The sequence below is a fragment of the Eubalaena glacialis genome, chromosome 13, assembly GCF_028564815.1.
Source record: "Eubalaena glacialis isolate mEubGla1 chromosome 13, mEubGla1.1.hap2.+ XY, whole genome shotgun sequence".
NCBI classification, from domain to species: Eukaryota; Metazoa; Chordata; class Mammalia; order Artiodactyla; family Balaenidae; genus Eubalaena; species Eubalaena glacialis.
In genome coordinates this window covers 21,311,155-21,451,273 of record NC_083728.1, presented here as the reverse complement: position 1 = coordinate 21,451,273, position 140,119 = coordinate 21,311,155, and the positions used below count along the sequence as shown (strand labels likewise).

At 45.2% G+C, this 140,119-nt stretch overlaps 2 protein-coding genes and 1 non-coding gene across 6 annotated transcripts in view; all 3 read left to right on the top strand.

Moving 5' to 3' along the window:
* FAM83D (family with sequence similarity 83 member D) overlaps positions 1-10,411 on the top strand; it is a 19,027-nt gene extending 8,616 nt beyond the window's left edge. The window contains exons 2-4 of the mRNA XM_061209456.1: positions 2,881-3,048; positions 6,913-7,037; positions 9,433-10,411. Of these exons, the coding sequence (XP_061065439.1) occupies positions 2,881-3,048; positions 6,913-7,037; positions 9,433-10,411 (1,272 nt within the window). The remainder of the gene's footprint in view (positions 1-2,880; positions 3,049-6,912; positions 7,038-9,432) is intronic.
* A 2,744-nt stretch (positions 10,412-13,155) lies between these two features.
* Positions 13,156-13,290, top strand: LOC133104573 (small nucleolar RNA U109). Its single transcript, XR_009703635.1, has one exon. It is a non-coding gene; the product is annotated as a small nucleolar RNA U109 (small nucleolar RNA).
* A 5,991-nt stretch (positions 13,291-19,281) lies between these two features.
* Positions 19,282-90,851, top strand: DHX35 (DEAH-box helicase 35). Of its 4 annotated transcripts, none has more exons than XM_061208081.1 (22): positions 19,282-19,374; positions 26,151-26,284; positions 31,359-31,451; positions 36,079-36,156; positions 41,882-41,986; positions 45,489-45,550; positions 46,378-46,447; positions 48,375-48,434; positions 55,850-55,962; positions 56,917-57,013; positions 57,932-58,051; positions 60,580-60,790; positions 65,466-65,590; positions 69,415-69,469; positions 72,505-72,600; positions 74,655-74,749; positions 76,394-76,471; positions 77,998-78,127; positions 82,361-82,442; positions 84,454-84,525; positions 85,715-85,826; positions 89,784-90,851. In XM_061208081.1, the coding sequence occupies exons 1-22, from the start codon at positions 19,335-19,337 to the stop codon at positions 89,826-89,828; spliced, it is 2,073 nt and encodes a 690-aa protein (XP_061064064.1). In that variant the 5' UTR covers positions 19,282-19,334; the 3' UTR covers positions 89,829-90,851. The 4 variants fall into 4 exon arrangements, with proteins under 4 accessions (XP_061064064.1, XP_061064063.1, XP_061064065.1 ...); XM_061208080.1 differs by having other exon boundaries at positions 57,893-58,051; XM_061208082.1 differs by lacking the exon at positions 72,505-72,600 and having other exon boundaries at positions 57,893-58,051.
* The last annotated feature ends 49,268 nt before the right edge of the window (positions 90,852-140,119 follow it).

Below are 140,119 nucleotides of genomic sequence, written 5' to 3'. Positions count from 1 at the left end.
TCAGTCACGTCCTGTCGCTCCCTTTCATGCATACTCTGCGTTCCAGCCAGACTGGGACATACCCCATCATTTCCTACATCTTCCTCTGTCATCATGTGGCTTCCTGCCGGGTGCCCTCCCCTTTGCTTCTCCCCTGTCCAAATCGTCCTGATTTGTGATTCAACTCAAAGGCCGTCTCCTCCAGGAATCCTCCTTTGCTCTCCTTTGGTAAACATTTGAGGGCCTGTGTTGTGTCTGCGCCTGCAAGGGAGATGCTTTACTGTCTCCCCCTCCCCCAAAGTGTTCCCCTGATTTCCTTGCCTGTTACAGTACGTATCATTTTCCTTCCCTGCAGCCCATGTCCTCTCTTTGTGGGTAAGTCAGGTGCATGTCGAATCCTTTATAGCCATCTTTCTACCTAGCACAGGGTTCAGCCCACAGTAGACTCTGAGGTGCTGGCTGCATTTGAACACCTATTTCATGCCTGAGTCAAGCCCTTTCCATGCTTTGTCTCATTTAATCCTCACAACAGCCCTCTGATGTAGATGCTAGATGATATGAGCCGTATCTTCCAGAGGAGGAAACTGAGACTCAGAGAGATTAAGCAACTTGCCCAGAGTCACACAGCAGTAAGCCACAGAGCTGGGATCTGTGCCCACGCCTTTCTGCCTTTTAACCAGTAAGTTGTTTGGCCTGAATTAGTGGGATAGATACATCTCCAAATAGGATGTATAAAAATGCATTGGAGGATATAAACTTCTGAAGATGCCACCAATTTAGAAGAAACACTTTTTATTTTCTAAATCACTGTCTCCAGTGGGGTTTAGCTGTACCCTTTGCCAAGAATAGCTCACAGCTGGGGCTTTGGCAACATTGGAGAAAGAGAACCAGAGAGATAAATTGTCTTTCCCAGACTCCCTCACAGCAATGACTTCCTGGGAGCTGGCATTTCTGGGTCCCTCCTCCTGGTGGACAAGACTCTGAGGTGTTAGAGATGGACAGTAAAATCGTCTCTTTGTCTCTGCACTTCTTTTTTAAAAATCTATTTATTTATTTATTTATTTTTGGGGGCTGCGTTGGGTCTTCATTGCTGCACGCGGGCTTTCTCTAGTTGCGACAAGCAGGGGCTACTCTTCGTTGCAGTGCGCGGCCTTCTCATTGCAGTGGCTTCTCTTGTGGAGCACGGGCTCTAGGTGCGCGGACCTCAGTAGTTGTGGCATGCGGGCTCCGTAGTTGTGGCGCACGGGCCCAGGTGCTCCGCGGCATGTGGGATCTTCCTGGACCAGGGCTCGAACCCGTGTTCCCTGCACTGGCAGGCGGATTCTTAACCACTGCGCCACCAGGGAAGCCCCTCTGCACTTCTTTGATACCCAAATACTTAAGGGGTAATGACTCTCGGGTACTGGCCTGAGTCCTCTGGGCCCACAGAGATGAATCAGTCCCGTTGAGGGGCCTCTGCTCTCACAGACCTGTAAGTCAGTCACCTTAACGTTCAGGAAAGGAGTTAATGTGATTGGAAGAGACTCTTGTTTTTACTGGTGAGGTTACGAGGAGGGCGGTACATTGCAGCTCCAGCCTGCAGCAGAGCTCCAAACCTTGGCTTCGGGGAGCGGTTTCCTAAGGTGACAGTTCTGGCTCTGACCCGATGCAGGGGCTTGTACGAGACCTGCATGTTTTGGTTCCCCCGCAGGCCTGCCAGGAATTAGCTGACGGCCATGCTTTCAAACCTGCAGAGGGTGTGATTAGAGGCTTTGCTGCTGGAGCGGCCTCTCTTTAAGCAGGAAAGCCAGGAGCTGGGAGATGTTTCCCTGCGCTGAACTGTCTGGACAGCTTAAGCTCTGGACTGGTCAAGCGAATCAATGAACAGATACCAGAGGGATCTCTTGTACTGGGCACTTGATGTAGCATAGTCATTTAATGCTCACGACAAATCTGTTTTGCAGCGAAGGAAACAGACTTTCGAAGCAGCTGTAATCTGCCCAAGCCCACGTGGCTGAGGTGGCCATTAACTGTAGTCTGTGCTGAGTGGGGAAAATTGATTAGGAGGCACAAATGGAGCCGGGTCGTTGGGGAGCAGAAAGGACTGGTCCAAGCTGCAGGGCAGCATCCTTAGGACATATTTCTGTGCTCTTGTTGCGGGTTTGCACTATGGACAGACACCAGAGAACTTCAGAGACCACCTTTTACAGAGGAGGGGCTGGCGCTCTGGAAGCCATTTGGTTAGATCCTGACAGGTGAAGGGAGCAGACGTCATGAAGAGGTGATGTGCAGCGACAGAGGCAGGAGGTGGGAGAATCGACTTGCCTGGTTCAATCAGTTTCAAGCCATGAGTTGGTGGTGGATGAGGTGGCCCTTTCTAGATTATAATAGAAAATCATATTACGATCCAAAATCAGACAATAAAATCAGACTTGGAGACTGGTCTACCCAGAAGGGGGGCCTCAGAGAGACTCTAAGTTTTTACATACCTGTTTTACAGACATAGACAACAAGTCACGTGTCTAAAATGATCGTGGGTTAGCCGCAGAACCTAGATATCTTGCTGGTCTGAGCTGAGCTTGTGAGACAGGGGTTTTAGTAAAGGAAGAGAGTTGAATGGAACAAGTTCATAGGAGGTCAAAGTAGTGGATAAATCTATAGTTTTGAGAAATTTGCAGTGTGGAGGCGAGTGGCTGGGTCAAGTCCAGATTTGTAGCATACAGTGGCCTGAGCGTCTTTGGAGACAGACAAGAGTCCACGGTGAGAGGAAAACTGATACCGCAGAAGGAGAAGGAAGGAAGGGTATTATAGGACAGGGATCCTTTCCCAGCTCTGAGACGGGGTCCAGAGTCCGGACAACGAGCTGTAAGGTGGTGTCCTTGTGGGTTGACCGCTGGCTCTTCTCTCTGCCCCGCGCCCTAGGTGATTGCAGTGGTTATGGATGTTTTCACGGACATCGACATCTTCCGAGACCTGCAGGAAATCTGTCGGAAACAGGGAGTTGCTGTCTACATCCTTCTGGACCAGGCTCTGCTCTCTCAGTTTTTGGATATGTGCATGGATATGAAAGTTCATCCTGAAGAGGAAAAGGTTTGTGTTACACTGTTTCTAGTTTCACCACAATCAGCAAATAATGACTGAGCATCCGTGATCTCCCCGTTGGCGGTGGTCTCCCCGTTGTAAGGGAGGGACCTGAGGCCGTGAGAAAAGTCGTTCGCCTGAAGCCTCACAGGAAAGAAAGACAGAGTCAGGTTCAGACCTTGGCCTCTCCCTCACGTCACGATGCCTTTTAATGGGGAGCTTGTCTGTTGATGGGAAGAGGCTGCCTTGGAAGCTGCTGCTTTTGACTGCAGCACTGGTAGGCTCCAATTTTAACCATAAGGACCACCGTTTACGGAGTCCTGCTGGGTCCTTGGCACTGTCCTAGGCTCTTGACAGTGTTACGCAACTTAAATCCTCACAGCAGCCCCATCAGGTGAGTGCCGTTATGCCTGTGTTTCATATTGGGAAGTGGTGACACCAAGAGCCCAGTGTCTACACCTAGAAAGTAGTGGGATGGAGTTTCCCCATCTGTCGGCCTGCCTGCAGCCCCAGTGTTCTTAAATCACTGTCACATGGTGCCTCTCGTTTCTCATTATTATAAAATTAGACTTCTTATGTCCTTTGCTCTGAGCATGAAAGTAATTTGAGCTTAAGTATTTAAATGTTAGGTTATGTAACTTAGCAAGCTTGTTCTCTTCAGTAGAAAGAGGCAAGAAAAATAGTCATTTATTACCGCATTCACTTTTTCAAAATTAAGCAACTTAAGAGCTTCGGAACTTAATTCATCAACTTGGTTCATCACCTATGTGAGTACCTACTCTGAGCTACTCATTGTTCCAGGTACTGGAAACAAAGCAGTGAGCAAAGTGAATGAAGAGGTTGGACTTTGGTTCTATAGGCTACCGCGTAGGGGACATGAACTTTTACCGCCTTGTTATTGTCAAGCCATTTGGTTTACACAATTCTGACTGTTTAACTTCTCTTGAGAGCTCTTGTTGGTTGTTCTCCCTCAAGAGGAAACAGGTTTGGGTTTAATTAGGTAGCTACTAACTTGTCACTAGTGCTTCAAAGCAAATCCATGATGGAGGTAAGGCTTGGAGCTTGGAGACGGAATGAAACAGTCAGCCCTGTGACCTGACAGTCAATTTAAAAATGTGTCAGGTGGACCCAAGGGAAATGCAAGTCAGGCCTGGAAAGCGCACGGTCATCTAACCAGATGTTCAGTCCATGCCTGCTCTGCCGCAGGGCCTGGTGAAGAAATTGAAGGTGTTGATGTTTAATTTCAAGGTGCTCTTGCTGTAATTGAGGCTGTGTGTGAGCAGCAGGGACATCACGGAATAGCCCGGCCACGGCTTTGATCGAGTGACTGGCTCTGATTCATCCACTCAGCAGAAATCTAGGAGTATTTGCTGACTCAGTTGCCTGCTGACTTGGTTGCTGCCTTCGTGGGTGTCTGGATCCTCTAGGAAGGGTCAAAAGGAGATCTGTCTTTTTGGCCTCACCCATGTTCATCACGTCTTAACTTCTTCCTCGGGAAGCACCACTTTGCCATGGTGGCTTCTCTCACCAGGGCCTGTGTGTGCTGGTGAACCTGCCCCTCACCAGAAGAAGTAGGGGTGACTTCTTCTGCCCTGGTGCTGCGGCTGGTCCAGAATGTTGGGTGTCCTGCCTGCAGGAGCTTGGTCACACGTTTGTGTGCAGGCACTCAAAAGCGCTTTGATTGTAAATCAACTATACTCCACTGTAAAATAAAAATTTTTTAAAATTAAAAAAAAAAAATCGCTTTGACCACAATCACAGAGGCCTACATAGCATTCAGATAAGTTCCAAAGGGAAAGATGCACAAAACCACACTGAAATCTGCCCACAGTGATATTCTTTATGCTTGTTATTATATGTTGACCCTTTGAAGCTCTGCTCAGGGATCGTCCGGGAAGCCCTCCCCTGCCAGCTCCATGTGCACCTCTATGGAAGTTTCTAGATTTTTTTGTCTGTTTTAATTTTCATTTGAAATAATTTGATTTACAAAGGAGTTAGAAAAATAATATAAGGCATCCCTGAATACTCTTTGCCCAAATTTTCTAAATGTTTACATCTTACAAACCTCAGTACAAATTTCAAAATCAGGAAATAAACTTGATATAGTACTATCATCTACTCTGTAGACATGATAAGTTTCACTCATCATTCCATGAATGCTGGTTTTCTTATCTAGGATCCAATCTGGGACCATATCTTGCATTTAGCTGTCATTTCTCCTTAGCTTCCTCTCATCTGGAGCTGTTCCTCTCTTTCTTTGTCTTTTAGAGTCTTGATGCTTTTGAAGAATACTAGCCAGTTTTCTGTAGAATTTGGGTTTATCTGATGTTTCCCCATGGTTAAATTCATATTACGCATTTTGGTAAGAATATCGCAGAAACGATGTTATGCTGTGCCCTAATTTTTTTGTTTTGTCTTTTGTTTTTATTTTGAAGTAATGATAGATTCACAGAAGTTGCCAAGATAGTACATAGAGGTTTCCATGTATCCTTCACCCAATTTCCCCCAATAGTTATACCTTATGTAACTTACAGCATAACATCAGAACCTAGAAGTTGACATGGCTACCATGTGTGTCTATTGTTTTGTGCCATTTTATCACATGTATACATATGTGTACCCACCACTGCCAGCAGAATACAGAGCTATTCCATCTCCACAAAGATCTCCCTCATGCTGCATCTTTATAGGCACATTCACTCCCCTCTCCGTGCCCTCCCCTGCATCTTTCACCCCTGGCAACCACTAATTTGTTCCCCATCTCTGTAATTTTGTCGTTTAGAGAATGTTATGTAAATGGAATTATACAGTGTGTGAACTTTTGAGGCTGGCTTTTTTTCATGCCCTTGAGATCTGTCCAAATTGTTGTGTGTATCAATAGATTGTTCCTTTTTATTGCTGAACTGTATCATATGGTATGGTTGAACCATAGTTTGTTTAACCATTCACCCATTGAAGGACACTAGGGTAGTTTCCAGTTTTTTACTGTTATGAATAAAGTTGCTATGAATATTTGTGTACAGGTTTTTGTGTAGACGTAGGTTTTTACTTCTTTGGATGTTGTTATGTCTTGCTATAGTGTTTAATCATTACTTTTTTAAAAAATAAATTTATTTATTTATTTATTTATGGCTGTGTTGGGTCTTCGTTGCTGCACGCGGGCTTCCTCTAGTTGTGTTGAGCAGGGGCTACTCTTCATTGTGGTGCACGGGCTTCTCACCGCGGTGGCTTCTCTTGTTGCAGAGCTCTGGCTCTAGGTGTGCGGGCTTCAGTAGTTGTGGCACGGGGGCTCAGTAGTTGTGGTGCATGGGCTTAGTTGCTCCGCAGCATGTGGGATCTTCCCGGACCAGGGCTCGAACCCGTGTCCCCTGCATTGACAGGCGGATTCTTAACCACTGCGCCACAGGGGAGTCCTGGGCTATTATTTATTAGCAATGCTACTAAACTAAAGAGGAGGAGAAACATCAGCTTAGCTTCTTTAAACCCTTGTTAAAATGTTATCTATCACTGGCATGTTTTCTTTGATGATTTTATCCCCCCACATTTTGTTTCAAAGTCATTTCTTGGATTCTATTGTTTAGTGTCTCCAAAAAGTGAATCTTCTAGAGCACGTGTCCACATGAACCGAAGGTCTCAAAAATAAGTATGCATGTATAAAAAAGCATGCAAGAAGATGAACTGAATGTGAAGTAGCATTACTTGAGTCCTGAGAATCATCTGGCTTGTGTGCTGTGGGTGTTGTTACCGAATGGTGACCGTGAACCACTGATCTGCTAGTAAGCTTGTCTGTTTGGAAATTGTAAACTAAGGCTTCTTTTATCATGTGCTCACTGGATCATTCATTTCTTCTTCTCCCACTTCCCCCACCAACAGCTGATGACAGTTCGGACGATTACAGGAAATATTTACTATGCGAGGTCAGGAACTAAAATTGTTGGGAAGGTTCATGAAAAGTTCACACTGATTGATGGCATTCGTGTGGCTACAGGCTCCTACAGGTGAGTTTCTGACTCGTCCATGCTTATTAATCTGAACTTTTTAGAGGAAGTGTGCTATATAAAGGTAAAAGCTGCTTTTTCCTCTCAGTGTGAGCCTCTATGGGCAAGCCTTCTGCTATGTGTGCATCTGTGTGTGTGAGCCTATTAATCAAAGCCTCCTCCTCTGGAAGGTGGTCGGGCTAGGATCCCCTCCCCTGCCTCGTGGTCCACAAACCTAAAGTACAGAGGTTGAAACTTGCCTGGAGACCCAACAGTGAGGGAGTCCTAGATTCAAGGCTCAGCCAGGACTGCAGTGGATGAATTGAGGCTTAACAGACAGGAACAGTCTCAACTCCTGTTCCTTGGGGCCTTTGACCCTCCTCGTCCCTGCCCACTTGAAGGGAAGGGCAGTTGCAGGCATCAGCCTCAGTGCGGAGGGCACAGCTGAAGCTGCCCCCTTACTTTAATCCTTCACCTTGCTTCAAGCCTTGTGATTTGGTGCTTTAGTCTAGAAAGTACTGATCCATGCTTCTGGCTCCACCTTTGAAGTCTCACGTTGGCACGGCATCTGAGGGTAGAGAGCAGGGAAGTTGAATGGAGGGTGGAGATAAAGAGTGGTAAACACCGATCTCCACAGGTTAAGATACACCATTTTTACTTAGGTCTCTCTGATGGTGGTGTGTTTTGCCACCTCTGTGTTAGACTTTGATGTTATACATGAAGTGTGTCTCTACAGTTTAAAAAAGAAAAACGGGGACTTCCCTGGTGGTCCAGTGGTTAAGACTCCGCACTTCCCCTGCAGGGATCATGGGTTTGATCCCTGGTTGGGGAGCTAAGATCCTGCATGCTGCACGGCCCCCCCGCCCTCCCCCCCCAAAAAAGGATAGAAAAACGTATTTTTGAAGAAGCATGCATCCCTGAGTGATAACTATGTGTCAGCCCTGGGTAAAGGTGGGTGTGCAAAGGCTTGTGCAAGATGAGGCCAGCAGATCAAGGAACTCTTGGTGTCTTTCTTTTCAAACAGTACTGTCATTGCTTGGAACAAAATTTGAACTCTTCGTGGAGACTTTCTTTCATAAGATGTTTGGAAACAACAGGAGGAAACTAGATTTTCACCCAAAGTAGGATTTATCTGTATTACCCAAACTTAGCTCCAAATGGTTTTTTGGCTGTTCTAAAATATAAAAATTACCCCCTACAAATGAAATATGCTACCATTGAGGATGAGGATGAGGATGGCTTCTATTTGTTGAGGACATTTTAAAATCCTGGTGTTAGGTGTCCTGTTTACATGATTTCACTGAGGGTTTCTTTCTTCTCAGGCTCTGAAGGCAGCTGTCAAGGTGAATTTGCATTAGCCTAGGTTCTTGGTTGCAAGAGACAGAGTTGCTACTATGTTTTATGATTTCTTGCGTAAAACACCCTACTCCTGATACGAATTTCTGTATCAGTGCGGTGACTTCAAGTGCAGAAAGCTAACTCAAACTACTGTATGCAAAACGGAATTTACTGGCTCACATAACTTGAAAGTGTAGAAAGGTACCGTTTGTTTTCAGCTCACCTTGACGTAGGGGCCATGCATTCATCAGAACACTGTCTCCTGGTTCTGCTTTTCTCTAGTTGATCTTTTTGCTCTGTCAGGCTCTCCATTTGCAGGCAAAGATCCAGGCTTCCTCACGTGGCCTTTTAGTAGCTGTTTCTCAAAGAGGGAGACTTTTTCTCTCTGCACTGGTATCAGTCCTGGCAAAATTCCCTGGCTCTCGCTAGCTCACATGCCCACCCTGCATAGGTCCCCGCATCCCAGGGGATAGGATACTCCAGCCGGCCTGGCTCACCTGCCCACCCCTGTTGTGACTGGAGAGGGTGCATACATGAAGCTGTCTGAGTTGGGAGGGGGCAGGGCTCTGTTACCATGGGAAGGAGGAGGTACGCTGGACAGGCAGGGGCGCACGGCCACTTGTCAGCTCTAAACGTGCACTGAGCAACAGTGTCGTTAGAATGACAGTCCTGTCTCCCTTTGTGAAAATGGCAGCATGGAGGAGGGACCGGGGCCCAGTCTAGGCTCTGCCACCAGCTTCCCCCTGTGACGTCGCTAGGCACCTTCCTCGCTTCTCATAGTAAGGGCGCTGGCCTAAGTGCTTTAGGAGCCCTTTCTAGCTTTTAGCAACTTTGAGGCTGAGGAGTGTAAATTTTAGCCTGTTGGTTGAACAGTGGCCTTTTTACTCTTGTGTTAACGCATTCCTAGGTTATGTACTGTGTTAAGGCAACTTGCAGTCACACTACATGGCAGGTGTGCTGTCACCAGAGTTGTGACTTATGTCTCAGGATATCTGGGCTTTATATTCAGGTTGACAATAAGTAAATGAAGATCGCTCATCCTTAACCAGCTTCTGTTTGTTTGTTTTTAATCCTCAAGTTTTACATGGACGGACGGCAAATTAAACAGCAGCAACCTGGTCATTCTGTCCGGCCAAGTGGTTGAACATTTTGACCTGGAGTTCCGAATCCTGTACGCACAGTCAAAGCCCATCAGCTCCAAACTCCTGTCCAGCTTCCGGATCAGCGGTAGGTTTGACCATCTCGTCGACCAGAAACCACCGTGCAAGGAGCTCACGTTGGGCAACCTGCTGCGGCTACGGCTGGCCAGGCTCTCGAGCACCCCCAGGAAGGCCGAGCCGGGCTGTGAGGAGGGCCAGGCAGAGGCCGGGCGCGAGGACTCCGAGGCCTCCACCATCAGTGAGGAGGACGGCCTCAGCAGCCGCAGAGACAGGCCGGAGGGCGGGAGGGCGACCGATGCCACCACTCAGACGGAGGCAGGAGAGGAGACGCCCGCCGTGAGCATGAGTGACGTGGGGACACAGGCCAGCATGGCCACGGCGTGCACTGGCACCCAGACTGCAGTTGCTACCAGGGTGGTGAGCTCCCAAACCGCGGTCCAGACCACGTCAGCCACCACCCAGACTGACATGGATGAGAATGTTCTCTCCTTTCTGGAAACCCAGGCTAAAGAGGGGTCAGCAGTATCAAAGATGTCTGTGTCGCGATCCTCCAGTTTGAGGTCTTCCGCCTCTCTGTCCTCCCAAGGCTCTGTGGCCAGCTCCATTGGCTCCCAGACTTCCCTCAGAGCCAATGACGTCGTCACACCTGGACACCCCAAGTACTGGAGCACCCCCCACTTGGATCTGTGCTCTAGGGACTCATTCAGAAAGTTGAATAAAGAGCGGCAGTTTCACTTTGCCGGAATCAGGTCCCGGCTTAACCACGTGCTGGCCATGCTTTCCAGGAGAACGTTCCTTACTGAAAACTACCTCAGTTTTAATTCTGGAAGTTTTGCCAGATCATCAGCTAATTTGCTGGCTGTTAGAGAAATCACGCTTTATCCCTCCTATCAGTGACTGCTCCACACGTTCAGAGCGCCTGGCTTCACCCAGGCTTGCAGTAGACATCGTCGGAGCATCCCGCTTTATAGAATGTCTCCTGTCCTAATTGCCTTTCTTTCACCCTGATTTGCTTTGAATTCTGTAAACCGCACATTATTTTACATGCTTTATTTTTATTTTGTTCTTATCATGTATAAGCCAGGTCTTGGTTTTATGGTTTCAACACTATCGGTACAGTTTCTTTGCACGATTTTAATACTGATCTCTCTTCAAGAGAATGTTTCAGGGTTCTCAGGTAATTCATATAAGAGATAAAATATGTGTTGCATTTTTCTAGGTTTGTATGCCCTATTGTTTTCGAGGTTTGGAACGCTAGTTTTCATGATCAAAATCCTGTTTAGGAAAACACTCAAAACTCTGTTTCTTAAGTGTTTATCTCTTCTTTAGGATATCTGTGTTCTTAGCATTAAACAGATGTAAACTCTTGTTTGGTGGTTGCTCATGTCCGTTTTTTTGGTTTTTTCTTCTCTCTGGCACTTTTCTGTTTAACTGTAGGAGTGTGTTACAAGTAAATGCACCTAATATCTATTTGTGCAGTTTTTGTTTGTTTTTTTAAAAATAGTCTTGGGGTGGAGGAGTAGATGATCCAAATTATAAAAGAGAAAATATCCATTTAAAAGTTAGATGGGGGCTTCCCTGGCGGCGCAGTGGTTAGGAATCTGCCTGCCAATGCAGGGGACGTGGGTTCGAGCCCTGGTCCAGGAAGATCCCACATGCCGCGGAGCAACTAAGTCCGTGTGCCACAACTACTTAGCCTGTGCTCTAGAGCCCGCAAGCCGCAGCTACTGAAGCCTGTGCACCTAGAGCCCGTGCTCCGCAACAAGAGAAACCACGACAATGAAAAGCCCGCGCACCGCGATGAAGAGTAGCCCCCTCTCACCGCAACTAGAGAAAGCCCGCGCACAGCAAAGAAGACCCAACACAGTCATAAATTTAAAAAATAAATAAATAAATAAATAAATAAATAAATAAAAGATGACAGAAAACAAGCGTCAGGGTCATACCTTCCTTAGCGATATGAATATTGATGTCACTAGCTCTATAGTTTGAATGAGGAAACTTGCCAGAAATCACAGGTTTCTTCATGTGCTCTAGCTTGTCTTTTTCAAAGAAAAAGCTTGAGCTATTTAGACAAGGACCTTAGTTCTGTTCTTCTCTGCCAGAGAAGGAGGCCTCAGTGTTCATTCCTGGATTCACCCTGATATTAACTGTAGTGGCCCCATGAGCCTAATTTCATCAGATGGGTGTATTGACAATGATTTAGCAATCTAATATCCTGGAGTAGGGGCGAAAGAGGGCACTGACGATTATCCCAGATTCCTAGTTCAGTGGCAGGCAATGCGACTGGTTTCTACACCCTGCTAATCAGGATTGGTATGCCTATGGAATCCTGTTTTTGTTTAGTCTCCTTTGTGTGTGCAGATGAAATGAAGAGAGTTAGGTGATGGCTTCCTCCTCCTTCTGATTTGACTGGAGCAGAAGAGATCTGTAATAGGGGAGGGTGTTGTCTGCCACATAGACACGTGCTAATGCATCCAGATCCTGAGCACGCCTGCGGGTTTCCATGTGTGCACCAGGATTCCCTTTCAGTCACCAGGTTATTTGCTGGGTTAGTGCCATAATTTGGACTGGGAAGCAGGCAGGACAACTGGTTCCTGTCTGGTTGTAAACAATTCTGGCCCAAGCCTCAAATAAACATACTGTTATTTGAAACCATTTACAGATTTAGATAATTTCCTATGTGCTATCTGTGACCCTCTCATCAATGCAGTGATTGGACAGCTGTTATTCTCAGTTTTCAGGTGAAGGAACTGAAGCTCAGATTAAGTAGCATATTCAAGGTCACATGATTGGTAAATGGTGACACAAGCATTTATCCACAGGTTTTCAGATTCTGAGTTCAGTGCTCTGTGATGTGACTATTTCTCTACAGGAAGTATGGAGGCATTAGAGGGCGTACCTTTTTTTTAATTAAAAAACTTTTTTTGGCCATGCCACGTGGCTTGCAGGATCTTAGTTCCCCGACTAGGGATTGAACCTGCACCCTCGACAGTGAAAGCGTGGAGTTGTAACCACTGGACCGCCAGGAGATTCCTGGGTGTACCTTGAGAGACGGCAGTTAATGCAACGGTGAATTGAAAACATTAAAACTTAAGCTCATTAACAAATATAGGTACGTTTGAAATTTCAACTCAGTGTGTTCTGTGGAGCTTTTAATAGGCATTCATAAAAGAGTCTCTGCGTTCAGTTTGGGAAATGGATCAAATAAATTTAAACAGGATTTTTTGTTGCAGGACTACTCAGACTTTGGAATGAGGTAATTATCACTGTGGCTTTCTCAAGAGGAGGGCAGGTATATGGTCTATTACAAACTGACTTGACTACAGAGCCCTCTTTTTGTGGAATAGGATGCAAAGCCATTATTTTCTGAAAGTGTTGCCAGCGATTAGAAATAAGAAAAAGAGGTATATGGAATCCTAAGAAAATGGCCTGGTCTCTCAGAGTCAGCAAAGCTTTTCTGGCTCTTGAGTGTGGAAAGAATATCATTATAGGGTGGAATTTCTCAAGGTGAGATCTGAGGACCACCTACATCAGAGTCAGCTGGGGTCCTTGTTTAAAATGTTGATTTATTGGCCCTACTTCCAGGGGAGGGGAGGGTGAGTATGGCAGACTGTTTGGTTCAAAAATGTGTTATTGTCTTGCATGTGGAAATGTCTGCTCCTCATTCCTTTGGAAGCAGGAATACATCCATAACGTGCTACATTAAAAAAGGAGTTCTCAGGGCTGCCAGCCTTACACTAGAGGTTGAATAGTAGTATATTTCTCCTACATTTAAAAAAAAAATGTGTTGCCCCTCCCTGGGAGAGAATTATATGTCCATATCTGTTTAATGTCAGACTTGGCTGTAAAGATTTCAGTATATATGTCTGAAAGATAAAAAAACATAATAACCACAATACCTCCATCACACCTAAACAACTTTGATAAAAATTTCTCGATATCATCAAATAGTGTTCAGACTCTGCTGTCTCATGATTTCTCCCTGATGAGTTTGAATTAGAGAGCCATACAGTTTGAAGTTCAACCCAATCAGATGGCAGGGTCGACATGCTTGAAAAACTGAAGGAGTCAGCTGAAGAGATGGCCACCCCACCTCTGTGGGCCGTTGGGTTGGGGAGTATCTGTTTTCTACTTAACGGGACTTCAAGCAACTAACAAGAAAACCTAAGGTACAAGATCACATAAGTGAAAAGTTACGTGAAAGAAACCAGAGGGCGGGGATGAAAAAAAGAATCAGGAAGGAGGCTATCAGTGCGTGCCACCATGACCGACACACTCACTTTGGGCAGGCCACACACTTTAAGCTTCTCAGTAGCCAAGGCAGAAAGAGAAAACTGGTCAGATCCACCATCCACAGTGTCCATAAGATTAAAGTAACTCCAGGTACAGGAAGAACAATTCTAAGATCAGGTAAGAATTTCTCACAAGGATTCTCATAAAATTGATACTGTGAAGTGTTCAGATAATAAACACAATGACAGATGTTCTGGGGTGTGCCCAAACACCAGACCCCACAAGGGCAGTTGTCTAAAGCTATAAAGGAGTTGAATGTATTCAGATGTGTTCCGTGAGCATGGAATATGTACCTTATGTTGAGTATGTTCACAGAGGCATTGTTATTCTAGGTTCCCTGGTGCCACACGACCTGGAAATATACCCCAGTTTGCCTGGCAGAGTTCCAGTTTATGCCCGTGAACTCCCTGCTTTCACTCTCCGAAGCATCCCAATTTGAACAATAAAGCAAGCATACAGTCATCCTATCTAGAAAGCACCTGGCAGACCTTGCCCTCCCCAACTTGTCCAGTTCCATAGATGCGCAAAATTCCTCAAGCCAACATCATAGAGACTCCCCTAGTATTTAGCTGAGTCTCTTCTAGTGGATTCTCCACACCTCTGTACCCAAATCCTTGGAGCTGAGTAAACACTTTTGCTTATGCTAATACTTGTGTGAACCCGATCATTTGTATGCAAGTGAACAAACCAGACAGGTTTACATATGGTACAACTTGCCGAGGGCTACACCTTAGATGCAGTGGAAAATCCCCGTGTAGTACAATTCAGGAAAGGCAATTCTGCAAAGAACTACCTCTTTTCAGGCTGGGGGATAGCTAGCTCTCTCTGATCTGGCTTCATGGAGGAGACCCAAGGGCAGTTAGGATTTTTCTTAGGAAGCCAAGAGTTCTAGAGTTAAGAGTAAGTCCCCTACATACGAACGAGTTCCATTCCTAGAGCGCGTTCATAAGTCCAATTTGTAAGTCCAACAGAGTTAGCCTAGGTACCCAACTAACACAATCGGCTATATAGTACAGTACTGTAATAGGTTTATAATATTTTTCACAGAAATAATACATAAAAACAAAAAACAAAACAAAAACAAAACAAAAAATAAAACCATTTTTAATCTTACAGTACAGTACCTTGAAATGTACAGTAGTACAGTACAACAGCTGGCATACAGGGCTTGGCTGGAATTGAGTGAACAGGCAAGAAGAGTTACTGACTGGAGGGAGAGGAGGTGGGAGATGGTAGAGCTGAAGGATCGTCAGCAATAGGAGACGGAGGGCAAGCTGCAATTTCACTCACGCCTGACGTTGATGGCTCAGGTCTAGTCCTTGCTGGATTCAATTCTATCTACCCTCTTGAAAAAATGATCCAGTGATGTCTGGGTAGTAGCTCTTTTTTTTTTTGTCATTGATGACACGGTAGCACTGTATTGCATTCTGAACGGCTGCTGCAACCTTTGTGTACTGTTCTATGTTCAGGTCCTGTGCCTCAAAAACTAACAGTGCCTCCTAAAACAAAGAAAATCCCCTTGCCATTTCCTGCGTCGTGAATCTCTTCGGTTCTTCAGTTACTTCTTCTTCCTCTTGTCTCTCTTCGTCCTTTTCTCTGGGCTTCCAATTCCATCAGGTCTTCATTAGTAAGCTCCTCGTGTTGCACAGCAACAGTACTGTAAAGTACACAAAAGCACAACCACTTGTAGAGGATGCATGCACTTGACAATGTATGCCAGACACATGAACTAACTTAAGATTGGATATGTGAACACATGTTCGCATCTTTGAAAGTTTGCAACTTGAAGGTTCGTATGTAGGGGATTTACTGTACGTGAGTACATGGATGGCTACCTATTATTTTTGCTTCATTCATTCGACCTCTGATAATCTCACTCTCAGAAATCCCTCTGAGGAACCATTCTGTTTCCAGCTCTCAGTCCATGTGGTTCTGGTGAAGCTGAGCACACCTGATTTGGGGAGGAGTGTATGACCCAGGTTTAAGCTAGTCAGTACGCCATATTCCCTGGCCCTAGTGATTGATTCAGGGATGGATATGTGGCCAGCCAGATACTTTTGCCGGGAATTTTTGGAAAGAGTCTAGATGCTGAGAGGATGTGACATGAGTTGACATGGCCATCTAGTTACTATGTGACACCTGGGTCAGCAGAAGGCAGAATGTGATGATCAGAAGCAAGCCCTGATTATGTCCTATGTGTCCCAATGCAGCTGTGTCTCAAATCAGAACTACTTGGACTTTTTAGATTACAAGAGCCATTTTTGCCTATGAGAGAATGGATTGGGTTTTTTACTACTTGTTACATAAAAGCCTTAACTGGTATAAAGATGAAAACTCCTAAATCCTATGCCTCCTAAACATGGCCAAGACAGTTGGGTGGGAAATACTTCAAAGCAGAAAGTACCAGTTAACCACCATAGGCAGAGATAAACTTCTAAAATGTACCTATGGAACATTTTGAGGAGTATCTTTGTGGAAAATCTATCATTTAGAAGTTGCAAAATGTAACACAATGATCAAACTTTCATGTAATTGTTGGCAATGAGCTAAATAAATTCTGGATGCCATCTCAAGAAATAATGGTTTTAATTTTTAGAGTAGTTATTTTAGGCCATTCTTTCTGAAAATAGTTAATTAGGAAAGGTAAGATAGTCCATTGAGACCATTCCTAGTTTGTGGCAATAAAACCACATCGTTAACATCTAGGTTATTACTTAGGTGTTTTCCCTAGTAGAAGTCTTTGAAAGCAAAACAATCCATTCGAGACCGCTGGGCTCAGAACTTTCTGAGGGAGGTGAACTAATTCTCATTGAGGAGAGCTAAGCTCTAATGGTTTTAAATGGTCCATGTGGTTGAAAACCACTGGCCTGGGAATTAGAAAGCCTGAATTCTAGTTTCAGTTCTGATACTAAATTAGCTCATTGATTCTGATGAAGTCCTTTTAACCTCCATGGGCCTCAGTTTTTTCTTCTATAAAACAGAGAATTTAGACTAGACAATTAAAGTCTCCTCCAGCTTTAAGATTATGATCCAGTAATTTGGGCATGTCTTACTATACTATCTCTTTGTAAATAGGAAGTCTTCATATAAGTCATAGAGTAATTTATAAAATACAGGAATCGTAAAAAGTGGCATTTATTTCATTTTCCCTTGTATTTATGTATAAACCCTGTTTTGTATACTTGGGCCCTTAGTGAAAATCAGACAAAAATAAAACAAGGAAGAATCAATGTCATTAAGAATTAAAGTTAAGTATAAAGCATGGTGTTCATGTATACATTACTCAATAGTCACTTTATTATTGGGCTATAATAAGAATATGACATGATGCTTGTTCTCAAGAAGCTCCCAGTGTAATAGTGCAGGCAGATTAAGTATAGTTCAGCTAAATAAGTGTTAAATCACAAAAGTGAGCACACAGGTCTGCAGAGGGAGAATACTTAAGTTGGATCATGAATTTAGAGAAGTCTTTTTAGAGCTGACTCTTAGAAGGATATTAAAGGACTGATGGAGAATTCTAGGCACAGTGATTATCACTGAAAATAGTGAACCCTATTTTCATTATTATGGAACTAAATCAAAAGGGATATTTGGAAATGGGTGTATGTATGTAAAGTCTGATTTTTCCCCTGGTGGATTTGCTCTATTTGAATTATCAGGAGCTAACATTGAATGCCTGCTGTGTCTTACACAGTAAGGCTTTACGTGTTCTCTCATTTAATACAATCTTTTTAAACCTCATTTTACAACTTAGATTGGATGACAGCCAGGAGCTAGGAAATGGCAAAGTTAGGATTCCAAATCATGTCTACTTGTCTCCAAAGCCTTTGATCTTTCCACGACTATGCCATTTCTCTCAAAAGAATGCAGAATTTTCTTCACAGCTCTAAAGCGCATAGATTCTGAAGCCTCTCACTTCCTTCCAATTAGTTGCCTATCCATTAAACATTTCCTATTACTCGAGCTTATTAGCTCTCATTTGGATTAGTAGGTCTTTCTCAAACTGGTTGCTGGAAAGAATCATCTGTGGAGTGGCTTGAAATGCAGGTTCCCAGGCCATGCCCCTGGAAATTCTGATTCGGGATTTATTGGGGTCTAGAATCTGTATTTTTCACAAGCATTTGCATCATGAGTAGTCAAACTAGAGGAAACATTGGGCTAGTGTCCTAGCCTAACAAATCTACCCATTTCTAAGTTTCTTATTTCAATCCATTCCCCCTTCCCCTTTTCAGCATTACTCTCAAGGTCCCTAAAGACTTGCATACTGTTTCCACTGTTTTATTTACTGATAATAATAAACACTACTGTTTATCGAGCATTTACACATTTACTCCCACGACATCCTCCCCCCACACCCCGCCGCCTTGGACAGAAGCTCCATGAAAGAAGAGACTGAAACTGCAGTACCTGGGCGCACAGTAGGCGCCCAATATCTACTGAACCAGAAAACCCTCAGGGTAGTTACTATTATTATCCTCCAATCTGAAAATCTGGACACTAAAAGAAATAGTACAGGGCTTCGCTGGTGGCGCAGTGGTTAAGGATCCGCCTTCCAATGCAGGGGACACGGGTACAATCCCTGGTCCAGGAAGATCCCATACGCCGCGGAGCAACTAAGCCCGTGCGCCACAACTACTGAGCCTGTGCGCCACAACTACTGAAGTCTGCGCACCTAGAGCCCGTGCTCCGCAACGAGAAGCCACCACAATGAGAAGCCCGCGTACCTCAACGAAGAGTAGCCCCCGCTCGCCACAACTAAAGAAAGCCCGCGCACAGCAAAGACCCAAAGCAGCCAAAAATAAATAAATAAATAAAATAAATTTAGTAAGTATATAAGTGTCTCAAATTTGAAAATGACAACATTTATTCTAACTCTGCAAACATAGCTTGAATCCTGCCTCCAGTGCCCTGAGAGGTAGTCTGCAGCCTATGCTCATGCACCTGCAGAGCCAGAAAACTCACTGCTGGAGGCAGCTCCAAAATATGTTGCCACCCTCTGGTTCTAATTCTGCCCCTTAAGGCTGTGCTGAACTCCCTTAGTTACTCTTGCATATGACAACTCTTCAAAAAAAAAAAAAAAAAAGAAATAAATAGTACAGCTGTGATAGCTTGTAACGTAACATTAATTTGGGATACACTGCCTCCTTGCCCACCGAGTGACGCAGGCTGCGACAAACTCTCGTGCCAGCGGTCCCTTCCCAAAGCTCGCCCTTTCCGAGATGGGCGGCCGCCACCCAAGGAACGCCATGCTCCTAGGGAGGCCACTGAAAACCCAGCTCCCTCACGCTAAAGAGGCGGAGAAGCACGCCCTTTTCTCCAATATGGCGGGGCGGGTCACGTGGGCCCCGCGGCGGGGCTGAAACTCACGTCACGTGGCTCGGAGGGGGCGGTGGTCACGGGGGCGTGGCCGTAACACCACGGAACCTCCAGGGCTCGGGCTCCTCGCGGGCCACGCCCCGCGGCCCCTTCGGGGCCTCGTGCGCAAAGGAGGGGTGGAGCCTTCCTCGGGACCTTTCACCTCAGCATGGCTGCGCCCGTGGGACCGGTGAAGTTCTGGAGACCCGGTAAGGCCCTTGGCGGAACGCTGGGCAGATGCGGCAGCTTGACTTCGGTCTTGGCCCCGCGGCCGGCGTCCTGGCGCCTGCGGCCCTGCTCGCAGGCCTGACCTTAGCGAGCTGGCCACCGCTGCCTCCAAGCTGGTGGGCTCCGCGGCTTAGGCGCCCACAGTGGTCCCGAGGGATTCAGGGATCCGCCCCCCAGCCGGTGCAGAAGTTTACCGTGTGACCTCGTTCCAGTCTCTCAGCCTCCCCAGGCCTCGTTTTCCTCTCTCCTGATACCTGTCTTGCCCAACCCGTGCGATGGGGAAACGCTAAAGCGCCCACGCGTGTCCTGTTACCGCCCTGGGGCTACTCTGGGGCCGGGCAGGGGGTGCTGCTGGGGGTTTAGGAGTTCATGTTAGGAAATCAGACTGCCTGGGTTCGATTTCTCGGCTCTGCTGTAGAGTAGCAGAGTTCCTTTGGGCAAGTCATTTAACCCTTATTAGCCTTAGTCTTCTTATCTGTGAGATGGGCAGAATAGTAACATCTATCCTGTGGGCTGGAATAACGAGCACGACGCATTGTTTGATGTAGAGGAAGTGATCATTAAAAGGGAAAGTATCTTAGTCTGTTTTTGGGTTTCTGTCCGCCCCACGTGTCTGCCAGAAAGTGAACACTCCCCTTCGTATTGGCTGTCACCCACTCCCCCTCTTGCAGGCTAACACCATTGTCAGCCGCAAATTGATTTGCTTGTTTTGTTTGAATTTACTCATTAGTCAGGATTTTATTGAATGTTTACGTGCCAGACCCTTCCTCCTCTTCCGTCAGTTTCCTGTGAAAAACAAAAGTTTCTTAAAGGGTTACCAGCTTGTTTTTTTCCCACCACTTGCACCTCCGCAGGTCTGGATGTGCACAGTATTGTATATTGCAGCAAAAATGAAATAAGACAGAGAAGGTAATATAAGGGAAGCTTTTAAAGGGTATTTTAGAGTGGTTCCCAGAAATTCTGAACGTGCCTATCAGTGATGATGAACATAAACCTAAGCAAGGGTTGTGTTAATTCTTTTTTTAAATCTGTAGCTTGTCCCCTAACGATAATTTTATGATTCAGCATTTAAGTCATCAGCCAATTATCCATCCTGAGTTTTATTTGCAGCCAAAGCTAAGATCCCATCAGGTAATGAGATATCCTCTATTTTATTTATTCAAGCCTTTAATAACAGGTCAAAGTGTTAAGTACAATAAAGGCCTAAAGAATCGTTGAAAATCAGACCAGCTACTCTTTTGGTTAAAGAACATGGGATTATTCTAAGAGTTCTATTCCATTATTTAGTTCATTTGCTGAAGTTATACTTACTGAACACCTCGCCTTGTGGTTAGGAGACAAATACGGATGACTAGGGCTCTGCTCTGCTCTCAAGATTTATACTCTCTCTCTCGCAATTATAATATGAAGTCAGATATCCTCTTTAAGAGATTTTAAAGTGAGGTAGAAAAAGGCGGTGGTAAGGAAGATGAGCTCTACTAGGGTCAGACTGTAGAGACCATCCTGACTACCATTTACTAACTTGGTGATTTGGGAAAATCACGGTTACCCCATCTGTAAATTGGGAATGAAACCTACCCAAAGGATTGTTTTGAGGATTAAATGAGAATACACATCAAGCTCTTAGCACTAGGTACATATTAACTATTATAATTACTTGGAAGTATAGAAGAGGGGGAAAGTTTGAATGTGTGGATAAGAAATACTTCATCAAGACAGTGATATTTTTGAGGTGAACGTTGAAGCACAAATGAGGCTTTGTTCTTCAGAGAGGTAGGAGAATGGAGCTCTAAAGGGTGTAGCATGAACAGAGGCAAAGTGGGATGGTACCTCAGCAGTGTCCAAAACACCAGAATAATTGAGTAGCGTGGTGTTTAGTGGCAGGGTATATTTTGGGGTGTAGTAGGAGATGAAGCCAGAAAGGTAAGTAGGGGCCTCATCGTGAGAAGTCTCCATGCAAGTTAAAGAATTTGGGTTTCACTGTTTTTAAACAGGAGGTAACACAATGAGGTTTATTTTTGGAAGATAACTCTGACCTTGGTGAGCAGAATGCTTGGGGGAGGAAATTAGAGTCAGGGACACCCTTAAGAGAAGGTGCTACTAAAATCGAGAAGGGATATTGAAAACCTCAATTCTGGCATTGTGAGCAGTAGGGAGGGACCTTATGGGAGAGATTTTAGAGGCAGATGTAGGGGAAGGTAAAGCCGGTAATGACTCAGATTTCTGAGTTCGGTGACTATCTTGGTAAGTGGTTCTCAAATTTTGCTGTATAGTTGAATCAGTTGGGAAGCTTTTAAAACTCCTGCTGTTCAGGCATACCCCATGGTAATAAATCAGAAGTCCGGAGGGGCTAGGAACCAGGCGTCAGTATTTTTTAAAGATCCCCAGGTAATTCACGTGTGCATCAAAGTTTGGGAACCACTGTTCTAGGTAAACTGTTGTCATTCACTGAGATGGGAATGGATTTAGTGCACACTTACTGGGCCCTTTTTGCTAGTCACTTTTACTTACATCATCTTATTAAGCAGTAACAATATCTTTAAAAAAAATTTTTTTTTTATTATTTATTTTTGGCTGCATTGGGTCTTCGTTGCTGTGTGTGGGCTTTCTTTAGTTGCGGTGAGCGGGGGCTACTTTTCGTTGCGGTGCATGGGTTCTCATTGTGGTGGCTTCTCTTGTTGTGGAGCACGGGCTCTAGGTGTGTGGCTTCAGTAGTTGTGTCTCGTGGGCCCTAGAGCGCATGCTCAGTAGTAGTGGCACATGGGCTTAGTTGCTCCGCGGCATGTGGGATCTTCCCGGACCAGGGATCGAACCCGTGTCCCCTGCATTGGCAGGCAGATTCTTAACCACTGCGCCGCCAGGGAAGTCCCGGTAACAATATCTTGTGACTGACAGAGGTATTACTCTCATTTTACAGATGAGGAAACTGAAGTTGAAGATATGAAGATAGGATGTGGGAAATAACACGGTGAAGGTCAGGGAAGTGAGTGAGACTGGGTATAAGGCTAGATGAATATGTCATATAGGCTGGGAGTCATAAGCTCAGGTAGCTACAGGGGGCCTCTGGGACAATCTAAATAAGTGAAGGTGCTGGGTGGAAATAATAGGGAGTGGTGGGAACTGTGGCAAACTAGAGCGTGTGTACACTGATACGTGTACAGTATTGATTACACTGAAGCGTACACATGCTATCTAAAGCAGGAAGCTGTACATCGTTCCACCCAGTTGGTGTCATATGGGCTCAGTATCCAGATTAGAATGGGAAATTTTTCCATGTTTTAAATGAATGATTTCAAACATTTTAACAGTGGCATATTTGGGGTCCTTGAGTTACTAGTTTGTGATCTCTACCAGTTTGTGATCTCTGCCTTAAGATCTTTGTATGAGCTGCCTGAGGTTTTTTGTTTTTAATTTTTATTTATTTATTTATTTATTTATTTATGGCTGTGTTGGGTCTTCGTTTCTGTGTGAGGGCTTTCTCTAGTTGCGGCAAGCGGGGGCCACTCTTCATCGTGGTGCGCGGGCCTCTCACTATCGTGGCCTCCCTTGTTGCAGAGCACAGGCTCCAGACGCGCAGGCTCAGTAATTGTGGCTCACGGGCCTAGTTCTCCGCGGCATGTGGGATCTTCCCAGACCAGGGCATGAACCCGTGTTCCCTGCATTGGCAGGTAGATTCTCAACCACTGCGCCACCAGGGAAGCCCTGCCTGAGGTTTTTGTAGAAAAAAATTTGACTTGATTTGCTAGTACAAGTGGATCAGAAGGGCCTGGCCATTTTCCTTCCTTCATTCAACAGATATTTAATGATAAAATCAGTGTTTGACAACGTGCCTGGCAAACACTTTATAGCAACAGCTTTGAAGATTTTTGACCTGATATACAGTAAGAAATGTGTTGTGACCCAGCATGGGTACACCTAATGTCTTGTGTTGTGATTCAGCATGCATGCACATGTATGTGCATGCACACACACACACACACACACACACAACTAAAAAGAGTTGTACAAAAACAATATTGCTTCTTGGGGTGCACTCTGGTACTTTCTATTCTATTTCTAGTTCATCTTTAAAAAGTGCTAGCCATGACCTACTACATGAGTTCCTAACCCATTAATGGGTCACCACTCAAACTGAAAAATTGGGTTAGAGGGACTGCTGGATTGGTGGGGGGCAGTGCTGTTATCAGCCTTGTTTGATAGATGGGGAAATGGTTTACAAGAATTACGAACTTGTTACTTGCTTAAGCACTGAGAATGCTCCCAAGGGAAAAAACAAACCATAGGCAGCCAGCACGGGCCATGGGATGTATATATAGCGGGAAGCAGGCCTGGTTTGGTTGAATGAAGTCTTTTGTATGGAGGAGACATGCTCCTCACTGACTGACAGTAGCTGTTCTCTTAAAAGACCTACTGAATGTACTGAGGTGAACTTGGCTGTAGGTTAGAGACAGGAGGGATGGGGTAGTCAGGAAGACACCTGGGTGGATTAAACCTTGGTGTGGGAGGAAGTAAGAGACGTTGCGGGAGCAATGTTAAAAGATTCTAGACATGCTGTAGGGGCTTCCCTGGTGGCGCAGTGGTTAAGAATCCATCTGCCAATGCAGGGGACACGGGTTCGAGCCCTGGTCTGGGAAGATCCCACATGCCGCGGAGCCACTAAGCCCGTGCGCCACAACTACTGAGCCTGCACTCTAGAGCCTGTGAGCCACAACTACTGAAGCCCGCGCACCGCAATGAAGAGTAGCCCCCGCTCGCCGCAACTAGAGAAAGCCCGCGCGCAGCAACGAAGACCCAACGCAGCCAAAAATAAATATAAATTTTAAAAAAATTAGAAAAAAATAAAAGATTCTAGACATGCTGTAAAGGTTTAAAATGTTTGGAAAAGGAGGGAATTCAGGACGAAAGCAGAGCTGATGAGGATAAGCTATTTCTTTGCTCTAGTTTTCTTGGGTGAAGATTACAAGGAGTTAATCAGAGGTAGGGATAATAAGGGTAGAAAGGAAAGGAAACTCACCTCTTTGAGCACAGGCTTTATTCCAAGTCCTGTTCTTTTATCTTGTTGAAAGGAAGGTCAACATTTTGGCAAAACAATACAGCAGTGCCCCACTTACCTGATTTTTGGCAACCTTGGACCTCCGGAACACAACTATGTTCCTAGAAACGAAAGGAAAAGGGATCAGAGATCTACAGCAGTGATTCTAAATTTAGCTCTAGGGGGTTTCTGGACCTCCAGCATTTTGTGTTCTGATAAATTACATTCTGGTGTGTTTTTCAGGAGATGGAGTTCATAGCCTTTATTAGATTGTCGAAGGGATCTGGGACCCCTCAAAAATGTAAAAATAAATCACTGGGCTAAATATTCTTATCACAAAGCCTCTGTACTTTCACATAGCATCACAGATTCGGAGTTCAGAAAACCCGGGAGGTGATAGTATTGGGTAATTATCCCTGTGGCACCCCTAACAGAGGGCTGTGAACTTCTGGCGGGGGTGGTTATTGATTCACAAAGGTGGCATACCCCTGTACTGAACAAGTCTAACTTTTAGAGATAACTTCCTTATGTTGAGTTGAATTCTGAACCCTGTATCATTTACTTATTACTCTGAGTTCTGTCTTGGGCTGCACGAACAATTTGGTGTGAAAAGTTACAGAGGCTGATGATAAAAATTGAACCCATGTTCCACCTAAGGCATTTTCCTTTTCACGCTAAAAGTAGTATGTTGAACAAGTTTTCATGGGGGATATGGCTTCCCTATTCTTCACCACCCTGAGGCCCAGTTTTTCGTTGTTTTTACCAAGAAGCCACTGTTGGTATCTGGTGTTTAATCTGCTCAGCACAGTGGCCTCTTGGCCCAGCACTTCCCAACCGACCAACCACTGCAATTCTGTGATTCAGATAGGCGCTGCCACTTATTGTACCCCAGTCCAGGGCCATGGTTGATTGGATCAGGCTGGGCAGCGGCCCTAAGCTGGGAGAAGAAGAGCCTTCCTCATCTCCCAAACAGACAACACACACCTGGGACTCCCGGTTCCCCTCACCGGGTCTTTCTCCATTACCACTTTATGCACTAAGTTATGTTCCTTTGGGAGGAAGAATAAGAGAAGCAAGTAGCTGCACCAGGGTAAGGCCAGCATCTGTAGTGTTCACTGCTGTATCTCTGGCACGTCCATCCTTGCTGGGTGAGTGAGTGAGTGATTGGTGAAGGAACTGTGAGCCTGAGCTCTGGCCCTGGAAGCAGCCTTAATTCCAGCTCCTGTAGAGAAGCCAGCCCCAGGGACCGAAAGGAGCTTGTCGAGAGGGACAGAGAGAGAAGGAAAAAGGCCAGGCAGCATGTGAGTCCCCGGTCGGTGCCTGTTGACCCTGAACCTTGCTGCCATCCTACGGTGATAGGATTCATCGTTTGCCTCAGCTAATTCCCACTAAGTTTCTGCCACTTTTATTAAGAGTTTGGTAATAATAGCAGCATGGTGGCCAGAACTCAATACATTGTCCTCTGTAATGTACAGTTGCGTGTGGCCAGTTTGGAGCCCAATAGGTCTGCCATCTCCTTTGTTCTTGACATCGCAGTGAGGCTCTTCTGTAGTCTCGTAGGCGCCTTTCTAGATGCTTTCCTGAAATGACAGTTTAATACCTTTTGGTAGTTTGAGATTAAAATGCAGTGCTTCTGTTGTATATCTTCATCTTTGAATTTGTAACTTTCACACAATTGTTCTGTTCCTTATATCAGAGAATCTGAAAAAAACATTTCTGTTGCAGGTACAGAGGGACCGGGTGTCAGCATCTCTGAAGAGAGACAAAGTCTAGCTGAAAACTCTGCAACGACTGTTGTTTACAATCCTTATGCCGCCCTTTCTATAGAGCAGCAGAGGCAGAAGCTGCCGGTGTTCAAGGTACATTAAATAAGTATGTTCAGTCGTCGGCCTGAAGCAGCCTGCAGTAGCTTTTTTTTTTTTTTTTTTAATTAATTATTTTTTTGGCTGGATTGGGTCTTCGTTGCTGTGCTCTGGCTTTCTCTAGTTGTGGCGAGCGGGGGCTACTCTTCATTGCGACACGCGGGCTTCTCATTGTGGTGGCTTCTCTTGTTGTGGAGCATGGGCTCTAGGCACACAGGTTTCAGTAGTTGTGGCGCATGGGCTTAGTTGCCCCATGGCATGTGGGATCTTCCCAGACCAGGGATCGAACCCGTGTCCCCTGCATTGGCAGGCAGATTCTCAACCACTGTACCAGCAGGGAAGTCCCCTGCAGTAGCTTTATACTTGCCACTGAAGTGAATAATCTCCTCTTCCTCTTAATGATCCTTTAGAATGCAGCGAGCTCAGAGATACCCTTATTTGAAGGGATCGTCTGTTCAGAATATGTGTGTGTTAGTTAACTTTATAAGTCTGGAAAGTCCTTACAGTTTTTTATGGTTAGATCTTACATATTGGAAAAACTGGAAGAAATGAAATGGCATTCTTTTTTCCCCTCTTTGCTTTCAGTTATGGACAAGTTCAAACATACAGAAAAGTAGAGAAAACAGCACAGCGAACTCTTATGCATCCATCTTCAACAAATTACCAACATGTGGCCAATTTTAGCTTTCTTTTTAAAGGCATATTTCTTTACCCAAGATTAATTAGAAATACGAGGTTGTTTCTGTTGAAGAGATTAACTCCCACTGAGATAGTGATGGGATTTTGGTATGGTTATTACATACCATGTGCACATCCAGACACGTGATTTTATTAATCTCATGAAATGGACATATACTCATAAGAGACCAAAGTGTAAACTAGAATTAAGAGTATATTCATTTACAGTGAGCCGTGGTTCTCCAGTACAGATAATACAGTCCATGGACACACTTTTCTCCCCGTTGCCAAGTCCACATGGGAAGCCAAATTGTAATCAGGAAGTGGGCTCAGAGCCAAAGACGGTTTAGATATAGTTGAAGGATATTTATTTCCTGTAGCCTCTGATGAAGGGTGATGAACTGTCCCTGCCTTGTATGATGTCTCTGGAATGACCCGAGTAAGTGGAGCCACCAGCACCTGTGTCTCTCTTTCTTCCGGACAGTGTTGGGTGAAAGCTGCCCAAGTCCTTGCACTTAGGGAGTTTTTTTGTCCAGACTGTGCTGATAATGCCTCTTCTATTAATACGTTCTTTCTCCAAATGGATATGAAACAGCCGCCTTTTGAATTTCGCCAAGTCACCTCGATCAGACTTTTCTGTGGCCCCAAACGTTTTAGTTACTCCTGTACTGATAGTTGCTGGGTTTCTTCTGCAGGTGATTAACCTCATCCATTATGTGTGAATGTAAACCAGTTTGACCCTCAGGAGATAAGATTATAGGTTCACCATTGAGGGACACAGTTTGAGCTGTGATGAAGTGTCTGGACTCGAGCTAGACTTCAGAGTTCAAACCCAGGCTTCATCATTTGTGTGCTGTGGCCTTGCTTCACTGCCTGAGCTTCTGTTTACTTATCTGTCATATGGGACTAATGGTACCTTCCTCATAGGATTGTTATGAGGACCAGATGAGATAATCCACGTAGAGCATTTAGTAAGATACCTGACATATAGTAAACGTTGAAGTACAAGGATAATTATTGTTTACTGAGTATTTAATTTTCTTGACTCTTCTTCATCCTCCAGCTGTACTTATAATAAATGAAATAACATTAAAAAAAAGAAAGCAAGAAGGTATTAATAACATATTGAAATTAAAATGGTAAGAAAAGGGGTATAAGTTACTGATAAAAATCAAAGCAGAGCTTAAGCATAGTTACAATCTCATAAAATGTTAAAGATAGAGCTAGGAGACCAAAAGGATAAAAAGTTACCCATTCACCACCGCTGCCCCCATTAAAACTAAAAGTGAAAATTCCTTTTTAAAATTTTTTTTAAGATTTTATTTGATGTGGACCATTCTTAAACTCTTTATTGAATTTGTTACAATATTGCTTCTGTTTTATGTTTTGAGGCATGTGGGATCTTAGCTCCCCGACCAGGGATCGAACCTGCACCCCCTGCATCGGAAGGCGAAGTCTTAACCACTGGACTGCCACGGAAGTCCCAGTGAAAACAGCTTTAAAAATAGAAGTTGAAACTAAAGCAGCAGTAACTCGAAGGCTCACCCCCCTTTACCCCAATGCCATTTCAAGGCAGCCTTCCCCTTGGCTACCTCCTGTAGGCTGGCGTTCTCTTTGGGCCCTGAACAGTGCTGTGCAAGGTTGTCCTCTTACTTCCTTAAACTCAACCTCGCTGAAGCTCAGTCTCGTCCTCTGCACCAGCTCTCCTTGATTTCCCTGCCTGTGCCTGTCGCTGGTACCGTCATTCTCCCAGTCTCCAAACTGGAGATAGTTTTGTCATCTCTCTCTTGAATGTCACACGTCGGACTCCATTCGCAATGCTTTGTATTTAGCACATGAAGTATGAGTTAATGCCTTCAGTTTCTTCATGCTTAAATCAATCTTGTATATTGCTGCCCAATTTTCTCGGAACACTTATAGCATGTACTGCCTCCTGGCTAAAGTCCAGGTGCTAGCTCTACGTTCAAGGCTTTCACAGTGCGGCCCTAACTACACCTATTGTAATTCATTTCCAAGTCAAACCTGGAGCCTTTCGTGGGCTTTTTCTAGCACACCTCGAATAGAGTTCATATAGTTTGCCTATTTCCATCTTCTTTCCTTTACTTATGTCATTTCCCTTTCCTGGAATACCATGTGTGTCTCTCTCTGTATTCAAATTTTCTTTCAAGTTTTCCCTGAACACCCACCCATCCATCCATCCATTCAACCATCCATCCAGCAGATGGATTTACAAAATATCATTTACAAAATACCTGTGAAGAACCCAAACCTTTCCCCTTTCCCTGCCCAAAACAAGAGAAAGCACGGAGTCCAAGCAATCGGCAGGAAAGCATCTAGACGAGTCCCAGAGTACCTGCAGCAGAATCTCCTTTGGGTGTTTGTAGAAATGCAATTCCTGGGCTTCACCCTAGCCCTACTGAATCAGAAACCCTGAGGGTAGGGCTAGGAATCTTCATTTTTAGCAAATATCCTAAAAGATTTTTACACTAAGATTTGAGAACTACATATTTAGACCCTAAATAATGCTAAATTCAAAACCCCAAACAGTCAATACCTTATTTAGCCAGGAAGGCAGCATCCTGTCTCTCCCAGTCTTCACCAAACACATTGTTGGTGTGGAGTCAGATGAGCTGAGCAGTGATCGGAGTGGGAGAATTTGGCAGGTTTTTACTTCATTCCAAACCAGGAGTTTATGGAATACCTTTATGACTTTCCAGATCGTTGGGTGTGTCTGTAATCAAATGTGGGTACAGAAATACATTCTGAAGCTAAGTACATGGGATCTTGGAATTATCTGTGACTTTTCAGTGGCCAAATCAGTGTTTCTGCTCCTACTGAATGGGTTAAGGAAGGCCCAGTTGAAATATAGATGTAACCTATGGTTGCTTTATTGTGAACTTGGCCATAGAGGTAGAGATGAAAGCATATTCTTTTTGTTTGTTTGTTTTCACAAGTTAATAAAGGAAAAAAAATTAAATTAGGTAATACATGCATGTTGAACAAAATTCAGAGGTCTCCTTCACACCCCTGCTCCCCGGCCACTTTCTTCTGCTCACTGGAGACAGTATAGTTACCAGTTTCTTGTTTTGTTTTTCCTCAAAGTAGCTTATACATAAAGAAGCATATATGTATTTACCCTTTCTTTTTTTTTTTTTTTAATTTATTTATTTTTGGCTGCGTTGGGTCTTCGTTGCTGCGCATGGGCTTTTTCTAGTTGCGGCAAGCAGAGGCTGCTCTTCATTGCGGTGCGCGGGCTTCTCATTGTGGTGGCTTCTCGTTGCAGAGCACGGGCTCCAGGCAGGCAGGCTTCAGTAGTTGTGGCATGTGGGCTTCAGTAGTTGTGGCTTGCAGGCTCTAGAGCGCAGGCTCAGTAGTTTTGGCACACGGGCCCAGTTGCCCCGCGGCATGTGGGATCTTCCCGGACCAGGGCTTGAACCCGCGTCCCCTGAACGAGCAGGCGGATTCTTAACCACTGCACCACGAGGCAAGTCCCTACCCTTCCTTTAAAAACACAAATAGTAGTGTATCATTCACACTCTCCTGCACTTTGCTTTCTTACCATAGCAGACCTCATTGACCATTCCACATCAGTACAAATAGACATTTGTTCTTTTTAACAACTGTGTATTATTCCATTATTGAAGTGTTTCACAGCTGTGTAACCACTCCCCTGTTGATGAACATTTAGGCTGTTTGAATTTTTGGCTCTTATAAACAATACTGCAGTGAGTATGCTTGTACGTACATCTTTGTTCACATGTATTAGGATGTCTGTAGTATAACTTCTTATAAGGAAATCTTGAATCAAAGGGTATGTGCATTATATATATATATATTTTTTTTTAAATAATTTTAGACAAAGTATTTTTTTTTAAATTAATTAATTAATTTATTTATTTTTGGCTGTGTTGGGTCTTCATCTCTGTGCGAGGGCTTTCTCCAGTTGCGGCGAGCAGGGGCCACTCTTCATCGCGGTGCGCGGGCCTTTCACTGTCGCGGCCTCTCCTGTTGCAGGGCACAGGCTCCAGAAGCGCAGGCTCAGTAGTTGTGGCTCACGGGCCTAGTTGCTCCGCGGCATGTGGGATCTTCCCAGACCAGGGCTTGAACCCGTGTCCCCTGCATTGGCAGGCAGATTCTCAACCACTGCGCCACCAGGGAAGCCCCGCGTTATATATTTTGATGTTATTACACTCAGTTGCAGTTGTATCACCTTGTACTGACACCAACAGTACCTGCAATATATTTTGATGTATATTAGAAATATATTTTGATAGTTCTTTTTAAAATTTCCTTCCCTTTGGCAAACAGCTCATTTCATAATGTTTAAATATCTTTGTTTAGGTCTTTTGAGAAAATGTATGTCTATTTACAATGTTTGGTTATATTTTTTCAGCTTAGGAATCATATATTGTACTTGATAGAAAACTATCAAACAGTGGTGATTGTTGGAGAAACAGGATGTGGGAAAAGCACGCAGATTCCACAGGTGAGTACCTTTAAATGTGTCTTTGTACTTAGATTTGATTGGAAGGATTTTGTAACTTGAGAACTCTCTTTACCATTTTTTTTGCATTTTTAAGATCTCCTCTCAGAGAGGAAATAGTCAACCCAACTAGATGTTTTTTATTAAACTTTTGAACTTTTATTAAACTTTTAATTTCTTTGATTAGAAGAAGTAACGGTCATCTTCAATTTATTATAATTCTAAAATAATAATAGAATAGCCATACTCTGAAAGGAACAATGGGAACTCATTTGAAGAGGTGTAATGCATAGTTTTTGTCCTCCAATAATTGCAGTTGAAGAGGTGGTGTAAGATGGATGCCGCTATAGTTGTGAATAAAGATGGACTGTTATAGAATTATGCAGTGCTATGGAAGAAACCTCTCTTACAGGACAAAATTTTATCTGGTGTGGATAGAAGTGGAAAGAAGGATCAGGAAAGGCCTCATAAAAGAAATGACATTTGAAATTGGGGAAAAAATATTTAAAAAAGGAAAAAAAAGACAAAGAAATAGACCTTGAATGATCAGTGGGAGTTGGCTGGGAAGATGTCCTCATCCAGTGAATATTGTGGTTAGAGATACTTGTGGAGATACTTGTGGAGAAGTGCTTGGGGCTCAACAGAGTGGACAGGTAAGATCAAGAGTGGAAAGATAGGGTGAAGTCAAAGTGTGTCTTAAGAGCTTCGACTTGGAGGGTGAAGAATGGTATTTAAGTGGTCAGGGATAAGAGTCCTTGCAGGTTTTTCTTTCCTTTTTTAATGTAGATTTTTTATTTTTAATTAATTAATTTTATTTATTTATTTTTGGCTGTGTTGGTCACTGCTGCACGTGGGCTTTCTCTAGTCGCGGCGAGCGGGGGCTAGTCTTCGTTGTGGCGCGCGGGCTTCTCACTGCGGTGGCTTCTCTTGTTGCGGAGCACAGGCTCCAGGCGTGCGGGCTTCAGTAGTTGTGGTGCGCAGGCTCAGTAGTTGTGGCTCGTGGGCTCTAGAGCACAGGCTCGGTAGTTGTGGCGCATGGGCTTAGTGGCTCCGCGGCATGTGGGATCTTCCCGGACCAGGGCTCGAACCCGTGTCCCCTGTATTGGCAGGTGGATTCTTAACCACTGCGCCACCAGGGAAGTCCCTGAATTTAATTATTTTATTTTATTATTTTAAAAATTTTTATTTATTTATTTATTTATTTATGGCTGTGTTGGGTCTTCGTTTCTGTGCGAGGGCTTTCTCTAGTTGTGGCGAGCGGGGGCCACTCTTCATCGCGGTGCACGGGCCTCTCATTATCGCGGCCTCTCTTGTTGCGGAGCACAGGCTCCAGTCGCGCAGGCTCAGTAGTTGTGGCTCACGGGCTCTAGAGCACAGGCTCAGTAGTTGTGGTGCACGGGCTTAATTGCTCCGTGGCATGTGGGATCTTCCCGGACCAGGGATCGAACCCTTGTCCCCTGTATTGGCAGGCAGATTCTTAACCACTGTGCCACCAGGGAAGCCACATCCACTGACTCTTGATGTCAACACTATACCTGCTTTTGCAGCATCTTTAAATTTCCACCTGTAAGCAACCATAAGCAGGCAGAAGTCTAAATCCCAGGTGTATTGAGAGACTGGCTTCATGGACAGATTTATTATTATGCAAATTGTTTTTCTTTCCCCTAACACTAGTACTAAGAGATTGACTACAAGAGTGTGTGTGTTTTATTTTGGATGGTAGAACTGTGTCCTGGTTATATGGCTTTGGTTTGCTGAGCTTGAATCCTAGCTCTTAGATTTTTACCTATGTCCTCGGACAAAGCATATGACCTCTTTGTTTCCTTATCTCTAAATTGCTGCTGATGCTATTACCTTCTGCATTGGATTTGTTGTGAGAATTAAATGGGGTTATGCATACCAGACAGTTCCTGGCACTTAGTGATGTACTCGGTGAATCTTCGCCATTATTCTTGTAGTTCTGTTTCTGCATTTGTGTTGATTGGGGTGGTTGGTAGTATTTTGTGTATGTATTCAGTGCAAGAGAGAAATTTCACAGTTTTGATAGCAAAAAACCTACATTATCTAAAACACTCTGTTCCTTACAGGCATTTTTAAAATTATTATTTTTAGCTAATTTTAGACTAACAGGAAAGTTGCAAAAATAATACAGAATTCCCTTAGACCCCTTACCCCGCTTCCCCTACTACAATAATCAAAAGCAGGACAGTAACAATACCAGTAATCAGACTACAGATCTTATTTAAAGCTCATCAGTTTCCCCACCAAAGTTCCTTCTCAGAAGATCCAGGATCCTTCTCCCTGGTCTCCTCCAGTCTATGAAAGTTCCCCATTCTTTCTTCATCTTTTATGACCTTGACATTTTTGAAGAGTACCAGGCATTTATTTTATAGAATGTCCCTCAGTTTGGGTTCGTGTGACGTTTTCTCATGACTAGAATGAGCTCATGCATTTTTGGCAAGAATCCCATAGAAATGATGTGTCCTTCTTAGTGCATCGTATCAAGAGGGTTGACATGGTGGTCTTACCACTGGTGAGGATAATTTGATCACTTTGTTAAGGTGCCAGGTTTCATCTGTAAAGTTACTGTCTTTCCCATTGTAGTTGATAAATATCTTGGAGGAGATATATTTAGACTGCAAATAATCTGCTTTTCAAACTATCACCTACTAATTTTAGCATCCCTCAGTAGATCTTGTCTGCAGCAGTTACTCAGGTGTTTACCTAATGAATGATTTTCTCTATTCCTATTTCCTTTTACATTTATTAAATGGAATCTTCTGTAAGGAGGAACTGTCCTTTCTCCCTCATTTATTTATTTATTCAATTATTTATGTGTATCGGTATGGATTCATGGATATTTATTTTGTTCTATGGGTTAAAATCCAATATTACCATTATTTATTTTGTTGGTCAGAATGGTCCACCTTTGGTCATTAGGAGCTCTTTCAGTTGGCTCCTGTGTTCTTTCTAAAAGCCTCCATTCATTTTTTTGAACACTTCCTTACTTTCTAGTAACACAAACTGTTTCAGGCTTGTCTTATGTTTTTCCTGCACTAGCCTTGGGATCAACTACTTCTCCAAGGAGCCCTGGTTCCTTTTATTGGAGAATGGTGTTTAAAAATCAAGATTTGGGTGCTAGGGTGCTCATTGTTACTGAGGTGTCATTGCTATAAGTCTCAGTGGGCAGATTTAGGAAATATATATGAATACTAAATCCCTACAGAATCCCACTTATATATCTGTATCAACCTGTATATATATTAAAAATCATGAATTTATTCTGATACTTCGTTGATTCCAATCCCACATCATAGGGCTCATTCTAGCCTTTCCTTATTTGTAACTCTTCTTCAACAGTGAGAAACTCCATTGTCTACAATGTATTTATTTATTTGTTAAATTCTAAGGGATATGTAAGATAGCTTCAGAATTGCTAACCCATACCCCTAACATTTACTAAGTAGATTACAGCATTTAGGTACAGTTCTTTCCATCTCTGGCCTTCAGTCAAGATAATACTGTTTTCAGTTACTTAGGTTGGTTCTTCTCCACCCCCTTCAGTGTGATCAGTTATTCGTTTGTAATACAGAAAGCGTCATTTGATAGTGTTTGCATTTCTTTTGGTTTCCCTCCACATCCTGGTTGTTTTTGTGTATTCATTTGGGTACTTGAAGAGTACGTGCAACATGACTGTGGTTCTGAGAGTCAGAGCTACACAAAAAGCTCTACTTAAAGCATTGCCCCTCCCTCTTCGTCCCTGCTGCCATGTTTTCATTCCTCCCTTTTTCCACCCCTTTCCTACCAAGCCTCCGTAGTCAACCATTCTCTTCTCTTTAGTTTCTAGTTTGTCCTTCCTTTATTTCTTTTGAACAAATGAGCAGATACATGTATGTAACAGCATTTTAAATCTTTTTTCTGTTATAGAAGTAATATATATTGATTGTAAAACAATTTAGACATTATGAAAACAGGTAACTCTGATAACCCCTGTTATCCATTTTGGATTTTAAAAAGCATATAATCAAATAAATACGTAAGAAAAAGTATATGTGGCAAATAAATACAGAAATAAATCAGATAATACATATAATCAAATTTAATGTATACTAATAAAATCTAATGGGATATATACATGTATATAAAGTCTGATTTTTTTTTGCAATAACAAATATTGTTTTATTGGTCTTTTTAAAAGAATCTAATTATTTTTATTTACTCTGACTAAAATATTCTGTATGGTTGATATTTATTGAGTTGTCTCTGTGTGTACTTTAAAATTCTTTGTTCTACAGATTTAGCACTGTTCTGAGTGACCCATGGATAGTTTTTTTATTCCTTGAGACAGCTGTAGTACGGGGAAATTTTGTAAGACTGGGGAGTCAGAATGTTGAATTTATGCCTTAGTTCTTCTGATTATCGCCTCTGTTGTGAACTTAAGCACATGACCTAACATTTCAAAACCTCAGATGCCTCATTTGCAAAATAGTGTTTTAAATCTCTGCTGGGAGAAGAACCATCTGTTAATTCTTTTCTCAGTGATTTTAACACAATCCAGGGTCATCTTGGGGGAGATTGTTTCTGGAGAAGTGGTGTCAAGGTGTATACTGAAACGTGATTTTATTTGTAGTACCTTGCAGAAGCTGGCTGGACAGCCGAAGGAAGAGTGGTGGGAGTGACCCAGCCCCGAAGAGTGGCTGCTGTTACAGTGAGTTTCTCTTGTTGTAAAGACTCTGTTTGTGTCTTCTATTTCAGTGACTTTTTCCTTGTTTCCTAAAAGCTGCAAATGAATATGATTTGCAGCTCCTCAAGAATTTAATTCTTCACTTGAAAAAGAACTATGATTATTTTTGTAAAATTGATACCTGTACATTATGAATTTTTATGTAGTAATAAAGTACAGAAGTCAAAACGAAAAAAGTAATTAAAAACAAAACAAAACAAAACCCAAATCTCACCACCCAGCAAAAACAGTGTGAACATTTGTGAACATCATTTCAAGTTTCTCTTTTATGTTCACATAAAAATGAATGGTTGGCTGGATGGATAGAAATGATTTTATAAAAATGGGTTCATAGACATATATTTGCTTTTGTTGAATTTAACAAAAGAGGAAACTTCAGTGAAATAGGAGTAATTACTGAACTTTGGATAAATAATTTTTCACTACAAGAGAATTTATTAAAGCTTGAAAACTAAGAAAAAGGATTACAAAAAGCTTTAGGGTGTTACTTATTTTTGGAACTACGTTATAGGTAGTTGCCTATCACAAGAGTAAATTAGCGCACTGATTCTTTCTACCGTTCCTCCCTCCATTTGTGATAAATGCAGTGCTATAATTTTTATTTCAAGATTTATAAATATATATTTTTTTCTGTAATCATAACTCCCACAGGTATTTAACTTTAATTCTAGTTTAATAATCACTAATAATTTTCCAAGATTTTGCCAACTTTGAATTGCTCATTTCACTTTATTTCTTGATTGGCTGAATTTTTTTTTCTTTTTTTTTTTTTAAATACTTCCTTTCTAAATCTAATTCTTTTTTTTTTTTATTTATTTTTTATTTTTTTATTTTTGGCTGTGTTGGGTCTTAGTTTCTATGCGAGGGCTTTCTCTAGTTGCGGCAAGTGGGGGCCACTCTTCATCGCGGTGCGCGGGCCTCTCACTAATGTGGCCTCTCTTGTTGCGGAGCACAGGCTCCAGACATGCAGGCTCAGCAGCTGTGGCTCACGGGCCTAGTTGCTCCACGGCATGTGGGATCCTCCCAGACCAGGGCTCGAACCCGTGTCCCCTGCATCGGCAGGCAGATTCTCAACCACTGCGCCACCAGGGAAGCCCTTGGCTGAATTTTATATGCCTGAGAATGTTTGACTGTGGTCTTTGTTGATATACAATTCTTGATTCATTCTGTCTAGGAGCTGTGCAGACACTGCTCCACTGTCTTTTGGCCTGGAGGATCACTGTATAGAAATAGTCTGAGGTCCAGTGGAGTTTTTCCACTCCCTACCTTCCTGGCCTACTTTTTCTGCTTGAATGCTTGTAACATGCTTGTTTTTGTACCAGGATATGTCTTGATGCTGATCGTTCTGTCTCATTTTTTCTTAAATGTGGAAGAACTTTTAATCTTCAGGCTCAATCTCATTATATCAGGCAGGTTTTCATCCATTATTTCTTGGCACACTTTTCTGTTCCATTTATTTTTTTCTCTTTTCTAAGAGCACCAATTAAGTGTATATTAGATCCCCTTTGTCTCTTTTTAGTATTTATCACCCTCTCTGGAATCATCTGTTTTCCAGTTTGTTTTGTGATATTTCTTCAAGCCTGTTCACAATGTTCATGATTGTTTATTTAACAATAAACAAATTTATTCTATTTTGATTCCTTTGTATCTTTATCAGGGTCTCATAATCACTTCTGTGAATGCTTTTTTGTTTCTTTACTAGCTAGAGAAGTGAATATTTAGAATGGGCGGAGATATTACAATACATTACAAATTTTAAAAGCTGATAATACCACAAATATTTTTTAAAAATCCAGAAAATAACATAGTATTTTTATTAACTGACACATTTCTCTAAATCTTTTTTCCTGCAATTTTTGGCTCTGTCCCCACTGACCACCTCTTCACTTGACAACGATTTCCCATTATTTTCCTTCAGAGAGAGTAGAGCAGTATTTTAATGTTTCTCTAGCATGGGTGATTTAGATTTGCTTTTTATTATTGATACTGTGGAGAAGCTCCTTTGGCTTTGTAGCATTTGTAGCATTGTGTAAATTTGGGGGATTATTCTCACATTTGGGAAAAGCCTCTCTGTAACTTCTTTCATGTTCAGGCTGTGAGATTTGGAGGATGTCCACAGATTGGTTTCTGACCTGTACATTTGAGACCTTGTTTCTCCTCAACTGTGCTTTGACTTTGTCTCTTCTTTAAGTTGTTTTAGCTTAAGCTTGTGATTTCTTTGAAACTCGATTTCTTTGGCTGAATTCTACTTCTGTTTCTTTGGGTAATACTTTTGCAATTTCTTTTTTAAACTGCTTTTTTGCTCATGTTCCTTTCTTCTTTCTTAGTTGGCTTTAATGCAGTGGGCTGTGTTGGTATTTTTATGATAACTACTTATCTTTGAGTGGGCTCATTTGCTAGCTGCAGAATTGTGAGGTTGTTCTGGTCTGGCCTGTCACCAAATCTCTTATTGTCCTTTGCTGGTGGGGGATGAGGATGAGGATCTGGTCCAGCACGCCTTAGTGATTTGAGAGGTCTGTTGCAGCTCATGATAAGATTCTTTGGGCTCTCTGATTTGGGATTGATACTTGCTATTGGATTGCCTACCTTCTCCTTCAACTCCCCCTCCTTTGTGATTCTTTGCTGTCAAAGTGGGTCTCCACTGAGACATTTCCTGTGTCTCCTGGGTCTGAACACACTACTGCTTCTTGTCTTCCTAATACAAGGCTTGTCAGCCCTGCCTTTTAAGGAGGTGACACTTACATTAAGGAAGCCAGCAGCCTGCTCTGGTTGTGAGGAGGCCTGGGCCTCTCTTCTAGATTCAGACCTCACAGTATTTGGCAGCTGTGTTTCCTAGTTTATTGTTTGGGCTTGTGCCAGTTTCCTTCTTTCATTGGAGATGCAGGTTTTGGTTGATAATATGTTTTATTTATTCATTTTTTTGTTTTAAATTAGCTCTGAGAGAGGGAAATGGGGGCAAAGATGCCTTTATTTTGCCATCTCTACCTGGACAAGAAATTAATTCTATTTCCTTGAGTTATTTTTACTCCTTATTGAGTTTTAATTATTGTGTAATTCTTTTTCCCCAAAGTTCATTTTAATTGTCTTCAAAGTTAGACATTATTGGTAAACATTTCCCAAGTCTTCTGTGTGTGTGTAAAAATGGAGATAACGGTTCGGCAACTAGGTTGCGATGTTAGACGTAACCTTTTATGTCATGAAAGGTGATTCACTTACTTAAAACATTTGAACAATTTTTTCTGTTTGTGGTTTGGAATCCCAGCTCTTAATCAATTTGCATTTTTCCTCCAAATTTGTAGCCATGGATAATTTCCAAGAAACCACATGCTTTCTCTTAAAGAGCAAAGAGTATATAAATTAGCTGTGTAGTATTAATAGAGCTGTCCAGTTTGAAATGCTACATCTCAGAAAGTACTTTGTGTGCAGACTAAAATCTGGAAACAGTCTCAGAGCCTAAGAACAGATTACACAAGCCATTGCCGGATCTCTGCGAGAGGCAGTTCCTTAATGAGTATGTTCATTGGACTCATATAGTCTGGGTTTGACTTCAAGACCAGGCCCTGCCTTGACCTATGATTCAGGACAAGCTCTAAGCCTCTCTTATTTCAGTTTCTTTCTTTGTAAAAAAGAGGGTCTCTTGCCCACCTCATGGACTGTGTACATGTTTAATGAGATAAAATTTGTGAAAGCTTGGAGCACAGCACCTGCACATAGGAGGTGCTCAGTGATTGGTGACTCGTTTTTCTTTTGACCTCCTTTTCCTATATCTGTTTGTTTCTGTTAAAAAGATATGTTTATCCAGTCTAATTGATGAGGTTATTGGGACTAGAACTTAAACAGTAGAGGTAAAAATCTATTAAAGAGCCAACAGAATATGGCCTTTCAAATGTCCAGTGGTGTGATCATACTTGATAAAATTTCTAAAAAGGAATTTGAAATTAAAATCCATTTTGTAGCAAATGTATACAAATAGTGAAGTAATAAGAATAAATATGTTTGGCTTCATAAAATGATTACATTTTTATGGAGAGGTTGGTTCATTTATGCTCATTCTTACGAGCCAGTTTTCCCCATAAGCTCCAGTATCTCTATGCACACATTCGCTGTTTGTACCATTTTTCAAGATTGATAGTTTAATGTTCTGTAGGGTTGAAATTGAAACAATAGCAATAACAAAACTGTCCCTGTGAAACACTGGTTTTTGGGAGCTATAACCTCCAGAGGGAGAGCAGTGTAGGATGAATTTCTGTTTTCATAAGATGTTTTGAAAGATTGCATGGTGTTCACCAGCTGTTCGATGACGGATTCTGTCTTGGCCTCTTAGATCTGTAATTTCAAGTCATCCGGCAGAACCACTTCCGATCTTCATCTCCTCTTCAGTTTCGTAAACACCAATGGTCAGAAAACGCCCAGTGTGCGAGGCTCGCAGAGCTGCATGCAGGGAGCCTCTGGGCTCCTGAGCCTGGGGCTGCTGTGGCCTGGTGGCTGTAGCTGGAAGCTCTGCCTCAGGACACCTCCTGTGTCAGCTCATGTTCCAAACTCAGGATGCAGGGACTCCATGGGGAGGTTGCCTCATCTGTGAAAGGAGGAGATGAGATGCATGGGGGTTGGTTGGTGGGCCGGGTCCCCAGGAAACTTCTATAATTTTGTTTCCCTTTGGTTCTTTATTAATTAGATAGTTTACATAATGAGCATTAAACTTTCTTTTCTTTCAAGGTAAACTAAGTTATAAGCATTATTGTTCTTCCACTTTTATGTTTGTTTAGTATTTTGGATATTTTCTATGAATAAGTTAATAGCCTTTGAATGGCCTTCTGGAGTAGTAGGAGATCTTGCAGTTGGATTCTTTTTTCTCTTTCCTACCCTCACCTTTTGTTTGTCATCTATTGGTAAGTGAAAAATATATCTGTAGTTTATGGTCTTCATAATACATTATGTATTTTGTTTTCTACTTTTACTTTATTACGTTAACTTGGATCCTTTGCTAATCTTCTCATCTGCCTTTTGAAAAGTTTTCAACCTGCATTCTTGTCTCTATTTCCCCTTTTAATAGTTTCGGTAGCTGGGACACTGTTGCAAATTGTTTTAGATTATCTTGCTCTGGAAACGTTATTCTTTTGCTTCCAAAGAGAAATGAACATGGCCAAGTATTGAATTTGATCGTTCTTGTTCCCTTGCCTTCATGGTCCAGTGGAAGTTGTTTTATTTCAAGGCATGAAGACATGGAAATTTGTCCCTAGTTGGTGTGCTAAAGAAAGCTTTAGGAATAGGGTGAATCTTGAAATTTCTTTTTCCCTTTTTGCTTCACCCACCAGGAAATCTAGAGCAGAATTTGTGGCTCAACTTAAATAACTTAGGCAAATCTGTGTTTTAAAAATTTTCTCATTGACTTTGATCTTTTGAATTTTGTCTGTAATTTCTTTGATCCTGATCTGTAACATATTTACATGATTCCATTTTTATTCTTATAAGTTGCCTCAAGTCAATTATAGAATGAGGTGAGATACATAAAGTTGATAGCTGCAAAGTTTATCACACTAGTTTTCTAATAACCTGCCCCTTCTCTTCTCATTTCCCACTGTGTTCAACATACTATTTAAAAAATAAGTGACCTTTAGATTTTCCATAGTATGTGCTCTGGGCAGTAATTTCTGTGTCTCTATTTTCAGCATGATCTTTCTTCCCAAAGGTTGCAGGGAGAGTGGCTGAGGAAAGGGGTGCGGTGCTGGGCCACGAGGTGGGCTACTGCATCCGCTTTGATGACTGCACCAACCCACTGACTACGAGAATTAAGGTGAGGTGCAGAGCTGCTTTTCCTATTGTGAATAAGGAAGATTCTTTGGGGGGAGATAAAAACATGCAGCCATTGCTGCTGACTGAGGCACTGATACTGTGGCAGAAAGTGTATGAGAGCATCCTGGCCCTCAGGGAAGTTAGTCTGCTGGGAGGTGCAGAGCTCTTTCCGAGTCCTCGCATCTTAGCCCAGAAAGGACCTTGGAAGTAGAGTTAAGCCCTTGGTTCTTCAGATGAAGAGGTTGAGGACCTGGGAGGCTGAATGACCTACCTGACATTACGTGCGCATTGGTGATGGAACCAGAACTCAAAACTGACCTTTCTCACGTTTGTTTTATTGTTTTCCCACCAATCCACATAGCTCACTAAATATAGAAACTTACCCGTAAAAGACTTAAAAACAGGAACAAATTTTGGGTGGACCGAAAGGTTTGTTCGTATTTTCCGCAAGATGGCTCTAGTAGCACTTAGTTGTCTTTAACTTCATTCGAGACAATTTTGATAAATTGTATGTGACAGCTATCATAATCAGCGTGCGTTAAAAAGACATCAAAATTGGTGAATTTTTGTATAGCCATTTTAATATTGAAGATGGAAGAAAAAAAGCAGCACTTTCGGCATATTATGCTTTATTATTTCAAGAAAGGTAAAAACGTAAAAAAAAGATTTGTGCAGTGTATGGAGGAGGTGCTGTGACTGATCGAACGTGTCAAAAGTGGTTTGCGAAGTTTCGTGCTGGAGATTTCTTGCTGGACGATGCTCCACGGTCGGGTAGATGGTTGAAGTTGATAGCCATTAAATTGAAACAATAATTGAGAACAATCAACGTTATACCATGCGGGAGATAGCCGACATACCCAAAATATCCAAATCAAGCGTTGAAAATCATTTGCACCAGCTTGGTTATGTGACTAGCTTTGATGTTTGGGTTCCACATAAGTTAAGCGAAAAAAACCTTCTTGACCATATTTCTGCATGTGATTCTCTACCTAAATGTAATGAAAATGTTGCGGTTTTAGAACAAATTGTGACAGACAATGAAAAGTGGATATTGTACAACAGTGTGGAACGGAAGACATCGTGGGGCAAGCGAAATGAACCACCACCAACCACACCAAAGGCCGGTCTTCATCCAAAGAAGGTGATGTTGTGTATATGGTGGGACTGGAAGGGAGTCCTCTATTATGAGCTCCTTCCGGAAAACCAAACGATTAATTCCAACAAGTACTGCTCCCAATTAGACCAACTGAAAGCGGCACTCGATGAAAAGCATCTGGAATTAATCAACAGAAAATGCATAATCTTCCATCAGGATACTGCAAGACTGTGTGTTTCTTTGATGACCAGGCAAAAACTTACAGCTTGGCTGGGAAGTTCTGATTCATCTGCCATATTCACCAGACATTGCACCTTTGGATTTCCATTTATTTCGGTCTTTACAAAATTCTTTCTTTTTTAATACATTTATTTATTTATTTATTTTATTTTTGGCTGCGTTGGGTCTTGGTTACTAGGCGCGGGCTTTCTCTAGTTGTGGTGAGCGGGGGCTACTCTGTTGCGGCATGCGGGCTTCTCATTGCGGAGCACAGGCTCTAGGTGTGCAGGCTTCAGTAGTTGTGGCTTGTAGGCTTAGTTGCTCTGCGGCATGTGGGATCTCCCCTGACCAGGGCTAGAACCCGTGTCCCCTGCATTGGCAGGTGGACTCTTAACCACTGCGCCACCAGGGAAGTCCCTACAAAATTCTCTTAATGGAAAACATTTCAGTTCCCTGAAAGACTGTAAAAGGCACCTGGAATAGTTCTTTGCTCAAAAAGATAAAAAGTTTTGGGAAGATGGAATTATGAAGTTGCCTGAAAAATGGAATTATGAAGTTGCCTGAAAAATGGCAGAAGGTAGTGGAACAAAACGGTGAATACATTGTTCAATAAAGTTCTTGGTGAAAATGAAAAATATGTCTTTTATTTTTACTAAAAAACCGAAGGCACTTTTTGGCCCACCCAATAGTATAAATTGATAAAGTGTAGAATTCACAAATGTTATTTGCACTAATTAGAACTTTCCCATTTTAACATGATAATGGATTTTATATGTGTGTTCTTTGACCTCGTTGCTACTAGTAAAATAATTAGCACCAATAGTAATCAGTGTAAATCAACTCAGCAGTGTCCACTGTGTATACCACTGTGCAAATCAGTCTCCCCAGTACTGTAAACAATGAATGAAAATGCTCTGATGAAATGAATATTGGTTGTTAGAAACTCAGTTACCTCAGCTTGCAACAGAGGAAAGCTGAAAATAGATGATCTAAATGTAGTGATTTGTAAAAATGTGGGCCTTGTTTTCTAAGTTTCTGTGTTTTGTTACCTTTGACATTCATTTTGCTAGGTAAAGGGGTTATTCTTCTATACCATCAAATATATTTACACGAGCTGATTTTTAGATAAGTTTCAGTGGACTGCATAACCAAATGATTCTTTCTAGAGGGTCTTTCATGAAAAGTTTTGTATTCCATTGGGTAGTAATTTCAGGGCACCCAGTTCTTGACTGGTGGTCTGTCATTGGTGGCAAGTTCTCATTTTCACTCCTATGTGTGTATGTGGCAGCTCGTATCAGGTCCAAGAAAAATATGATGGAAATGCACCCTGCTTTGAAAAACAAAACGAAAAGTAAAAATACTAAGATACAGTGTGTGAGGGAAATGTTTAACTGTGTTAAAGTACTGAACTGTTTTTGGGTGAGAATAACAGCATCTAGTTGTTACTGCATTTTTCTGAAGCATTTTATAAACATTCATTAAGCTTAAATGATAATAGCTGCCATTCTTGAGCTCTCTCTGTGTGCTAGGGCCTGTGCTAAGCGCTGTACATGTACTGTCTCACTCAATTCTCACAATAACCCTGTGAGGTGGATTCTTTTATTCTCTCCATTTTACAAATGAGGAATCAGGCTCAGAGAGGATAAGTAATATGCCCAAGGTTCACACAGCTAATAAGATGTAGAGCCGAGATTGGAACTCCCAGCAGCCTGACACGATAGCTTGTGTTCCTAACCACAACCCCATCCAGCCTCCCTAAAATAATATCAAATGAAGTTGAGGTTAATAACCTCAAGAGCTGCAAGTCTGCGGTCTTTGGGGATGTTGTAGGAACGGTGATCTCAGACTCACAGCATCCCCCTGGGCAGACACAGGTTTGTCTTCACTGCCTGTTCATCAGCAGCAGTACCAGTGGTACAGGGTCAGAGGAAGTGGGGCTTAGCCAGTGCTCACAGAGCGAATGCCTGTGAAATTTTGCTAAAAGATTTGCAAGCCCCAGCTGAGGATCCCATCTTCGAAATCTTGTTTGTGAACCATTCCTTTGCTTGATAACCAAAATGTTGGGGCATTTTCTCACAGTCCTTGGTGGGAATTGTCTTGTACACACACTGGTGATGAGGTTGTGTGTGTTTTGGTTGTACTTGAACTTCTTGAATTATTTCTAAACCTTTGTGTTTCTGTGTTTTAGTTTTTGACCGATGGAATGCTGGTCAGGGAAATGATGGTTGATCCATTGTTAACAAAATACAGGTAAATGTGTTTTTCCCGTGATAAGTTTCCTAAAGTTTCAAAAGTACACAAGTAGATTGAGAAGCAGTTGTGTTAATAGATGGAATTCGCGACCATGCTCAGCTTTCCCAAAGCTTTTCTCCTTACTTTGGCTGTTACCACCCTTGATGTTCTTTTCAGAATTTACAGAGAGTCAAAACTGGGCTCGTTAAAATCCCTGTCGTTATTTGAACAGTCTGTTGACTTGTTTTTATCTTGCTGGAGGGTGACTGCAGAGGCACAGCACAGAACCTGGCAGCATTTTGTTGAATGTAATATGCAGAGTCCAAATAATTATTTATACTTTCCCTTTCCTTGTGTGTCTCTGTCCATTGCTCATGGCGTTAAAGTGGTCCCACTCAGGCTCTGTGGTATTCTGGGAAAGGAGATCACATTTGACTCACTGGTACACACGTGGCACGGCTGAGACCATGTGCCTCTTCATGCTGTTTTCTGCAGTTTAACAGCCTTTGGGTGGGTGGGCTGTGTCCCGATTTTTATGTGCTCTGTGGGGTTACATGTTATATTGGAATTTAAAATCATGTATTAGATCCTGTTGGAATCCAGCATGGGTGGTAAAACTCTTTAGAAGTAACAATAAATACACCATTTGCTTCACCAAGATATGTTGATGTCACCATTTTTATTAGCTTAAGAGTTACCTCCTTGTCAAAGAGGAGTTACTTAGCATTACTTTTGCTACAAGGTGATCGCATGGGGGCTAAATACCCAGCAGTCCCTTTGATGGTCTGGATGGGCTTGTGCAGTGGTTGGTTTGATGCTTACTGAGATTGTCCCTCTGATTCTAGTGCCATCATGCTGGATGAAGCCCACGAGAGGACCTTGTACACCGACATTGCCATTGGCCTGCTGAAAAAGGTATAGCTTTGCTTTTGTTTTTGTTTTGTTTGTTGTTTGATTAGGAAAGTTATTGTAGCAATTTAGAAAATCCAACAAAATATGGAGGAAAAAAATGAAAATCACCTATCATCCTGTTCATTCAGAGACAGTCACCAGTACAATGTTGGTATGTTTCCTTCTCTTCTTTTTAATTTGTGCATCTTTTTGTGTGTGTACATGCATCTGTTTTGGCAAAGTGGGGATTGGATTGTATGTTCTAAGTTGTCTCTTGCATATTTTTCTTAACGTTACATCAAGATCATTTTCCTGTGTGATTAAATATTCTTTGAAGACATTATTTTTAGTGGCTATATAATCACGTCTCTACCATAAAGTATTTGACTCATCCGTTACTGTTAGGCATTTATATGGCTCCCAGGTTTGAAGTTATTTTAAATAATGTTGCAAGGAGCACCCTTGTAGTTAAATATGTTGCATTTCTGTTTCTTTTCATTCTTTCACTATTTATTATAAAAGATTTCAAGCATACCCCAGGGTAGAGAGAAGGATTTAATGACCCCCATGTGCCCATCATCTGGCTTCAACAGTTATAGCCCACAGCCAATTTTGTTTCAACCTTACCTGCATCCTCTCCTCCCTTCCTGTATTTTCTGGTTGTTTTCTTTGGACAAATTCCCAATCACAGGAGTCTAGAAAGAGGTGATAGAGCATGGACTCTGGGTCAGACTGCCTGGCTTCAAATCTGACTCTGCTGAGTTTATTCATCTCTAAAATGAGACAGATGCAAGCTTCTCTCTGTGCTGGTTTACTTTCCTATCTGATAGCCACTAGCCACCTTAGATTTTAATTAGTTGAAATAGAATAAGATAAAAAATTCAATTCTTTAGTCACACTGGCTATATTCCAAGGGCTCTATGGCCACATGTAGCTAGTGGCTACTGCATTGGGCAGAACCTCTTTGTCTTTGAAGAGTGTTCTCTTAGAGCTGCCCTATGACATAATCTGTTGTGAGGCTAAACTCAGAAAATGTAAAATTATTAGGATGGCGCCTGACACAGGGCCACAAATAGACTATGAGGTAACTTTCCCATTGGGAGGATGTCCACAGCTGGGTGAGGGGAAGGTGGGCTGGATTTCAGAGGCCCCTAGCCTCTTTGTGCAGTGCGTATACTATACAACTGTACTCCGAGACCCTGGAATAGCACATAATTTAGTATATGCTAGCTGCTGTTGTTATTTTTATTTTCATTATTAATTTGTTCCTTGGCCAAAGATTTAGACTTTTTGATACTTATGAGGAATTATCCCACCAGGTTATTGCCTTCTGAGGAATGGTATAACAAGGGGGCCTATTTCACTGAATCTTTGCTAACACTGAAAATAAATCTTTGCCAATGTGATGGATGAAAAAATAATCTCGTTGTTACACATTTTTGCTATAATTTATTTGATCATTTCTCCTATGCCTGTTGATCATCTATTTCTTTGAATAACTGTTAGTATCTTTTGTCCATATTTCTGTCTTGGTGTTATCACTTATTGTTTGTTTGCTTTTGATGTATTTTTTCATACTTTAACTGTATATACATAGATTCTGACTATCCGGAGACCTAGGTGTCAGGAAAAAATGGTTTTACTTCTGGTAAATTCAGATTCAGGTTTTAAAGCTCCTTTATACTCTCTATCCAATTTTTTTTTTTAGCTTTTTATCTTGGAAAATTTTGTCACTTACACAGTTAGAAAGAATAGTCTAATGAGCCACCTTTTCACCTATGACTTAACAGTTATCAATTTGTGGTTGGTCTTGTTTCATCTTTAAGCTCCCCCTCCCCCCGCAAAAAAGTACACACACTGGATTATTTTGTAATAAATTTCAGATATCGGATTATCTCATCTGTAAGTATCGCACTATTATCATTGTCTTTTTTTATGTCTTCTTATTTAGATTCAGAAAAAGCGAGGGGATCTTCGATTGATTGTGGCTTCAGCCACCTTGGATGCAGAGGTATGAGCATTTCCCCCTCTCGCCCTCTGTCCCCGGTTAGCACTGGGATTGTTGGACATGTCCTTGGGAAGCGACCTGCAGCAAGAGCTTATCTTTGGCAGGATGGCCTACCTTCTTTATGGGACCATCCGATGTCCTAGATTCCATGTGATCAGAGGAAACTCCTTTTCAGCTTGTGGGTGGACACTAGCCTGTAATTAATTGAGTTCATAATTATACCTATTTGTCTTGTTTCTCTACATACTATGTTTTCCCCTACACAGGCAATTTCTTTTTATTACTCTAGTAGGAGGCTATATTTCTTGAATTTATGACTTGAGCATTTATATTGGGGGTACAGTTGAAGTTTTCCCTGTACATATAATAATTTCCATGCTACAATTTTTTATGGCTAAGTTTACATTATTTTTCTCTTCTTTTAAAAAAAAATTTTAATTGAAGTATAATTGATTTACAATGTTGTGTTAATTTCTTTTTTTAAAGATTTTTTAAAAATAAATTATTTATGTATTTGTTTTTGGCTGCATTGGGTCCTCGCCGCTGCACGTGGGCTCCCTCTAGCCACGGTGAGCAGGGGCCACTCCTCGCTGCGGCGCGTGGGCCCCTCACCGCGGTGGCCTCCCCCGTTGCAGAGCACGGGCTCCAGGCGCACAGGTTTCAGTAGTTGTGGCACGCGGGCTCGGTAGTTGTGGCTCATGGGCTTCAGAGCGCAGGCTCAGCAATTGTGGCGCACGGGCCTAGTTGCCCCACGGCACGTGGGATCCTCCCGGACCAGGGCTCGAAACTGTGTCCCCAGCATTTGCAGGCAGATTCCCAACCACTGCACCACCAGGGAAGCCCCTGTTGTGTTAATTTCTGCTGTACAGCAAAGTGATTCAGTTATACATAAAAATATATATATATTCTTCTTTTTAATATTCTTTCCTATTATGGTTTATCATGGGATATTGTATATAGTTCTCTGTGCTATGCAGTAGGTCCTTGTTGTTTATCCATTCTTTTTTTTTTAATAAATTTATTTATTTACTTATTTTTGGCTGCATTGCATCTTCGTTGCTGCGCGCAGGCTTTCTCTAGTTGCGGCGAGCAGGGGCTCCTCTTTGTTGTGGTGCGCGGGCTTCTCATTGTGGTGGCTTCTCTTGTTGCTGAGCACGGGCTCTAGGCACGTGGGCTTCAGTAGTTGTGGCACGTGGGCTCAGTAGTTGTGGCTTGCAGGCTCTGGAGCGCAGGCTCAGTAGTTGTGGTGCACGGGCTTAGTTGCTCTGCAGCATGTGGGATCTTCCCGGACAAGGGCTCGAACCCGTGTCCCCTGCATTGGCAGGCGGTGTTTATCCATTCTATATATAAAAATTTATATCTGCTAACCCCAACCTCCCACTCCATCCCTCCTCAAACCGCCCCCCCCTTATTTTTCTCTTAATGACTAATATTTTAGTTCAGATAGCAGTTCAACTCAACACATAATTTTGACCATTTGCTACACACACACACACACACACACACACACACACAGCACAGAAGCACAGTTCTGGCTACAGGTGATTCATACACTCCCTGACTTCTCCGGGAAGCAGACACATAAATAGATATTTGCGGTTCACTTTGTTCAAGGTGCTGAGACAGCCAAGGAGGGGGTGCTCACTCTCTAGTCATCTGGAGGATGTCCAGAAGCTTTCACAGAGGACAGACATCCCACCTGGGTTGGAAAGATGCACAGAAGTTCGCCAGAAGGGCAGGGGTGGGGAAGTGCATCCTAAACATGCACAGAACCACAGGGGCATGAAACCATGTGTTCAAGGGGCCCCGTGGTCCCCTACGGGGGCTGATTTGCCCCCAGTCACCTCTCTGTCTCCTTCCAGCTTCTTCAGTGCTCCTTACACTCCTGCCTCACCTTGCTGTTCCTCAGAAAAACCTAAGCATGCTTCTGCTCTTGGTGGGAGGGAACCCTCTTTCTAGACCACTCTTACCCCAGACGTTCTCATGGCTTTGCACTCATTTCATTCCAGTCTTGATCAGATATTAGCTCCCAGAGAGCCTTTCCTGACCACCGTCTAAAACAGTGTCCCTGTCGCTCTCCATTCTCTTACTCTCCTCGTTTTTTCTGTTTAGCACTTCTCACTAGCTAACTTATGCATATCCGGGTGTTTGTTTATTGTATGTCTCCTGTCACTAAAATGTAAGCACCATGAAGACTGGGACTCTGACTTACTCTATGTTATCCCTTTCATCTAAAACAGTGTCTGGCACAACAGAGCAGGGACTTTGGGTTGAATGAATCTTAGTTGAATGGAAAGTGATGGGAGATTCAAATGGAGAGGCTGATAGGGGTCAGATGATGGGAGGCCTTACAGGCCACGTGAAGGAGGAAGGACTCGCCCTGCTGGTCAGGAGCCCCAGCAGAGTGTGAGGCATAGCAGTGGCTTGATCGTATTTGGGTTCTAGAAAGATCTCTTTGGGTGCTGTGTAGAAGACATAAGAACAGATGTGGAGATCCCAGTCGGGAGGGCAGTTCTGTAATGCAGCTGAGATGAAAAGGACCTGGCTCTTGGTATCCCTGTGGCTTCCGGGATGCAGAACAACTTGGAGGGAGAAAAAACTCAGCATGGCTGAGAGAGATGCCTGCACGTGCCCTGGCTGGTTTCTCGGACCTTCTCACGGGCTGTAGGAGTCTGTTGTCTTAGGTCTGCCCACCATAACTCTTGGGTTAAAGCTCTCTGTTGCCGTCTTTAATGAATTCTTATGCCCTTCACCCATGATACTGGCTGGAATGCTATTTTGAGGGCTGCACCTGACCTCATCTCCTGTTATCTCCTCCATGACTAAGTTGCCCAGAACATCTTCTCTATTTTACCCCTTAGGTTCGTTACCACCCCCCTTTTAAAAATTATTCCCAATAGTTTTTATTGTGCTTGAAATCTGTAACATCCAAGTCTTTTCTTAGAATCATTGTTAATACTTATTTCTTGCTTACTTTTTTTTCGCCTTTGGTGTGGCATGGAGATTTAAAAACATGGCTTCTTTCTTTTCTGCCTACCGTCGTTGATAGAGACGGACTTCCTGGAAGTGATTTTTTTAGGTGGGAAAGTGGAATGTAGGAGTTGTGTCACACCTTGAGTGCGCTAGGACGCAGGGGTTGCCGGGATGTCAGCAGCATTCACGGGGTCCTTGGGTGCGCTCGGGCCGTCCTTTTCTTCATCCCTTCCTGGCTCGGCCAGTGAGGGGGAGTGAGGTCTGTGTGTGAGTGAGGGGGGACCCAGGTGGGTGTGGGTACACGTGGGGCGTGGAATGTGTTCCCAGGTGAGAGAGAGCGAGGAAGAGGAAGGAATGGGCTGAAGCGGATGAGAGAGGAGGGGTGTGTGGGCGTGGGAGTGGGCGTGGCTCAGGTAACATTTTGCCCTGGAGGCCCGGGGGGGGCCGAGCTCATCCCTGGTCCCCCCGGCCGCTGGATCTGTGGGCAACAGACTCATTCCAAGCTCCACTGCCTGGAGGGATAGATACCACCCGCTCTGGTTTCGCTCAGGGTCTGGGGTGGCCCAGCCTGCAGGTGAGGACACCAGTGAGGGCGGCTGGGAGGCAGAGGCAAGCGGAGTTTGACGGGAGCTGATCTGATAGTCGCCTTGATTGGTTTAGCTGTTTGTAAGCCTAATTAAGTCAGCAATTACAGGATATGACCGGGTATAATTATGAAGTATTTATTGACCATTGTATCACATGGTATTGTTTTTCTTTTATTGGCTTCCATTCATATGGCAGAAAATAGGATCACTGACAACTCTCACAGTTTTTTGTCACAGGTCCAGCTTGAAGAGAGAATAATTTCTCTTTCCAGATTCCTTGAGAAGGAATTTGGGGTCTGCTGGGGTCAGGAATCCACTTGGGACCATTCTGCATGGGCCAGGGGTGGGCAGGTCATGTCGGCATGGCTGTTGGGGTCCAGTCCTGTGGGTCAGATCAGAGCCGCTGCCGGGAGGAAGCTGGTGAGCTGGGAAGGCAGTGCACCAGACATCCACGTCGTTTACGTTCCATTTCATAGACAAGTCTCTTCCTCTATGTCATTTTATGTTTCTCACCGTGTGTCTGTGTCAGTGTGATCCATGTCTTTCAAACTTGACTTAAACTCTTATTTTCTAGGTGGGTTGAACCCATTTCACTCCTCCTGGTCCTTCATTCTGCCTCAAGATGCATACACTGTTGATACTATATTTATTTGCTTTCTAATCCATATTTTATATTTCCAAATAAAGATAAAAGATAAAGATCTTAAGGATGAAAATCTCATGCCTTCTCACTTAATGCTGAGTTTGATTTCTTGAAAGAGTAACTCCCTGTCTTTACCCCTCAGCACCACAGATTCCTTAACAGAGAAGGTGTAGCCGTCTCCTCTCACAACAGTGTTAAGCCTTCATCCTCCTCCCTGTTCTGCTTGCCTTTTTGGTCCAAAAAGCCTGTCTGCCAAGCCTTTTTTAAAATCTTCCTCTTCCGCCTGCAGCTTCTGGAGCTCCGCCTTCTCCCCTCTCTCCGCCTCCTTGATGGCTTCCCCAGGCTCCTTTGCTGGCTACTCTTCCTTCTCCAGGCTGTCCGTCTTCATAGCCCCTGGTTCAGCGGATGCTTCCACTTTTGGCCTCTTAACTGAGCTCCTTCGCTCCAGCCTGGGCTGCCGGCAGCGGGTTAGTCACAGACCATGAAACTCATAGACCCGCGACTCCTACAAACTCGTGGCTCTCAGCGGCTCTATGGTGGTCCCTTTCTCATTGTCATAGTCATTTGGGCTCAGGACATTCATTGCTTTAGGAAGTTGCTTCTTCTGTGTTTTTGTGTGTGTGTGTGTGTGTGTGTTTTTTTTTTTTTTTAGCTTTAGGAAGTTTTTACCCCTGATGGAGTAAGAAGTAATTCCATCGTCCCCAGCATGCACGTGTGCCCTCACACTCACAATGGCCAGGTCCCATCTGTCACACTTCTGGAATGCATTGCTTTCACACTGCCCCCGTTCATGCTTTCATTCTTTGTCCTCTGAGCTGTTGTAATAGCTTCCTTAACTAGTCGGCTGGGCTCCAACCTCTGATCGCCCCTGCCCTTCTCCAGAATGGCCTCCAGAGTCAGGGATGCAGAACAGGTCTGATCACCTCACACCCATCTTCGCTGCCCTTGTCTTGCCCATCTAATAAAGTGCCTGTGCAGTATGACATTTGGGTCACTTCAGAATGATCACTACGATCACTTACTGAGCACTGTTCGAGGCCAGACCTGTGCCAAGTGCAGTCAGACACACTTTATAGGAGCAACAGCCTTGCAGGGTGTAGAGAGCAGTTCATCCATTTTGTCAATGAGACAACCAACTCAGAGATGAGACGGGCCTGCCCTAGACCTTGAGCTGTCTCCTCCATCAGGGGCCCCTTTACATCTTAGTCTACACTCTGCTGTCATCCTAGGAAGGGGGTACCTCTTCTCCTTGCTAGCTGGTAATAATCGTCCTCATCCTTTCAGGCTTAGCCAGGGGATACTGCTGCCTCCAGGAAGCCCTCCCTACAGCCAGTCATTATTTGTCTGTCTTCCTCCCCGAATTGTAACTCGCAGCTCTTTTCTGGTCATCCAGTCATTGGGCCTCGGTTTATGTTATGATTGGTCCTTTGCACGCCTTCCTCCCTGGCTTATTCACTCTTTGGGGGAGTGGGGTGGAGTCTCTTCTCCCTTGTTTGTGCATCACTTGTAGCGTGCCCATGCTGTGCACACCACAGGACACAGGAAGGCTGAAGTCACTTGCAGAGAATTTACCCGAAAGAAGCGTGGAGAGTGGTGCCGTGTGGTTCTTCATAGCACAGCGCAGTTCTTTTGTTGGCCTGAGACTTGTTTTTTTATGCCTGTGCTTACTCTTTTCAAACACAACTTTGAGGTTAACATGTAGCATCCAGCTATTTTGTAGTTCAATCCAGTGGACTCTTTTAGAAGTGCTCCTCCAAGCCCTTTCACACTGTGCTCGATGCAGGTCCTCAGGGCACCCCTGGGCTCCCAGTTCCCAGGAGCAGGCGTGGGTGTGTTTAGGGAAGATACCTGGGAACTAAAGAAGACAGGCCTTGGGATCACATGGCCAGGCCTCCTAGGAGAAGAGAAAGTGACGCCGGGCCAGGCCTCAGGGGAACGGGAAGGTCACTGAGAGTCAGATAATGGCGTGCTCCACCTTGCAGGATGCCTGTGCCCCTGCAGCTAGACAGCAGCCCCCCTCCAGCACTCCGTGTCCCGCCGGCTTGGTCACTCGGTTCTTCTCGGTCTCAACTTCTCTGTGTGTCTTGGGTCACATGCCCCAAGAGGGCATCTTCGGTGGAGTCTCCCTCCCCCATCGTTGGCCAGCGCTCTCACGTCAGGCCTCCCTATAGACTGCAGGTCTGGTGGTCAAGTACCACTGAAGAGAATGTGGCCACCTATTCGGGAGGAATTGCCAAGAGCCACTCTTCTCAACAGGGTCCTGTGGGAGCATCAGAGAAGTGAATGCTTGCCGACCTGCCCCATACAAAGTGTTGTGCTACTTCCTGTGGGGCATGTAAAGATGGAGAGGACTCTGTCCCCGTGCATATAGAGTACATGCAGATCTGTAACTGTGCTACCAGGGACACATCTGCTGTTCATAGACGTACACGCTTCCTCTATACACTGATAACTTGTGTGATCAGAGCTGTGCTTTCCAGATCAGAGCTACACATCAACCTGATTTAATCCATATTTAACTTGAATTACACCTTCTGACCTAATTTTCTGTTAAACAAAATATAGGGGTTGGGAGGGGCGGGTGTGGGTGGGTTAAGATCAATAGCACAGCTGCATGTTGACTCAGATGCACTGCTGAATGCAGTTTGGAAATCTAACCTTTTTTTTTTTTTTAATTAATTAATTTATTTATTTATGGCTGTGTTGGGTCTTCGTTTCTGTGCGAGGGCTTTCTCTGGTTGTGGCAAGCGGGGGCCACTCTTCATCGCGGTGTGCGGGCCTCTCACTATCGCGGCCTCTCTTGTTGCGGAGCACAGGCTCCAGACGCGCAGGCTCTGTAATTGTGGCTCATGGGCCCAGTTGCTCCGCGGCATGTGGGATCTTCCCAGACCAGGGCTTGAACCCGTGTCCCCTGCATTGGCAGGCAGACTCTCAACTACTGCGCCACCAGGGAAGCCCTGGAAATCTAACTTTTATCATTTCTATCAAGTCTTCAATAAAGAGTCTGTCATTGACATGTGATTCTCCAAAATTGCAATAATAAAAATATGATTTTAATAATTATTTTGTAACCCCTAGTCTGTATTATATATATCCAATCCCTACTCCCCACCCCGTGCTCTGCCAGTTTTATATTGCTTTCTTACTTTCCATGAGTTACTATGAACCTTTTGTTTTTTTGAGAGGAATGAAGAATTGTTTTTTTTTTCTTTTAGAAATTTTGGGATTTCTTTAATCAGAATGACACCAGTGACCCAGCCAGGGATACGTGCGTGATCCTTACAGTAGAAGGGCGAACATTTCCAGTGGATATCTTTTATCTACAAAGGTTTGATGATCCTTGCATTTTTAATGAGGGCGATTAGAAAACTAGGCCTGTTCTGTGGGATGAGAAGCAATTGCATCTGCTTGCGGCTCTGAGGGCGATGTGCCAGACTGCTGAGGAGGGGCGGGTGTGTTTTGCACCTCCCATCATTGATAGGGTGTTCTGGAACCCTGCTCAGTATCACTGCTGGATTTAGTTTAAACTCTCCGTACTGATGTGCAGGTTTCTATGACCCTGTGGTCCGTGGGCTCAGCTGGAAAGAGCAAAATGGTAACAGTGTCACAGGGGGGAGGGTTCTATAGTTGTCAGAACTGGGCTTTACAAGACTGTCTGTCAGCTTGGGCAGTATTAGTGATTTGAATCATTTGGTTCTCAGCTCTTTACATCTTAGCAAGAAGGCCTGGTTGACATTTTCAGGAGGAGCCTCCTTGGACAGGAAGGAGTCATCCTAATTCCTACCCCTAGTCACTGGACAGACAAAGACCGGGAGCCTGGGCCAGTGGCAGATGAATCCAGAGAGTTGTGGGCTTGACTTCGGAGTGATTCTAGTGGGACAGGACACCCATTAACTCCTGTCAGACATGCTGCCAGTGGTCAGGAGGGGAAATAGAGTGTGGAATTCAGCACTGGGACCATAGATCCAGTTTCCCTGGCCAGGCATCCTTGCATGCTAAAGATAGGACATCTATTTGCATGGGTTTATTGCTTTTATGTCTCTGCAAATAAAGCCAAAAATCATAGTTTACATGTAACTACGGATTGTTTTTGAATGCCGCATTTAAAAAAAGAAAAAAAAAGAATGAATGTTTATTTTATCAGTAATTATTCATATATTGATTACCTGCTGGGCAGGCCCAAACTAACTTTCACGAGGCTTCGCTGCCAGATTACTAGGGTAATTGATCTATAATTAATGAGCCTATTCTAGTGATGAATTTATCTCACACATCTTTTCAGTCCTGTTCCAGATTATATCAAATCAACTGTAGAAACTGTGATGAAAATTCACCAGACAGAGGGAGATGGAGACATATTAGCATTTCTCACTGGCCAGGTAATTCCATCGGACTTTTTCTCTGTGGTGAACAGACACGTTAAGGCAGCACCAAAATTTATACAGAGGCCTGTTACTTTACTTAGCCGCTGATTTCATGTTTTATTGTATTTTGGTGGTTACTTGATTGCATAAAAAATTGTTTGATGTCATTCATCTATTAACTCAATTGCCAGAGAGTCATTAGTTCCTGCCTGTTCTGTCTGCAGAGGGTTAAATGTATTTTAAATTTATTAGCTAATTCCAGAGTAAATTAGAGAGTTCAGTGGGCCGTTGTGATACCAGAATTGAATACTGCATGAGGTACATTTCGTGCATCCTTGTTGCTGCAGCCCCTTTCCCCAGTGATACCTTTGCAGCTCATCCTGGAAGGGAAAAGTAGGCACATCACTGGAAAAACAACTGAACAAGCCCAAATGCTCACTCAGGGTTGTAGCTCTGTTCAGAACTACCTTCTAGTTGTAATCATTTCCACTGTCAAACATTTTCCATGGTTCAGTAATCTTTTCTAGGGAAAGCTTATAGTGATTTTGTATGCCACAACTTGTCCATATGTATGCCACGCTGTTTGCCACAGAGCATAAAAAAAAAAGCTCAGTGAAAGTCATAGTTTTGGTGTATCAGGAATTCTTCTATTGACCGCAGATAGTGTAGAATTCAGTGATTAACCTGACAGTTGCAAATTTTCACCCCTGTCGGCACCATTGTTCGGTAGCATTTGATTAAATACCACCCCAGCGTGGAACGTGATGGCTCCGACAGTCATGAATCTGACCACATTTAAAATCCTCATCCCAACTTTCATTTTCTTGCAGTATGATAAAATGACATGCTTCAAATTGATCTCATTTTCTTTGGTTCCTGGTTCGATGATTTTAGGAAGAGGTAGAAACTGTTGTGTCTATGCTGATTGAGCAGGCTCGAGCACTGGGTCGGACCGGGATGAAGAGGCACCTCCGGGTTCTCCCCATGTATGCGGGACTGCCTTCCTTTGAGCAAATGAAAGTGTTTGAAAGGGTGTCACGCACTGTCAGAAAGGTGAGTCTAACCCGAGGACCAGGGACTATAATCACGTTGGTGCTCCTTAGCTATCCACTAGAAAGATTTATTTTATTTTATTAAAAAAATTGTTTTTTATTGAAGTAGAGTTGATTTACAATGTTGTGCCGGTCTCTGCTGTACAGCACAGTGACTCAGCCACACACATACATACATTCTTTTCCATTATGGTTTATCCCAGGAGACTGGATATAGTTCCCTGTGCTATGCATTTAGGACCTTGTTTTTTATCCCTTCTAAATGTAATAGTTTATATCTACCAACCCCAAACTCCCAGTCCGTCCCTCTCCCTCCCCCCACCCCCTTGGCAACCACAAGTCTGATCTCTATGTCTATGAGTCTGTTTCTGTTTCCTAGATAAGTTCATTTGTGCCATATTTTAGATTCCACATATAAGTGATATCATACGGTATTTGTCTTTCTCTTTCTGACTGACTTCACTTAGTATGATAATCTCTAGTTGCATCCATGTTGCTGCAGATGGCATTGTTTCACTCTTTTTTATGGCCGAGTAGTATTCCATTGTATATATGTACCACATCTTCTTTATCCATTCATCTGTCGATGGACATTTAGGTTGTTTCCATGTTTTGGCTGTTGTGAACAGTGCTGCTGTGAACATAGGGGTGCGTGTATCTTTTTGAATTACAGTTTTGTCCGGGTATATGGGAAGATTTATTTTAAATTGAAGTAAAACTTGCTAAATAGGAAGGTCTCTTTAAGAACTTAAAATCCATGTTTCTGTGCAGCAGATCTAAAAGCGCACAATAAATAATGTGTTGCAAAGATTTCTAAACCTGCGCCACGGAAGGTTTAGTAATTACCAGAGTAGGTGACTTCTCTTTGCTTCTTTTCTTCCTGCCTAATCTTTCCCCGTCATGCGATACCGCCTTGGTTTAAAGGACTGTCTTGGTGGATCGTGCTCAGTCAAGAACACTAGATTAGTTCCTACAAAATGGTTTCTAAACCATTTGTTTGAAGCATCAGTTTGCCTATAGAGTCAAGTTTGAGTCGGTTAATTCAAGGTGTGGCTTAAACATCCTTGGCCTTGAAATTGGGGTGGGGAAGGGCGTGGTGAGAAGCATCGGTTTAAAGGAGCCAGCAGGCAGCCAGTCTGCTTCCTGTTCATCGCCTCCCTGGGCCTTGCTCTGTTTTCCCTTCCGTCAGATGAGGAAGGTACAGAACGGGCCGGAAGTCAGCTTAGAGTAGCTGTTTATCAGCAGGTGGCAGAGAACACAGTAGGTGAGGGATGACAGGTCTGAGGATCCCCTCCCAACTTCAGGCCACTTGCAAGAGGGCGCCCTGCCTCCTGGCCACTGGGATGGAGCAGCTCAAGTCTGTCCAGTCAAACGTGACCTGCAGCCAACTAGTCAGGAGGCCTGGGTTACCGTGCGCCCTGGGATGAGTTACTCAACCCTGAGGCCCAGTTTTCTCAGCTGTAAAGCATGAATAACAGTAACTTTTAGACAGATGGTTTTATAGCATAAAATCCTGACTCTAGTACGTAAAAATGGTAGGAAGATTTTTTATAAAATGATTGATGTAAAAGTGCCCGAAAAAAGTTCTAAGTGCTATCTGTACATGTCTCCTGCTGCTTCACACCTTCCAGGGGCAGTGCCCAGTGCCCTTAGAATAAAATGCAAACCCCTCACGTGGCCCAGAGCCTGTGCATGATCTGGTCCCCACCTCCCTCCTAAGCTTGTCTTGTATTTATTTACTCTGGTCTCTGGCTGCATTGGCTGTTTCTGCTTCCTCTGCCTGGATCCCTGTAGGGCTGGCTGCTGCTTATTACTCGGGTCTCAGCCCCAAATCATCCTTTAGAGAGGCTTTCCCTGGCCATCTAACCTGAAGTAGCACACTCCATTATTATAATATTATAATATGTGATATATACATTGAATGCTACATAATATTAGAGTATTACCCTGTTGCATTTTCTTCCCAGTCACTCTCTTGTTTATGTTCATTATTTCTCTGCCCAAACACTCATACTGGAATGTAGACTCTTGTCCATCATACATTCCTGGCACCTTGAAGAGTGCCTGGCAACGTGCAGACCCTCAGAAAGCAGTTAGAATGTGAGTGAGCAAATGACTAGACATGTACAAGGTGGTGATTTACTTAAGTTGTACAAAAGGTGAAAACTAACATTTGTTGAATGTTACTCTGGGCCAAGTACTCCAGGTACCAGGCTGTAATCACTTCATGTATATTTCACATTTAATCTCCTTAAGAACCCCGGGAGAGGGTAAATATTATTATGGAGACAAGGAAACATGCTCAGGAGGTTAAGTAATTTGTTCAAGGTCCCACACTTAGGGAGAATTCAAACCCAGGGCACCCTGACCCTAAAACTCATCATGCTCTATCCAGGATACCAAACTGCCTCTCACAGGTTCTGCACTGTCAGAAATATCTTAAAATCTTTTAGGATTTTGATTAGTTTATTCAGAGTGAAAAGAACCAAATAACTTTTATCCTTACTCTCCTTCCTGTTGGGAGCCTAGGTGATAGTGGCCACCAATGTAGCAGAAACCTCCATCACAATCAGCGGGATTGTGTATGTGATTGACTGTGGCTTTGTGAAACTCCGAGCCTACAACCCCAGGACAGCTATTGAGTGCTTGGTGGTGGTCCCAGTGTCCCAGGCATCAGCCAGCCAGCGAGCAGGACGTGGTGGCCGCAGCCGCTCAGGAAAATGTTACCGCCTTTATACAGGTAAGTTTGGCTTTTTTTTTTAAAAAGGGTTTTGACTTTCTGATACTCAGCCTGGGCATCAGAGAATATTACAGATATCTACCGTAATAGGCAGAACTTAACATAAGATCCAGACTTCCCTCACAAGGCCTTCGGTAATCTGGCTTCCACCGCCTTCCTCACTCCAGATGTGGCACTTCTTTGCTACTGCACCCTGCTGGCCAAAGCTGGACCACGAATCACCGGTTATTTGACATCTCCTTTCTAACCTAATGTCTGTGCCTCAGCCTCTCTGTAGCCATGTGACATGTAGCTTGGGCCCTACGGCTCAGGTCCTGTCTTTCTTACCTTTCCCTTAGCTTCGTGTGCCATTTTCTGGTTCTGGGATCCTTGAATCCTGTGGGTCCTCGCATTGGGTTCCATCTTTTTTTTTTAATGTTTATTTATTTATTTTCTTATTAGTCATCCATTTTATACACATTAGTGTATACATGTCAATTCATCGCCCCCCGCCGCTGGGTTCCATCTTTACCTCTGGTTCAGAGCATCTTTGCAGAGCTAAACTGACAGGATCTCTCCTGAGACTCATTGATAGAAAGCAATTAGTTGGTCAACTCCTGCTCTGTGCCATGCACCATGCTAGGCTCTGAGGGAGCAAAATGAAATGACAATAAAGACTGTCCCAGCTCTTAAGGAGCTTTCTCTCCAGCTAGATGACAGCCTTACCTATAGAAAATGATGTCCCCAGAGCTGCTCTTTCCTTCTTTGTACTTCTCTTTTGTGGGCGATGGTATCAAGGTTTCTCTCAATTCTCCAGACTTAATTTTCAAATCATTTTTCATTCCCTCCTCTGTCCAATATCCATCTGCCATCATGTACCAGATCTGGGGGGGTTTACCACTTATCTCTTCTTTGCTTTCCGGTTACCGTCTTCCTTGTTCAGTCCTTGACATCATTTATTCTTTTAGCAAATGTTTACAGAGCACCTGTTCTGTGCCATGCATGGAGACAAGGCTTGGAAATCTAGGGCCAGGTGAGACATGGTCTGTGACCACGTGGCTGACAGCTTGGTGGTGGAGACAGGCTTATGAACAGATCAGCATATTATGGTGTGATAGGGTCACCTTAATGGAGTGAGCCTTGGAAGCAGAGAGCAGGGAGTTATCCTGTTGGAGAGGGCTCCACAGTCGGTAATTGAGCCCAATCTTATGGGCAGCCCATTAGTAAATCCAGGTGAAGGGGTAGCAGTGGAGATTAGATTCCAGCACACCAGGCAGAGGGAGTGGAACGTACCAGTACTTGGAGGGGAGGAAGGGGGTAAGGAGGAGTCATGGGAGGGAGGGGGAGGGCAGAGCCTGAAACCAGAGAGGTGAGGGTCTTCTACTGAAGGTGCTAAGAAGGAATGACGAAGTGCAAAGAGGAGAACCAGGGCTAAAAGATGAACTGAAATACGGGGAGGACGAAGTTTTAAGAAAACAAACAAACAAACAAAAAATTTATTAAGGTGAAGTTTACATAACACGAAATTAACCATTTTAACTTGAACAGTTCAGTGGCATTTATTATGGTTCACAGTGTGCAACCACCACCTTTATCTAGTTTCAAAACATTTTCATCACTCCAAAGTAAAACTCCTAACCCATTAAGCAGTTTTTCCTCCATTTCTCCCTGCTCCCAGCCGCTGACAACCACCAACCAACAGTCTTTGTTCTGTCTTTCTGGATTGACAGTCGGCCCTCCGTATCTGCAGATTCAACCAACTACAGATTGAAAATATTTGGGAAGAAAATCCCAGAAAGTTCCAGAAAGCAAAACTTGAATTTGCCCGCACACCAGCAACTGTTTACATAGCATTTACATTGTATTAGGTACTACAAGTAATCTAGAGATGATTTAAAGTGTTCAGGAGGATGTGTGTAGGTTATATGCAAATAGCACGCCATTTTATATAAGGGACTTGAGCATCCTTAGATTTTGGTATCTGCAGTGGGGGAGAGGGGTGTCCTGGAACCAATCTCCTGTGGACACCAAGGGAAGACTGTATCTGTTCTGGATATTTCATATAAATTAAATCATATAATATGTTGTTTTGCGTCTGGTTTCTTTCATTCAGCGTAATGTTTTCCAGGTTCATTTACATTGTATTAGTACTTCATTCCTTTTTGTGGCTGAATAATATTCTATTGTATGGATGTACCACAATTTGTTTATTCATTAGTTGATGGTTGTTTCCACCTTCTGGCTATTGTGGATAGTGCTGCTATGAACAAGCATGTATGTGTACTTGTTTGAGTACCTGTTTTTAATTCTTTTGGGTATACACCTAGGAGTGGAATTGCAGGGTCATATGGTAATTCTTTGTTTAATTTAAGGAACTCAAGTTACTTTTAAAGAGGAAATGGCCACCATCATCTCATGCTCCAAAGAAATCAAACAGTAGACTGTGGACTAAAGATTGGCAAGTGGATTTGGTTAAAAGGTCACTGGAGTCCTTAGCATGAGCAGTTTTAGTGGAGGTGAGGTTGAGGAGAGACCACGTAATGGGCTACATTAGATCCAGCCTCTAGGCTTTCTCCGCTAGCCTGCGTCCAGAAAACGCAGCTCTGAGCAGGGTGCTACCTGCTCAGACCCTTAACAGTTTCCCAGGGCCTTACGGGACTATTTCTAGCTTGTCTTCTCCTGTTGTCCACCAGCACCCACCGTACACTGCATCCCTGCTGAGCTGCGCTCTTCTTGGACATACCTTCTGTTTTCCCACATCCACCTCTCAAACCTTTGATACCTTTCCATGGGCTGTTTCCTCTGCCCAACAGATCCTCCTTATCCTTGAAATCCTCTCTCACATGTCAGTGCCCTCAAATGCCTTCTCCCACCAGCTGTCCTTCCTTCTTCCCTCTGCCTCCATTTCTCTTTGGGAGGACCCCTCACTGGGACCTAGCCTGTTCCTCATCTTGGTCCCAGGCCCCTTTGAATCACTGAAACTTCTCAAGAGCCATTGGCCTACAGCTCCTGCAGCTCTTGGCCCAATGCCTTGTGTACTTGAGTTCTCAGTAGAGTTTAATTGAGCGTCATTGAACTCTTAGGGAGCACCTACTTCCTGTGAGCGTCTTCTCAGCAGGATCGTCCTCTTATCTGATGACTTGGTTTCTGCCTTGGTCAGCAGTGTGCTTGGCAAATGTGGTTATCCTACCAAAAGGCTATCCCCCAAACACTCTTGAAACCTGAAGGGAATATCCCATTTGGAACTTCCTGCTGTCGCCTGTTACCCAGAACCTTCCAAGTAGACCCAAGCATTTGGCAATTTGTATCAGTCAGTTCACAGAGTATTTATTGTCTGTTTTCTCAAGTTAAAGCTTTCTGAAGTCCTTCAGTGGTAGTGCTATTTCTTCATGACACCTTTTGTTTTGTTCTGATTTTTCTCTAGTTAACTGAAGATTTATGATCTGAATGGAAGTTGAGCCGCCTTTGTGTGAAAGAGGGTGTGCACAGTTAAAGTGCTGACTGATGTGGGAGGATTTTGTATATAATCTTCCTCTATATGATCCTTAAGCTTTCTGAATATACACAAAAAGGATTTAATCTCTTCCTACCTGTTTTTTCCCCACCCTTTTTATCTAGCTTTTATAAAAAGGCTTCCCAGAGTCTCTTTCCTCCCTCTCCCCTCTCCTGCCCCTCCCATCTTGGCACCTCTGAACCTGGTGGTGCTTTTTCCTGTTTGAGGACACCTTTTGTTCCTGATGGTGCATGTAAGCATTCATTCATCTGTTTGGGGCAGCATCAGATTCTGGGAGTGACGTGTGTGCCTGGCTCAATTTAGAAAGTTAGATTTGGACAAATTTTGCTCTTTATAAGGTTTGGTCATTTTTTTTATATTTTGGAGATACTTTGGTTGTGTTCTGGTTATATTTGGTGATTTATCTTGAAATTGTTCTTTGCTTTTATGTGTAGTTCTGGCCTGCTTGACTTACTCCATCCCAAGCAGAGGGAATGGGAATTGGCCACCCATAGTGATTCAGCAAATACTTGTTGCTTTGATTTAATGTTTTGCTAACAAGAAGCACATTTGATTTTATTTTATTTTTATTAATTAATTTATTTATTTATTTTTGGCTGCATTGGGTCTTCGTTGCTGCGTGCGGGCCTTCTCTAGTTGTGGCGAGCGGGGGCTACTCTTCGTTGCGGTGCGCGGGCTTCTCATTGCGGTGGCTTATCTTGTTGCAGAGCACGGGCTCTAGGCACGCCAGCTTCCGTAGTTGTGGCATGCGGGCTCAGTAGTTGTGGCTCGTGGGCTCTAGAGCACAGGCTCGGTAGTTGTGGTGCATGGGCTTAGTTGCTCCGCGGCATGTGGGATCTTCCCGGACCAGGGCTTGAACCCGTGTCCCCTGCATAGGCAGGCGGATTCTTAACCACTGCGCCACCAGGGAAGTCCAAGAAGCACATTTTAAAAAGCATTCTAAAGTAAAAGGAGAAACTTTTATAAAGATATATTGTTCAAATGTATTTATCTAAGGTATTTAAAAAATAGAAGGATCTTTCCTAAATAGGAAACAACTTTATGTCACAATATCATATGCATCTGAGCCTAGACTCCTAGAGCCTCTCATTAAAGTTAGAGAAGGAGAACTGTTCCTTTGGCATAATGATTGCATTTGATTGTGACATTTGATCCCAAACAGTTCTTATTTCTTATCCTCAGAGGAAGCCTTTGACCAGCTGCCTCAATCCACCGTTCCTGAGATGCAGCGGAGCAATCTGGCCCCTGTCATCCTGCAGCTGAAAGCGCTGGGGATCGACAACGTCCTCAGGTTCCACTTCATGTCGGTAAGTCCTGCCTTCTGTCTGTCTGGGAGGCCAGAGTGCTCCCAGGGGAGTGTCAGGACACTGATACAGAGCATGCTGCCTTTCTGGGTTTTTTCACTTAGCTCGTGTGTTGTGTGCAGGGTTCAGGGGAATACAGCCAGACAAGGCTGACACAATTCTGTTCTTGTCTGTTGGGGGAGAGAGACAAGTAAGTGGGTAATGACAGTGCCTGTGCCCGGTGCTCTGAGAGACAAAGGAAAGGCCCGCAGCCCAGTTAGTCATGTCTGAGGCGAGACCTGAAACCCAAGTGGGATCTCAGCAGGTCGGGAGAGGTGGAGTTATCCAGGGCAGGAGTGTGTGTGTAGGCCTAGGTGCCCAAGTGTCATGACTGGGGGAGCCAAGAGGGCTCTGGTAGAGCTGCAGGAAAAGTCCTTATGGCTGATTGCATTTCTGATTATTTCCCAAGGTCAGTTTCCAGGAGTGGGATTATTGGGTCAAAGGGCCACGGTCATTTCATAGATCCTTGATACAAGGCCGAATTCCTTTACAGGTATAAACTCCAGCAGTGCATGAATGCCTGACTCACTATACCCCTATCATGCCATGTTATTTTCTTTTAGAGTTTTGCTAATTTTTTTTTTTTTTTTTTTTTTTTTTAAGTATTTGTTTATTTATTTATGGCTGTGTTGGGTCTTCGTTTCTGTGCGAGGGCTTTCTCTAGTTGTGGCAAGCGGGGGCCACTCTTCATCGCGGTGCGCGGGCCTCTCACTATCGCGGCCTCTCTTGTTGCGGAGCACAGGCTCCAGACGCGCAGGCTCAGTAATTGTGGCTCACGGGCCCAGCTGCTCCGCGGCACGTGGGATCTTCCCAGACCAGGGCTCGAACCCGTGTCCCCTGCATTGGCAGGCAGATTCTCAACCACTGCGCCACCAGGGAAGCCCAGAGTTTTGCTAATTTGATTTGGTGGGGGGGAAGGAGGAAAAATATTATCTGTATCTATCTTTTTCGATTTCTCATAAGATTAAAAAAAAATTATTGGCCACTTTATATTTCTTCTGAAATATAAGAAGAAATCTACATAATCTTATCTAACAGATAAGCCATTTATCTGTTAGAATTAGTGTTTATTAGTGATTAAGAGTCCGTTAACTATTGAACACATTAAACTTTGTCTATAGTATTTCTTGCAAACAGTTCTTCTGATTGTATTGTATTTTATTGTTTGTTTGTTTATGTGCAGCCATTCTAAGCAAAGATAGTAATATCTTTCTATCTTTACCTCTGTGATTTCTTCTGTTATTCTTGTGCTTATGAAGCATTTCCCCATATCTAGGTCAGTTAATAAATATTCACTCATGTTTTCTTCTTGAATTTTTATGATTTGAAAGCTTGCATTTTTAACTCCTTATTATATCCCAACTCTGTTGGTATATGATGTGTAACAAGGCTAGATTCCTGGATGCTAAAGTCCCTAATGTAGCATGTCATGATAAACTAGGCAAATGAAAGAAGAGAATGTAACAATATCATCTGCTCTCCCAAAGAAAACATACTTATTTCTCATAAGTATGGAGAAAATATACGCTTTGAATGTTGGTATATAGTACAAGAAATTATACAGAAAAGTGAACAGTATATGCAAATCAAAAGCTTATGAAAAGCTCCACATCTCAGATTAAAGGAAAACATAAGGGCAAAAAAGACAGATCAGTGTCTCAAAAACTATAGAGTTTTCAAACATCCTTGTGAATACATCGAATACCCACTAAAGAAAAAGCTAAAGGAAAGGGAACAGCACAAATAGTAACTAACGTTAGAACATGTTTGGCTTCTCTAGGAGAGATAAATGCAAATTGAAATAGCTGTACCACTGTACATTAATTGAATGATCAAACATAAAGAAAAATGATAAAATCCAAAGCTGACACAGTTTGGGGAAAGTGGTTTTATATTCTGTTTCAGTCCTCATGGAGGACTTTCTGACATTATTTTATGAGCTGTAGAAATGCCTGGTATTTTTTCTCAGGGAATTTTCTCCGGAAAAAAATAATTCAAAAGAAACAACTTACATGTAGGATAATGTTTATAGTATCATTTTATATTAAATTAAAAATATAATAACGAAAATCATAAACTTTCAGACAACTGAAAAATGAGGAAAATACATATAAATGCATCTTCATATATTCCCTTCTGGTTATTTCCTCCTGAAATTATGTTTTTTCACAGTTGAAATCACAGGGTACATAATTTTGTATATTTAGCAGTGATGATTACAGTAGCAAAGAACTAAAAGAACTCAATTGCCCAGTAGTAAGAAAGTTGCTTATTTCACAGTGTATGACCTTGTCAGAATAGTATGCTGTTGTCCCAGGGTATTCGCTGTGAAGTGTCCATGGGTACAAGGAACAGAGGGAACAGAAAAGCAGGCAGTGAGAAAAACAAGCTAAAATTATACACACACAGTCCTTCCAACTACATTAAAACAGCGTTTGCATATGATCCCGAATCAGATGAGGCCATAGAGAAATACTAGTAAATGTGTGTTGAAGTGAAAATACTCTGGATGTGATTGGAGAAGGGGGCGGGTAAAGGTGTGGGTTTTTTTGATTGATGATGAATTCTAAGAGCAGAATTCATCGGGCTTGGTGATTGACTGGAAACAGGGCCAAAGATTGAAAGGAGTCGAAGAGAACCTGTCCGTTTTGTTCTGTAGTTATTCAGAACCACATTCAGTGCTTGAGCTATCCATTATTCATGTAATCTCAGTGTAATAAAAGATCCCAGAGGGGTTAAGCTCCTCCATTTAGGTGCTCTGTGTACGTTGCCTCTTTGTAAAGTAGGATGTCGTGGGCACTGAGGAAAGGCTAGTGAATCAGTTACATGATTTAGTCAACAGTGATTTGTTGAATCCCCAGTGTATAGTGAATCAGGTCTAGTTCCTACCCTCATCTGTGTGTGCGTGCAGTCAGCGCAACTTTGAGAAGTACAGCTTTGTTCCTTGGCAGTCAGTGGGTGGGGTAGAGTGGAAAGAATGAGACCTGAATTCAGTCTCTGGCTTTGCCACCAACTGCCTCTAGGATCTTGTTCAAATGTCTTTTACTTTTTGTTATTCACTTTCCTCATCTGTAAAATTGAACTACAACAGCGTGATACTTAAAATACATTTGTTGTGAATGCATTTAAGAAAAAAAACTGCGCAGTTTGCAAAAGGACTATAATTTTATTATGTGGCTGATAGATGAAATAATTTAGAAGATGATAGTAATGATGCTTGGTACTTAGTAGATGCTCAGTAAAGGCGCGTGGAAGGAAAGAACATAGTAAGGATCCAGAGACTCAGACTGAAGGTCACAATATCAGCTTTGCTTAGCTTCAAATTGTCTAGCATTCTCTTTTATTTTCAGGAATTCAAATTTAACCTATGTCAGTTACCCCTGTAGGCAGGGTCTGGGGCAGGGCTGTGGGTGATGCAAAGATGAATCATCCACCAATACTGCAGTATCACGGGGCTTCTTAGAAGGCTGAGACACGAAGTAAAAATTAGAAATGTTTGATGAGAGTTTAGGGAAAGCAAAGAGGTAGTTCAAGGTAAGAACCCATCGCTTCTGATGGAGGGGAGCATGAGGGAAAGCTTCAAAGGAAATGTTTAGTCAAGCTGAGATAAAAGACCAAATAGTACTAAGGGTGCTGAGAGGGAGAGGAAGGACATTTCAAGAGTAGAAGCGTGGAGGCTGGGAAGTCTGGGGCATGTTAGAGAGAAGAGTGGATTGAGCAGGAAAGTCACATTATTATGGCTGTTACCTGATGAAGTTAACTTAGGAGGGTTTTTATGTTTTTTACAGCCCCCTCCAGCACAGTCGATGGTTCAGGCGTTGGAGTTACTCTATGCTCTGGGAGGTATGCCTGTCTCTTATTCTGTGTTTTCTTATCTGTTTATTAATATGTGATATTAGTTAGGTTGTATTCACTCTAGGGCTCTTAGTATCTTCAAGGCTGGGATTGATTCTCCCCATATGTATGATCCTCTTAGTGACACATAAGCTCATCCAAATAAGAAGGTGGGACCGTGATTAATGAGGTCTAGTCGTGACAATGAATTTATAAAGCCTGTCAGTACATCAGAAGCTATTAATAACCATCGCCACAGCTACACTTCCAAGAGACATCTGGAAGATTCTCTACCAGTATTTCACATGTTACCTCTCTGGGCCTTTTTCTCTGTCCCTCGACCCCATTCTGAAATCTGGCTCTGTGTTCTCTCCCTAACTCCCCTTCCTTCCACTACTGGAGTTCCCTGTGGAGAATTGGGTAGACTACCAGGCTGTGGTATTGTTTGGGCAAGGAAACACCATGTTATGGAGGAACTTCTATTCTCTTGTTTGAAAATGTGGTATTTACCTTAAGATAGAGAAAACTGTGGCCTGAATTTACCTCTTCAGGAAGTTTGTGTCTTTTCTGTGAATGTTGCCTCAGGTGAATATAATATCCAGTTCAGTATTAAATTTCAGTGGAGGTTTTGTTCTTTGAGATTCTTTCTCTTTTTTTTTTTTTTGGTTCTCAACGTCTTTATTGAGGTATAATTCATATACTGTATAATTTACCCATTTAAAATGTACAGTTCAGTGCTTTTTAGTATATTTACAGGGTTGTGCAACCATCACTACAAGTTTAGAACATTTAGAACATTTTCATCACCCAAAAAAGAAACACTGAACCCAATAGCCCTCCCTCCCCATTCCCTCTCCCCCATCCCAACCTAGGCAACTGCTAATATACTTCCTATCTCTATAGATTTGCCTATTCTGGACATTTCATATAAATGGAAGCACATAGTATGTGGTCTTTTGTGATTGGCTTTTTTCATTCAGCATGATGTTTTCAAGATTTATCTATGTTGTAGCAATATTGATACTTCATTTCTTTTTATTGCTGAATAATATTCCATTGTATCGATGTACCACTTATTATTCTTATCGATTTATCAGTTGATGAACATTTGGATTGTTTCCCCTTTTTGACTAATATAAATAATGCTGCTGTAAGTGTCCACGTACAAGTTTTTGGTGGACCTTCTACCAGCAGTGTGTGAGGGTTCCAGTTTCTCCACGTAGTGACGGGTTGCCAATGCTTGTTATTTATCTGTCTTATGTACTGTAGCCATCCTGGTGGGTATGAAGTGGTGTCTCGCCATTTTGGTTTGTATTTCCCTAATGACTGATGATGCTGAGCACTTTTTCGTATGCTTATTGGCTATTTGTATATCTTTTTTGGAGAAATGTCTATTCAAATCCTTTGTTCATTTTTACTTGGGGTGTTGTCTTTTTATTATCGAGTTGGAGGAGTTCTTTATATATACCGGATACACGTTTCTTATCAGATCTGTGATTGTAAGTATTCCTCACATTCTGTGGGTTGGCTTTTCACTTTCTTTTTTTTTTTTTCTTTTCTTTTTCTTCTTTTTTTTTTCTTCTTCTTCTTTTTTTTTTCCTTTTCACTTTCTTGATGGTATTGTTGGTAATACAAAAGTTTTAAGTTTTTATGTGGTTCAGTTTATGTATTTTTTCTTTCATTGCTTATGCTTTTGGTGTCTTACCTAAGAAATCATTTCCTAATCCTTGGGCATGAAGATCTCTCCTAGGTTTTCTTTGAAGAGTTTTTATAGTTTTAGTTCTTACATTTAGTAGGTGTGTGATCCATTTTGAGTTAATTTTTTTGTATAGGGTGAGGTAGGGGTCCATCTTCATTACATTTATGATACCTTCCTGTGAAAGAATAGCCAATTATTGATTTAAAAAATCTTCAATGATTTAAAAGGCCTTTAGGGTCTATATCACATCAGCCCTGAGTGAGCATATGCCAGAAAAGGTTTCCATCCTCTGTTCTCAAGCATGTGATAGGAACTTGAAAGCAAAGTCTCCTAGGATCATCTGAAATGTGTATGAGAGAATATCCACTATTTAGAAGTTTTTCATTTGGACTGATTTTCCTCCAAACAGAATGAAATTTAAAATATTTTGAATTCTTCACTGCTCTAACTAAGCTGGGAAAGGTAGAGGGAAACACCCAACTTAAATTTATTTATAACCTGAATGATCACCTTCAAAGAGATGATTGTAGGGGAACAGAAGAGAAATGACCTTTTCTGTCTTGCCCTGAGGTCTGCGGCAGGTGTTTCAATGCTCCATCTTGGGAACAGTCTAAACCATAGTAAAACGAGAGTCTCTCTCTTGGGAATCCACTACCTGAAAATTGGCTATTGGTGAAGAGGCAAGGAGGGATGTGAGGAATTGAAGGAGGCAGCCCAGTTCAGCAAACAGCCCAGGAGGCAACTGGATAAACAGCTCTGGTGTTGGCGCCAAAGAGAGAGCCGGGCGTGTGTTTAGACTCATAGTCATCAGCTTTGTAATTGCTCACAAATTTCTGAGAGGCCTGGGACATCTGTGGCCTCTCAGAAATTGACCATGGAAAAAGGTCCAGAGGTGATGCAGAGAGAAGAGCAGGAGAGGTGGCAGAGAAGCAGGGGAGTGGGGGATCATGGAAGCTGGTGAAGAGTGTTTCCAAGGAGCTGTGGTCAGCAGAGTCAAAGGCTGCTGGGGACCCTACGGAAAGTGCCCTTTGTGTTTGGCACTGTCTGGTTGTCGGTCCCTTGGAAAGAGCAGTCTCTGGGGAGGGTGGGAGCAGGAGGAGGCTGTGAGGCCATCTCCTTATAATTAAGTCCTTGCATGGAGGCCATCAGAAGTATCAGTTTTTCAGAATTGAGCATTCAAGAGCACTGAGGAAATCTTTTCTTCTTTTATTGTAACAGCATTCTGGGTCAGGTTGAGGTTGGATACCTTTGTTTAGCATACATCATCTTTTATTCTCCCAACGACTGTACATCTTCCAGCACCATGGTACATGCCTTCTGCTTTTTGTTGCTGTTCTTACGGCAGGGCTGGACAAAGACTGTCGCCTAACTGAGCCGCTTGGCATGAGAATAGCAGAGTTTCCTTTGAATCCCATGTTTGCAAAAATGCTGCTTGAATCAGGTAGGTGGAGACCAACAGTCCTCATTGATTTTATTTTGTCTGGGAGTTGTTTCCCAAATTCTGTGCACCCTGGGGAAGAGGGCACCATACATTTTGAGCAGTGAAGGAGCTTTCATCTAAGGTTTGGGGCATGGGGCTAACTCGTGATTCAAAGTCAGTCGTCATTAATTCAGTAAACACTTTTGTTTGTTTCCTGTGGGTCTAGTACTGACACCTGATTTTTTTTTTTAACAGGGATTTTAAAAAATTTGTGGTATAACATACAGAACATAAAATTTACCATGTTAATCATTTTTGAGTGTACAGTTCTGTAGCATTAAGTACATTCACGTTGTTGTTCAACCACCACCGCCATCTGTCTCTGGAACTTCTGCATTTTTTTTCAAACTGGAGCTCTGTACCCATTGAGCACTAACTCCCCATTCTGTCCTCCCCCAGCTCCTGCAGCCACCATTCTGCCTTCTGTCTCTATGAAATTTGACTGTTCTAGGAACCTCATAGAAGGAGAATCATACAATATTTGTCTTTTTGTGACTGACTTTTTCACTTGGTATAATAATGTCTTCAAGGTTCATTTATGCTGTAGCATGTGTCAAAATTTCTTTTGAAAGACTGAATAATATTCCATTGTATGGATAGACCATTCCTCTGTTGGTGGACACCGAGGGAGCCGCCACCTTTTGACTATTGTGAATAATGCTGCTATGAACATGGGTGTGCAAGTATGTGTTTGAGTCCCTGCTTTCACTTCTTTGAGGTGTACACTTAGAGTGGAATTGCTGGATCATCTGATAATTCTATGTTTAATTTTTTGAGGAATCACCACACCGTCTTCCACAGTGGCTGCACCATGTTGTATTCCCACCACCAAGGCACAAGGGTCCCAGCTTCTCTGACACCTTCAGATTTTTGTGAGAATATGAGTTAAGGGATAAAAGCGTATAACCTGGAGATCTTCTAATACTTAGAAGTCAAAATCATCTAGAGCAGGGGTCCCCAACCCCCGGGCCGCGGACTGGTACCCGTCGGAGGCCAGTTAGGAACCGGGCCGCACAGCAGGAGGTGAGCGGCGGGCGAGCGAGCGAGCGAAGCTTCGTCTGCCGCTGCCCATCGCTCGTGTTCCCGCCTGAGCCATCCCATCCCCCTCCCCGGTCCGTGGAAAATTGTCTTCCATGAAACTTGTCCCTGGTGCCAAAAAGGTTGGGGACCGCTGCTCTAGAGACTGTGGCTTGTCACACACTTCCCTGTGCTCCCCACCCCCCAGTAGCCTAGAGAAGGGAAATACTCATTGTTTCTTGCTTTTGTCTAACTTTATATTCACTGGCAATAGACGAAGCTGTATGTCAGACTAAGCGTGGTGAAAGTTAGCTGTAATTGTGTTTTGGAGTAACCAGGCTTACACTGAGAAACAGGATTCTAAGCTTGGGGCTGGGGAAGTAGGTCACTCACGAGGCCAGAAGCTGTCGGGGAGCATGCGGTGCCGTTCGCGCTCTCTGTCTGATGCCCCGGGGGACTGATTGCCGCAGGCTCCGTGTCCAGGTGGCAGCAGCTGCAGCCCACAGCGTGCTTCCCTGGTCTAGTGATGCCTCGCGCTTGCCGGGTGAAATGAGCCCTGCCGAGAGGGAGGCCGCCTCGTGGAAGGGTCCAGGAGCCGAGGGACAGCACGAGGGACACAGCCCCCATATGCCCTGCCCCCTCTCCCTCTCAGGCTTTCTGCCAGGATTCTAGGTGTCCACACAGAGTAGGGAGCAGGTGTGGAGCTGACCTGCCCTAGTGATGGGGCCAAGCTGGCCCCCACTGAGCCTCACGGCAGAGTCCCTCGGTGTGGCCACCGCGGAGTGGGGTCCCTCCAGGCCTCCTTCCATCTGGACCATGTATAGCACATCCCATTTGGCAGGGTGAAGTGTTTATGTGTTACAAGCTTTAAAAATCAACCTACGTGTAAATAGATGATCTTAGTTTACAATGTGCTGTAAGGAAAATGTCAGAAAACATCTTTTACTTCTCACTGACACATCGTATGTTTGAAATCAAACATGCTTTTTGGTTTATAGGAAATTTCGGCTGTTCTCAGGAAACTCTAAGCATTGCCGCCATGATGCAGATCCAGAATGTCTTTGTGGTCCCCTCAAACCAGAAGTCTCAGGCTGTAAGTCCAACTGTTCATACGAGTCTCGCTCACTTTGGGCTTTCTTCTGTTAAAACTGCCCAGGAACTGCTGGTGACAGAGCAGCTTACGTTTTGAGGGTTAACTGTGTGCCTGACATTGTGCCAAACATTTTATATGCGTCATGTCATTTTATCTTCACCGTGGACCTGGGAGGGAGGTACTACTATCATCAGTTTTAGAGACGGAGGCACAGAAAAGTTAGGTAACTTATGCATGGTTGCACAGCCAGAATTGATGGAGTTGCCTTTCACGGTCCAAAGCCCCAATCTTAACCATTGTCCTACTGACTTCCTAAGGGAAGTTTTTTTTTTTTTAAAGGCTGCTCTGAGAGCAACCTTGGTGGGCACGTTAGTGATATAAGGAGTCAGTGCCGGGGCACAGCAGGCTGGGCAAGTCAAGCTGCTGACAGGGCCCTCCCAAAGCCCCAGACATCTGTGACAACTAGAAGGGTGAACGCTGGAAAGACTGTGAAGGAGAAATTACACTACTGAAGAGCACTGGGGAAGTGAGGTGTCCTGATGGAGGGAGGCCCAGGATGAGCTCAGAGCCGGTTCCTGCTGGAAGAGTCAAGACGCAGAAGCAGAGGGCTGAATGCAGCAGGGAGGAGGGAAGCTTCCTTATGCACCGTTACCATCTTCCCGGACAGTTGCATAGCTGCAGGTTATGAAGTTTTTGTGCCTGGATGGTTCTGTTGTTTGTTTGCTTTTCTATTAGCCTTTTAAACAATCCTACCTCAGGACAGGCAAATTCATTTTCAAGACAAGGACAGTGAAGTTCTAAGCACTGTGTCTAAAACTGCAACATATACCCCTCCCGTCTCCATCCCCTGCCCCTGCTTCATTTCTCTCCTCTAGCTGTTCTTACCACCTACCATACTATATATTTTGCTTATTTATCCTGTTTGTTGTCTTTCTCCCACCACTGTCGTATTCACTGTTATATCCCAAATGCATAGAACACTGCCTGGCCTATAGTAGGTGCTCAGGAAATATCTGTTACTGAATGAATGGAAGGAAGGTGAATTATGTGGTATTTGATACAAGGAGCAAATTCTGAAGTCAATAAGTGTATCTGTGTACTTGTATATATATTGGATACGCCGTTCCTTGAACCCATGGGAGCAGGTGGCATTGCCCAGGATCTCACAGGAAGAAAAACTTAGGGACTGGGTCTGAAAGGATTGCGCAGCTAGTGGTGGCTTAGGAATATAGAGTGTCTCCCATGCTCCAGACAGCTGGCCCCTTGCCCTTCTGGAGCTTACCTTCTATCAGGGGCTGGGAGGAGTTCTTCTGAAAGAGAAGATATTGACTGGATAGAGGAGGAGAGGGACAAGAGCACTAATATTTATCTGACACCTGTGCCAGGTACTTTATGGTGGATTATCTTAATCCTATAGCAGTCTTGATACACAAGTTTAATATTCCAATTTTCTAGATAAGGAAATTCAGGCTGAGAAAGGTTAAGTGACCAATCTGAGGTCTTTCAGGAAACGGCAGAGTCAGGATGGGTGCAAACCAGGTCTTTCTGACTCTACAGGCCATGAGCTATTCATCGTGTAATGTTGCCTCCAGGACAAGAGGCTCAGAAGAGTCAGCTTCTAAACATTGCGTTTATTCTCTCCAGATTCGAGTGCACCGAAAATTTGCTGTGGAGGAGGGTGATCATCTTACCATGCTCAATGTGTATGAAGCATTCATCAAGGTAAGCACAGCTGCCGCTCAGAAGGCCCCCTCCATGCACCCGTCCACTGGAAGTGATCTAGGGGCGAGGATTCCGGAAGTGTAGTTTATAAAAGAATGGCCAACAGGCCTCTATTTTCCTATTAGATTATTGCCAGAACTTCTAATCCATGGTGGTTTCTTGCTTCCCCTGCATAGCGATGTGGCCCCCAGCAGTGGGTCAGAGGCTCGGCCTTCCTTGGCTCACGCTTTCCTCACTCCGTTTCATACCCACCCCATGTTCCTGGACAACACTGTCTGACATTTGAATAGGAAGTTCTGATATATTTTCTGCAAATAAATGAGGCTGAGAGTAACTTGTGGTCTTGAATCTTCAAAGCTGTTTATGTGAGTTTGAGATTTCACACAACCACCACTCCTCCAGCTGCCAGACAAGCTGTGAGAAGACATTTAGTCGGGGATCCACATATACTTACATACCCTACCCAGATTTAGCCATGGTGATGGTAATTTTTGTTGTTCTTAATAGTCTGTAAAACTAGGAGCAAATAATACAGTTTAAAGTCCTCACTAAAAATCGCTAAAAAGAGAGATCTAATGATGATGAAAACAATGAGAAAAGAAAACAATATATAAACTTCTTATATAAAGGAAAGGATGTTAAGGGGGAAATGAGACATTTCAGATATTCAGTATCTTGTCTTTACTTCTTAAATAATTTCTTTTAGAAGGGGAGAAATAGTAAGTTTTTGTTTTCCCAGAGATTTGAAGCGAGATTATTGGTGAACATTAATGAACAGCTTTCAGAAAACCGAATCTCTTATTGAGATTCTTATTAATTGTGGATTAAGTCGCTTAAAATTCGCTTGTGTGAAAACAGTGCACCATTTCCAGCGTCCTCTACAAGTAGAGAGCGGGGCCAGGGCTACAGTGCATTACTCTGTAGTTGCCTTCTGGGAAAGTGCTCTTTGAATTATATTTTCTTACGAAAATACACCTTCCTCCCTGGCGTATAATTTCAGAGCTACATTCCCACAGCAGTAATTTAGGATATAATGATCATACTTCAGAATATAGAACAAAACTAAGTACTGTTGATAGAAAAATCATACTTTGGGTATTAAATAATAGTAATTTGCAAATTATTTCTAAATTGGCAAGTGTCGTATTACTTGCCTGTTGTCAAAGTGATAAATTCAAGCCTGCCAGAGAGGGAACGTTGATTTGCAAAGAACTGCAGGGAAGGGGTTCTGTCTGATAGTTGGCCTCTCCCGTGGGTATTTAAGATTGAAAACAATTCTGCTTGTCACCAAGTTCTCACTTGCCCTTTAGCACAGAGAGTGAGATCGGAGAGCAGGCAGGTGGTGAGCAGAGTGGTCAACGTCTGTTTAGAGAGATGGGGCAAACAAGGGCCCGTTATGATCTGAAGATCTTGTCCCGTTGAGTAAGCAAAAGGGGGCAGAGAGATGAATGACCTCCGCCACGTAGCCTCAGTTGAGAACTTTCCTGTGCTCTTCTCACTCTCCTTCTATCTGGGTTGTCCTGTAGCACAATAAGAACTCCCAGTGGTGTCAGGAGCATTTCCTGAATTACAAGGGTCTCGTCAGAGCCGTGACAGTGAGGGAGCAATTGAAAAAGCTTCTTGTCAAGTTTCAAGTGCCCAAGAAATCCAGTGAAGGTAAGAATACACTGCCACCACCAGCGACGCCCCTTTCTCTGCTCTGTGTAGTTGCATTCTTGGAGTTCTTAGGCTGGGCTGGTGTGAGGCAGCACAGTGTACTCTGGACCCACACCGGGTTCATGTTTTGAATTGCCTGTGTTGGTGAAAAGCTGTATGTGAAAGTAGCATATTTGCCCCCCAAGGAGGTCCATTTTTATTTCTGAGGGCTGTTCTTGGGAAAAAATTTCACAAGCCCCGACAACACTTAAGAATCATTAACGTTCACATCATTGTACATTACGTGGTTAATTCTCCCATGTAGCCTTTGCAAGAAGAATGACTTTTAAGTGGACAACATTTATGGCCATTCCACATAAACTGCATTTTATTTTCAGTTACAGGTATGACTAAAGCAAGTGCCGTGTGTTTGGCCTAGGCAGGCACTGGGGTGAGATGGAAGTGTTGTGTAAGACACAGCTTCTGGCCTCCGGTAGTGACAGTGACTACTGAGGACACACTAGGTTACACCATGGCAGGGGTTCTACTTAATATTCTCTACTTAATCTCCTACTCTGAGGTGTGGGTGATGTTATCCTTATTTTACAGAGGAGTTGTTAGGTCCCAGGGAGAAGTTAACTTAAGTTCAGGACAGCACAGCTGGTAACCAGCGAAGCCAGGTCTGTGTGGCTCAGACTTCTGAGGGGGTGATGTGTCTGCTCAGCCGTTCAGCGGTTGTCTTTCAAGCACCTCCGGGGTGCCAGGCCCCCAGCCGCACTCTCAGCACCACTAGCGCTCACTAACATTTCTGAAGCGCCTGTAATAGGCCTGGCGGTGTTGTGAGTGTTTCCATACGTGAATTCATTTAGTGCTGACAGCACTCCAGTGAAACATGCGCTGCTGTTCTCCCCATTCTACAGATGAGAAAAGTGGGCTCAGGCGACGAGTGACTTGCTGCACGAAGGTCCCACGCAGTGAGTGTACAGTGGAATCAGAACTCAGGCAGTTTTATTCCAGAGCTTTATTTTGCCTTTATATTAAGAGCAACTAATTACATGATGACGAAGACACGGTTCTTTTTTTTTTATTATTATTATTTTTAAAAAATTTATTTATTTATTTATTTATTTATGGCTGTGTTGGGTCTTCGTTTCTGTGCGAGGGCTTTCTCTAGTTGTGGCAAGCGGGGGCCACTCTTCATCGCGGTGCGCGGGCCTCTCACTATCGCGGCCTCTCTTGTTGCGGAGCACAGGCTCCAGACGTGCAGGCTCAGTAGTTGTGGCTCACGGGCCCAGTTGCTCCGCGGCATGTGGGATCTTCCCAGACCAGGGCTCGAACCCGTGTCCCCTGCATTGGCAGGCAGATTCTCAACCACTGCGCCACCAGGGAAGCCCGAAGACATGGTTCTTACTCTCAGGAAACAGTGCAGTGAAGGGAGAGATTCCTACAGAGACCCACTACTGCAGTATGAGATTATCAGTTGTCTTAGAAGCTACAGGAGTAGACGTTTGAGTGATCATGGTGGACAGCAATGGGGGCTCTAGTGGGAATGCAGGGAAGAAGGAATCCAGCTTGGGGCTCTGGCCTGGGAGGCCTCACAGCGGGCTGCGAGTGGTGGTGGAAGTCCAGTTGAGCTTACCGGTTGAATTAGAAACCAGTGGCAAAGGGCTTGCTAGGCAGGGAGGACTGTGGAGACACGTGCTGGGAGAGAGGAGCATATAAGATGCTCAGAGAGTATTGACGGATGACCAAGCTCACAAGAGAGGGAAGAGTTGACACCTGGGTGATTGGGTAAAGTTGGTGTCATCACTAGAAACAGGAAGCTCACAGGGGCAACTCACTGGGGAGAAGCCGGTCAAGCACCTGTCGCCCAGCAGATAGAGGACAACGTGCATCTGCATCTTTGTTTCTTAACCTGTTTTTCATTGTCAACCTGAAACAGCAGAAGTGTGTCTTGGGGGGCTCTGAGGAGCTCCAGTTCTTTATGTCTCAGTGCAGAAAGAATTCAGTGAGAGGCAAAGTGATAGATAAGAAGTGATTTATTAGAATAGGACGCTTGTGAGGCTTATAAGCAGGCGGGCGAGAGGGTGCCACGCCGAGAACTTAGCGGGCTACAGTTTTATAATCAAAGGAAAAGTGGGGAGGGGGAGGAGACCACCTTCTTCCTCATTCTTGAGTAGATGTCAAGCTTCCATCATCAGCTCCTCCTCCACGTCAGGCGGGGGAGTTTTCTTGTCCCTACGTAGTGGAACTGGGACTGTCATGGTGCAGTGGAAATGAGCAAAAAGGCGGTAACGTATACTAAAATAGGGTAAATCATCTCAGGTTTCAGTATAATGTCACCTGTCCTTACATTTCTGCTTTTAGTGTGCGCAGAGAAGCATGTCCTAGGAATCACTAGTACTGAGCTCACTGGGCAGGATGTGGGTCTCATTCCACCATTGTTTTATTGTTTCGGAGCATGTCTCATGCTCTGTTGCATGGTTTTGTTGCTAAGCAAGCTGGCTTGGTTTTGTGGTTAAGCAAACCTGCTTTCTTGAATGATCATTAACTTACAGGGGTCTCCCATACTTTTTCTCTACTTACAATCCCCTAGTAGGATTAACTATTTAATCACCTCCTTTGTCCCTTTACTCTGTCCCTATCGAACCCCTCAGCCAGGAGAAAAGTTACACTGAATTTCAACTCTTCCTAACGAGAGAAATTAAATACTAAGGAATAAGATTTTGTAAGGTAGGGTTGAGCTCTGGAGGGCCACAATCATTGTAATATGTAAGATTCCCTACTACCCTGCCCTCAAGAGCCCATTTTTACCCCTTGGAAGTGATATCGTCCTGATAACAGTGCACGTTCTACATAGAAATTTATTTTGGGCAATTGGAGAGAAGGGACTGAATCTAGGATCAAATTGTGGTTAGAAATGTAGGTTTGAGATTTATCAGTTCTGTGCTGAAGAACAATAGAGAAAATCATGGAAATTCAATAAATTACATGCAAATTTAAAACTTCTGGATGTTAAAGAAAGCAAACAGTGAAAAATATTTTCAGCAGATATGAGATAAAAAATTAAAAACTATGACAGGATGAGTTTATTTAACATATTTTTAAATAATGTTTTAGCTTTTTTTTTTTTTTTTTTTGGCCGTGCTGCATGGCTCGCGGGATCTTAGTTCCCCGACCAGGGATCGAACCCACACCCTCGGCAGTGAAAGCACAGAGTCCTAACCACTGGACCGCCAGGGAATTCCCTGTTTAACATATTAAGAAAAAAAAAAACCCACTAGTTTCCAAGTTGATAAATGGGCAAAGGAATCGAATGGAAAATTCACAAAAGAAGAAATATAGACAGTAATCAAATAAATGTGCAGTAGAAAAAAAGGGGTACCTTTTTGCTAGAACATTGCTGGTAAGAATGCAGTGAAACCGACATTCTCATACATTGTTGATGGCTTTGTAAATTATACCACCTTTTGGGAACTTATTTACCAACATACTATATTTTATTGGATCCAAGACACCATCATTTGTAAGACACACCATTATTTTATGTATCATTAAGAAAGAAAAAAATGCTGCCGATTATAATACAATTGCTGTCCTGATTTCAGTGAGTTAAAGTGTAAAAAAGAGTGGGTCTTAGAATTGATGAAATACATATCATAAGCCATAGAGATGACATTATCGTTTTGCACAACAATTTGGATATATCCTGTGGAAATCATCTAATAAATGGGCAGGCTTTATCCTCGAAAGATGTTTACTGTTGCAACACAGCCACCAATTAAAATGAGATGTTTGAAAATTCTGAAGAATTACAAACTGTAGCTATAATCACAGAAATAATATTGTAGTGTTAGTGTCCCAGGTTGTGTCTTATGGAAGGAACATCATTCCTGCAAAATGCTGTCCTAAAAAGGAGTCCCGAGGTCACTGGCCAGCCTGTGGAGTGCGCTGTAGGTTCTGGTGCTCAGCCTTGGTCTTGTCGTCTGTGGCCCGGGGAGGGGGTTGGGGGCCCCAGGTTAAGGGAACAGTCCAGCGTATTTCCCTCGGCAGCCATTGTGGGAGGGTGGGGACCTCCATAGATGGTGCCAGGGCAGGTGTCCAGCACTGGGAAGCGTGGGGCTGGGACCCGTTCAGGAGATGGTTGCGAGGTGGCTCGAAGCAGCCTGGGGTGGGCCTCACGGCACAGGCCTGAGCACACAGAGCAGAGGGCAGAAGAAGTCTCATCCATCACTCTGTTTGCTACCTGTGTAGGTGATCCAGATCCGGTTCTGAGGTGCATTGTTTCCGGATTTTTTGCAAATGCCGCGAGGTTTCATTCTACTGGAGCTTATAGGTAACATGATATTTTGTGAAGTCATTTGTGAAGTCACTTAAGTCATTGAAATCTTAAAAATAATCCAAACCCCATAGCAAGGTGACATGCAGGGAAAGTAGAGAAATTAAATCATTTTTCTTTATTTGTATCATGCCTCTTTCTAAAGATGCATTGAGGTTAGCTGTATAGCTTTAAGTGAAATGTCTTAACTTTATGGAAATGATTCTCAAATACTCAGCCCATCTACATGTTGTAGGAGGATGACAGTTACAAGTCTGGAAGCTGGTAATATTTCCATTCTAATCAGAGAATAATAGGACCAGAGGGAACCATTAAAGATGATCTTTCCTAGAGAAGTTACTTTTGCCCTTGGGCAGTTCCTAATGTTTTTAGAGATCTGCAGAACTGCAGCTACCCAGATAGATAGTGGCCACATTTGAATGTTGGCAAGTGTTTCTTCATGTGCTGGCCACCCCTCCCACTGCTACAGACTTCAGCCTGTCTCTTCCAGTTCCATTTTCTAGGCATAGAAAAATCACTGAGCATTGATGCCCTCCAATAACCTCTAGTATATTCAGATGTGGTAAAAGCTAACACATAGTTTAGGCCTCTTTTCTCTAACTGAATCATTCCAGTTCTTTGAATTGTTATTTTCAGTCTGTCTTTTCTGAGCTCGTTTTAGTCTCATAACTTCATTGTAGCCGGTTTAAAGTGCAGTGATCATGACGATCTCTTCTTTAATAAGGGAGCAGTCAAAAGGCTTTCTCCCAGCTTGTCTTTGGATTTCCTCCATATATTGTCATTAGCTTTTTCCCCTCAGAACGTATGACAGTCCTGTGATCCTGCAGTCACCATGATGTCCCATCCCGGACACTGGGCTTTGTTAATGAGCCCAGAGTTGCGTTGGGCTTCTTTGTTTTTTTTGGCAGCCAGGTCTCCTCCATCTAGTATCCTAGTAGCTGACTGTTTGATCCTCAGTATAACACTTTACATTTGTCTCTAGTGTGTTCTGTTTGTTACTCCCGGCCAAGCAGTCTAGCCTATCAGTATCATGATTCTGTTACCCATTGTATGAGCTCCCCCTCCCAACAATGGGTTGTCCCTGTTTGAGGCAGCTCTGGAGAGGCCTGTGATCTTCTCCAGTGAGTGCCGTTATTTTGTTGTCATTTGATTGCCCCACTCTCCTCAAGAGTATTAATTAGCAATTTCTACGAGCATTTACAGAATTCTTTCGCCAGTGTCCTCAACAAAGATATAGGCTACATAATAGGCTTCGCGGTGGTTGGTCCCTTTGAGACAAAATTCAGTGGCAGTCATCTGATAGGACAGCCAGGACCCCAGGCGCTGGCTTTATTTCAGCGCCAGAGATGAGCTGGGTCATGGCCTTGAGGCACTTGCCTGACACATAGGTTCCTGGCACCCGCAGAAGCGCTCTGTAATTATGGTTTGGGCAGCAGCATCCTAATTCGTTAAGGTTCTCTTGTGAGCTCATCTTACCAATAGTTGTGTGCGTGGTAAATATTTTTTGAATTAAATCGAATCAAGTCTGAGTTGGAATTTGAAATATTATCTCAGAGAAGTGGATAGTCCAATATTGAGCTTTCTTTTTTTCTCCTATTATAATCTCCCCCATTAGACAATCTTTATTATTTATCTTTACTATTTAACCTTGTTTAATAGAAAAGTTTATAGACGTAATCATATATATTATTTCTGTCCTCAAGGAAATTTTTGAAAGAGAACCTACAGAAGATAAACATAAACATAGGCAGAGCAATGTATTTCTCGGTTATTTTTTTGAATGTCCATGTGTTGCTTTTCTTCTCCCTTTTTTGCGTGATTTATTCTTGATTTCCAGAGTGACAGCGGGGGAGGGATCATAAAGGGCACAAGAGAAGATGGAGAGAATAGTTTTGTTTGTGTGAAGTACAACCTGCATGCATTTTTGATGACATTAAACGCGTCTGTGGGAAGGTCTTGCTGTAAGTGTTTAAAATGTACTTGAGACAAAATTGTTCCGCTTCCCAAGGACCATCCGTGACGATCACGAATTGCACATCCACCCTGCATCGGTCCTCTACGCAGAGAAGCCGCCCCGCTGGTAAGCCCGCTCCTGCTCCTCTGCCTTGTAAGTGTGTTGAAGGCAAGGCCTAGTTCTTGTTCGTCTCTGGGTCCCCAGCGCCTGGAGTACAGGCGCCCAGTACACGTTTGCTGACTTTGTTCTACTGTGATCGGCTATAGAATTTCTGCTCTATCAAGGATCCCTTTAAGCCAGTGGTCTTATTCCTCTGCTCACTCATCCAGTCAGCAAACATTCATGTTCACCCACGGACTAGGTGCTCTGTCCTTGCGCTGGGCACAGTTGTGCAGAGAGGAGTTCAGGTCCCAGCCCACAGCCTGACAGACACAGATAGGTTCCAGTACCTGGGGAGAAAGGCTTTGATAGAGGGGTGTATTTGATAGGTGGCTGAGGTTGGCACTTCATGTGCCAGGGAGTCAGGGCTGGCTGCTTCAGGGAGGAGATAACACTTGCTCTGGAAACTGATATCTTTTTTTTTTTTTTTTTTTTTTTGACCATACGGCGTGGCATGCAGGATCTTAGTTCCCCGACCAGGGATTGAACCCATGCCCCTTGCAGTGGAAGTGTGGAGTCTTAACTACTGGACCACCAGGGAAGTCCCTGGAAACTGATATCTATATTAATATATGCACTCCTAAAATCTGGGGATTTAAATTACCTTCTTGGCTCTTTGGTGTCTGTTACCTCAGCCTCAGGCAAGCCTTTTTTAATAGAAGTATAATTTATATAGATTGGAAGAGTATTGACAACTGTGTTCCCCACATAACCCATACTCCCAGTAAGATATAGAATACTTCCAGCTCTCTAGAAAGTTCCCTTGTGTCTCTTTACAGTTAATTCCCAGCTCCTTTCAGAATCAGTGAGCCTTTGCTTCTATTTCTGCATTTTCTAATACATTAGGCGCTGTTCAGAGTTCTGTAAATAAAAGCATAAGGATGCAGAGGGTCCTGTGCTGATAACTGAGATGTCCTGGAAATCACGTAGGACTTAAGAGTCTGCTCTGTAAAATGGACACACTGGTACCCACCACTCAGGTCATGAGGCGTAAGTGAGCGGCATGAATGCATTTGTGTAGTGTAGTGCCTGGCACACAGAATAGATAGAAACGCGTTAAAGGTAAAGGGGAAAAAACTCGTCATCTCTAATTGTTGTGGTTCCGACTCTCATCCTAAGATATAGGAAATTAGCTCATGTTTTCTTCTTGTTTCAGGGTTATCTACAATGAAGTTATCCAAACCTCCAAGTATTACATGAGAGATGTGACCGCCATTGAATCTGCTTGGTTATTGGAGCTGGCCCCTCACTTTTATCAACAAGGAACGGTAGGAATGAGCCGAGCCTGTCTCCCAGAACCACCTGTTACCTGCCTCTTTGTATTTTTAAATACACATTTATTTTCCAGTTTAATGTCCTAAACTTGCTGTCCCCTCCCCCCACCCCACAATGGTACACAGGGTGAAAGGCCATTACCATGGTCCCAGACCGTTCTGGGTGAAAGCACCGTACCACTGCTCGTGGTGAAGTGCATTTAAACATAAATCCCTCCAACTTACACGACAAAAAATGAGAATGTATCTTCAGCGCTTCCTCTCTCCCTCTGCTCTTCTAAACCATTTCCAAAGAAGTTCTGTCACACTGGACTGTGTTCACAGGAAGCAGCACAAATATTTTCTGATGAGGATTGCCTCGCCAAGGTGGTAAACACATGTGCAAGCTTAAACCCGAGGCGGTTTAAACGCATGGTGGGAGATGCTGAGCGCCGGCATCGCTGTGTATATAGTATATGCTCTTCTTCCACGGCAGACGTGCGCATTAATTCAGCATCTTTGTCATCTCTGATGTATTTTGCTTTTAGACTGTTTTTCTACCTCGTTATGGGTCACATTTCCCTGCTTCTCTTGTCTAGTAATTTGTTGTTGTATGCTGGACATTATAGGTGCTTTGTTGTGAAAAGTTGATTTTGTTCTTTTTATAGAATATTGAGTTTTTTCCTAGTAGACAGTACTGGCAGATCAGTTTAATTCCACCAAGGCCTGATTTTAGTCTTTTTCAGGGAGGTCTAGAGTAGCCCTACTCCTAAGACATGGGCTTTTTGATGCCTCAGCTGAATGCCTAGGATGTTCATTGAGGTCTTTGCACTCTGGCTGGTCAGAGCTCCAGTGTCTCCAGCACTGTACAAACCTCCAAATCTCCATATCAAGTCACAACTCCCCAGTAACTAGTCTCTGCCAGCCTTATGGAACCTTGGCCTTCACATGTGCAGCTTAGCTTTCAGCCAAAGACTTAAGGGTGGTAGCTCTATGTAGGGTTCTGGAACTCCTCCTTTCTGATGCCCTGTCCTGCAGATTCCAACTGGCTCAGCAGCTCTGAACTCTGATCTGTGTTCCCTCTGCCCAGCTACACTGTTCTCTATTTAGGGTTCACTTCCCTATGACAAGGTTTGGAGGGCCATGCAGAGACCTGGGATGACTATAAAGCTCACCTCGAGCGTTTCCTTTCTCTCAAGGATTACAGCCATGTGCTGTTACCCAGTGCCTGAAAATGATTGCTTCAGCTATTTTGTCCAGTTTCACCATTGTTTACCACAGAAGGGAAACCAAAACCTGTTACTTCATCAAGGCTGTAACCAGACTACCATGTTTTCAAACCAAAATTTGGCTTGATCGGTATATTTTAAAATTGGGAGATTTCACATTAAATATGGATTTCAAGATTCTCTTGAAAGAAATGTTAAATTTGCTGAGTTTCTGAGCCTGAGTTGCTGCCTGGCAGCAGTCAGCAGGGTCTGAGGAATGGCTGGCTGCCTGCGGTGGGTGAGTGACTCTCTCCAGGTCCTGCCTCACTTGTTTATTTCACTTGCGCAACTCTTCAAAACATTTGAGTTGTGATCCTATAAATGGAAAGATCTTCTCATCCCTCTCCCTCCAGCAATGTTACGGGAAATTGTCCTTTTAAAATCTTATGATATTTAAATCTTAAACAATATGACAAAAAAACCTTTCAAACCTCTATCATTCTTCACGTATCCTCATCCAGGTATTTCAGCTAGAAATGAGATCAACTGCAGGGACTGAGAAAAACGCGGTGTGTTGTCTCTGCTGTACTGGGCTGATAAGAATAAACCTGAAGTGAAAGAAAATCTTTTTCCTGCAAACCACTCAGGTGGAAAGCAGCAGACTTCAGAAGTCCAAGAGCAGCTGTTAGAAATGCAGACGAGAGATTAAGGAGAAGGGTGCACCGTGAGGGTGCTTGTTAGAGTAGCAGGAATCAGGCACTTAGAGAAGGGTGATTCTGAAGTGGCCTCAGGTTCAGTTAGACTCTTGGAGAACAGAATTAACCTAGAAGCGGAGTCAAAATGACAGCTTCTCTTGGTCGAGCACACAAAGTTAAAGAGCAGATTGCCCCAGAATTTTGGAGAAAATGACAATGCCACGTTTGCCTTTTTTCTCCAAATGCCTGTTTTTCAGCTCCTCCGCTCCGCTCTGATGACTGCCTGTGATCAGAGTATTTTTAGAGAGGCCAGGACCTCAGAAATCACCTAGGTCGACAACCTCATTTTACAGGCGAGGGCCCTAACCCTTCCCACACCCCAAGAAACTTGGTCCCTCCCTAACTAAACAGTCCAAAGGCACTTCTGCTATTAACTTGTCCAAAATGGATTGATTTCTCCAAGAGCCCTGCCGCTCTCCAGTCGCTGCCCATGCATGGTGGATGGTCCCTTGTTGAGCATAGTGTAGCACCTTGCAACCGTGCACAGCCCACAGATCCTCCCCGGCTCAGTTCCTGGCATCTTTGGTGACTTTCCATTACCACTGTTTTTCAGAGTGTTGCCCTCACCCTGTAAAGAGGCCTGAAATGGTCCAGAGTCAGCTTTGTTTATACTCAACATTCTCCTCAGAAATGAGCACCAGAAATGGTCCCACAGGCATGATGACCTCACCCCCCCATTCCCAAGCTAAGGCTGTGGGTGTCTACCATTAGTGGGAGGGGTCACGTCAGGTGAAGTGCACAGAGGAGGGAATTTGGAGAAATTCAGGAAGACCCACAGCTGGAGAGGGGAAGGACAGGGGGACCTGTTCAGAGATTTGCGTTTCAAGTCCTTAAATTTTTTCTCCTGATTCTGAGATACTTTTGGAATCTAAGGCAATCCCTCTTCACCAGGGCCTTTGCAAGAATCCATACTGGTCCTTTCTTGGGCATAAGCGGTTAGAAAGTGTGGCTTCTTGCAGCTCGTTTACCCCTGTGTCCTGTTCACTCGGCCACCTATCCTGTCGCGCTTGGTGGGGTGCTTCATCTTCTTTTGCACCTGCATTCTTTCAGGGCCTGCAGTTCTCTGTCGGCGAGGGGGATGGCTGTCTTGAGGCCATTGTAGGTGCACTAAGAAATGGGGTTTCGGCAGAGTGTGCTGGGGTTGGCGGGCCTGCTCTGCTGCCAGTCGGGGGGTTGGGGATTCCTCGTGTGAAGATCCTGCTGCATGTTAGGGCAGCACATCTGGGGTATCTCCTGGTTGTTGGTGTATGATTATTAAGGGGGTATCAGGGATACCTCAGTTGGTGAACAGAGGACCTTTATTGAAATCTTCCGTTTATACTCCCTGCCTCAAATGCAGATTTTAGGATTTCTAGCACTTTTGGCTTTACTTTAGAGTGTAAAGAATGCTTGTCTCCCCCAGTCCTAATATCTGATGCCCATGATTATAATGGTATGCTTCCTGGGTTATTTATACTGGTAGAGAGTGACATTTCTAAAAGAAAAATGTGTCACCAGGAAGTGTCCTTTTCCTGTGTGTCTTCCCCACTCTTGCGCAGGGCTCTATGAGAGTAGGCCCTTGAGCTCAGGTACCTGACTTTAGTTGGCTGACCTCTTTGTTCCTAAGGGGAGAAGACCTTCCCTTGACCGTTCTCAAGAAATTCTAGGAAACGCGAGGTGATCTGTGGCCCGAGCCCAGGCCCCAGAGCAGCATGGATATTGGGCTGCAGTGCTGGCCGGGGGGCCTGGGGTGGAGGGAGAGCCATGTCTCACTGACAGCTGCCCGCAGAGCCCCAGGGGCCCAGGTTGAGCCAGGGTGGCCTGACCTCGGGCTGTGTGGCTTACTGAAGGCCCATTTCCTTTGTTGGTCACTTGGGCTTTTTTCCTGTATTGCCTGAGGGGCAGGGCATTTACTGAGAAGGTGTGGGCCAGATGGAAGCTTTGATTTGGTCACTTCCCTGGGAACCGTGTTGAAGTCGGCTTCCTTTGTCTGACCGACCCCAGCGATGACATTTTCTCTTCTCTTGTAGCACCTGTCCCTAAAAGCCAAGAGGGCCAAGGTCCAGGACCAGTGAGCAGAGCTGGGCTGCCGCTGCAGGGGCTGCTTGGTGCCCTCTCCTCCACTCTGCCGCCCCCCCGCCCCAGGGTTGGGGAGCTGGTGTCGGCTCCTGTGGACCCTTCATCGGCTCTTAAGTGGGCTGCAGCCCGTTCACAGCCCCTTCCCGCCCCTCGGCATCTGCATTCCTCGCTGGGATCCCAGAGGAGTTTGTGCCTGGGAGGGCATCCTGCCTCTCGGTGGCTGGAAGGCCGGCGCTCTTTGCTCACGCAGCACCCTCCCTGGCCCAGTGTGCCACTGCCACGAGGCATGCAGCCCTGGCCCAGCTTTGTGGGGAACGAGGAGGAAAGCGGGCTGCCGCAGGCTGAAGCACCACGTTGCGGGGGGCAGAGGGTTTGCTTTCCCTGCTGGGGTCCCGGCTCCGTTGACCACTGAGGTCCGCCGCCAGGTGAGAACAAGCGTGCATCTATGAAGGCCTGAGACCCTGGAAACATGGTGGATTTCTGTCAGAATCACCCAGGGGCGTGTCTGGTGGGCACAGGGGCCCCCAAACCAAGCAGCTTCTGTTTTCCCTCTGCCCGTGTCACTGTTTGTCAGCGGTCAGGAGACTTGCGAGGCTTGGCGATTGACAGAGAGGACCCATGTGTGCTGTGCTTTGGTAACACAGGGTTTCTCTGCTTCACAAGCGGGCCTAGCTTCCCCTCCGTGCACGGTACCATGTCCTGATGCCATTAGTGAAAGCTCATCAGCTCAAACCCCATCCCGGATCCTCTGTAGCAGAAATTCACAACAGTTTAGAGGCTCTAAGCTTCTGTAGCTCAGGAACATAACTTGTACGTTTGCCTTTTGTTTCCTTGGGTTCTTGCGAGAATGCCAGACGGGCCAGGGGCTCTTCCAGCAGGCACTGGCGTCATTGTCCCCCGGGCTGCTTTGCTGTGATGATGTTTGCATTTCAACCCATGACTGATACAGATTGTTTTCCCCTTACTGTTTCAATGACATTTATTTTAAAAACACGTAGCTCGAAAGTTTATTTTTGTACTGATGTTAGTTTGGATGTGCCACTTTTGGCACCAAATGTGTATGTCGTTTTTATTTCTGTTTTGTAAACATGTAAATAATAGTGATAACTTGTTAATAATAGTAAACCTTTATACTTAAAGTAAATGCATTCCCTCCCATCCATGGTTCTCGTGGTCTGTATTTTAAGATGGTCCAATTAATTCTTCCCAGCGAGGGCTTGACATTAGCTAAGAAACCAGATGCTTGGCACACAGCAGCTTTGGGGGGTCACATGGCCACAGGAAGCCGCATAAAGCAAGATCATGTGACCAAATACCCTCCAGAGCTTGTTAGAGCAAACATGGGATGTTGTTTAAATGAAGTCCCAAGGAAGTGCTAATTCCTCCCAGTTTCCGATTGGGATCCTTGTGGAGAAAGGTCAGAAATACTTTTATAAAGTCTGAATTTAGGACCAGGGCTGATCCTAAAGAGCTTCTGTTGGGGTGGAAGGAGGAAAAGGTGCAGAATCCACATCCTCTGGTGGGTGAGACCGCAGATCAAAACAGGAGATCAAATACAGCAGTCCTGGGTGCAGCCCGGAGCCAGCACGGCGTCACTGGCCGCCTCTGCCTGTGCGTCTCTGAGCCCAAGCACATCTATGCCCCTGTACCCACACCAGGGCACGCCTCTGAGCTCTGTACCCTGTTTCACGTCGCAGCCTCGTGTGTGGAGAGGAACCATCACCGTCAGAGGCTTGCAACCACGAAATCATGGCCTTGGCCCGGGGCCTTCTTTATGCGTATCTGCAGGACCACATGACCTCATCAGAGAGCAGTGACCCAGCCTGGCTGAGAGAGGCCAGCAGGGCCCGATGGCCTAGCAAGCTCACAAGAGTTTGTCCCCAAGTCATTCGACAAGAATGAGTCCCCTCAAGCCGCACATGGGTTTTCAGATCTCGTGAGTAGAGTTTCCACAGTACTGCAGTGTCTTCCTTCTGAAGCCAGCTGCTCGGGTGAGGCGGTGGAGGGGAGTGGTGTCCCGGAGGCGCAGGGATGGGCGCTTTCTGTGCGCGTTCGCACCCCGCTGGCTCCTTCTTGCAGCTGGTCTCCCTGAGGGCTGGATGGAGCGATCGCGAGGAGCCCCTGGTCCAGCCAGTGTTCCTGCCCGTCCCAGTACAGTCATCAGATGCTGGCTGAGCGCCTGGGCTGCGTGCACGGCACAGGGACGGGGGTGGAGGCCTTTGATGACGAGTGACTGGGTGAGGGGACCAGCACGGAGGCAGGGGACGAGGATGACAGTGTTGAGAGATTGCAGAGGCCACGGCGGTAGTTTGAAGCCAGGCAGCATCCAAAAGAAGCTTCCCCACGACAAGACCCTTCCTTGTGAACATACAGATCGTGCTCACGTTCTGCTGCCCTGTCTGTCCCCTCCCAGTTGAGCCTTTCACTTTGGCCATGAACATGGAGAGTCCCCCAGTCCCCCAGCTCCACGCTCTGGCATCAGCACAGCCTGCGACCAGCGCTGTTTTCCCTTGGTGGCCCACGTGCTTCCATTCAGTCTGGGTTCCCTTGCCTTCTGTCCCTGTTCCCAGCTCCGTTTTTCAGGACACAGTGCTGACGGCTTCTGGTCACTCATTTCGTGGGGTTGAGTGGTGCGGCACAGGTCTGAGGTGCCTAAATTCGGATGACCGAGAGAGACCCCATCCTGGAACTGCTGAACCAGATCTCTGACCATGGGACCTGGGAGTCTGCAGTTGGAAAAGCTCCAGTCCAGATGATCCTAGTGATGTGGTGGATTGGGAACCACTGATAAAGGAGACAGATGTCGTGAGGACATCAACCCAGGGAGGGAGGTGAGCCACCAGCTGGGCAGTCAGGAGGAACATCAGACTTGAGTGACAGTTTTTATACAGGTGGTACTCTAAGCTATACCAGGATCCACCCCAAGACCACTGGCCTGTTCCCCTAAAGCTCTGATCAGTGGGGTTGGAATTCAACTCCAGGCAGGTTGTGATGGTGGGCCCCAATGTCAGCCCACGATGAGTTTTCCCGACTGCCCTCTCCAAGTGACAAATGTAATAATAAGCATTTCGTAAAGCTTAAAGTTATTCTATCTAAAAGATCGTCCCATCCTTTAGTTTTTGTGTGTGTGTGTGTGTGCCAAAATGTTCTTTCTTTTAGAAAATGTTCTTTCTTTTAGAAAATGATGGTGATATTAGATGGTAGTTTAAAAAGATGTTTTCCTTGGAAAAATAAAACATCAACAATCTTAACATCAGTCTCCCAATTAAAAACCAATTCAAAACAAAAACAAAAACTGGTTGATGAAATCCCCAAGCCCGGGAACCACTGGACTGTGGGCTAAGTGGACCGTGTGGGCCAGCTGGCAACATCGGCACCAAGCATCGTAGCTCTGGGGAGATGGGCCACCTTGCCAAGCAGCTGAATTGCAAGTGAACTTCTGGAGCAGCAGGAGGGCTACCTGTCCTTACATAATTGGAAGGATTCAAGGCAGCAGGACCAGCCCGCAGATCCCTTACTTCACCTTTAGGTAAGATCAGATACTTTCCACTCTCCAATGATGTTTTCTCAGCCTTCCAACTTGTGCTGAAACAGGATGATGGAACTCTGGATTTCCTATCTGTTTAATCTGTTTTTTCCTGTCATTGGAACTGGAAATAGCCAATCAAATCATTTCATACTCAAGCAGGCCACTTCGGGGCAAGTAGCTAGTCTGGGTGGAGGTGTCCTGGAGAGGGCTTGTCCCTGGATCCTCATGGTCACTGCTCTGTCTGGCAAGACAGGGGGATGTTCTGGCACCTCTGGTGGATCACAGAGATGTTGCCTTCTGTGTTCTTGGGTGGTATTGAACTTGTTCAAACAGGCTGTCTTCTTGCCTGCCAAAGAGATTCCAGGGCATCATTTTCCCTGGCCCTATGGCATCTGTGGCCTCAGCCTCACTTGTGGGCTCAGCTGAAGGCAGGGAGTGAGCCAGAGAGGCTGGGAGATTCACGAAGGAGTTGGTGTGGTGGTGAGGGGCTCGCTGGGGAGAATGCCCCAGAATCTCCATAGTCAGGCGAAGGCCCAGCATGGGCTGCTACCCACGGCTTGTCCATGGACCATGGTCTAGGCAGTGGCTTTGAATACAAAGGTCCTGGCCAGGATTTTCCCTGGCCCCAGACTGATGGGGAGAACCATTACATGATCCAAAGGCAGCCCAGGACCCTGCTTCCGGCCCACTGCACCTGGACCCCAGGGCCCCCAGGGGCAGGACTTGGCTGGTGAGGAATTACCGGTCTGCCTTCAGTTGGTTCCTTTGAGCCTTTTTCTCTCCATTTCCACTTGCTTTGTTTTCAGTTCTGAAGTACAGTCGGGTTTTCTTAGTACCTGCCCTGACTGTGTTTACTCTTAGCTCTTTGTTTTTTGTTTTCATGTGTGTGTATACTTTGTCCCTTTAACCTTTATTTCTCTGGCTTCTGCATTATTTCCCTTTTTGCCATGAAGTTTAAAAAAGAATATAGATGTACGTGATTTGCTTCATGTTTATACTGTTTTAAAAAGCATTTTTACCTTCACATTTATTTTAACTTCTTGGTCTTCTTTACACTCTACTTATTTGTTTCTAACATTTATTTTGTACTTTTAGGTTAAAAAAATCTCATTCACTTTTTTGTTTTTGTTCTATAAATATTTTCTTCAACTCTTTTCATTTTTTTCATTTTAACTTATTAGTTTTAAACTCACCTTAACAATTTACTTCCCATTTCATTTTACTTCAGTTACTTTCTTCCTTTATGTCTTAGTTTGCTTAATTTGTGTCTGTGGTTGGCAAAAGGCCTAACACTAGGTGTGAGAGCGGGAGAGAGGATGTTTGCAATGGTTGAAACCAGCAAAAGATTCACTGTCAAGAATGTACAAGCAATATACAATAAGAAAAAGACAACCCAACCGGAAAAAATGGGCAAAAGGGAATGAACAATTTATAGAAGCAGACCCCAAAGTCTACCAAGCCTATGAAAAGCTGTTCAAATTAATCATCAGAGAAGCACAAAACTAAAGCAACAATCCAGTTATCACTTTGCACCCATCAGTTTAGCAACACTTGCAGAGGTGGGTAATGCCAAGTGTTGGCAGGGATTTGAGGACCGATGGAGAGCCATCTGGCACAACTCATCAAGTGAAGTGTGTGCCTGTCCCCCAATCCAGAAATCCCATGTCTGGGTAAATGTTCCCAACAGAATCCTCACCTGGATCCATGAGGACACGTGTGTAAGGAGGCTCGCCCAGGGTGGTTGTGGTGGGAGGGTGGTAGCGGTGGAGATGGCGGGGGTGGGGTGGGGCGGAGGAATGCCCATCGCCAGGAGAATGTGCGGGAAAACTTGGTGGATGACAGCGTGGAGTCATGGAGTATACGGAGCCGTTTCAAGCCACAGACAGCATATAGCACAGACCTTCAAAGCAGCTGAGTGAGAAAAGTAAGAAACAGATGCTGTACCATGTACAGATGCTGAAAATACATGCACACAAGAAACAATAAAGCGTTTGCAAAAACCTGTACAAACGAAAAGATGCACATTAGAAGGGTTGCCTGTGGGGGGGTGAGGGGAGGATGGGAGTGAGGAATGGGGACAAAAGAAAATGAAAAGCAAAATGAAGCAAGATAGGATGGAAGAAGTCACCTCAGGTGTTCATCTGCAAGAGACCTGGGTTTTGGGCCATGTATCCATCCCTTCCTTCCCTCCCTTCCTTCCTTCCTTCCTTCCTTCCTTCCTCCCTCCCTCCCTCCCCCCCCTTCCTTCCTTTCTCTCTCTCTCTCTTTCGTTCGTTCTTTCTTTCTCTCTCTCTCTTTCTTTTTTCATTCATTTATGGCTGCGTTGGGTCTTCCTTGCTGTGCACGGGCTTTTTCTAGTTGCGGTGAGGGGGGCTGCTCTTTGTTGCGGTGCGCGGGCTTCTCATTGCGGTGGCTTCTCATTGCGGAGCACGGGCTCTAGGCGCACGGGCTTCAGTAGCGGCATGCAGGCTCAGTAGTTGTGGCTCGTGGGCTCTAGAGCGCAGGCTCAGTAGTTGTGGCGCATGGGCTTAGTTGCTCCGCGGCATGTGGAATCTTCCCAGACCAGGGCTTGAACCCGTGTCCCCTGCATTGGCAGGTGGATTCTTAACCACTGCACCACCAGGGAAGTCCTGACATGTATCCCTTCTTATTCAAGGGCCCAGGCAGATGGCGGGTATGCAGGGTTGGCCACCCTTACCAGTGTTGACCTCAGTGGGCCTGCTGCTGGCCTTCCAGCTCAGATCTGTGCTGGAACCTCTTCTACCCTGGATGTGATGCTCCAAGGACCACCATGACCTGCCTTAATGCTTACATTCTCCATCACAGCGATTTCCTACTCAGCTGTTGTTCTCGTTGTGACACCCTTTTAACGAAAACTCTACATATCTCCACTGTGGAGTTAGTTTTCACTGGCCATCTGAAAACCTGCAACAGCAGTGGGCCTTGGATGACCACCAAGGAAGGAAAGGCATGCAGCCCCTGTGGTCCCTCTCTGGAGAGGCAAATGAATTCACTGGAAAAACCCTCCCCAAATTTATGAACAGACAGACGCCAGAGTGGATGGTAGCTCATGGGATTTATCTGGGCAAAGCTTAGCCATATTTCCAAGACAGATTATATCCTTGTGAGTCCTTCCTTTTGATCAGCATCCTTAAGATGGAATTGATGCTCTCAGCCCACAGGGACCGTTATCCTCCATTTCAGCTCTTGGCACTGTGCTTCTGGAGCCTTCTTGCCCGAGTCAGCCTGGAGGCCAAAATAACAGGATTCGCCAAGGCTTTGAAAATCCTTTGATGATCTTTGATCATCTGAGGAGCTTGTGAGCTTCAGCTGTGTTTGCTGCCCCGAGGTGGGGCTCCCTCTCTCCTTGTTATTGGCTTGCTGGACATTTAGAACCAGTTTAATGAGCACCGATGCCTGGTTTTCTAAGAATTGCCTTGTAGGGGGAGAAATCTGGGCCAGGTTAACGAGGCAACATGCAAATTCGAAGAGGCCACCAGGGAACTTATTAAATGTAAGTCTTACTCTAAACTTTTCATTGCTTGGAGAAAGGATGTTATCAATCATCCTGGGTGTTCCTGACTTGGGCTGCAGACTCAGAAGGACGAACGGTTACTCATCCCAGTTACTGAGATTCTGGAACAGTTACCTGTCCTGGTGGCGACGGGGCGGGGGTGGGTAGAGGGGGAGGGTGGGTGGAGGCACGGGGTGGGGAGGTGGGGGGTGAGGGGGGAAGGGAGGGTCATGGAAACCCATCTGCCAAGGAAACAGGGCAGGTTTCCTGTTCCCAGCTTTATAAACCAAGGTCAGCCATCCTGAACTATGACAATGCCTGGCCCAGTTCTGAGGGGACACAAATGGTGTAAAATTTTGACATTTGATCTTTGCCAATTGATTAGTCTGTTCCAGCCAGAATTAGGATGAGAGGGTCCTGCTTTCATCCTGACTCTCTCCTGACTGCTCTCCTGGTTTGTGCCCAGATGGCATTCTGACACCCATGAATAACTCTTGCAGGCCACGACGACACATATCCGTGATAGCACGACTGGATGTCTCCTGAGTGGTGGGGGACAAGTGGACTGAAATCTGAGTCAGAAGACCTGGACTAAAAACAGAAAACAACTCAGCCATAAAAAAGAATGAAACAACACCATTTGCAGTGACATGGATGCAACTAAGGATTATCATTCTAGGTGAAGTAAGTCAGACAGAGAAAGACAAATACCATATGGTATCACTTATATGTGGAATCTAAAATATGGCACAAATGAACCTACCTATAAAACAGAAACAGACAGACACAGAGAACAGACTTGTGGTTGCCAAGGGAGGGGAGGGGTAGGGGAGGGATGGATTGGGAGTTTGGAGTTAGTAGATGCAAACTATTACATATAGAATAAACAACTATTACATATAGAATGGATAGACAACAAGGTCCTACTGTATAGCACAGGGAACTATATTCAATATCCTGGGATAAACCATAATGGAAAAGAATATTAAAAAGAATGTATGTATTTGTATAACCGAGTCACTTTGCTGTACAGCAGAAATTAACACATTGTAAATCAACTATACTTCAATAAAAAAATAAATTAAAAAAATTTTAAAAACCCCAAAAAACAAAAAACGAAGAACTTTTACTGAAGTATAATTTACATATAACAAAGGCACTCATTTTATTTGGATAGTTCAATGAGTTTTGACAAATATACAAACCCCAAATGACCACCAAAAGCAAGTATAAACACTTCAAAGACTTCCCTCCTGATCTTTTCTAGATGATTCCCCACCCCCACCCCCCTGGCCTCAAGCATCACTAGTCTGCTTTCTGCCACTATCAATTAGCTTTGCCTTTTCTAGAATTTCATACAAATGGAATAATTCAAAATATACTCATTTGTGTCTGGAGAAGACCCCCAGTCTCACAATCAGACAACTCTGTGACCCTTGGTAAGATACAATTTCCGTCTTCATCCCAGCTTCCTTATCTGTCCAGTGAGGATAATAACTTAGAGGATAGTAACTTAGAGCATCAGTCAAGTGTGTGGTGCTGCTGGGGCGAGCGCCATCGTGGGGCTCTAGAAAGGTCCCGGGCCAGGAGCTGCTCAGTGACCTGGGGCTTCTGCTCTTCTCAGGGAGACTGTCCCAGCAGGCTTTCTGCAGCCCCCTCCCTGCATACCTATCCTAGCCTCCCCAGTCTGCCATGATCTGCAGGTTCCCACAGCCTCGTCAAGGAGGCCTCTTTTCATTAAATAAGAGAGGTGCAAAGACACCTCAGGAAAGGAGGGGATGCAGTGATGAGGGCCGTCCAGATGGGCAGAGGCGGCCAGAGTCTGAGCAGAGGGGAGGGATGTGGGTGTGTGAGGCGTCCACGGAGGCCTGGAGTGGAGCCTCCCTGACCTTGGGGCTCGGGACCCTGGGTCTTCCCGGGGGGAGCAAGTGTGAGCAGGAGCTGTGTGGGGTTGCTGGACACTTCAGGTGAGTGGTGGCATCAGGGACAGACCCACCCAGACCTGCACGCACACTCACCCCACTCACGCCTACATTCTACTAGGTACTGATCGTCTTCTTCAGATGGGGCCCTGGGAGATATGGCAGTGAACACACCCAAGTCTCTGCTCCCTGGAGCTCACATGCTGGAAGATGATCGCACATTCAGGCTGCACCCCATCCTTAGCCAGAGATGTGGAGGGTCCTCAGCATGGCCCTCAGTTCCATCCCGCAGTTGGTCCTGTCAATCGGCTCAGCGTCTGTCGCCGCAGAGTGGGGCTGCGCTGCCCTCTGCTGGCCACATGGAGGCAGTGACTCCCCAGACCTGGCGGTCCCAGCCTTGCAGTGGGCAGAGGGGAAAGGGATGTGTTTTGGTACCTTGCTTCCCTCACCCTGGCAGAGCAAACATGGAGGGGCAGGGCAGTGTGAAGAACTCTGCCCCAGTGCCCTGATCTCCTTGTCATTTCCTGCATGTCCCTCTATTCCCTGTAAGTGCCTGGATTTGATAAGTGAGAGTTGAACCAACTCATGATGTTTTTCTGAGCCGTCTCCTGCACAGCTTCCCACGGCGCCATCCTCATGGCTCCCAGCTGCTGTAACTGGTCCAGGGAATTCCTTCTCAGCCATCTTCCCTCCAGCTGGGATGATGGGACCCATCTCCCGAATTTGAGGTGGAATCTAGCCGACACCTGAGGAGGCCGACTACTTGAGGCCAGGGCACTGGAGAGGGCAGCCAGCAGGCACAGGTGGAACCCAGCCTCAGCCATCCCGGCCTGGGGCCAGGATGACCGTGAAGACATCATCTTGGAAATGGATCCTCCAGCCCCAAATCGTCCAAGCCCCTTTTGAATCACCCTCATCTGAGGCTCCAGATAGCAGACACAAGACAACCCCACTGTGCCCTGTCCGGATTCCCAACCCACAGAACCTGTGGGCATAATAAAGTGGTAGTTTTGTGCCACCAAGTTTTGGGGTGATGGCTATGCAGCCCCCAGAACACGACAGTCTTCCACATTAGATCCAGGCCATGACGGGCTAAATGGGCTTCTGAAGCCTGGTCTGGAAATGGAACTCACCTTGGTAAGGCTATTTCCTTGGGAGAATGGGTCCCCTTCTGGCCAAGCAGCCTGAAGCACTGGGGGCCTCCAGCCCCCGTGATTCCTAAGGGGTTGGTGGCCCTGAGCTGGTCAGCTCCATTTTCCGCCAAATTGGGTCTGTTTGACCCGTGTTTATTCTAACAGGAAAGCAAGGTTTTATGTGACAACCATTTCGTCTGAAGGGTCTTAAGTGGAGGAATGACATACTGAGATTTGGAATTACAGAAGGTGTCACGCACGTGGGGTAGGGGATCGGCAGGGTCGGGGCTGGACAGGAGGGAAGGCAGGGACACCGTCAAGGACAAGGTTGCAAGGACACTGCCTTGGGGGAAGATAATCCCCCGCTCCTTTGTTCCTTGCAAGGAAGAATTGAGGCTAAAGGGCCAGGGGCCTTGGCCAAAGCGGATGCCTATCGCGCTGGGTCCCCAACCCCCGGGCTTGCCCTTGCTCTCGGCGGTGGGCCAGCCTGCAGAGCCACGGTCCGTGCGCAGGGCGAGGCTGGTGCCCGCCCCGAGTCCCGGCCCCGGTTGCTGAGCCTAGTGTACCTCGCGCGCCCCTAGCGCACCTCGCGCGTCCCTAGCGCAGGCGGAGGCGGCGGGACGCTCGGGCCGGTGCTGCACGCTGCCGCCGGCAGGGGGCGCTGGCGCCCCGCGTTTCCGCGGTCGGGACTCCCCAGTCCTGCTCTGGGTCCTGAGGCGGGGAGTGCCCAGAGCGGGCCAGACCCCTGTCCTTGCCCGGCCCACTCTGGCCACCTGCCCCACCGGGACCGCTTCCCGCTGCCCTGGTCCCGGCCTGAGCGCCTCGGAAAGGAAGGAGCCTCCCCCGCACCGCCCACGACTGAGCCCCTGTTCTGCCCACTCTGCTCAGAGCTGGACTTGCCCTGCGCAGGTCCGTGAATCTTGACCACCTCCCGGAGTAAGACATGACTCTCCCCAGTTTACAGTTCATGACGCTACAAACAACAACAGAAATCAAATAGTACCAGCTAACCTTTATGGAGTTCTAATTATTGACGGGGCCTGCCAGGATCCTTCAGAGTCGAGTTGGGGCAGGCAGAGGAAGGGTGTAAGGCCCGCCTCTGGGAGGTGGCCACCCTCAGAGCCCCCGGCCCCACCGTCAGGGTCCTTGCAGACCTGGGGACGTGGTATGGGGAGCAGGTGGGCAGTAGTAAATCTGAGGGGCCAGTGGGATGTGCAAAGCATCCCAGGGCACCCCTTGTCTGCATTTTTGTTCATTGTGGCCATCCTTCCTGCAGCCTGAAGTGGCCAAAGTGCCTGTGTAGTGGCCCAGGTACAGGAGGAATGGCACCCACCAGGGAGCATTGCCCAAGGTCATGGTGCTCAGATCTCCAGCCTGACCACAGAACGGTGCCCATCTGTGCCAGGGCCAGGTGGTTGAGGCCATGGCCACAGCCAAGGGCTCTTGGGTCCAGGCCCCAGTCTGTTGGAGACCAGCCAGTGAGCAGTGCTGGCCTTTGAGCCACAGTGCAAGGGTTCAAGATCTGCTGTCACCACCTCCCAGCTGTGGGTCTTGGGCAGGACACTTAGCCCCTTGCTTTAAAAAGAAGATAATAATAGTACATCTCTGTATTATTCATGCCTTTGTGTGTGTGTGTTTTATGATGCTTTGGCATCTTGGTACCTTGCAGCCCAGGGAGGGACTGCCTCTCCTAGGTCTAGGTAATTCCTAGTAAACAACTAGCCGGAGCACACTTTTCACCTGCAAGTACATCAATCCAGAGCCTACACCCCAATCATCTCCTTTGTCTTACACACCAAGCTGATATTCTCCCTGCCCTCCAACACCCCAGGGCCAGGTACAGCTATCAGACAGCTAGTGACAGCCCCTGTAGCCTGGAGCCCACAGAATTATTCAAACCAGCCAACCCTGAACTGCTTACCTTGTCTCGCCCATTCCTTCCTGTGCAAACCACAATAAAGGCTCTGGCCCATGCTTTCCCCTCCCTCCTCTGCCTCCAGAATGACTCTGGTGCTTCTCCATGTGGCCCTGCATGGTGGGACGTGCCCCCTCCTCTTGGAAACTGTGATTAGTAAACTCTTCTTTTAAGACATTGCCTCCTTGTCTGTCAAGCTAGCATACCTGATTACAACAATATCCCAGGCACATTTTAAAACAACCGCATAAGATTGTTGCAGGGATCAAATGACTTAACTTTTCTAAAATGCTTACGACAGTGCCTGACACACCTGGATGCTAAGCAAGGAGGAGCTATTATTATTACCCTCCTCTGCCCTGTTGGCACCAACCTCCACCCTCTGGGTGACTCTGAGCACGGCTGCAGCACGTGGTGCAGGCAGCACCAGGTGCCTGGTCACAGACCAGCCAGGTGTTCCCGTCCCGTGGCAGTAGGGCCGAGCACCCCAAGCTGACAGTGAGTGCCAGGTGAGGGCAGAGAGCTCTCGGAGCCAGAAGAGGGGACCCACATTTGCCATTTGGCTGCAGGGACTAAATCCCTAATCAGGGTCTCCAGCAACCCCCCTCCCCATCCCACACCCTTGAGAACCCCCAGTTCAGGGGGGGAAATCACCCCTTGATATTTACCCCCAATGATAATTACTCAATCATAATCATAATAGTACTGCAGTGACCAGGTGCTGTGCTGGCATCTTGTATCAGCAGTTCTCAAACTTTCTGGCCTCAAGAACTCTTTACACTCTTAAAAATTATTGAGGATCTCAGAGCTTTTGCTAATGTGGGCTGTATCTGTCACTATTTACCATTCGAGGAGTTAAACTGAGAAATTGTAATAATATTTGTTCATTATTTATTTAAAATCACCATAATAAACACATTACATATTAACATAAATATTTTATGAAAAATAACTATATTTCCCAACACAAACGTTTTAGGGAGAAGGAAGCAATGGCATTGTTTTACATTTTTGCAAATCTCTATAATGTCAGGCTTAATAGAAAACAGCTGGGTTTTCATACCTGCTTCTGCCTTCAAGATTTGTGATATCACATTTCATGTAGTCGCTGGAACACTACACTGAGAGTAAAAAAAAAAATCTTTAATTGAGAGCAAAAAAAAATAAGTAGCATCTTAGTATTATTATGAACATAGTTTTAACTATTAGGGACATTCTGGGAGGGGACCCCCAGAGGTCCACAGGACATACTTTAGAAACTGCTGGCTTATACACACGATGGGTAGGTCCTAATATGCCCCAGCTTTACAGATGAGGAAACTGAGGCACAGGGGGCTTGAAGTGACTTGCCCAAGGTCACACAGTTGGGATTCAAAGCCAGGTTGCTTGGGTTGGTCAGGGGGAGTCACTGGGAAAAGACCTTGACTTTGGTGTCTGTGGCCCTAGTACTCAGCCCTGAGAGACAGGGCAGAGCCTGAACAGAGACAAAGCGAGCTGGGCAGGGTGGGCCTGCGGGGAGGGGAGCTGGGTCTGAAGTGAGGGGGGGTTGGGGAGGGGCCCGGGGGATCCGTTAGTCACCAAGGGGTCCCGGTGACAGGGCTGGAGATGGCAGCTGGCGGCGGATGCAGCCTCCAGCTGGAAAATCAATAGGTGATCAGCGGTCCAGGGGCACTGCTGTTCATCGGGTGCGCAGGGATGCAGGGGCGGGGGCGGGGGCCCCGGAGGAAATATCACTGACCCCCGGCAGGATTGATCAAACAGCCAGACACCCAAGGCCAAACTCACTAATAAAGTGAGACGTTCAGCTCAGCCAGGCAGCTGCTGGCTGAAGGTCTTTAAAAAACCGCTTAGCTGGGGAGTTCTTGCTAAACTGTCTTTGTTTCTTGAGGCCAGTGGGAAAGAGGACTGGCCTGGGGGAGGCCTGGCTTGGCTGCTGTTTGACCCACATCTCTTGGCTTGATGTGGGCCTGGACCGTGGAACCCCGGGGCCCGCATAGCCTGGGTGTGTGTGGGCGCGAGCGCCGGCTATGGCACACACCATTTACACACGGCATGTGTGTGCACAGACATGCACGTATTACAGCACATATGTGTACAAATGTGCCTGGGCATGTTTGTGCATGCATGTGCAATACTATAGCATGTATAACGTCCACACAACATGCATGCACAGACATGTTACAGCACATATACATACACAGGTATCCTGCATGTTTGTGCATGCATGTGCAAGTGCCAAGCATGCATCATGGCCACGTGGCATGCATGCACACGTATGCATATTACAGCACTTATGTATGCACACATGTGGCCATACACCTGCTACATGTATGTGCACCTGCAATAGCACACGCTGTGTGCATTTGAGGGAGGAGCATGTGTGCTTGTGGGTTAAACTCTTTCTTCTGCATTTTTCACTAATGTCACCACTTCTTCTGCCTATAGCCCCAAAGATGCAACATTTGTAATGACAGTTATGATTATTATAGGGTGAATGGAGAGAGAAATGGAGACTGGAAAACTGTATCTAAAAAGCCCAGATGTACAATAGAGAGAAAAAATGTAGATGTGGAAAGCAAGGAGGAGGGGAGAGAAAAAGTGAAGAGAAAGTCTACTGGTATATGGCGCAATTAGGTGGACCATACCAGTACCAATGGGATTAGAATGGACTTGACATTTTGCAACTTGAGGAACAGCAGGAAGACAGAGGTTGCTCTGTTGGCAGAATAAAGAGCTTGGAGTGTGTACTGGGTTGAATGATGGAGCCCCAAATGATACGTCTACCAGGAACTTGTGAATGTGACCTGCTATGGTCTGAATGTTTGTGTCTCCCCCCAAATTCACGCTGAAATCCTAACCCCCCAAATTGATGGTATTTGGAGGTGGAGCCTTTGGGAGGTGATTAGGTCATGAGGATGGAGCCCTTATGAATGGGATTAGTGCCCTTATAAAAGAGATCCCACAGAGCTCCTTAGCCCCTTCTACCATGTGAGGACATGGGAAAAGGTGATGGCTATGAATCAGGAAGAGGACCCACACACAACCATGCTGGCACTCTGATCTCAGACTTCCACCCTCCAGAACTGTGAGAAAGAAATTTCTGTTGTTTATAAGCTACCCTATCTGTAGCATTTCCTTATAGCAGCCCAAAAAGACTAATATGTAAACTTATTTGGAAAAAGGGCCTTTGCAGATGTAATTAAGGATCTCAGGATGAGATCATTCTGGATTACCTGGGTGAGCCCTAAATCCAATGACTTGTGACCTTATAAGAAAAGGAGGAGAAACACAGAGGAGAAGGGGATGTGAAGACAGAGGCAGAGATTGGGGTGACATATCTTCATGCCAAGGGACGCTAAGTATTGCCAGCGGCCCCCAGAAGCTCAAAGACAGGCGTGGGACAAATTCTCCCTCAGACCCTCCAGAAGGAACCAATCCTCCTGACACCTTGATTTTGGACTGGCCTCCAGAACTGTGAGACAATACTTTCTTGTTGTTTTAAACCATCAAGTGTGTGGTACTTTGCTATGCCAGCCCTAGGAAGCTTATAACATATATGTGGGTAGAATGCCATTCTCGAAGAAATGAGAATTGACGTGTGAAAGGGGCTTCCACTCACTCTGTGTCCCTGGAGGAATGTGAAACCTACAGACACCCAGCCTCCAGCTCTTAGTGACGAGGACTTTCTACAGTCAGGGCTTCAGGGCTGGGATGGGCTGTGTTGGGAAGGAAGGAGCACTCCATCACTGATACGGCCATAGAGGAGTTTAAGCATCTGTTACATAGTTGAACTTGAGCCTCCTCCAACCTTGAGAGTCTGTGCACTGGTGCAAAGAAAGAGGTAAAGGTCTCGACTGATGGCAGAGGACCTAGAGTGGGTGCCCAGGTAGGTATCCTGATCGATGGTGATGATCCTTGGTAGAAAAATGGGTCTGCAGGAGAGGAGGATGCTGAGAGCTTGGCTGCTGGGCGGGTGGAGCATCTCCTGGGCTCTGTCCTTGCTCTGTCCTAGAGCATCCCAGCTCTCTTCCAGTAAAGTCATCTCCATGTGGTTGTTGCCTTGGACACGATCTTCACAACCCCCGAAGGAACAACACCTCTCCCTGAACCACGATATTTTCCCAACCAGAAACTTGCCGTTCCAAATCCATCAACATTGGTTTGATATTCTCTTCCCACTTCTGCACAAAGAGCTGGTGGGGACAGAATTCATCGTGCCATGGACAGGTGCATGTAACTGATTGTTCGGGTAGAAAGAAGTGAACTTTTTTTTTTTGACATGTACCTTTCAGATTGGCAATGGGTGTTGGCGTGGGTGTGGGGAAATGTCATACTTGCATGTCTGTTAGGGGAGCACAAATCGTTACAATGCTTATGGAGAAAAATTCAGAAATGCCATTGAGATTTAAAATCTGAGCGATGGCTTTGGGTTTCTTAGCCCTCAAAACTCAGCTGGGCAAGAAATGCAAGTTTTTGTTATTCTGTAACTGAATCTGGTTTCTGTTGCAATACCGCCCCCTCCCTCCCAATTATGCAGAAAATTAACCAGTTGGGCAGAAAGTTATTTCCAGTTAATTCAAGATAAACTCACCACTCGAGGGGGTCCTCAGCCAATTAAAATTTCTTCTCTAACCCCCTTCTTCCTTGGGAGGCACTGTATTTGGGGTTGATGGGTGCTTATGTAGTCAGTTTCGGCTGGGTCGTCACCCCTCCCCTCAGGATGGTGTCTGTGGCAGTGTCTGCGGCCAGTGATGGATTTGTCTGCGGCACTGAGACCCCCACTCTGTCTGACAGCTCACTGCTCTGTTCTCAGAAGCACAGAAACACTGGACTGTTCCTCCACGCTACTCCAGAGCCATGAAAAGTTGTGGCCTTAGAGTGATATACAGGCTGATATATGTCGCCTTCTGCCAACTCTGCTAGCGTGACTGAGGATTGCAGACCGGAAATGGGGCCCAGGTCTCCTTTGCTTTCAGATCCCAAATCTCACCAGAGGTCCCATACTTAGCGCTAACCCCGAGCAGTCTGCAACACGTGTGTCTTCTCCTGGAGGCTTTCACCCACTTCTAACTTTCCCTTCCACTCTCTGACCCCTCCCCTCCTCCTAGTTCAGACCATTTTCCTTGTTTTAATTCCCTGTGTGCAGGAAGAAATACTCCTTCAATAGACACTCTTCTGCATCTTCCCCCTTGAACCTAAAAGCCAGAATTTCCCCTCTTGGTTTTCCTCCACTCAGCCCCCTCTGGCAGGCTGGTGCCTGGATGGGGAGAGTGTCTGGGGAGGGGGAGATAAAAAGCAACAGGGTTCACATAATATTTGCCCTTTGTGTTTCACTCTTAGGAAATATCTACAACAGGCAAATTCCTAGAGACAGAAGGTGGAATAGAGGTGAGCAGGGCTGGGGAGAGGGGCGAATGAGGAGCTACTGCTGATGGGAGTTTAGTTTTGGGGGGACAAAGCTTTGGAGATGGAAAGTGGTGATGGTTGCACAACATTGTGAATGTTATCAATGCCACTGAATTGTACACTTAAAAACGGTCAAGATGGCAAATGTTATATATATTTCACCCCAATAAAAAATAGTTTAAAGAAAAGCAACTGGGCAGAAAAGTCCCATATTGATGAATTCTTGACAACAGCTTTCCGACCCTGAACAGACCCTCCACCTGGGGAAACCGAGTCTCTGGAAAGCCTCGCCAAGGTGTACAGGGTTGTGTGCGAGGAGGCAGGTAGCAGCCTGGTGTGCCTCAGAGAGACACGGGGGACAACCTGAGTATCCATCTGGGGATGGGGGTGGGGTGGGATTAACAATGAGCCCTGTTCTGAGCATGTGCTGACTTGGAAGATATTGATGAGTTATTGTCGTGGGAGCAGAATAACGCGTGGTTGCACTGTTTGTGTAAAAACACCTGTATGTATAGAGTGGGTGTGAATTTGCTGGACATTTGCGGTAAAGGCAATGTTGCCTCCCTCCCACTCTCCCGCCTTCCCTCGATCTCTCTTTTTTTTTAAATTTATTTATTTGGTTGCACCGGGTCTTAGTTGCGGCAGGTGGGCTCCTTAGTTGGGGCACGCGAACTCTTAGCTGCAGCATGCATGTGTGATCTAGTTCCCTGACGAGGGATTGAACCCGGGCCCCCTGCATTGGGAGTGCAGAGTCTAATCCACTGCACCACCAGGGAAGTCCCCTTCCTTCTTTCTTTACCAGACAGAGGTTTTTATTTGTCTTCATCACCATTCTTTCCTCTTTCACTAGCTGTGGGTTTCTAATCCACATCTCTGCTGTGAGCGATAATCTCTTTTGTCTTTTTTTTTTTTTTAATAGTAGTTTTTAAAAACTATCTTTTCTTTTTTAAAAAATTTATCTTATTGAAGTATAGTTGATTTACAAGGTTGTGTTAGTTTCTGCTGTACAGCAAAGTGATTCAGTTATACGTATATATGCATTCTTTTTCATATTCTTTTCCATTATGGTTTATCACAGGCTATTGAATATAGTTCCCTGTGCTATGCAGTAGCACCTTGTTGTTTATTCATTCTCTATATAATAGTTTGCATCTGCTAATCCCAAACCCCCAATCCTTCCCTCTCCCACTCCCTCCCCCTTGGCAACCACAAGTCTGTTCTCTATGTCTGTGAGTCTGTTTCTGTTTCGTAGATAAGTTCATTTGTGTCGTATTTTAGATTCCACATATACGTGATATCATTCTTTTGTCTTTTTTTAACATTAAAATGTTGTGAGAAATAACTAATATACAGAAAAGTGCATAAAACATAAATGTCCAGTTTAAATCAAACACGTGTGCACCTACCATCCAGGTCAAGGAATTGAAGAGTGCCTGCCCTCTGTATTCTCCTCCCCAGTCAACCCCTCCAAGAGGTAACTATTATCCTTAATTTTACAAGAATCATTATTTTTATTTTTTTTAAACATCTTTATTGGAGTATAATTGCTTTACAATGGTGTGTTAGTTTCTGCTTTATAACAAAGTGAATCAGTTATATATATACATATGTTCCCATATCTCTTCCCTCTTCCGTCTCCTTCCCTCCCACCCTCCCTATCCCACCCCTCTAGGTGGTCACAAAGCACCGAGCTGATCTCCCTGTGCTATGCGACTGCTTCCCATTAGCTATCTATTTTACATTTGGTAGTGTATATATATGTCCATGCCACTCTCTCACCCTGTCACATCTTACCCCTCCCCCTCCCCATATCCTCAAGTCCATTCTCTAGTAGGTCTGCCACTAGGTTCTTCATGACCTTTTTTTTTTTTTCCTTAGATTCCATATATATGTGTTAGCATACTGTATTTGTTTTTCTCTTTCTGACTTACTTCACTCTGTATGACAGACTCTAACTCCATCCACCTCATTACAAATACCTCCACTTCATTTCTTTTTATGGCTGGGTAATATTCCATTGTATATATGTGCCACATCTTCTTTATCCATTCATCCGATGATGGACACTTAGGTTGCTTCCATGTCCTGGCTATTGTAAATAGAGCTGCAATGAACATTTTGGTACATGACTCTTTTTGAACTATGGTTTTCTCAGGGTATATGCCCAGTAGTGGGATTGCTAGGTCGTATGGTAGTTCTATTTTTAGTTTTTTAAGGAACCTCCATACTGTTCTCCATAGTGGCTGTATCAATTTACATTCCCACCAACAGTGCAAGAGTGTTCCCTTTCCTCCACACCCTCTCCAGCATTTATTGTTTCTAGATTTTTTGATGATGGCCAATCTGACCGGTGTGAGATGATATCTCATTGTAGTTTTGATTTGCATTTCTCTAATGATTAATGATGTTGAGCATTCTTTCATGTGTCTGTTGGCAATCTGTATATCTTCTTTGGAGAAATGTCTATTTAGGTCTTCTGCCCATTTTTGGATTGGGTTGTTCGTTTTTTTGTTATTGAGCTGCATGAGCTGCTTGTAAATCTTGGAGATTAATCCTTTGTCAGTTGCTTCATTTGCAAATATTTTCTCCCATTCTGAGGGTTGTCTTTTGGTCTTGTTTATGGTTTCCTTTGCTGTGCAAAAGCTTTTAAGTTTCATTAGGTCCCATTTGTTTATTTGTGTTTTTATTTCCATTTCTCTAGGAGCTGGGTCAAAAAGGATCTTGCTGTGATTTATGTCATAGAGTGTTCTGCCTATGTTTTCCTCTAAGAGTTTGATAGTGTCTGGCCTTACACTTAGGTCTTTAATCCATTTTGAGTTTATTTTTGTGTATGGTGTCAGGGAGTGTTCTAATTTCATACTTTTACATGTATCTGTCCAATTTTCCCAGCACCACTTATTGAAGAGGCTGTCTTTTCTCCACTGTATATGCTTGCCTCTTTTATCAAAGATAAGGTGACCATATATGCATGGGTTTATCTCTGGGCTTTCTATCCTGTTCCATTGATCTGTATTTCTGTTTTTGTGCCAGTACCAAACTGTCTTGATTACTGTAGCTTTGTAATATAGTCTGAAGTCAGGGAGCCTGATTCCTCCAGCTCCATTTTTCGTTCTCAAGATTGCTTTGGCTATTCGGGGTCTTTTGTGTTTCCATACAAATTGTGAAATTTTTTGTTCTAGTTCTGTGAAAAATGCCACTGGTAATTTGATAGGGATTGCATTGAATCTGTAGATTGCTTTGGGTAGTAGAGTCATTTTCACAATGTTGATTCTTCCAATCCAAGAACATGGTATATCTCTCCATCTATTTGTATCATCTTTAATTTCTTTCATCAGTGTCTTATAATTTTCTGCATACAGGTCTTTTGTCTCCTTAGGTAGGTTTATTCCTAGATATTTTATTCTTTTTGTTGCAATGGTAAACGGGAGTGTTTTCTTAATTTCACTTTCAGATTTTTCGTCATTAGTGTATAGAAATGCAAGAGATTTCTGTGCATTAATTTTGTATCCTGCTACTTTACCAAATTCATTGATTAGCTCTAGTAGTTTTCTGGTAGCATCTTTAGGATTCTCTATGTATAGTATCATGTCATCTGCAAACAGTGACAGCTTTACTTGTTCTTTTCCGATTTGGATTCCTTTTATTTCTTTTTCTTCTCTGATTGCTGTGGCTAACACTTCCAAAACTATGTTGAATAATAGTGGTGAGAGTGGGCAACCTTGTCTTGTTCCTGATCTTAGTGGAAATGGTTTCAGTTTTTCACCATTGAGGACAATGTTGGCTGTGGGTTTGTCATATATGGCCTTTATTATGTTGAGGAAAGTTCCCTCTATGCCTACTTTCTGCAGGGCTTTTATCATAAATGGATGTTGAATTTTGTTGAAAGCTTTCTCTGCATCTATTGAGATGATCATATGGTTTTTCTCCTTCAATTTGTTAATATGGTGTATCACGTTGATTGATTTGCGTATATTGAAGAATCCTTGCATTCCTGTGATAAACCCCACTTGATCATGGTGTATGATCCTTTTAATGTGCTGTTGGATTCTGTTTGCTAGTATTTTATTGAGGATTTTTGCATCTATGTTCATCAGTGATATTGGCCTGTAGTTTTTTTTCTTTGTGACATCTTTGTCTGGTTTTGGTATCAGGGTGATGGTGGCCTCGTAGAATGAGTTTGGGAGTGTTCCTCCCTCTGCAATATTTTGGAAGAGTTTGAGAAGGATAGGTGTTAGCTCTTCTCTAAATGTTTGATAGAATTCGCCTGTGAAGCCATCTGGTCCTGGGCTTTTGTTTGTTGGAAGATTTTTAATCACAGTTTTAATTTCAGTGCTTGTGATTGGTCTGTTCATATTTTCTATTTCTTCCTGGTTCAGTCTCGGCAGGTTGTGCATTTCTAAGAATCTGTCCATTTCTTCCAGGTTGTCCATTTTATTGGCATAGAGTTGCTTGTAGTAATCTCTCATGATCGTTTGTATTTCTGCAGTGTCAGTGGTTACTTCTCCTTTTTCATTTCTAATTCTATTGATTTGAGTCTTCTCCCTTTTTCTCTTGATGAGTCTGGCTAATGGTTTATCAATTTTGTTTATCTTCTCAAAGAACCAGCTTTTAGTTTCATTGATTTTTGCTATTGTTTCCTTCATTTCTTTTTCATTTATTTCTGATCTGATCTTTATGATTTCTTTCCTTCTGCTAGCTTTGGGGGTTTTTTGTTCTTCTTTCTCTAATTGCTTCAGGTGCAAGGTTAGGTTGTTTATTTGAGATGTTTCCTGTTTCTTGATGTACGCTTGTATTGCTATAAACTTCCCTCTTAGCACTGCTTTTGCTGCGTCCCATAGGTTTTGGGTCGTCGTGTCTCCATTGTCATTTGTTTCTAGGTATTTTTTGATTTCCCCTTTGATTTCTTCAGTGATCACTTCGTTATTAAGTAGTGTATTGTGTAGCCTCCATGTGTTTGTATTTTTTACAGATCTTTTCCTGTAATTGATATCTAGTCTCATAGCACTGCGGTTGGAAAAGATACTTGATACGATTTCAATTTTCTTAAATTTACCAAGGCTTGATCTATCCTGGAGAATGTTCCATGAGCACTTGAGAAAAATGTGTATTCTGTTGTTTTTGGGTGGAATGTCCTATAAATATCAATTAAGTCCATCTTGTTTAATGTATCATTTAAAGCTTGTGTTTCCTTATTTATTTTCATTTTGGATGATCTGTCCATTGGTGAAAGTGGGGTGTTAAAGTCCCCTACTATGATTGTGTTACTGTCGATTTCCCCTTTTATGGCTGTTAGTATTTGCCTTATGTATTGAGGTGCTCCTATGTTGGGTGCATAAATATTTACAATTGTTATACCTTCCTCTTGGATCGATCCCTTGATCATTATATAGTGTCCTTCTTTGTCTCTTGTAATAGTCTTTATTTTAAAGTCTATTTTGTCTGATATGAGAATTGCTACTCCAGCTTTCTTTTGGTTTCTATTTGCATGGAATATCTTTTTCCATCCCCTCACTTTCAGTCTGTATGTGTCTCTAGGTCTGAAGTGGGTCTCTTGTAGACAGCATATATATGGGTCTTGTTTTTGTATCCATTCAGCCAGTCTGTGTCTTTTGGTGGGAGCATTTAATCCATTTACATTTAAGGTAATTATCGATATGTATGTCCCTATTCCCATTTTCTTAAATGATTTGGGTTTGTTATTGTAGGTGTTTTCCTTCTCTTGTGTTTCTTGCCTGGAGAAGTTCCTTTAGCATTTGTTGTAAAGCTGGTTTCGTGGTGCTGAACTCTCTCAGCTTTTGCTTGTCTGTAAAGGTTTTAATTTCTCCATCAAATCTGAATGAGATCCTTGCTGGGTAGAGTAATCTTGGCTGTAGGTTTTTCTCCTTCATCACTTTAAGTATATCCTGCCACTCCTTCTGGCTTGCAGAGTTTCTGCTGAAAGATCAGCTGTTAACCTTATGGGGATTCCCTTGTGTGTTATTTGTTGTTTTTCCCTTGCTGCTTTTAATATGTTTTCTTTATATTTAATTTTTGATGGTTTGATTAATATGTGTCTTGGCGTGTTTCTCCTTGGATTTATCCTGTATGGGACTCTCTGTGCTTCCAGGACTTGATTAACTATTTCCTTTCCCATATTAGGGAAGTTTTCAACTATAATCTCGTCAAATATTTTCTCAGTCCCTTTCTTTTTCTCTTCTTCTTCTGGGACCCCTATAATTCGAATGTTGGTGCATTTAATGTTGTCCCAGAGGTCTCTGAGACTGTCCTCAGTTCTTTTCATTCTTTTTTCTTTATTCTGCTCTGCAGTAGTTATTTCCACTATTTTATCTTCCAGGTCACTTATCCGTTCTTCTGCCTCAGTTATTCTGCTATTGATCCTATCTAGAGTATTTTTAATTTCATTTATTGTGTTTTTCATCGTTGCTTGTTTCCTCTTTAGTTCTTCTACGTCCTTGTTAAATGTTTCTTGCATTTTGTCTATTCTATTTCCAAGATTTTGGATCATCTTTACTATCATTATTCTGAATTCTTTTTCAGGTAGACTGCCTATTTCCTCTTCATTTGTTAGGTCTGGTGTGTTTTGACCCTGCTCCTTCATTTGCTGTGTGTTTTTCTGTCTTCTCATTTTGCTTATCTTACTGTGTTTGGGGTCTACTTTTCGCAGGCTGCAGGTTCATATTTCCCGTTGTTTTTGGTATCTGTTCCCAGTGGCTAAGGTTGGTTCAGTGGGTTGTGTAGGCTTCCTGGTGGAGGGGACTAGTTCCTGTGTTCTGGTGGATGAGGCTGGATCTTGTCTTTCTGGTGGGCACGTCCACGTCTGGTGGTGTGTTTTGGGGTGTCTGTGGCCTTATTATGATTTTAGGCAGCCTCTCTGCTAATGGATGGGGCTGTGTTCCTGTCTTGCTAGTTGTTTGGCATAGGGTGTCCAGCACTGTAGCTTGCTGGTCGTTGAGTGAAGCTGGGTCTTGATGTTGAGATGGAGATCTCTGAGAGATTTTCACCGTTTGGTATTACGTGGAGCTGGGAGGTCTCTTGTGGACCAGTGTACTGAAGTTGGCTCTCCCACCTCAGAGGCACAGCCCTGATGCCTGGCTGGAGCACCAAGAGCCTTTCATCCACACGGCTCAGAATACAAGGGAGAAAAAATAGAAAGAAAGAAAGAAAGAGGATAAAATAAAATAAAATAAAATAAAATGAAGCTATTATAATAAAAAATAAGAAAAAAATTATTAAGAAAAAATTTATTAAGAAAAATTTTTAATTTTTAAATATAAATTTATTAATTTTTTATAATAAAAAATAAGAAAAAATTATTAAGAAAAAATTTATTAAGAAAAAAAATGTTTAATTTTTTAAAATAAAAAATATGAAAAAACTTATTAAGAAAAAAAATTTTTTAATTTTTAAAAATAGAAAATAAGGAAAAAATTATTAAGAAAACATTTATTAAGAAAAAAAAAAAACAAAACGGACGGCCCGAACCCTAGGACAAATGGTGAAAGCAAAGCTATACAGACAAAATCTCACCCAGAAGCATACACATATACACTCACAAAAAAAGGAAAAGGGGAAAAATTTATATATCCTGCTCCCAAAGTCCACCTCCTAAATTTGGGATGATTCGTTGTCTATTCAGGTATTCAACAGATGCAGGCACATCAAGGTGTTTGTGGAGCTTTAATCCACTGCTTCTGAGGCTGCTGGGAGAGATTTCCCTTTCTCTTCTTTGTTCGCACAGCTCCCGGGGTTCAGCTTTGGATTTGGAGCCGCCTCTGCTTGTAGGTCGCTTGAGGGCGTCTGTTCCCCGCCCAGACAGAACGGGGTTAAAGGAGCAGCTGATTCGGGGACTCTGGCTCAGTCAGGCCGGGGGGAGGGAGCGGTACGGAGGAGGCGGGGCGAGCCTGCGGCGGCAGAAGCCGGCGTGACGTTGCAGCAGCCTGAGGCAGGCCGTGCGCTCTCCCGGGGAAGTTGACTCCGGATCACGGGAGCCTGGCCGTGGCGGGCTGCACTGGCTCCCGGGAGGGGCGGTGTGGAGAGTGACCTGTGCTCGCACACAGGCTTCTTGGTGGTGGCAGCAGCAGCCTTAGCGTCTCATGCCCGTCTCTGGGGTCCGCGCTGATAGCCGCGGCTCGCGCCCGTCTCTGGAGCTCGTTTAGGCGGCGCTCTGAATCCCCTCTCCTTGCGCGCCGCGAAACAAAGAGGCACGAAAAAGTCTCTTGCCTCTTCGGCAGCTGCAGACTTTTTCCCGGACTCCCTCCTGGCTAGCTGTGGTGCGCTAACCCCTTCAGGCTGTGTTCACGCCGCCAACCCCAGTCCTCCCCCTGCGATCCGACCGAAGCCCGCGCCTCAGCTCCCAGCCCCCGCCCGCCCCGGCGGCTGAGCAGACAAGCCTCTCGGGCTGGTGAGTGCTGGTCGGCACCGCTCCTCTGTGCGGGAGTCTCTCCGCTTTGCCCTCCGCACCCCTGTGGCTGCGCTCTCCTCCGTGGCTCCGAAGCTTCCCCCCTCTGCTACCCGCAGTCTCTGCCCACGAAGGGGCTTCCTAGTGTGTGGAAACCTTTCCTCCTTCACAGCTGCCTCCCACTGGTGCAGGTCCCGTCCCTATTCTTTTGTCTCTGTTTTTTCTTTTTTCTTTTGCCCTACCCAAGTACGTGGGGATTTTCTTGCCTTTTGGGAGGTCTGACGTCTTCTGCCAGCGTTCAGTGGGTGTTCTGTAGGAGCAGTTCCACGTGTAGATTTATTTCTCATGTATCTGTGGGAAGGAAGGTGATCTCTGCGTCTTACTCTTCCGCCATCTTGCCCAGACCCCAAGAATCATTATTGCTTTAGAAAATCTTTTCATTTTTAAACAATTTTAGTTGGATAAAATAACTACAAAAAAAATACCGAGGGTTACTGTTTATGTCTCACCCAGCTTCCTCTAATAAAAACATCTTCCATAACTGTGGTATGTTTATCAAACAAAGAAAGTCATATTGGTACAATACTGTGAACCAAACTACAGACTTTATTTGGATTTTACTAGTTTTTCTACTCAAGTTCTTTTTTTTGTTATTGTTCCAGGAGCCAGTCTAGAATCCCACATTGCATTTAGTTGTCACGTCACCTTAGTTTCCTTGGGTCTGCGACAAGGAAATCTTTCCTTGTTTTTCATCACCTTGAAACTTTTGAAGAGTCCTGATGAGAAATTTTGCATTATCCTTGCTTTTCTTTATAATTTTCCTCTCCTAAGTATGTATCCCTGAATAATATACTTTAGTTTTTCCTGTTTTGAATTTTATATAAGTGGAATAATATCATATATATTCTTTTGCCTATTACTTTTTAAAATTTAACGTTATGTTTTTTGGGGATTCATCTGTGTTTTTGTGTGTTGTTGCAGTTCATTTCCTGGCTGAGTATTATTCCATTGTATGGCTCTACTGTATTATAATAATAACAGGACAATGGCTATAATTGAACCATTTTCCATTTGACAGACTTTTGGATTATTTCCAGTTTTGGGCTATTGCAAACAATGCTGCCAGGTGCATTTTTATTCCATGGACCCCTTTTCTCTAGGGCAAATTTCTGGGAAAGGAGATCTGGGTCAAAGTGCATGTATATCTTCAACTGGACCAGATACTGCCAGACTATTTTCCAAAGTGGTTGCACCAATGAACAGCTCCACTTGCCGTGTCTTAGAGTTTCCAAAGTGCCACATCACCATTTTTGGAAATTGAATTGAATCAGTCAAGGTCCTGGCAAAAAAGTGATGTATATAAAGGGCTTAGAACAGTGCTAGGGTTTAATTTAAGAGAATCTAATGGAGAAACTATTTAGAGAGGGTGGACAGGATTAAAGGAGCCCGGAAGGGCTGTGGAGGCATCCAGGCACTAGCAACAGCAGGGAGAGGAGAGCAGAGAGGACAGGAAGTGGGGCTCCTCGAAGGAGCTGTAGGCACAGAACCATGCTTCTCAACCACTATTCATCATTGTCCCATTGTAGGTTGATTTGTTTCCCACCCAGGATACGTCTAAGTCCTAACCCCCAATGCCTAGGAATGTGACTTTATTTAGAAATAGGGTCTTTGCAGAGGTAATCAAGTTAAGATGAGTGCTATCTTAGGTAGCTCAGGCTGCTCTAACAAAATACCATAGACTAGGGGGCTTAAACAGCAGACATTTATTTCTCACAGTTCTGGGGGCTGGGAAGACCAAGATCAAGGTGCTGGCAGATTTGGTGTCTAGTGAGGGCTCTCTTCCTGGCTTGCAGATGGCTGCCTTCTCGATGTGCATTCATATGGTCTTTCCTCATGAAGAGTGAGAGAGAGTGCTCTGTTTTCTCCTAATAAGGACCCTACTCTCATCATGAGGGTCCTACCTGCATGACCTAATCTAGACCTAATTACCTCCCAAAGGCCCCACCTCTTAATACCATCACATTGAAGGTTAGGCTTCAACATATGAATTTTGGCGGAGGGTGGAGGGTTCAGTCCACAACAAGATCATGCTGGATTAGGGTGGGCCCTCACCCAGTGACTGGTCATTATAAGAAGAGGGGAATTTGGACACAGAGACACAGGGAAGGGGGCCACATGAAGAAGGGAGCAGAGACTGGAGTGTTGCTGCCACAAGCCAAGGTACACCAAGGATCTCAGCAACCACGTGAAGCTGGAAGAGGCGAGAACGGGTTCTTCCCTAGAGGCTTCAGAGGAAGCATGGTCCCACTGACACCTTGATTCCAGACTTCTTGCCTCCAGAACTGCAAGAAAACAAATTTAGTTGTTCCAAGCCATCAGTTTATGCTACTTTGTTACGGCAACCCTGGGAAACAAATACACCCCTCCCAGGGAGGAGCCTTTGGAGACTTTTTCCCTCCTTGCCCCATAAAATGTCAATATCACGGGTGTCCTGAATATCTGGTTTTGTGCTGAGGCTCTTTGGAAGGTCACAAGCCATCATAATATGTGAGGCTTTCACTCCCTGAGAACCAGTGGTCACCCCCTTGGGGGAAAAATCGCTCCCGTTGAGACTGTACAGACTAGAGGGGACAGACAGACTGAGGGTCAGCAGAGAAGGAGCTGGGGATGGATGACTTTCACATCTCTCCTCCAGAAACCAATGGGCGCAGGTGCTGTCCATTGACGTCGGCTCCTGGGGCAGAGCCGGGCAGAGAATGGATGGGGGTGGCTACACACGGACAACCACCAGCTCACAGACACGCTTGGCTCAAAGTCCCTGCTGGTACTGCAGGGGGGCGTCCTTCCTCTGCTGGAAATGGATGAGAACCCCCAAGGCTGACGTGGCCCAGCAAAATGGGAAAGAAGGCTGCTTTTCCATCCAGATGGCCTCTGCTGGTGTTCCTGAACCATACGCTTATCTGAAGATGGGCAGCTCCACTTCCTCTGTGCCAAGCCAGGGCACGGGTCTGTTCGTGAGGTTGTGGCAGTCAATGCCAGCATCCCTGGACACCCTCCAGCCCTCCCTCCCGGGTTGTAGCTCCCCATCCCTCTTCCCCTGCCTCCCTTGTCTGCTACAAGCCTTGGAACCCTACCCCCTCCAGACCCTGCAGCTTTATCATCTCCAGGCGTCTGTACAGAAAGGCAAAAAGCCCAGATGGAAAGTAGCATCTTAGGGGTTACAAGAGGCAGGAGAGCGCAGTAGATAAGAGTTTGGGTTCCAGGCCAGAGTGCCTGGGTTTGAATCCTGGTTCTGCTATTCAATGGACTCTGGGCTGCAGCTTTCTTATCTGGAAATGGGATATAATAGTATCTACTTTACGGGGTGATTAGGAGTCTTCAAAGAGCTAATGGACATAAAGTGCTTAAACAGTGCCTGGCACATAGTCAGTGCTATGGAAGGGGTAGATCTATTATTACCCTGCTGGGCGTCTCTATATTTGTATGTGCCCATAGAAAGTTCTAGAGTTATAGTGCTACCTGGGGAGTAGAGCTGGGCTTACAAGAGAGGGACTTTCACTTTTTATTTTGTATACTTTCATATTATTTAAATTTTGAAAAACAAGCATCTAGCACATGTAATAATATCTTAAAATATTTTTCTTAGAAATGTTAACTCTTTAGAAGCAAAACATATGCTTTTGCAAAAAAAAAAAAGATAAGATTTGCACCATTTAATGTAGAATACAGGATGTGACAGACGGTCATCAATCTCCGTTTCACTGCATGTGTGCTTTGGAAGCTGAATTTATGAGTGTGCCTGGGATTGAGGTTGGACTTGCCTGCTCCCCTAGATCCAGGGTTCCCTAAACTTCTGCTGGACACGGTGCAGAGATGGAGTCCTGGCCTGCAGCTCCCCTCACTCACCCATTGCGGGGGGCCCCCAGAGCCCCCTGCCTCCCAGGACCTGCCCTGGTTGCCAAGGAAACGGCCCTTTATTGAGTGGAGCCATCCCCAACCCAGCCCGGTGATTTGTCCTTGTCTCATTATTATTACTCTTTGCATTTCCTCTTTGGATGAGTAATGGGGGAGGGTCGGGGGGTGGGAGGGCACTGGAGCCGAGGAGCAGTGATTTGTGGGGTCGGCAACTCATCTATGAGAGGATGACATTTATCTTTCTGGAAGCAGAAAACCGCCCAGTGGAGACGATTCCACCGTTCCCGTGTGGATCTGTTTGGGTGTTCACACACTGGTAGGGAGTCACCTACCTGGAACGTGTGTGCGTGTGGATTCATGGTGTGGGAATGAGTGTACAATGCGTGTCCAGCAAGCAGAACTCTCCCAGCCAGGACACCTGTGTGTGTGTGAGTGGTTACTGTGTGCTCACTGTATACAGATCCCAAAGCTGTGTGCCCACGTCTGTGTATGTCTGCATGTGTGGGCACCTTTTCTACCGAGCACTCTAACCTAGGTGTGTCTGCTTGCGTGCATTCGTGTGATAACCTTGGGTGTACACATTGCAAACAAAGCGAGGAATACCCACGTGTGTCTGCCTGTCTGCATGTGTGCACATTGACTACATAGCTAGCAAATGTGTTTGTATCTTTTTTATACATTTATTTATTTATTTATTTATGGCTGCGTTGGGTTTTGTTGCTGTGCGCGGGCTTTCTCTAGTTGCGGTGAGCGGGGGCTACTCTTCGTTGCGGTGCGCGGGCTTCTCGTTGCGGTCATGCTGAGCTTTGAGTCACACAAACCACATGACCTGAGAGTGAGAGAGGGCTGGTGCTCAGAATAAAATCGGGTGCTGGAACCAGAGTAAAGAGCAATGGAAGTGGGGCAGGCAGGACCTGTAGATGTGGACCACAGATCCCATCTCGTCTCTGCCTCCTCACTGACTCTTTGACTTCTAATATCGGGAGCTTGCTCACTAATCCAGCCTCAGGTTTGGCCCTGACAACTTTTTTTTGGTTGCCTGGAGTAGAAAATTTTGCCCTAACCTTATCCAGCCCTTTTCCCATCCTCATTACCAAGGAGCACTGTATTAGGGTTCTCCAGAAAAACAGAAATAGGATGTGTGTGCGTGTTCGTGTAAAATTTACATATGTTGTAAGCATATAATATATGAGGAGATTTATTAAAAAGAACCAGCTCACACTATTATGGAGGTGACAAGTCCCAAGATCCAAAGAGTGAGTCTGTAAACTGGAGACCCAGGAGAGACAGTGGTGTTTTTCCAGTCTGAAGATCCAGGAAGAGCCAGTATTTCTGTTTGAGTCTGAGGCAGGAAACAAGCTCATGTTCAATCCAAAGGTCCTCGGGCAGAAGGAATTCTCTCTTACTTGGGGGAAGGTCAGCCTTTTTGTTCTATTCAAGTCTTCACCTGATTGGACAAGGCCCACCACATTAGGGAGGGCAATCTGCCCTACTCAGTCTACTGATTTAAATGTTCATCTCATCCAGAAACAGCCTTCACAGAAATGCCCAGAAAAATGTTTGGCCAAATATCTGGGCACTCTGGGTCTCAGTCAAGTTGACACATAAAATTAAGTTCTGCAGGTACCAAGCAGGTCAGCTCTGACCCTCTCTCAGGTGAGCATGCTGGGCTGAGTCGGAACTCTGACTGGACATCCTCTCTGTGCCCTGAATGACCTTTATGCCTACCTCTGAGTAGGTTATGTGGCTTGCCTGCCTGTATCTCACCCCAAAATATTGTCTTTTATTTTTTCATCAGAGCTTAAGTGAGGAGCTGGGGGATCCAAGGAAGGCCTGTTCCCAGATTCCCTGCACAGGCCCCAGCTCTGTCAGGGCTCTGCTCCCACCCATCCAACTCCATCCTCTTCTGGGCCCTGGGAGGCTGCCCCCTAGAACTGTGTCTCTTAGGCAACTTGTGCTCTCGCTTCCAAAATGGGGGGGGGGTGTTAAAGGAGCCCCAGCAGGATTGGAGGGGAGGAGGAGAGAGAGCCGGGGTCCATCCTCCTGCCCCCTGCTCTTCCCTGCAGCCATGCTCCTCTTCCATGGAGGCAGCCCTCCTGGGGAGATGCATCCCAGTGCCCTGTTCCTACCTTCTCTCGCCCCTCAGGTGCAGAGATTGGGGTTAGCTCAGGTGTATAGTTGCAGCAACGCCCCTTCCCACCCAGTGCCCTCACTTCTGTCTTGTCCGCACCTCTGCCTACAGTCCCCTCATTATGTCTCCTCAGAATCCCAGGGAAGTGTGCTGAGAGGGCTTCCTGCAGGGAGCCAACTTGGGGGGAGGTAGGCAAGAAGGTAGCCCAGTCCTGAGAGTCTAAGTGGACTGTCCCCCACCCCTCAGGCACCAGCAGGTGTGAGCAACACTTTGTGATCTGAGAAGGCTCCAATCGGCCTGGCAGGGGTCACCCTAAGCTAACCCCACCTCTCTTCACTGGGATGAGGAATTTGGGCCGAGCTGAGCTGGCTCACTTTCTCTGCTGCCTCTCATTAGTTGCGTGACCTGCCAAGTCAGGTGACCTTTCTAAGCCTCAATTGCCTCATCTGTAAAGTGGGTGTAATAAGACCTTCCCAGAGGCCACGGTCCACAGATTACTTCATCCTGAACAGGGGACTCTGTCTTTGGGGAGAATTAAGTTTGGCCCTTCATTCATTCATTCACTCACTCATTCACTCAGGGACTGAGTTCTGGGCTCCACAATCATTATCCGTCAGGTTAGAAGCAACTTCCTTCCCTTTACTCCTGTCTTCTAGTCTAAGGACTTTTAAAAAAAATTCAACTTTATTGAGGTATAATTTACATAAAATAAAATCCATACATTTTAGGTTTATGGGTCAATGACTTTTGACAAATGTATACACCTATGGAACCCCACCCCAATTAAGACACAGAACATTTCCATTGACTCTGGAAGGCTCCCTCGAGTTCCCTTGTGATTAACCTCCCACACACCCCCTCACGATTAAACAGCCATTGGTCTGATTTCTATCCTTTTCCCTCAGCCTAAGTTCTCATTTATTTTATTTTTGCTGGCACATTTCTTTTTTCCTTTTTTCTTTAGAGCACACATCTCCTTGGCAAAACAATATTCGTTTTTCTACCGCCTACCTTCTTCAACCATTGCAGATAATGGCCCGATACAACATGTGCACACAAACACACGCACACACACACACACCCATGTATTCACACATACACAATACACTCACACACATACATGCAATACACAAACTTACACACACATATATTTTAGGTTAAGGAAACTTTTTTCTTATAGGACTTGTTTTATAATAAATAAATTAATTTATTTAATTTATTTGACTGTGTTGGGCCTTCGTTGCTGCACGTGGGCTTTCTCTAGTTGTGGCGAGCGGGGGCTACTCTTCGTTGTGGTGCACGGACTTCTCATTGCAGTGGCTTCTCTTGTTGCGGAGCACGGGCTCTAGGTGCGTGGGCTTCAGTAGTGGTGGCACGTGGGCTCAGTAGTTGTGGTTAGCAGGCTCTAGAGCGCAGGCTCAGTAGTTGTGGCGCATGGGCTTAGTTGCTCCGTGACATGTGGGATCTTCCCGGACCAGGGATTGAACCCATGTCCCCTGCATTGGCAGGAGGATTCTTAACAACTGTACCACCAGGGAAGTCCCAAGAAAATATTTTTGAGGCTCAGAAAGACATAGGCCAAGGTAAGGCAAGAAACACAGTTTTGTGTTTATTGAAACCCTTCATGTTAGTCCACACACAAGCACACACACACACACACACACACACAGCCCCCGAAGCTGAGAACCATTTGCTACCATCTTCTGCTCCCCTGTCAGAGTCACAGCAAGAAGAGAAAAATTGGAATTCTTGCCCTGTCTCAAAAGTAAAAGGGACAAATTAGTTTCTTGTCAGTGCACTGCAATAAATACATTGTCATTTTTATCCCCCAGTGAATCACAGTCTCCATTTCTCCCATAACTATTATACAGTCTGCTGGCACTATATCATTTTTTGGTAATTTTATTTTCACCAATTGTTTTATGAAATTTTTGAGTTTTATGGACACTAAAACAAATCTAGCTTGCGAGTGTTATAGCCCTTTAAATCATCGGCAGGAAATCTCAAGGTTCCTCCAGACTGTGGTGGAAGGAGGCTTTAGGGAAGAAAGATTGCCCCTCGCTTATAAACTGAGCAAAAACCCGGAGATAAGTTTGTAAAAGGGACATAGATTATGGCGGGTGAGAACTGGGGTGTAAAACATCTCCCAGCTCAGCTCCTATAAGAATAAAAATGGACTTTTATTTAGGAGAAACACTAAAGTAGTTGGGGGAAAGAACACACAGGTCTACCCCTGCTTTCTTGGCCACAATAGCCTGTATTTCCCTATGAGTCTGTGAGCCACAGGCCACCTGCTCTCATTGGGAAGGACAGCCCCTAAGTTAGGGACCTCAGGAAGCTGAGCTTGTTGGGGTGTCCTCACAAACACCACCCCCCATGGATGTCAAAGTCATATCCCTGTGATGACAAGTGAAAAGAGGGTAAAAACGGATTCTAAAGCGCATGTGAGAAAAAAACCCAAGATGAGAACACCTAAGTCGATTTGGAGAAAGGCTTGCCTTACCAAGTATTAAAATGCATTATAAAGCTACAATAATAAAACCAGTATGCTACTGGCATAAGACTGGGTGGACAAATCGATCGAGTGAAATAGATAGTCCTGAATAAGAACTAATGGGAAATGAAGGGTCACATATCAATAGAAGAGGGATGGATTATTCAGTAAAGCTGTCTGTAAATCTGGTTATTTGGAAAACAGTCAATTTAGATCTTCATCTCACTCTAGAGTCCAACAAATAAAAAAGAGATGGGTGAAACAGTTGAAAGTTAAAAAAATAAAACAGTAAAAGGCTAGGAGAAGGAATAAAAAGAGAGTTATTTGATCTCTGGAACAGGAGGGTTTTATCCATGACCTTGGATAGAACCGCCAAGGAAAACAATGGACAGATTTAGTTTGCAAAATGTTTACATGCCTGAATTTTAAGACATATCAACCAAGCAAAGGTCGAAGGTCAAACTGAAAAAACCTTTTTGGCATCCATCCTGGCAAAAGGTTAATGTCTATAAGTTGATAAAGAAAATCACTGGTGCTTAATAGAATGGCCAAAGGCTAAAACCCCATAATTCATCAAAGAATGAACATAAATATCTCTGAAGCACAGGAAAACATTTCCAACCATAACTGTGACGGTTAATTTTATGTGTAAACTTGACTGGGCCATGGGGTGTCCAGACATGGTCAAACATTATTCTGGGTGTGTCTGTGAGGGTGCTTCTGGATGAGATTAATACATGAATTGGTAGACTGAGTGAAGCAGATTGCCTTCCTCAGTGTGGGTGGGCCTCATCCAATCAGTTGAAGGTCTGAATAGGATAAAAAGTTTGCCCTTCCAGCAAGTAGGGGAAAACTCCTTCTGTTTGACTGCCTTTGAACTGGGACATAATTTTTCCCTCTGCTTTTGGACTTGAACTGAAATATTGGCTCTTCTTGAGGCTTGAGCCTGGTTTTCAGGCTGGAACTATACCATCGGCTCTCTTGGGTCTCCAACTAGCAGATCTTGGGATTTGTCAGCCTACATAATCATGTGAGCCAATTCCTTATAATAAATCTGTTTTATATATATCTATATCTTCTTAGATAGAACCTATTGGTTCTGTTTCTCTAGAGAACCTTGACTCATAAACTAGTCATCAACAAATTATAAAATCCTGATGAGATGCTAGTTTCTCTCATGCTTCCTGATTTCTTGAGGATTCTCTTGGGTCCTTCCCATCAAGACTCTCCCAACTTAACGAAAGTCTCTCCCTAGTCTCACAGCCCTCTCTCAAACCACTAGCCTCTCTGTCCCTCTGACAGTCCAGTTTCTTTAGTCTGCCCTTGAGATGTGCATCATCTCTTCTTTGCCATCCAATCAGCAAACACTTTAAGCTCCCCTGCCTCCCTTCTTCCACTAGGACCCCATGTCCTAGCCCGTATCTCTGTGTAGAGTAACACAACTCCGGGGTGTGCCATCCTCATGGACTTCGATGTGAATGATGCCCTGCTGTTTAATGCAGCCGCCCTGCTAGAAACCCATGGGAACTTGCAGTCCTCTCCTTATTAGAGCTTTCAGGCGCCTTTGTCTAGAGGCAGGGGAGGGGTGAGGTTCTATAGAGAGGAGAGAAGAGGGTCTGAGACAAAGACCCTTCAACTAGCTTTTAACTGGCATTTTTGTCCCACTGTTTGCAGGTAAATGGGTCTGTGTCTTCCAAAAGGCAATTTCTGGCTGGCTGTCTCAGGTTGGAAACAGAGGCTCCAGGGAATCAGCCTTTTCATTTTGATTTGTTTAACTTTGCATTTAAAAAGCATAGCAGACATTCAGGTAACCCGTTGAAGGTGTGAACAAATATTCCTAGTCCTCCCCTACCCTGCGGCTCACCTCGGCTGATGTGCACATCACAGCATCGGGTGCGCAGGAAGGTCATGCCCTGCCACTTGAACCCTGGTCTCCTGGCTTCAAAGTTTGTCATTTCTTCCTTGGACACTGGTGGCCTCAGCCAAAAGGAGCTTTCTAAGCCATTACTGATCCCATCACACCCCCTACTTAGAAGACTTCAAAGGCTTCCATGTGCATATGTGATAAAATTCTGACTCCTTGCCAGGTCTTTTGTGCTCCTTGCCCATCTCTCCAATCTTTCTGTGCCACCTTGTCACCTGGATCACTCTGGTTCAGCCACATCGGCCTCATTTATGTTTCCAGAACAGCCATCACTTGCCATGTCAGGACTTCTGCTTCTACTGCCCAATTCCCTGTGCTTCGGACAGCTGGTTCCCTCCCATGCCTGGGTTCCAGATTGCCTTCACCTTGTCAGAGCGGCTGCCTAGCCACTGCCTAAGGGGCTGTGAGCGCCCCTATTTACTCTCTATCCCGGTCTCTGTTGGTTTCCTCTTCAGACTCAGCACATCTTGAAATTTTTAGAGTCCATTTGGTGGTTTACTTGTGTCCATCAGAAGATAAAGTCCACGAGGACAGGAGCATCTCTCCTGTTCCCTGTGGCACGTCCACGGTGCTTGGTACATAGAAAACACTGAACACAAATTTCTCGACACACTGACCGAGAATAAATGAATGAGATAAAATGGGTGGAAAACACAGTGGTTTATGAAAAGCATCCCCCCACCCCCTTGGGCTCTCATGAACAAGCAGTCCTCAAACAGCACTGTTTCCAGGAGGGGGCTGGCATGCGAGGACAACAGGAGGTGAACTTGAACTGGCAGGGATGGCCAGTGGCTGAAGGTCGTACCCAGGTGTGTCCATCGACTTCCTTTTGGTTGTACAGTGATGCTTTTGGAACTGTAATTTGCACAGGAATCATCTTGTTAAAACGCAGTAGGTCTGGGGTAGGGCCTGAGATTCAGCTTTTCTAACCAGCTCCCAGGCAATGCTGATGCTGTGGGCCCCAGGATCACACTCAAAGTATCAGGGTCTTGACCACTGGTTCCCAAGCCTGGCCACATATTGAACCACCTGGAGCGGCTTTACCAATACCTAGAGATGCTGATGTAATTGGTCTGGGGCGTGGCCTGGGCATTGGGGTTTTCTTAAAACCAGGTGATGCTCACATACAGCCTGGTTTGAGGACCTCTGTTCTGGATGGTGTTTTACCTTATAAATAATTGCGACAAAGTAAAGAAATTTGATTCATCGTAATTCTTTTAGGGAAAAGCACTGCATTTTTACGGAAACAGAAACTTCCTTGACAAGTGTGACTATGACAAACTTTTAAAGGCAGAGATGGGGCCATTGCCTGCCCAAGGAGGGGGTGTGAGTGCGTGGGTCCCAGAGCTGGAGGAAGACCTCCTGTTCCTTCTCCTCAACTCTCCAGAATGGTTACTAAGTAGTGGGATGCTCGAAAAGAACGGCATTTATTTTAGAGTATGCCAGTGAAGGCAGTGGTTCCCAGGCTTATCTGCACAGTGGGATCACTTGGGGAATCTTTAAAACATTCCAGGTTAATTCACCGTCGGGGTGGGACACAGGCACCAGAACGTTCTGAAGCTCACCACGGGATTTTAACACACAGACATGTTTGGGAACCACTGGGTTCAGGTATTGAGCCTCTAGCAGCTCAGGGGGATGAATACAGGGCACACAGAAGCCAGGGTGGGTCAGTTCTGGGGGATTCCCCAAACGCAGTGAGGGTTCTGGATTCTTGGAGTTTGTGAAATCAGGGCTTTAAATCAAGTGAGCCAGAACCCCAAGCCCAGGTGGGCCCCAGACAACAACCAGGTGACAACACCATGAGAGAGGCCTTTCGTGTGAGAAGAGAACTGCTTCTGTGGGCCTCAGTTTCCTCTTCTATAAAATGGGAAGAACAATCCCGGTGCCTTAGAAATGTTTTGAGGAACAAAGGAGGAGATTGTGGGAAGATGTGCTCTATGATATTCTGTATAAAGAGGAAGCTCCATATAGCTCTTTGAACACGGTTTGCTATTTTACAGTGCACGGCTTTTGATAGAAAAGCGTAATGGAAGAATAATTTGTTAATCTAGGCTCTGAATTATCCGCGGGTATAGGAAAGAGACGCGCTAGCCCAAGCGCCACCTTGTGGTAGAAATGCGAGTTGCAGGAGTAGGAGCTGAAAGCTTTTTTGGACCGATGAATAGATGGGCTTAAATAGTAGCAGCTCCAGAAGTTTTTCAATCTCTGCACTACTGACACTTTGGGCAGCATCATTCTTTGTGGGGGGGAGCTGTATTTTTCAAAGTAGGATGTTTAGCAGCATTCATAGCCTCTACCCACTAGGTAGTGTCCCTGCAGGTGTGACAACTAAAAATGTTTCCAGACTTTGCCAAATGTCTCTCTAGGGGCAGCATCAACCCAGGTTGGAAACAGCAAACAACAACAGTAATAATAATATCTGCTAACAGTTTTTGAGAGCTTAGTATTTCCAGCACCTTTCCTGGGATCACACTCCCTGGTTTATAGCAGTTGAGTGAGTTTAGTCTGGAGAAGAGGGTGTCTGAAGACTGCCATCTATATTAGTTTCCTCTTGCTGCTCTAACAAATCACCATAAAATTAGTGGTTTAAAACAACACAACTGTATCTATGTACAGTTCTGGAGGTCAGAAGTCTGAGATGGGTCTTATGGGCTAAAATCAAGGTGTCCATAGGACTTTGTTTCTTCAGGAGGCTCTAGGGCAGAATGTTTCCTTATCTTGTTTGGCATCTAGAACATTCCTTGACCTGTGGCTCCTTCCTCCAACTTCAAAGCACGTCACTCCAACCTCTGCTTCTGTAGTCACATCCTGTGTAGGGCCAGGTGTCTGAGGGAGCCAACCTGTTCCCTGGAGCCTGGAGAGCTTTGCTGGGAAAATCCGAGGAGCTTACAGGAGGCAGATATTAGCGAGTCATCAAGCAGAGATTTCTGCAAAGCCTCTCTGTCCAGCTCTGGGTTGAGCTGTGCAGGGATTTGACCATGGGAGGGAGTGGGGCGATGGTGTCGGTCACTGGGGGCCAGGGTGATGCATGGGTTGTCCAGGTGGGAGGTGACTCTCTGGGGATGATGGCAGAGCTTGAGGGAACAGGAGCCTGAACCAGGGCCAAAGTCTTCAGGATGTAAGGGGATGTGGCCAGGAGGGCAGAGATTGGCCCACAGAAGAGAAGGGTGATGGGCAGGGCTGGTTGTGCATGATCTCACACAGGGCTCTGTGCTAAGAGTGGCCCCATGCTCTGTGGTAGCTGTCTTGAAATTCTTCATAATTTTGTTTTTGGATTTGTGTTTTGTAAGTGAAGTGTGATGGGACAATTGAATGTGTACTGGGGGCTTGGGGCCTCTGCTCACACCCAGACCTGTCTCCCGCTGCCTCTTCACCTCCCACTGGTACCAGGGTCCCGGTCCTGGGGAGCATCAGGGTGGGGCTTAGCGGCCGCCATGAACACCCCAGGCTGGCAGTGGCAGATGATTTGGCGCCTCTCTTACTCCCCGTCTAGGGGTTGAGTATGTCCTGGAGCAGATGTTGCTGTACCTTGGGGGTCACCCATCCACTGTGGATTTAAGCAGCAGGCCTTTGGGGAGGGGTGATTGACCCCCCCCCCACTTCCAGCTGGGGCTCATTGCATTGATCCAGCAGCTGGCGGGATGGGGACCCTGGTAGCCAGTGGGTCGTGCATGTGTGCAGGAGTCACATCAAGGTGTGGGGTCCCAGGTCTGTATGAGGGTCTGTACGAGGGTCTGTACTTGCCTAGCTAGGCTCCCCATCCCTGAAGGAGTGTGATGTTACCTCGCAGACAAAAACACCGTTCAGGTCAAGAAAGAGAGAGAGAGAGAGAGAGAGAGAGACCTTGGCAGAAAGGAAAACGTTTTGTATTTTAATGGCACATTTTTCTTGCTTTTTGCACACGGGGTCCCACACTTTCATTTTGCTGGGCCCTGCAAGTTACATAGCCAGCCAGCTGGGTACAGAGAGCTGCAAATGTGTGGGGATTTTTATACAAAGGCTGAAGAGTGATAGAGTTGGGAGCAGCTCTGGGAGGCAAGGAGGATGCTGACCCCAATCTATGACCCCGGACAGATTCACCCTGAGTATCTGCAGGGCCCGGGGCAAGAGTCCAAAGAGAACTGCAGGCTCTTGGCTTGTCCCTCTCCTCTGGGCTCTGTCCCGCTCAGCGAAGGGTGGTGTGTGCATGCGTGTGGATTCCCCAGCTCTGTATCTGACCTCCGTCTACACCCACCAAACTGCTGTTCTTGGGCCACCCCCCAGGCCAGGTGCGGTCCATCTTGGGGGGATGGACCTGAGGAATAGGATGGACCTGGGGAAGGGGATGGACCTGTGGACCCTGGAAGTGAGCTAGGGGCCATCCCAGCAGGGAATTCTGGGGTGCAGGTACCTGGACCATGGTCTGGGGGGAAGAGTATGGGGTCCCGGAGGGCATGACCCTTGGCCCCATGGATTCCCCATGTGGAAGGTGAGACTGGACAAGACCCAGGCAGGGGTCCCATCCAGGAGTGGAACTGATGCCAAGAACAGGGGGTGTAGAGAAAGGGCAGTGGCCAGTCTAATGTGCTAAAGGAATGGGTCTGGGGTGGGGACTACGAAGCCTGGAGGATGGGGGGCACTGCGGCCTCCCATTTTCCTTTCCTGAGGGGCTTTCCTTGTTCTCCTCCAGCAGAATCTCCTTTTCTTCCTTGGCATCTCATCTTCTAATGAGACCAGGTATATATATCTTTAACCATATTAAGATGTGGGCAACGCATTCCAAGTAGAGGGAACAGCATGAGCAAAGGAGAATGTGGGCAAAAAGAGCAGGTGATGGAGAGAAGGGTGGAGGACTATGGGCCCCAGGGAGAAGGTCTTCCTCTGCTGGGTGGGCGATGGGGAGTGATGGATCATCATGGGGGTGATGTCCGGGTGAGGAGGCTGTGGGCGTAACGCGCGGAGAGATGCCTAAACTTGGGGAGGAAGCGATGGATGATGGGGGCATTAGGGAGGCGTCTAGGCAGGTCTGTGGAGTCGGGGTGAGGGGTGGGGAGTGTCCAGGACACCGCCTGGGATTTTGGTTTAGGAATGGAGTGGAGGGCAGGTGTACAAATCCTGGTCTGAGCAAAAAACCGATGCACTTCCAAACCAGTTCATTGAGAGCAGTTTAATGGAGGGACTGTTAACTCTCACGTAAGCAGGATGGTTCAGAGTCCCAGGATGGCCACCGTGGGGAGCCTTTACAACCTGTAGGCAAATGGCCAAGGAGGGTGATTACCCAAAGGTGGAACTGTGTGGAGAGGGCTCCTTGGCAGAGCTGGGGCCTTGGGTTGAAGGACATGTCCAGCCCACTGTTACCTGCGGGGACCCTGCAGGGCAGGAGCCAGGGGATAAATACCCCAACCTCTCTCCTCCGTCCTCCAGATCTCCTGCAGGGCCTCCCATCGTCTGAATCCAGCCAGAAGCCAGAGGGCATCCTCCTCGGTCACTGGCGGGGGAGGAGCCTGGCGAGAGGAACTTGGCGGTGGGGGGCGGTCACTGGATACATCCAGGCCAGGGGGTTACTGGTGAGAAACCCAGAGGAGGGTCAGGGTGAGGGAATGTGCCAAGTTCAGTCTGGCCTGGGATTTGAGGCCGATAGAGAAGTCTGGGGAGAGCTGGATTCAGGAGGGGAGGGCCCTCAACATTTTGATCGGCACCCCGCCCAGCCTTGCACATCCAGACTGGAGCAGACCCGGACGTGGAGGGGGTGTGGGAGCCTTTGCAAGCCTGTCCTGTGAAGCTTGCTTTCCACTTTGCCCTGGAGGACCCCAGGTTGCAGCCTCTGACTGGGGAGGACTTACCCTGACCCCTCCAGCCCCCTGCTTCCAGTCGGGGTCCTGGCCTTGGTCCCAGGCCTGGCCGGGGCAGTTTCATCTCTCCCTTAGCCTCAGGCTGGCCTGGCCAACAACAGCTCTGTCTCCCGCTGTCAGGGCTGCCTGGATGTGACAAGTGGCAGATGGGCCTCTGATCAATGGACCCCGTCCCCGAGCAAGGACGGCGGGGCTGGGGGCAGGATGGGGGAGCGGCCACTAATGGATGGGCCTGGGAGCAGTGATAGATGGGCAGGAAGAAACTGCCATTTGTCTTGGGGAAGTGAGTGACTCCAGGGAGGAGGGGAAGGGAGGGTGGCCAATGGGCTAAGAGAGTGGGGAGAGAGCTGGGAGCCCAGCGGGCTGGGGAGCTGGGGGCAAGGGTGCCCAAGGTGGGGGTGGGGCAGAGAGGAAGGTTTCCTGCCTTCAACCAGAGCGCGCAGCCTTGGCTCAGGGGACCCTGCCAGGCAGTGTGGAAGATCCAGAGGAATCCTGTGAAAACGGTTGCCAGACCTTGCCCTTGTCTCGCTCTCATTCAGGGTAAGTCAAATCCCTGCACGATGGATTTTCCTTTAAGGGCCCACACGATCTTCCTCACCTCCTACTGCTGTCTCCTGCTCATGACCCACTCTGGTCAATTCACTGAGGCTTGTTGTTCCTCAAAGGCCTCTGGGCCTTTGCCCCAGCTGTACACGCACCCCAAATGCCCTTTCCCCAGACATCTGCCTGGCGCTCTCACTTCCTGTGGTCAGATGTCGAGAAGCCTTCCCTGGGCACTCCTCATAAAGCAGCAGTGGTTCTGCTCCCCAGGCCCCTGCCTTTGCCTGGCACACACTATCACCCTTACCCAGGCTTATTATTATTAGTAGTACCAGTCATCATCTGACACACCGTCTATTTGTTTACTTCTCGGGTCTGTCTTCTCCACCAGACTCTGGACTCTTGTTTGCTGCTGTGTTCCTGATGCTTAGAATAGCACTCAGAAGGGGCTCCACGAATATTTCTTGCCAGTATGAACGGAAGGGTTCAAACTCCAGCTCTGACACTTGCTGGCTTTGTGAGTTGGGACCATCTCTCGAGCCTCAGGGTTCTCAGCTGCAAGAGGATGTGATGGTCCTTATTCCAGAGCCCCTGTGAAGATTCCACAAGGCGGTTGCATCCACATAGGGCCTGGTAATGGCCAGCACCCATAATCTGGAGCTGTTTTTACCAGCATCTTCCATGAACTCTGATCATGAGGTCATCCCCTCTGTCTGTCCATCTCCAGTCTCTGACCTCACTTCAGATCCCCCCAGAATGCTGGCCTCCTTTGCTCCCTGAACCAGCTCCGAAGGAGATGCTCTGACCTCACGCCTCAAATCACAGCTTCCACTGAGGGTCGGCCTTGGTCCTGGTGGCTCTCATTGCCTCACCCCCAGTCTGGAAACCTCCACATCCTGACAGTTCGGTCGAGATGGAGCACTTTGGAGTCTGGCAGAACTGTATTCCGATACTTCTCAGTTGCATCCTAGCCGAGTGATATGTACAAGTCACTTCCCTGAGTGCAGTGGACGCTATTGGTTCCTTGCCCATAACCTCTTAATAAGATCCACCTCAAGAGGCCAAAGGCTACTTTCTGCAAACACCTGACATTGCCTGGGCACTTTTCTGGCCTTGGGGACATTTTCAGGGTATAGGGGGAGCCAAAAGTACTGGAGACTTAATGTTCCTGGAAGCAGCCCTCAACTGATGGCAGACAGTTGGTGGATAAATACCGCAGCTCCCTCACCCTTAAAATGAGGGTAATAAAGTTCCAACTTCCTAGGCCTGTGTGATGGTTAATTTTATGTGTCAATTTGACTGGCCTTGCAGTACCCAGATTAAACATGATTTCTGGCTGTGTCTGTGAGGTTGTTTCTGGATGAGATTAGCACTTGAATTGGTGGACTTGTAACTGGCCCTCTCTAATGTAAGTGGGCATCATTCAATCCGTTGAGAGCCTGAATGAAACAAAAAGTGGAGGGAAGAGGAATTTCCTCTTTTTTCCTGCCTCACTGTCTCACCTGGGACATCTTACCTCATTTTCTCCTGACCTTGAATTGGGATTTATACCATTCATTCTCCTATTTCTCAGACCTTCCGGCTCAGATTGAATTACACCACTGCCTCTAGCTTGCGGACACCAGATTGTGGGACTTCTCAGCCTCCATAATTGTGTGAGCCAATTCCTCATAATAAACCTCTGTATATATACATATCCCAATGGTGGCTTCCCTGGAGAACCCTGACTAATGCAGCTTGTTATGAAAAGATGTGGGCAAAAAGCACAGAGCCTGGCTTGTGTACAAAGCTTAAAGCAAAATAACTAACTCACAAATTCCCAAAACAAAGGCAGCTAAGGTCCAGAGCAATGAGATCTTTTCCCCTCAGTCTTTCTCTCTGCTGGTTGAACTGTTTCTAACCAATCTCTGCCATTTGATCTTTTCTGATGATGTTTTCTTTTCTCTCACCATAATGGCTGAATCTTCAGCATCTCTGGGTCTGGCCAAGCCCCTCTTCAAATGTGGAATCTATGTTCCAGGTGGGTCAAGGGCAATGTAGAGCTAGAGTGTCACCTCCTTGCTTTACACCTCTATTGATGAATGCCTCTGTTAATGAATCTCCCAACGTCAGATCCCATTACCTTCAGTGGTTCCTACTGCATTAAAGAGGAAGCTTACAGCACTGATCTTCTTTTCTTGCTGTGTTATATTTGGTCCCAAAGGCAGAGCTTCTCATGTACTCAGCCCATGCTGGTAGACTGATGATGAAGCTTAGAGCTCCAAACTGTTAAGGTTGTTATGAAGTCAGAGTCTATCATCCCAGACAAGAGCACTGGCAAAAGAACCTGTAAAACTGTAGAATTGTGAGAAATAATAAGTCATTATTATTTTAGACCACTCAATTTTGAGATGATTTCTTACACAACGTTGGATAATTCATACAGAACTTGGTACAGGGAATAGGATGCTGTTGTAACAAAAACCTTAAACATTTGGCATTGGCTTAGGGGCTGGGTGGTAGGCAAAAGCTGGGGAAATGGTGAGAGATTGTTAGAGGCTAGAGAAACAGCGACTTGTGTTATGTAGGGGTGGAACAATTGGCAAATATGTTGCCTGTGGTAGCTTGGAAGATAGAAAATGTACTTATAAACGTGGATCTATCAAGGAGATATTTAGACAGAATGTCAAAACCACAGAAGGTTAATTGCCTTCTCCTAGCTGCATATGATAAAATGTGAGAAGCGAAATGTGAGCGAAATAAGGAGAGGTTTGGTTTGTAAACAGATTTTAGACAAATATAGAAGGTCCAAGACTTGCAGGGGTCAGGAAACAAAACTGTTTCTCATCTCCCCAGCAAGTTAAAAATTCTTAAAATGAGATGAGACCTGAGGCTAAAGATCAAATCAGTGATGTGGCTGTAAGACCCCTTGTTAAGACTTCTCAAAGATTTAAGGGGCACTAATAGACCCTCTCAGCAAGACAAAACTGCTTTTAAGACTCTTAAGAGTCCAAAGGAGAGGGGAGGAGGAAGGGAGTAAAGGGATGGGGGGAGGAAGAGGGGAAAAGAGAGAGAGAAGGCAAGAGAGAAGAGAAGAAAGAAGGCTGTTTCAACAGGAGTGAACTTCAACCAGATGCATTGGAAACCCACAAAATTTTTAAGAGAGTTGTATCAGTGCAAAGAGTGCAGAGAGGTTGCCAGGGACCCCTCATCCTTGCCTATGAAATAACCATCCATGGACCATCATGCCTTGCCAGGGCACTTTGTGTATTATCTCCTTTAATCTCACAGCCACCCTGGGTGATATCATAATCTCCTTTTTACAGAGGAGGAAAAGGAGGCACAGAAAGTTTGATTAGAGCACCCATGGCCACACAGCCGGTTACTGGCTGTGTTTGAATTCAAACCCAGGCACTCTCTGCCCTTCTGAGGATTATCTGCAGGAATATGATCGAATCAGAGTTGGGGAGAGTGGGGATGAGGTGAGGGCAAGGGAGAGAAGTCGAGAGGCGGGGTAGGAAGGGTATAAGTCTGGAGGTGGGACCCTGGCTTCCCTGTTCTTTGGCAAGTTACATTCATGCCCAGGGGAAGACAGGAGGGGATGAAGACGAGAATATTTTGAATATTTTGGTCTCTAGACAGTATCTGACAAGTCCACTGTGAGCAGTTGCACAGGTTGCACGCTGTACAACTCTAGGTGGCATCATTCACACTGGGGTTCGTGAGAACGGCACCACGTAGGGATATGTGGGTCACATCCTATGTTATAGGAAGACTTCTCAACAGTTCTGGCTCTGATGCCATGGGGGCAGGGAGAGCCTTTCTCATCCTGGAATAGGGCCCCTGGGCCCCTGCAGAGGAGAGGGATCAGAGAGGGACAGCCCACAGCAGGCCACTGAGTCTCCTAGGAAGAATGATGTGGAGGTGTGAGCCCCGTCTCCCCCAGCAAGCTGTCCTGGGTCTCTCCTCCACCATGGTGCCAGCTTGGAATCGCCTGGTGGTCTCACCCTCCACTGCCCAGTGCACGAGGCAGAAGTCCCCAGATGCCCAGTCCTAGAACCGTGGGAGTGGGAGCTTGGCCTCCTTGCCTTGCCTCCAACCCAGTGGGTACCTCTCCCTGCAAGCTCTCCTGGCTGGCTTTGGGTTTCCTTCCTCCTTTCCTCAGCATAGCTTGGAGGCAGACCCCCTTTCCCAGGAACCCTTCCTGTAGCCAACTTGGGGTTTAGGGAGGCCCGGGGTGGGTTGAGGGAGGGACGGATGTATCGGCCCAGCCATTTATCTGACTCAACTCTAAGGACTTACTCTTTTTTTTTTTTTAACATCTTTATTGGAGTATAACTGCTTTACAATGGTGTGTTAGCTTCTGCTGTATAACAAAGTGAATCAGCTATACGTATACATATATCCCCACATCCCCTCCCTCTTGCGTCTCCCTCCCACCCTCCCTACCCCACCCCTCTAGGTGGTCACAAAGCACCAAGCTGATCTCCCTGTGCTATGCGGCTGCTTCCCACCAGCTATCGATTTTACATTTGGTAGTGTACATATGTCCATGCCACTCTCTCACTTCGTAAGGACTTACTCTTTAAAATGCAGGAGAGTTTGAGCCACCGGGCCATCTCCTGGCGCAGTGGCCTCGCCCAGCCACCCCACTCTGTGTAAATCCCCAGGCCTCCTCCCCCTTCCCTGTCGGGACCGGGACCGATTGCAGCCCACAATGGTGATGGTTTATTACAGCTCACTTCCTGCTGTGAGTAAATAAGTTTGTCTCCTTAAAATTCCCTGGGCAATTAGGAGAATGAAAGAGTGAGCTGTGGATTAGCATTTATTTCCTCCAAACGTTTATATGAGGCCATTTTCCCACTGACAAATCGTGGGGCAAATTGTTCTCGAGAAAGTCTGTCTGCGGCAAAGGTGCTATGATTAAACGGCTGGTAAATTTGGGACCATAAATCCTTTTCCTGGGTTAACGGGATTTATTCGCAGCAACTGCCATTACGGACTCAAAACAATCATAATAAATGAGGTTGGTTTTGCACCTGTTTCAGGGTAATTAATATGCACACAAAAGGGAAAAGAGGTTGTTTTTACAGACTGCCTGGCTTGTGGCTCAAAATTCGGCCATTGTGGCGTCCTCAGGTCAGCGGCCAGCCTGTTTCAAGTCTGCGGGCTGGGAGCTGTCGGGAAGGGGCTGGAGGCAGTGGGCAGTCTGGGGTCTGACCTGATACTCTGTGTTGCAGGCAACAGAGCCCCTCCAGGCAGCCTGAGTAGTGTGGGGGCAGTTATAAGGGCAAGAGGGTGAGCAGGACTCATATGAAACTCATGTGTAGGAGAAATGGACAGAACTCATTGGTTGCAAGTGACAAAAACTCAAGACAACAGAGCTGGCAGGACTGAAGGAGATGCTGCAGGAACGCAGCTCTAGGGATTGGGATGGAGACTCAGGATCATCACTTCTTTCTCTCTCTGTTTGCCTCTCAGCCCCGCCCCTGTCTGCTCCTTTAGAGCTGGCCCTGCTAAGATCCCTCTCCGGAAGAAGCCAAAGTCCTCATAAATGGAAGAGCAATGTGCGAACTCCACTTGCTTTCCCCTCAATAGCTCCCATGCAGCAGTGGAGGGGGTGATAGTTATTCCTGAGGTTTCTTGGGGGGCTTGTCTTTCTAAACCCCAGCTTAAGCCCATCCTGGCCAGAAGAGGTCTGCAGACGTCCAGGAATGTTTTCCATCTTGCACGGACCTTGCCCCCTGTCTGACACAACTGCTAACCATTTTGCCCCCATGCCTAGATGACCTGCTTTCTGCTTACAGACTTTTTTCAGCTGGAGAGCCACTGTCTGGGACCCCTGCCCAGCCTCGGTCAGATCCTAGGAACTCTGAGCCTACAACTCAAGCCACTGCCTGTATTATTGCTCCCAAGAAGGTTCCCCCCAAATCTTGTGATCTGAGCCATAGTCCCAGGTGGGAGCTTCCCGGGAGGGGAGTTTGGACCCTGGGATTTTGGTTGGGAACAGTTCTCTTCTGGTTACCTCTGCCCATTTAGGTCTTGTCTGGTCTCCAGCTCTCCTCCCTCCCCTCCCCTCCCTGGTCTGGGCAAGATAAGGGTCTAGGGGGATCCTCGCTGGGTCTTTGTGGGAAAGCAGTGGAGCCGTCTGTCCAAACACAGATTGGATCATGGTATGTTCCTGAGAGGCAGTGAAAGCGTATCAGCTGTGAACTTGGGCTCGGGAGCCACACTGCATGGGTTTGAACCCTAACTCATCACTTCCTGGCTGTGCAATCCTAGCCAAATCCTTTCACTGCTCTGAGCCTTGATTTTTTCCTCTGTAAAATAAGTCTGACAGCAGTGTCCAGATTGCCTGTCTTTTTCTTTCCTCTCCAAATGTAAATGAGATAAAGTTTCTGACTGTGCCCAGGAAGATGAAGGGAAGGGTGAGGGAGTAGAAGTGGGGAGCCTTGCTGATCCTCAAAGCCTTAGTGGAAAGGCAGGATAACTGGGTCACTTGAACTCAGCCCTTCCTTCTAGAAGCTCCTTGGGAAGTCTGGAGAGTGGCTGACTCAGCCTGGGGCAGCTAGAGAAGCATTCACAGAAAAGAGGACATTGGAGATGGGGCTTCATGGCAGAATAAGAGTCCTTCAAATGGAGAAGGATGTTATTCCAGGCAGAGAGAACAGTCTGTACAAAGTAGGAGGGAAAGAACTAACTGTGTGTTCAATGGACAAGAAATTAAGGGGTGGCCCTAGAGGGGCAGGTTGTTTTGAAGCTTGCAGCAGAAATTCAGATGTGGAGAAAACAGGATTAATCTGCTAGGGCTGCTGTAGCAAAGTACCAAAGACTAGTGGCTTAAGTAACAGAAATGTATTTTCTTGCAATTCTGGGATTCAAAATCAAGGTGGTGGCAGGGTTGGTTCCTTCTAAAGCCCATGAGGGAAGGATCTGTTCCGAGACTCTCTCCTCGGTGTGTAGATGGCTGTGTTCTCCCTGTGTCTCTTCATACCATCTTCCCTCTGAGTGTGTCTCTGTGTCTAAATTTCCTCTTCTTATAAGGACACCAGTCATATTGGATTAGGGCCCCACCCTAATGACCTCATTGTAACTGGATGACCTCTGTAAAGACCCTAACTCCAAACAAGGTCACATTCTGAGATACTGGGGCTAGGACTTCAACATATGAATTTTGGGGGGAACACAATTCAACCCATCACACCTCCTGACAAGCCCACAAAAGGTAGAAAGGGCTATTATTTACAGATGGGGAATTGGGGATTGAGAGAAGTCAAATAACTTGCTTAGGGTTGCAGAGCCAGCGGAGGAACAGGAGGGTACTGAGTGATGCTACAGCCGGGTCCTAGGTCCCTGATGAGGAAGAGAGCTGGCCTCCTGGGGGGCTGGATCCCCTGCCTGGCCCCTCCTGTGGGCTTGCTCCAGAGCAAACTTCCTGGCATGTTGGAGGGAGACAGGGAGGAGAGAGAAGAAATTTCATTCTGAGAGTCACTTTGCTGGCCTTTTGTCTCTCTGTTCACTGCCTGCAATGTGCCCGCATCTTATTACTCCAGCTAGGTAGATTTTTGCTTGGCTGAGCTGAGATCAAAAAGTAATTTTTCTTTTTGCAACAGCCAATTAGAAATTCATTTATTTTCACATTACAGACATTTG

Coding starts and splice junctions, on each gene's coding strand:
- DHX35 (XM_061208079.1), top strand. CDS start 19,335: ATGGCTGCGCCCGTGGGACCGGTGAAGTTCTGGAGACCCG. Junction 46,448..48,374: donor CCATTGGCCTGCTGAAAAAG/GTATAGCTTTGC, acceptor CTTCTTATTTAG/ATTCAGAAAAAGCGAGGGGA. Junction 76,472..77,997: donor TGTATGAAGCATTCATCAAG/GTAAGCACAGCT, acceptor GTTGTCCTGTAG/CACAATAAGAACTCCCAGTG.